General features: G+C 40.3%; 1 protein-coding gene across 1 annotated transcript; it reads right to left on the bottom strand.

Moving 5' to 3' along the window:
* Positions 1–5,286: 5,286 nt before the first annotated feature.
* suclg2 (succinate-CoA ligase GDP-forming subunit beta) lies at positions 5,287–87,090 on the bottom strand. Its single transcript, XM_026348569.1, has 11 exons — positions 86,968–87,090; positions 67,971–68,112; positions 51,949–52,048; positions 50,814–50,904; positions 49,134–49,286; positions 48,102–48,191; positions 46,656–46,752; positions 42,738–42,899; positions 40,420–40,562; positions 13,000–13,120; positions 5,287–6,218 (listed from the first exon to the last, which is right to left on the bottom strand). Exons 1-11 carry the CDS (start codon positions 87,049–87,051, stop codon positions 6,106–6,108), a joined length of 1,296 nt encoding a protein of 431 aa, XP_026204354.1. The 5' UTR covers positions 87,052–87,090; the 3' UTR covers positions 5,287–6,105.
* Between the last annotated feature and the right edge of the window lie 31,723 nt (positions 87,091–118,813).

The following is a 118,813-nucleotide window of genomic DNA, read 5'->3' as shown; positions in this document are numbered from 1 at the left end:
TTTTCCCCTTCTACATTTAGAAAAAGCCAAATCCTTGCTACCTTATGTGATTTGAAACTATGCCGGCCATCTTCCTGAATGAAAAACTAACCAGAGCAAACGCTCTCCAGTGTTTTTCAGTGTTTTCAAAGAGATTTGTTCAACGTAAAAATGATAGCAAAGAGTTCTGGAAAATCCCGTCTCAGAGTCTTATTAGTGCTGCTGTGCTGCGTTGTCGGTGTGTGATAAACCTTGAACTTAGAGGAATGAACTTAAAGACGCCTTCCTCGTGTTTTTAGATGTCCGAGAAGCGCAATGAGCCCAGCCCAAAATAAACGCAGCTAGTTTCAGCGTGCCTATCAGCAAGGCATTACACTGTGTATCTCCACCACAGCTACAGCAGGTGGAAGCTGCTGCTAATGAATACACAGCACAGCGCAAACACGCTGAACTTGTGTGCTCAGCAAAACAAAACAAAAAAAACAAAAAACTAAAGCAGGTAAACAAAGGTAAGACAAAGTTTACAATTAGTCACTGTGCAGTCGAACATTTCCAGTTCATGCAAATCGCTGCCACTGATTTAAATATTCCAGGCCGAGATGCATTGCGCTGGCACGAGTTTACCTTTTGGAGAAAAGCAATTCTCTTGCAACTATTAATACAAACAAACCTTCAAGCATATTTCACTGCACAAACAGCTCATTGGCTCTTCCCACGGAGAATAAACACGACACACACACACACACACACACACACACGCTCAGATGTGCACAGATTTGATGTTCATGTGGGTTTCAACACACACACACACACACTCCCAGTACACAAGTAAAAATAAACACAAACACACCTACTCTGATTACCCGCAGCTCCTACATTAAAGAAAGAAAAGCTCTCCGACGAGGCAGATCTCGGCGCACATGCTAAACTTCATCAACTTGTTTACTGCGTCTGTTGTATGTGGATGTGTGAAGGTGCATCAGCACGGCACCAGCAGCCTTCATCTTGCCATTACCCGCTCTGCTTTATATTGGTGCCCAAAATCACAGGTGACAGGCCACTTTTCCTGGGCGCTCAGCTCAAATCCTCCTCTCAGCGAAGGCTGCAGGCACAGTGGTTTGACGAGGATAGCACCCGACACGCACAGGTTTCATATATTCAAGTCTGAGTGTGAGATGGCAGAGGGAGCGAAGGAGCCGGTGAAACGCTACCGCTGCTGCTATTAACTGTCAAAGTCACCTTCAACCCGTGCTGAACATACACGAAGAAACAAAAACGTACAGCGGCGTTCATAAGCGGTGACATAACAGGATTCGTGAGGTTGATGGATCAAGTGAGTGGATGTTAGGTTGAAAAGGTTTAAACCAGCCAGCACACAGCTCACATGTCACCACACACACCTACAGCTGCCCAAAAAAAAACAAAAAAATAACAAAAAGATGAACAAAGTAAGATGCTGCTGTCATCACTGCCCCAAACCGGCGCCCCCCCCTCAGGACTGCTTCTCACCTTTATTTTTCCTCAGCATAAGGCCTGAAAGCGCAGCATTGCAGGACAAGAGGAGCACCTGAGTGTGTCGGCGAACACCTGCCGAGCACTCCGCCAGGAGAACTCGGGAGCCTAATTATCAAGCAATTTGAAAGTGCATTCTGTCGCCGCTGCCGCCGTTTTAATTAGGGGGTGTTGGCTTTCAGATGTCGCACCAAATGAGCTTTTAACCGCTGTCATTCTGACAGTACACTCCTCTCTTAGCGAAGGCCGCTCTCCGGATGCTACTCTGCAGACGACTGCAGGCACTATGCCAAAACAACAACGAAGAAAGTTTACTGTGCAAAGTGGAAGATGAGGAACATTTTAAATAATATGTGTAGGACGCATTCACGCTTTCTTTCTCTAATCTCTGTGAGTTCACTGGAAGGATAATGGGAAAGGACTAAAGTAGGAGGCAGGGAAGGGTACGCAAGGTGCATTTGAAAAGTGCTCAAGCTTTTCAACCTCACTTTGCGTTTGTGACTTTCTGAGTGATGGAAGGAAAGAGGAGAGAGAGCAGAGAATAACGTTAGAAAATCTAAAAAGAATAACGAATGTAATAAAATAAAGGATGGACCAGAAAGTAACAGACGAAAAAATAATGCCAGATATAAACAAAAGACACAGGAGAAAAGAAAAATGTCACGTTGAACAAACAGCTTGATCACAAGAGGATCACCAAAGGAGAGAGTGAAGGTTTGACTGCTCCGTGCCATGGGACGTACCAGAGCAGCTCTATTGGAAACATCCCAAAAATCCTTTTACACCAAACTCATGCGCTCAAACTTTGCACTTCAAACTAAAGGAGAACCCTCACATTTTATCGATTGCAGGGGGCAGCTCGGAGACGGCCAGAAAACAAGAGAGCGTTATGGAAAACAAGGAGATTCGGGAGATGTGCTGCTTATTGCAACTTTTTAAATCTGCCTCCACTTCGCTCAATTTCTGGAGACAGCCAAGGTAATTTAAATCGATTCTAAGTCCTTCAATTACAGACACATTGACAACAGTTTGCAGAGGGGGGGGGGGGATGGATTTTTCTGCTCATCTTCGAGCCAAGGCCAAATCTGAGGACCTGAGGACGGCAGCGCGGCTCCTCCTTCACTCTGGCTGTTTTTTGCTCTCCCCTGCACCGTGTTGCTTTTCCTCCATAAAATCCTGTCGACAACTTTTTTTTTTTTTTTATGATTCCAGGCTGGTGGAAACATAATAACGACAGCAGAGAGGTGAAGCCAGAACTACTCTACTCATTTCACAGAGAAGCAGCAAACAGACAGGCAGTGTTTCCGTGTTCGGATGATCCCGTCGGGGGAGAGAATACGTTTGCTGTCTTTATTTTAGAGCTTCTGCATATATATGTTTGCACTACACACACACAGGGAAGGAGACATTAGTGTGCTGACCCGCGTGCACACACACACACACACACACACACACACACACACACACACACACACACACACGAGACTGGTGGCCCTTATCTGTCCACTGCCTGGTCGACAGATGCACAGCCAGAAAATTGTAAATATTGAACAACCCCTTGTCTCTGACAGATGAGCTACAATAGCCAGAGGCAATTCATACCGCTATTGCTTTTTTATGAACTAATATGCTCATAGTTGTTGCTTCCAAATTACTCAATAAATATCCAATACTTCTGAGAGACGGCCTTGACCCCGTTGCCTGAAAGTAGGCTTTTCACGAGCGCCGGCTCTCCCAACATGCTCGAACACCGAAGGCAGCTTCCGTAAAGTGGCAATTACCGTTTTGACATCAATTCAGATCCAGATAAAACAAAAAAAAAAAAACACGCTGCGATTTGAAAAAGCAAAATGGACAATTACAGAGACAAATAAAGTGAGCCACAGTGGGTGGGAAATAAAACTCCCCCTGCATAATAATTCAGCTTAATTAAAGGAGCAGCCCGCTCAAAGGGTCGTTTAAAAACAACAGCTCCCTTTCTCTCACCTCCAGAGGTATTAGCGGAGTTAAAAGCAGCGGGCTACGTGATGGAAGTCTTCAGGCTGACCTCCAAAGCTTCTTTCCCCCCCTCATCTATATTTATATGAAGGAGCGGGACTAATTTTTCCCAGTAAATCAGTGTGCACATTTCATTGTGACCTCCAGCTTGACACTGAATTAAACAATATCAGGGCCCCGAGAAGTCTGCTTTAACAAGCCTTAAATTCCTCCGTCCAATCCATCAGCGGGGATATTTCTGACACACGGAGGGAAGAGCATGAAATAAGGCAATTATTGAAGCCTTCAGCCCATTTCTACGGCTTCACCGGCTGGCACAGTGCAGCGTGGAGCCACAGACCTCGGAGTTTGTCATTAGATGACTCTTGGTGATAGGGAAGCTGAAAATTAATAGGTTACAGATAAATTACAGGAGCTAGTCAACAATGTCACTGCTACTACTAATTCTCAATATTATATGTCACTTGGAACTCTTTGAAAAACATATATGTGTAGCAACTGCAGCAGTCACCAGAGGGGCCCCACTGGAGTGCTCCCGACTTTGTCCATTCGCAAAACACGGTAGTAGCATTTGAGAGACGAGCTCCAGTTTGAGACACAGTCAGTTTTCTCTCCGTGTTCCTCTCTGGTGCATAAAGAGAGAAAAATAAATAAATAAACTGGGGCTTTTTGTGTGCGTGTCTTTCATGGAGGTGGCAGTCGATCCTGTGTGTCTGGGTGTCCTCTCAAATTGCCTGACAGATAATCCATCACACAGTCAGTGTGTCTGACAGGAAGAGGACTCAGTCAACTTTGTACCATTCACACGGGGGCCTATGAAGGACAGTCACTCCTCTCAAGTCTCTTATGGGCTGACGTGCACTTGAGTTACATTGGAAGAATGAAGGTGGGTGATCTGACGAGTGTGTGTGCTGTGTGTGTACCAAGACTGAAAATAAATAGAATAAAATACAAATATGCTGCAAAGATTATGACATATTTTGGCAAATTGCGTGATCCTGCTCTCAATGGACACCTGTGCACAGACTTTGGCAAATGAGCTGAATTAAAACAAGATGTGTTAAAAACATGGCTCTGGGAGAGTTTGCATGGAGCTAAATGCTGGCACCATCAGTGCCTTATGATCTTTTTTCATCCATGGTGGTTTTACCGTTGTAAAACTTTCCCAGAACGTAGAAAGGTGATTTTTATCTCTGTACAGTCTGCGGGCTGAGTGGGAGAAAGCAGGCAGGGTCAGTCAGGGAAATGCATGTGATTGCTGCACAATGCCGACGCAAAATGGGAAGCTTGAAGAGCGATGAACTAACATCAAAGAACAGATGTTTTCATTCTCAGCATAATACAGAATGAGAGAGCGAGAGTCAGACTTTGAATTCAGATCTGATCGGCTGGAGGGAAGATGAGATGGCCCGCATGACCGATTGAACGAGGTGAATGAAGTGGGCTGCTTAGCTGACTGAAAGAGAATGAGGTGAGCTACCTCACTCAGCCATGGGCCATCTTCATCTGAAAGCACTAGCCCACGATTTAGCCTTTCTGGACAAGACTTTCCGGTATGAGGCAGTGACAACAGACACATGATCGCAAAGGCACGTAGCTGAGGGTCTGCTTCCACCCACTGACATTACATTTATTCTGCACATATAATCTGTCTCTCTCAGAAACAAACAAACAAACAAATAGCCGAACCAGCGCAATGGCTCAGTTTCTATTTCCACGTCTTGCCTGTTTCCTGCCTGTGTCCGCCTTCTTCCCAAACTTACTCCAAAGTGAAATGTGCAAAAGATCCACAAAATATTCCTGAAATCTTTGTTTTTAATCTCTTCGATTCTATAAACAGTTTTCACACTGTATTCAAGATATTCTTTCAATATACATTCATGATTATAAACAAGCAAAGTACAATTGTATCTGTGATTTTGCTTTTACAAACACCTCTGTATCAAACTATTGCTGGGACTGAAAGATTTAGCGAGATAGTTTACAAAAATCTTTCCTTCATGAAGTAGGCACAAATCAAGCAGTTAGACGTGGTTTATCACAGAGTGAAGTAGCACTTTACAAACATGACATGATTCATAGTGGGAACTTCTTACGCATCATTTGTGATGCAAATAAGGCTGTAAGCAACATGTTACTTGGACAAGGAAGTCATTTGTTTCAGCTAAGCGCCACCAAATGATTTCGCAAGTCATGAACAGACATGTCTTTATCTGTATCTTTAAAGTTACAACATGGAATGTAAAGAGTGCTGGGTTTCTATTTCATCTCGTCTTTGAAAGGAGCCACAAGAGCTTTATGATCTTCCAATTAATGTGGTTTTAACACAGGAAAAAAAAAAAGTTCAAAAGCATCTCATTTGCACTGCAGTCGAAAGGTGAGTGCTGAAGTTATTCTCTATAAGGCTCCGAGGTGCTATATCACCTCCAAACCTGAAATAAGGGTTAGTAGCAGGATAGTTGTGAGCGAATGTATAGAAGACAATGCTGTAACAAAAATATAAGGCTCGAAGTTTTGTTGATCTGCCTGTGTAAAAAAAAAAGGCTGATGGTGATGAATTGAGGCTGTAATGAATGTTGGGCGGACAGAGTGCAGTGAGGATACACTGGGTCTCTTCTATTTCTTGATGGCAGCCACTGCTTTCTTGGCAGCGTCATCCAGGTCGTCTGCTGCTGTGATGGGCAGGCCGCTCTCGGTGAGAATCCGCTTGGCTTCGTGGACGTTGGTCCCTAGAAGACAGGGGAGAACACCGTTACAAGAGGTAACAGCAAAAAAAAAAAAAAAAAAAAAAGGCTTAACAAGGTTGAACCCGATCTGCCATCTGTGCCGATGTTAAAAACCGCACTGTGTGAAAGACAAAGTTCCTTTGGTGGAATCAATCCACGCTGATGACAGATGGATGGAGTTATGGGTGAACGGTGGCAAATTCAACTGCTGATCCGGAAGGAGCTTTGACTGTGAACAAAGAGGCAAAAGGGCAATTTATGTGCGAGCGTGTGCTCCCCGCGCTGATAGCAGGTGCTGGGTGACATGAAGACGCCCATGCCTGGGCGGGCCCGCAACCAAGCAGAGAAAAAGAGGAGACACCCGGAGACATTCTGCAAAAGCCCCGGGGCTCTACGCAGCGAACTGGCTGTCTCCCGGCACGGCATGCTGTGCAGCCAAACCCCAAGCTGACAAGCCTGTCACAACACGGGGCAGGAGGGCGGCGCAGTGGACGGAAGGACGAAGAGAGGGGGGGGGCAATGGTAGAGAGAGGGAGAGAAGCAAAAGGAAGAGAGAGAGACAGGGCAATGGAGCAAAAGGTCAAGTGAAGCAGAACTGCTCCCTCGCTTCTAAAACAACACAAGCCAGCTGTTTATGTGGCATTTACTGTCTTCACATATTAATATTTAAAAAGGAACGGTATCAATAAATTTCCTTCTCTGTCGGGTATGGGGAGTTTTTTTTTTAGGGGGTCATCATACCCCAGAATCAATCTGCTGATTTCATTGCTTATTTACTGGTTTTCTTACTTTTCTATGATGCTGAATTGAATCTGACCTAAAAGCGTGGAATTAAATGTGCGGATGTGTGTGTGTGTGTGTGTGTGTGTGTGTGTACGCGCGTGCGCTTGTTTGCTTACGGGTTGACCTCAGCGCTCCTGGCTGGTGTGTAATTAAGACTGCATGATATGTGAATTCTCTGGAGGCCCGGTCACCCTGATCAATAGACCTTTCATGGGGAATTCTATTACCAGCGCCACTTAACGCCTAATATTTCATCTCTTTTGTCCAGCCAGATAATAAGTCATTCCAAACACATTTCTGCGGGCTCACACTCCGAGCAATCAATTCTGCAATGTAATTAATTAGAATAAGAGCAGGAAGAGCTCTTGCTCTGGCACATAAACAGGGGATAGTGTATCCTCCAGTCATTTTCAAACAGCACAGACTTTTCTCTGCGTGTGTGTGTGTGTCCACAGACAAATCTATAGTCTCAATTGACAATACTGTCGCTCGCAGTGAGGAGAGGCGGGCCAGTACTGTAAGTTTCACATTCAATAGGCTGACTGATGAACTTCATTGGCGTTGATAACTTTATATGATCATACTGAGAAGCTAGAAATAAATTGGTGCACGATAAAAATGCATAATGCACAAGATCCTCTGAAAAGACAAATATGGGGGTGGAAAGTGTATATGTGGTGAAAAATAGTAAACAACACATGTATTTGTGCTATTTTTTTTTTTTTTATCCCATAAATATTCATGAGCATCAAAAAGTGTATGTGACACTGTTTAAGCATTGCAGCATTCCTGGTAACTGTGTAATGTGTAAAGCGGGAATCGCACCATCTATAGATGTGAGAACGAAGAGGACACATTTACATGTGTCATTTTCTGCATTTGGGTGTGTGAGTGTGTGTGTGTGAGAGAGAGAGAGAGAGAGAGGGAGAGAGAGAGAGAGAGAGAGAGAGAGAGAGAGGGATAGAGAGAGAGAGAGAGGGGGAGAGAGCTGAGTGCAGTTCCACTGTGGGCAAAAGGGAGCACTGCTAGTTCACAGCAGAGCAGCCAAGGACAGAGCCCAGCTGGGTGCAGCGCCAGTGTGTATGTGTGTGTGTGTGTGGAGAGAGAGAGAATATGCTAAGTATTTGAATGTGTGTGTTCACCTGCAGCCACTAGGTGCTGCCAGAGACCTACTCACAGGCTGGATAAGAACAGTCTACACTACAACACATGCACAAACCAAGGAGGACTTTTATTTTTAAAGTAATGAGTAACTAATAAATGGCCTTATAAGGTTTTTTTTATTCCGCCATACCAGGAAACGATCACAATATCCACTATCCACTATTTGATGCGGTCTAAACAAACAACAACAACTGAAGACTAACCGGTGCTGCGCATTTTGCTGTGAGATATGTAGACATTTCATTTCTGTTAGTTCTCCGTTCTAATTAGCGAGCGTACTTGCGACTACTTTGCAAATGTCACTTTAATGTGCGAGTCAAGTGCGGGCCGCTGTATTTCGGCAGGATAATAAGGCTTGGGACCGTGCCAGAGACTTGTGCTGGAGGAGGTTCTGTCGAGGCTGCAGCTCCCAAATTTGTGACTAATTCGGCCCTTAACAAGCCGAGTTTAGTGCAGCTCAAATCTGATGAGAGGAGAAGACTCCAAAATGCTCTCAGACCTTCAGAGGAACTTGTTTGCCGCGTTGGCTTGATGACTTTGCGCTCAACTTAGTTTTTTTATTTCTCGCATCATTTAACGTGACGTGTAACTTTTAAAAGAAGCAATAAAACGGAGGCTTCCAGTAAGTCTGGACGCCATGACAGCGAGCCTGCATACACAATCATTTATCCATCTTTAATTGCATTACTTACTTGTATTTTCTCACTGTGATGTGTGTCTTCCGTAAAAAAAAAGGGCCCATTATTCTGTTGCATGCTCTCCACTTTCGCATTTGCTAAAAAAAAAAAGTCACACAGCTGTGATTTAAGGGTCTGCGTGAGAGTGTTTTTATTGGGATCTCAGTCTTGTGGACTTTCTAATAAGGTTATATTTGTCATGACAAATTGTTTTTGGCTTTGTGTTTTGAGATTTTCTTTGCTTCTAGTCTAGCTATTCATGAAGTTACTAAGTAAAGCTAGGTTAAAACAGATAAGAGGATCCCCGTGTTGGGTTTTTAGCAGGTCTTCAGACTCAATAATTGAAGATGAGTGTACAGGCACCTGGTATGTGAAAAGATTGTTTACAATTCTAATAATTACCCCACTACACTTTACACCTTTTCACCGAACCTGTCACACCTTGCAATCAGCACCTAACGGTGTTTATCCTTCACAGCTACTTCCTTCCTGTGTGTCAAACATCAAGAGCGGGGGTACTCCTCACTGGTGCAGATGCTATATCCTTTGATGTGCTAACCAGCCATTAATCAACGTTTTTACTTTTTTTTTTATCTTGTCTAGACTGTTCTTCTTTAAGAGAGAGGATATTGGATTTATAGAACATCTCTGACATCGGCAGTTTATAAAATAAATCGTATTCAAGGTTGTCATCCTGAATCTGATATAGAAACTCACTGTATTAATAACCATCACTGTTTTCACTGCCTGCATTGACTGTGTGAGTATACAGCTCATGGCCTATTCAATTCTGATCTTAGACGATATTTTCTTCTACACAGCACTTGTATAAGTAATGTTTAAAAAAAACAACATATTTTTTTATAAAAAGAATGAAAAACCATAATGTGAATGTAATAATCTAAAAAAACATCTTACCATCCCAATAGGCCGGGATGATATCCCTGACAATGTGTTCTTTATGTGTGGCCCTATTTAAAGTATAATGACACTGTCAAGCCCGAAGGACCCATCTCAACCTCGCTATAGGACCTTGTGCCTCCCTTTAATTAAATGGAGGGGGAAAATGGCCTGATCTCCTTTAAATGAAAATTCAGCCTCCATTGGTGGATAGACAGTTGTGGAATGGCTCAGTAAATCAATAGGCCAGGGAACAGACTTAACTGAATTCAGTCACCTTTTTCCCTGGACCCTGAGGGCTATTTAAGGGGATTTTTTCCCGTGGTGGCAGACAGCCTACTCTCAGGGCGATACAGGGTGTCTATGTTCACACTGTGACCAAAGGGGGCAGCACGTCCTCGTATATCCGTACTTATCATACATGTACTGTGCCTTCAACACTTGTGACTGTGCTGTGATTAGTCAGTTGCTCGAATTTGCAACAGATCCGAGCGCTGATACAGCAGGTGTTTTAGTTAGAAACTCCATCAGCACACGAAACACAGTTCATGCAATCCTATTAACTACTTCAACCCTATCAGCGTCTAGACCGCATTTTCCTCTACATATGGGAATACTTAAATCTCCACCAATGCAATCAACCCAGGCCTTTCTAAAGAGCCCACCCAATTAAAAGCGTGCCAGTTAATCCATTCTGATCCTGTTGAAGAGCATGTGGCCGTTCTCACTGCCCTGCGGTCAGCCTAGCAAGCTGAGCTGATTGATTCTGAACCAATCTTCTCCACAAGGCTGAAGCCAGGATGTAATGACCCACATCTAAAGCTTGGATTAGGCCGCGGCCAGGAAAATGTGGTTGGACCAACCACCAGCAGTGACCTTCTGGATCGCTCCGTTTGTGAGGTTGAATTACATGGCCTAGAATGAGAAATGTGTGGTGACTAATTAAAGGTCTGTTTTAATTGCCAATCTAGTTGCTTCTGCAGCGGCACATTTGACCCACGAGTCAAATATCCATGTACCGTGTATTTAACGGTGTGCTCAGTTAGCAACAAGATGACAGTGGACTTAACTTTGTTTGCAGTGGTAATTTGTGGCACTTGCTCATAAACAACACATCTGTATTTCTTATCGCAGCAGCAGTGCAAAATGATTTCAGACAAGAAAACACCGAGATTTCACACCTTCAAAGTGGGAAGCAGTTAAAACAATGCCACACATTCTCATGCACATCAACATGTTTTTGCAGGTGATGGTGACACAACTGCTATCTTGTTAGGATGATTATTATGACATACTTTATTGATCCCCAGGGGAAATTGTGGTGCCCTGCTGTTTGATTTTACACCCCTATAATATTTACACTCTTGAAGTTCCAGTTTACGTCTTTAAATAATGCATACTAGTTATGAACTCGTAATGTAATGTGGATTTAAGATTAATATACATGTTATGTAAGACCACACCACCACTTTTTTAATGTTTCTATTAGAAATTAAGCTAGTTGTAAATGGATGGAACATGTTATTACAGTTTTTAATGTAGCCTATAAAAGATTGTTCTTACTCTCACTGTTTCTTGTGGACGGCCATTTGATGTTGAAATGTTGTTGTTGAGCAGATAAGGGGGAATTTGAAAAATTTTAATTAATAACTGGTCTTTCCAAATAGTTCAATTTACTTTCATCAGTCCACAAAACATTTGGCCAATACTGCTGTGGACTGTCAATGTGGTCTTGGCAAACTTTAACAGAGATGTTCCAATGCCAGTTCCAATGATGCCTTCAAGGGTTCACATACTTTTCCCACCCATGAGGTTTTTATGGCTGTTCTCAATAAAGACATAAAAGATCTGAATTTTGTTTTGTGTTTTTATTTTCTGCACATTGAATTTGTTAATACTTATGACTTAAATGAAGATTAAATCACATTTTATGACAATTTAATGCAAAAAATCTTAAAATTCCAAAAGGTTCACATACTTTTTATGCCACTGTATAAAGTGATGAGGGTTAACACACAAACACAAATACTCCCCTGCTCTATGCTCTGGCCACCACTCAGCAGGATCTTCACAATTAAGCTTACCACCAACTGGCCCTGTGCCTCCGGTTGTCCTCCACCAACCGCACCCCCGCACCCCACACACACACACACGTGTTTCATTAGCATATTCAAGTGAAAGGTGAGCCAATCAGTGCTGTCTCTACTGGCATTGTGGATGGCAGGACTGGGCAGAATGTGACATGTATAAGAAATGCACTGCTGTTCTTACTGGGACACTGGGCCACAATGAAGATGGATCGACTCTAGTGCGTAGAGCAGCTATCATACAATGGCTCCAATACAGTGGTTTACAGAGGAAAAGGGAGCTTTAAATTGTGCTGCCTAACAATTTCACTGAAAGGTTAATGCAGTATAGGGCTGTCACAAATAACTTTTTTTGGGGGCTCTGGAGCTTCGTTACACATGTTGCAGCGCGACATGTTCATTCATAACCATTGCAGTCGCTATTCTAAATACACACACTGTCACAGCGACCTAGATGTGTGACATTCACTGCGGTGAGTGAGAGAGAGTAAGTCGCTTTGGATAAAAGCGTCTGCCAAACGTAAAATTTAAATGAACTTATTACTGATATCTTACATTACGTAGAAAAACTATCACAAAAACTAACTAACTAACTAAGAAAAAATTTTATCCAAATATAAAAACTGAACACATATTTGTTTGCATTCAAATTAGATATAACCGGCTACATTATCAGTCATTGTTGTTTTGTACTGTATCATGCATAATTTTATAGCTGGTGGCTACTGGCCGCAGTGCAGGAAGGTCACTGTGATAACAAGAGCTACAGGAAGAGGCTCATTTGAAAGGTGAATAAAAGCAGCACCAGCTTTTAAAAAATTCAATTAGAGATTGGCTGAACCACAAAATCTGACTGTATGATGCCTGTGGTGATGTTAGCGATGCTGGGCTCATGTCCAGTATGTCAAGGGAAATTAACCATCAGGATTAGTGACAAGTGGAAGTTGTATGAGCTTGGTTGCGTATTGTAACTTTAAGGTCAAAGTCATTAGCCAGGATCATGAAATGCTCATTGAGTAATTTAAGGCTAGACGGAGATCAATGTTCCATGATTCAGATGGAGATGATGCATGACACGTACTGTGTCAGAGACAGTGTCAGCTGGGACTGGCTTGCAAGAAGGATCAGGATTTGTCTCTGTAAGCAAGTGTGGCTGTAGTGCAGATTTCCTACCTTCAAGTCTGACAACGAGCGGCACCTTCAGCTCCAGCTCTCGGCAGGCCTTAGTGATGCCATTAGCGATGATGGCACAGTTGACGATGCCGCCAAAAATGTTGACCAGGATAGCCTCGACCTGTGAAAACAGAACCGCTTTAACCCAGTGATGGATACACGCCTGTTGCCAAAATGCAAACTCATATTCGTTACACGTTTTCATATTTGCCATGTTAATGTTACAGCGGGAAAAGCTGAGAAAACACTGAGAGTAATTTTTAGTTACAGTGTTATTGTTTATTTTAAACACACGCTGCCAAATCCAAGAAGCACTGTGCAAAAGAGGTACGTCTGTTGTGGAGATGTCACTGTGGTGGGTCAACAAATTGTGCTCAACACAAAGAAAAAGAAAATTCGCAGTGACATTTACAGTCCATACAGCATATCTGCAGCTATAAACACTCATTACCACATTTGTGTAAAACGGTTTCAAGAAAACATTGAATAGAGCAGCCACACCACTGACTTTGTGTACAGTGGGACATGAATGTAGAGGCTACGTACTCCAAGGTGACACAACACTGCTACCACAGGATGCAAAATAATGTGATATATTGATGAAGTTAAGAGGCCAGGAGCAGGTGAGAGATGCAAAAGCGGAGAGGTGAGCTATTCATAGTTTTCAGGCCTTCAAATGGAGCTCAGCCATGTACCATATTTAGTCTAATCTACATACCTTGCAAAAATGAGGCTAGTTAAATAAAATGGCATCAAGTCAGCACACACACGCAGCCGTAAGCAGATAAAATAGTCAGATCCCTGTTCATGACCCTTATTCAAATTCAGCCGCCATCATGCACAGATGCTAAGACGTCCTTTGCCTTCACATTTCTGTAACAGCTATCAAGAACAAACCTGTTTTGAACACGCTGCCAAACAATCTCCCTGCCTATACCACGCTCACTTCAGCGGTTGTGCAGTTTCTTTGCAAAAAGATACCAGTTACAAAATGCACACAAAACTGATATCACTAAGTAGTGAAGTGAGTGCTGTGTGTGTGTGTGTGTATGCGTGTGCGTGCGTGAGATTACATTAACAATCTAGCACTTAGTAATTACCCTGGCTAGCTCAGTGGAAAAGTAGACTGAGAGCACACACAGGATTAATCCTCCATGTTTGTTTATAATCACTGCTAATCTGTTAGTGCCGTTTTGGATGAGCAGCTTGCGAGTGTGTGTGAGCCACTGTGTGTGTGTGCGTGCGTGCGTGCGGGCCTGTCGTGAATGTGTATGTTTTCAGTGTGTAGTAATGATGTTTACAGGGAGAGAAGATCAAGGACTTGGATAGCTATCAGAGCGACAGCCATGGCATTGTCCTCTACAAGCTATCCAAATGAGCATCTCCTTATGAACAGCAGAAAATGACACAAGACGGGGAGAGAGCTCCAAAACAAACACAGATGTAGGCAGCAGCATAAAGACTCAAACGCCATGCGAAGAAATTGAGCAAGCTGTTAGGTCAACACAGAGAACTGTTTCATGCTGATTAAGTATATCACACAGGGATGCGGCCGTGAAAGCAAAAAGCAAGGGAAGCAGGCAAACAGTGGTTGCAAATGAGTCACGAGTCAGATGTTGCAATAAATCCTGACCTCCAGATTAATTAAGTAATAATGCATGATGAGGGGTTTTAACATGGTAAAATAATGGATGGGGTGTGGGAAAAAGAATGGCAGCCAATTTTTACACAGCAGAACACGCCGGAGTGAATTATCTCACTGATAGGAAAACTGTTTATCGAAAAAAAAAATTCTAATGATGCATTAGAAGTTAATGCATTGTTGTCACAATACATTCAGTGTCATATATGTATCTATATATGTGTGCTCATTCAGATTTATTCATCTCAACTTATGACTGAAGTATCTTCATTTAGGAATTTACTACCTGCAAATACCCGCAATTACTTTGCGGTCTCATTTCCAAAAAAAAAAAAAAAAACTCATATAATTTAGTACTGTCTAAGCATTGTCATAATAAATGCAAAATAAAAGCGTCAGAGGTTGCGATATCCTGACTTTTAGTCCCAACAATAGATCAATCTCCTAAAACACTCCAACTGTTCATTTCTCATAATACGAGTCGATGACGTCATTTTATTAGATGGCGACTTCTGAGGTATGTAACGTTTAATAAAAAGTTACATCCCATCAGGCATCAGGGTTACCTCTTATAAAGAAAGAAACACTGAACCCACCACTCTTTGATGGGTAAGGTGATGAATCACATGTAACCGTGTATCGCATGGTTTTACTTAGTATCTCTCTCTCTCTCAAACTCTCACACATGTTCTAAGACACACAGGTACACACACAAAACATTATCTAATCCCCACTGGGGGGCAGCAGAGATTTAGAAGCCTCCTTGCAGTCTCACGAGGGAAGGTTCTATTCTCACCCTATCTGCAGCCCATTTTTCAATTCTGTCTCTATTGGGAAGAACCATATTTCTTGCATTCATGCGTCCCCTATTGACACCTATGTATATTAATGATACATAAGACATGATTTATCTCGCTTGGCACAGAATAAATGCAGTTTATAGAAATATGGATGTAGCGAGAACTGAGCTGCACTTTTTTTTTTTTTTTATTTCTTTGGTTTGGGTTTACCAGCACAGATACATTATTTCCCTGTGCAAACAAAAATAAGCAGATATTAAATAGTATGTTTCTGTCTATTCAAAGTGAAGACGACAGATCCAGGGTTTCATTTCAAAATATAATCACCTCTCTATCACATTAGGTGACATAGTATGTTTAAATTGTGTGCGCCCAGGCAGAGGCGTCCTTAAACTTCTCCTCTTTAACCTCCAGCAGATGGAAAAGAGCAGAAAAGGAAGATTTTGTGGATGATCTTTCTAATCATGTTCTCTCTTTGGAACAGCTCAGTCAGATTTAAAATGCAGTACATGCTTTAGTCAAGCATATCAGTCCATTAGTGGTACATCGCGCACTGCACGTTAGTTATGAAATATATTGACTCGTTTTAGCAAGGCACTGGTCCGTATGGGGCTAAATGGTCAAAAAGAACAGGAGCTGAATTTTGGGTGAGTCTCCTAGGGTTAATGCCCTCTCCAATCAAACGTCTAACACTGCTCTGCTCAATTCTGGTTCTCGGCGTCTCTGAAATCCAGCCTTAAGCTACGAAACAGCATTGAACACCCCAACCCATCTAAAAATCTTAACACATCACACTGTGTAGCATTTTACCACCTGTCAGAGAGCCAAGTACAGCATCTTTCCTTAAAGGCATTCATTTCAGGTGAGCTACCCTAACAGCGGGGTGGATTTCTTTCATCAGAGCTCAGCATAAAGGCATCAGGTACAATGTGCCAACTCGCTCTTTTTAGTGGGTCTTTGTGTGCTCTTTCAGGTGGTGTTACGGCATGAGCCACAGCCTTTTACCTGGGTGCCAGTGAAATGATTCAAATTTTACAAAATAGGATCATTGCTGCTGGCATTCCGATACCCTGCCAAGGCTTTTTTCCATCAATGTCAAAAATGGCCTTCACAGGAGAAAGAGGTTTTTCTGCCTCCTATTATATGCACCACTAACTGCATTTAGGACAAAAAAGAGAAATGTAACCCAGACAATTTGACATGCTTATGTGGCCCTGCATTGTGCTCTTGTGTGTTTTCAAAAGATTTGTCTTGTTTGCACGCTTGACAAAATATGTGTATGATGTTATAAGGGACACGGGCATAATTACGTTTAAAACTATCAAATTATACAGCGAATGAAATGGACTGAGTACAACACTGGAAAGCAACATTGCATGCTCGGAAACTCTTCATAAATAGCAAATAAACATGATGCACTATTCTCCTCCAAGTTTCATCCCAGGGGGGAATAAATGCATTGTAGTCGGTCTCATTCTGGAAGGCTCCTTGTCACAAGTTGTGCGTGTGTTGCTGAATTATCACTCAAATACACATTTTCATGCCCATACCCCTGTTAAGCACCACTAATCTCTCTGCAGGAAATGGAAGAAAAGGAAAAGCATCTTGTTTCTTTTGTTAGCAGCAAGCTGATAGGAGTTGAAAAAGGCAGGGCTTGGAGATGGGTGTGTGTCTCTCTGTGGCCTATTAAGGGCTTTTGTTTTGTCTTATCTACAGGAGACAGCCTGTACTGTCACCGCCTGCTCTGGCAGGCCTGGTTCATTTTGTTTTCGATCAGCTGTGGTGGGCCCTGGGGCCACAGGTTAACATGCACGCCTTCCAAGGCAAGGCAGGCCTGCTGGCTCCAAAAAACACATCTTGGAATGATGGGACTGCTGTTGGCATGCTTCTGTCCATGTTTGAAGTGAGATAGGGGTAAACTGCCTTACACAATTAATGTGTTCTTGAAGATTTTTGAACTTCTGTTTTGTTTGAACTTGATATCTACCTGTCAAGTTAAATCCAAACCAAAAAGGGCTTAGCTCTCAAACATTTACATTTACTTTAGGTGACAGTACAGCCAAAGGGAACAGTACAGACACAACTCGACGCACATACCCAGACAGTAACAAACACTAGCAATAAATAAAATAATGGTCTTATAAAACCATATACATGTAGGGCCATCAACTTATTGGTTCAGACAATATGATAAAGATGTTAATATGGCAATCTTTTATGGAATGTTTACCGTTTTGGGCATCAACTCGAGTAGCTATTTTTCCCGTGCAAATCTATTCTTAGAGGAGATACAGAACACGAAAGAGGGAATGACACAAAGACAGACTGAGTGAAAAGAGGGCTTGAAGTCAGAGAGTGAGGCGAAGTGAAACAGATGGAAGAAGAGAGATGGAGAAGAAAAGAGACGGAGAGAGGTGATGGGAAGTGGTGCAGTCCCTGGCTTCTATTGAAGGCTAGGATTGGCCCTGGCAAGGAGGGATAAGAGGGAAATAATTATCCGGCCTGCTGAAGCATGACAGCCCCTTCTTGGGACTGCGATGAGACAGACTGAGCGTTGTGTCAAAGATTGGCCATGTCACTGGTGGAGACTCCTCTTGACAGACAATGGCATCTGAAGTTTCACTTGACGGTAAAAAACTCACAGCAACAGGCAGCTCGATACCTGCATGATCGATGCCTGGGGGAGAGACAAGGTTTCATCTAGAGGACATACAGATATAATGACTAAAATCTGTCTACCTACTACTTACATTTACATAAATACCTATTCACGTGTGTCATTGGAAATTTTAAGCCCTTGTACTGACTTCATGTGTTAAAAGTAATAACATAAATCTTTCACAAAGCTATTTTCAGTAATTATTTTCAAAAACCAAAATCAAAATGCACCCTGGATAGACCTCCACACAGAGTTCTCGTGTCCTGAAAGGGGAGAGTATTTACAACCTGAACCCTACTCTGCATCTGCAAAAAAAATAGAATCTGGTCAAGTGAGGAATGGCTTCACGTCAAGCCAAAAGAGGTTTTTGGGTTAAGTGTGTAAGGGCGGGTGTGGAAAAAAGGAAGGGAATGAGGATGGGGAAACGACCTTACTGTCTTGAGGTTTGCTATGTGTTGCGAGTGAGCTATGGGGTCATGGAACACGAGAGCTGCCTTGCATCTGTGTTGAACAACCCCCCCCCCCCCCTTTTTTTTTTTTTTTACAATCATAAGGGAATATTTTCATAGAGCTTTTCGATTAGTGGTTTAGGGTGATGAGTCACCCTAAACCTTACCCAGGCATTATGTATGAGGTTAGGTTGGGTAGCTATGTGTAGTAGTAAGTTTCTTATGACATAGGCCCAGTGCTATCTTTGCAGCCAGAGATTTAATCATTTCCAGTTTGGGCCAGTTGGTGTTGACAGTCGGGAGATAAAATCATGCAGCATGTGGTGTTTAATGATTGTAATCGTTTGCCTTCTGATCCAGTCCTAGCCAGGCATTCCTGTTAAGATTATTCTAAACATGTTTGACAGGTGTGAGCAGCTCAAGTAATCCAAAATAAACAAAAAAACATCTAGAATGGCAAGCGAACATAAAAATAGCGCGAATGTGTCGTGACTGAGAGTGATAGTTCTCCCCTTTTTTCAACTAAATTTGGCGTTTTTCCTTCTAAATTTTTAATTAGATATTTCTTTCTGTGAATTGCTGCATTAATCAGCAAGGTAAGCTGTTTGACAGAGCTCCATGTGCTGCAGTCGTGACAATCTTTTGTTCTAGTGGGACTGGAGAATCCCTAATGACATGTGTAACCACTGTCTACAAGTGCATAAATACAAGTCTGTGTACCACTGTAGGTATTATGTCATTCAGTATGTGATTTCTTTTTCTGACTCTCGAGACTTAAGATATGTAAATGTTGGGGAAAATAACTCAACTAACTGTGCGAGCTGACGAGTTTTTATAGGACTGAAATACACTTAGGACTGTTTCTAGGTTTATTTAAATCAGGAGCCCTTTGCAATACTCAAAAAACACATCACAAATGTATCTTTACATTTATATGGGACAGAAACACTGTTATTTTAGAGGTTTTAAACTAGTCCAGGACATTTTCTTTGTACATAGCACTAATTTGACAGATATTCTACTAATAATTTCTAATTTCTAATCTAATTTCAAAAGTAGAGAAGTAGATTTTTGTGTGCTTCAAAGCATAATATTAAATCCTAGAGACCTATTATAACATTTATTAGCCATGCCATGGCTATAGTTTCCACTCATTCCCAAATACTGTCCATGCTTCGCATTAGGGCCAAATCATGACATTTCTCTCCCTGAACAAAGCTATGTCTCGTCACTATTTGTGCATCTATCAGGCAGCAACCTCATAAAACTGTGGTTCTGTTACAGTGTTGCTCTGAAGTTTTTATTGTGGTGTGGTTACAGAAAGTGCAATAACTTTTACCATTATAGTAAAACAACAACATACAAAACAAAAACGATGATGAAAAAAGGAACACGAAGAGCTGCAGGCAACACACATTTTGCAGGTTGTGTGAACCAGCAAAGCGCCAACACATCATCAAGGTAAACAACAACTTTCACTATTTCTTGCTGTCATACAAAATCTCATGCTGTGAGCACATCACAAGCTTGACTGCGGCTGCTAACCACATGCATGGCTCACTATGGGTACTCCTAAGTGTTGGGATAAATGCCAATAATTAACAGACGTTGAGTGTTGAGAAAATATGTGCTTTATGGTGATCATGGCGGTGATTTACAAGTAGGCGTTCTTCACACCACAACAGCACAACTCAGTGCCCTTAGAGTTTATGCACTTTATGCTCTGAGCCAACATTAGATTTTTGATGTACGACATAGACTTGAGAGTCAAGCACATAATCAGACATAACTGCAAAAACGAATCTCCAACAATATAGTATTATGGAGACATCTAGTTACCATTTGCAATATTATGATTTCCATATAAAAAGGTTTCATCTTGACACAGTTTGATTTTAAGAAACTGTTTGTTGCCTCAGGCCAAAATGAATATATTTCTGAAGGTGTGCATACAGTAGTAATACCGTTCGTCTAGCCTGTAATACTGACTTAGATTCTCTATTGTGGCATTTTATTATATTTGGAAAGATTATAAGATGATATATGTGATTATGAAAACCTTTAGCTATTTAACAATAGAAAAGTCAAAACCTATAGTTTTGACTTTTCTTAGTAACACTGACAATGCTTATTTGTGGTTTTAAAATACACTTATGGAGATGGAACCAAGTCCCTCACATTGTATATTGGAACATCTGCACCACATATGGGCTGAATGCTTGTTGTGGAATATAACAAGGCAAAGATCCCATTGAACTGGTAATAAACACAGACGTTCTAAGTGCCAGCAACATCTAGAATAAGTAGCATAAGAACATGGAAACATACCAGGGCCTGAAAGAGGAACTAGAGAGGATGTGAAAAGTACAGGCCAAAGTGGACTTAGTGGTGGTAACTGCACTTACGGTTGTGAACCCTAAAGTAAAGGTGTCATCATCATAAGCCTCTGTCCAGAGACTGAATTACTAGGTAGAGCAAAGATACTGTGCAGAAACCTCAAACTCCTAGGCCTCTGGTAAAGCACCCGAGGTTAAGCCCAAAGGGGTTTAAATCCTAGGGTTACTCCCACGGTCCAAAGACACGCAGTCCTATTAAGTATGTATATATACATAAGGACACAGACACACATAGACATACAATGTTGATCTCATGTCTCATTCACCTTTTGATGTCAAACAAAATTTTTTTTAAGGCTACATATATATATATTTCTGAGAATAGATACAAAGAAACCTACTGCACATAAAGGAAGATAGGAACAGACCTCTGTGGTGAGTGGGAGGTTTGTCAGATGTCAGTGAGGGGATGTAGAACTTGTCTCCTGCTGCTCACCTCAGGGTATCAGATTGCCCCTGAACCCCACACACACACACTTAATATACACACATTACAAAACACACTGTAATTCTATCAGCAGGTGCACACATGTAATGCACACACACACACACACACACACACACACAGACACACACACACACAAAATCCACTTTGCTGTGAATTGAACTCAACAATTGGAGCCTGTGTAGGGCAAGCATATTATTCATCCCCAGAGGTTGTCATGTCACTGCTGACAGGCACACATAAATATTCCTCAACCTCTTCACCAAGGGTTAATGGCTGTCCATCAGGCAGCAATGAGACATACACACTGAGTGGTTCTGGGGAAGGCGCACACACAGTATGACCACTTTTACTAGAATAGCAAGGTCACTTATGACAATTGGAAAAAAACTGGGAGTACAAATGTTCTACCTCAGTATGATTAAATTAAAGTAAATAAAAAGTAATATTTGGTTGCAGATTCTTTGTTTGCATCAGCTGCAAGGTTTTCTTTATTCAGTCTCTTTTTAAGCAGGTGAAATGCATGTTCAAATGGTTTAAAATCTGATGATCAACTCTTCTTCATGGGAGTCTTAGTCCCACCTAGTCCCACCAAGGTTATACAAGGGGAAAAGATGTGAGCAGAAAACAGGACAAAAGAGGAAATGAAGAAGCTAGTTTCTCATTTTCTCTGACCTTGTATGTTTCTGATGTCAATGGCACAGCTAGATCAACTGTCAGTCTGTAGAGCTTTGTATGTTTTGGGAGTTTAATTTACATACATAATATACTGCCCAAATTATAATAAGCAGTTACCAAGTATGGCCAATTCAGCTGCCAACTGCTAGAATACAGCTGGGTTGTTGAAGTTAGCACACTGTACATACTGTAGTACTGTATCGCTCGTTTATGTATGTTTATGTATTTGGCTCTTTTCTCAGATTCAGATTGGCTGGATTTTCTCCTGTAGACAGTTCTCTGGTTTGTATTAATTTATCCTTTTTACCGTCAAATGTAGTCTAGTCTGTTCCCACAAGGCTATAACCAAGACTAGTCATTTAAAGTTAATTGTCTGAACAATCAGTCTCAAAGGACAGACCAAGCCAACAAGAAACACCTGTAGATCAAATGTTCCAATATTTTTTGCACACACATTTGGGCAATGTCATATAGAAAATGTAATGTTCAATATTACTTAATGAATCTATATGTAAATACCTGGAAATAAAAACTTAAACTTTGAACATTTTTATCTTTCATTTTCATCTTTTGATCTTAAACCCAAATGTCTTCAGTGTACAGCAAACGCAAATAAATTGGCCTTGCTATGCTTAGGTTTATATATACCACCCACAGGCCTGAAATCTGCATACAAATTGATATTCATATACACCCACACATATTTATGTGGATTCATTTTTGCTAAGTCAGTTTAAAGCTTTACCTAAAAAGTTCACTATGGTTCAGTGTCTAGCTGTGTTGCGCTTTATTCTGCTCAGAGGAAAAATTATTTTATGAATATGAAGAAATGCATAATAGTTGGGGAATGGCATACATAATCACCTTGGAGACTGGGTACAACAAACCAGCAGCAGAATATAAAAGAGCCAACATTTCCCGCTTTGTTCTTAATGCCGCACGGCCAATCAAAATTAATTTATTCTAATGTATGCACACAGAAGGTCAATTATCCAAATGATTCCAGTTCAGATTGCACCTGATCTTGGGAGCCAATGAGCCATCGAAAGGGCAGATGGGTGTGCTTTGCAAGGCAAATCATTGCCCCAACCCTCTTTTTTGTCACCTCCCCACAATTTGCATGTCTAAATGTGCAGGCCATCCGCTCACCTTTAGCGAAGTGCATTCCACTAATGGATAAACAACTTAGCATTTGACTTTTGTAGAAGGAGTCAAGCTACAGAACAAGATAAGGTATGAGAGCAGTAATGGTCAAAAGCTACAAAAACAGTAGCCACCCGAACCTTGACAATAGGTATTCAAAAGGTAATTCTTTGTGATTCTATTTACATAAAGTAATCTTGTTGTTTAAAAGTTGGAATAAACAAGCCAAATGGAGAGAAATGTTCATGAGAAATATACTGATTAAAAGTTAGATTTTTTTGCTTCCGGTTAATCTGGTCAAAAGTCTGATTTCACGGTAATAATTTTCCAATTAGACAATGCTTTACATATTCATATGCACAGCGTAGGCATTCGAAAATTGTTTAGTGTTTGTGAAAGTACACTAATTGCTCTTTGACAAGCTGACAGGGTTTGAGTGTTTACAGAACTTTGCTAGTCTTACTTTTTGACCTCACCTCCTCCCCCTCACAGTAAGCAAAATACCTTTTTCACCTGAAAGCCTATTAAAAGAGTCTTCCAACAACGGTTTTATCAGAAAATGTGAACATACAATACCTCAGGGGCTCTTCCAAGCTGTGACAGAACGCAACAGCAGCCAATTAAGCAAGAACAACAGATGATAATGGTGTACCGTGAGATATCATCACATAATATCAGGCTCACATAGAAGTGACATATTTTATATACATTATGAACAACATACTGTTGTAGGGAAAAATGTAGTTGCTGTGAAGTAAGTGGTTGACCACTAGTGCTATTGTAAACAGAGAAGGTGAGCAAGTATTGAAATACAAAGAAAGTAATGGAAAAGGAGAAGGAGAGGACTTAATAATTTCTGCAACTAAATGTTTAGCTGAAAAAGCAATTTAGTAAGGCTGGTATAATCTTAGAGAGCTGTAATTATGATGAATTGGGAAGTTATCTTCAGCCTTTGACAACTCTCTGAAAGCCTCTATATATAGAATCGCTCTGCACAAGCCCACTGATTTGTCAATGACCACATCAAGACAGTTATTGAAAAGCAATGACTGTTTTTGCAGACACTCGGCTCTGGCTAAATTTGTACATTTGAAATTGATAGAAAAGACATTTTTTTCCACTTCTGCTTTCTGTCCTTCCCTAGTGTTCACCCCCTATGGGTCCTGCAAGGTCTGGGTAAAGGGATGTTAAATTGTCTGAAACAAGTCAAACCTAGTCGAAACAGATATATATATATACAAGCAGGTTTTAATTTTTAAAGTTGGAGAGTGATTGGGTATGTTAGTGTGCCTAATATAATGTCAGTGTGCCTAACACTGAAAAGTGGTTCGCTCTTATATGCAAATATGAGGGATTTATAGCTGTCTTTCAAGGGGGTGACCAGTATCTCTACGGCTGACATTGCTCTGCAGAGCTTGGATGGAGCTCTTAAGAACAGAGCAGCATATCAAATAGTCATTAAGGGTTTGCTAAGGTATTAGAGGGATCTAAGAAACCAATAAAAGCCTCAGAAGTATGAGGAAGTAGGTTCCAGATCAATGGAGGTCTCATCTAGGAGCTCGCTCAATGACAGGAAAAGGTGTATACGGTGAAGTGAAAAAATCATGTGATCATGTGACCTTTGAACTGCAAGTACATGTGAACACTGTTCACTCAATGAAGGGCTAAAACATTGTGGATGTTTGAAAACTGTACTTAACCTGACTGGCAACAATAGATTTCACATATTCCCATTCATACCAGATTAGGAGTAAAAAAATAATCCATCCTTCAATTTTTGAGTTGCTTTTCTGAGTCATTTACTGAAAAATACTGGAAAATAAGATGTTACAGCAAAGATGGTGTTGATGATGAGAAAAAGGCACAAACCAACAAACCCAATTTTCTCAAAAGTAGAATTTATAGAGTGGTAAATGTGCTGGTGTTTGTGTTTTACAACATTTAACAATACCATAAATAGTATACACTATAGTAAATAAAAACATTACCTAAAGCAGTTTGATCAAAAGCTCCAGAGCAGCTTCAAAACAGAAGGTATGGTGAGACTATTTTGTTAATTTTCCACAAGGTGATTCTATCTCTGTTGAACAGTTTATGCGTAACAATATACACATAATAAAAGACTCACACATATCATCATTAGCAGCAAAAAAAAACAAAAAACATTCCAGTGGAATGAGCTATGAATTGCTTGGGTTTTTCACTGCTGCTCAGTAAACTGACTGCATGTATCCTTCCGTTCAATATCCTAAAGGATAAGGCGAGCCAATTTCTACATTTTACTATTTTTAACAAAAGCATATAGTGTGAATAAATTGCCTCTACTCACTAGCTGTCTTGAATCATATTTTGCTTATTTATCTAGGCCACAGTTCTCCGTTATTGTCTGAATATGGGTGCCATGTTTCTTGCTCACAAAAAATGCAACCAGTTTACTGTAAAAAAAAAAAAAAAGAAGGTCCAAATGCTAAGGACAACCGTCATGTTTACAGCCTCTGAAGAAAGAAAGAATCAACTGTGCATGTGCTTGACCTACACTTAGTTTACTCCACTAGCTTCTCATCTTGTATCTCGTGAGAATACTTCAGAGGCTGTAAAAAGCGATGGTCATTTTCAGCCACTGGAACTATGAAATTCTTGGGCTGCATCCATATCTATTTTTCCTACTGGCTATATTGCGTAATTATGTAATGCTGCCGTGTTGCCCAGGAACCTTGGAAAAGACGATGTAAACCTCAATGGGACCTTAATTTTTTCCTTTAATAATAAAAGTAAAAATGCCTATAAGCCTCTCAGCCTTCTGAAAGAGTTAGAGAAGGTTTGGAGAGGTCTTCACTTCAATATCACATTTGTTCAATCACCCACTGTAGTACAACTCCACTTAATTCATTTTTTCCAGTCCATAAACTCTACCTCTACACCTTTAAATTCACCAGCAAGTTCTCAACTCCTGCCTTCAGTGAACCAGTGAGTGAGGTGCCACACTCGCCTCCTGTCCCCACCTCTGCAAATAAACTCTTTCGGTTCTTTAAGAATAAACAGGAACACCCCCATCTTACTACTCCATCAACTCACTATCCCATGTACCAGTCAACCACGGATGGGTCAGACAAGTCTGTTTGTGTGTGTGTGTGTGTGTGCATGTGTGTGTGTGTGTGTTTGTGTGGCCATATGTGGCAGAAAAGGAATGGAAGTCTTCTCTGGCAAGATGAGGTCCAGTGATTACAGGCTGAGACAGTTTTCTAATTATTCTGTCAAACATCAATCCTGTGGGCTGATGCAGGCCATCCTGTGGCCTGATGGACAATGTAATCACTGCTAGAAGCCTCCACTCCTCCACCCATTTTACTGCTCTCTACACCCGTTCCCTCCCTCTCTACTCACCCTCCGCACTCTCATTTTCCTTCCTTTATCACTCTTTTCAACACAACTCTCTCACTTACTCACTCTCTGTCATTGCTCTTCTACTCATCTCCTTTTCCTACACACGATTTCAGTCATTCCCATTGCTTGCTTTCAGGTAATAAAAAAAAGGCATGTTGGATCTGAAGGAAAAAAGGAGATCACTGTCATGTGGCTGTAAAAAATGATAGAGCCAGTTGTAAGAAAAGGGAAAAAAAAAATCAAGCACTGACAAAGAAGGTGGAAAAAAGAAGAAACAGAAGGAAGCAAATTCTTGGAAAGCTGGTGCTGTAGTCAACAGACTGAATCTTACTGATGGTGCTTTCCTAGTATCGCATGGCTATCAGGGCAGTATTTATGGGAACTACTGAGAAAAGAAAAAAAAAAAAACTCTTTTGTAGTACCACATACATACGTAGCTCTGACATAATTTCAGAACCTTTTCAAGTGCTCATTGCAACAACCTACATTGTCATTTTTATGCTGCAACCTGACATTTTTACATTTTCCCTAACTGTAGCCCTCTTCTTCTATCACATCTAGTCCGATATGTCTCTGGCCAATTTTTATTTTTAAAACTAACTGAGGCGAAAGAACTGCACTTCTGTCTTCAGAAGGCAACTGTATAAGAGTACTGATCGCAAATGAGAAACGCATCATCTTCCACGTAGTTGTGGATGACTGATACAGATGTCCCAGTGCTTTCATGTTAGAGAAACTATAGTTAAGTAGTTTACTTTAATTATTCAAGTTTTTCGAAACAAAACTGACAGTCCCAAAGATTGCAGAATACCAAACTGCACAGAAAACATCCTTAGTCCATGCTGAAAAACCAAATTCAATACAAGTGAGCACCTTCATTTGGTCCAGCATATTTGTATGCAAACCAATATTGATGTCAGTCACTTGTTATTCTGTGTCATATTGAGCCCATCACTCCACTTGGCTACATATTTCATATATACAAGGTATGATTCTATCACAAAGAGATACACATGGATTTTCCTGTGCAAACCGGTCTCTTCTCTTAGAAAACCAAGGCTATGTAAGCAGTTTTTACACTGGAAGCAGCTGGTTACTGCTCCCTATTTATTAAATCGAACTGTATCAAAAGAAGCAGCCAGCAATAGATAAAAAAAAAAAATAAAAAAAACTATATTGGGCATCAAAATGGAAACTTGAACTTCTTTGACCAAAACATCTACCATTAAGGATCCATTAAGGTAAGAGAAAACATTTTTATAGTAGGGCACATTTTGATCTTTACAAATCTCAGGAAGCCATTTACTTTTACCAAGTATTTACTTGGTAAAGGTATAATTCAGACTACTGATATTGTACATTAGACTACTTAAAATAAAATTCGGAGTAAAAGACCTCAAAGGTTGTTGCCATGGCAACCAAATCTCTACAAAGCAAATGTTTTATCACCCATAAGCATACTAGAACGGCAATGAATAAGATGAAATGACAGGGACATCAGGGACTGCAACTCTGTAAAAATATAGCGCTAGTATCAAGAAGGCATGGATGCTGCCTCGTTTAGTAATAATATAATTATATATGTTAGAAAAAGAAAGAAAACACATGTACTGATGTCTGATGCTGGAACCTTCCTCGAAATTGCCATCATGTTTAACTGCAATTTTCTAGTATTAAATAAAATCTCCCAGTTATTATTGTCGTGTCTACAGACTCTGTTGTAAATGGGATCCAAAGAAAAATTAATAAAACACAGATTCCTTCTTTTGCAGTATGGCTCAGGTTTTCCATTGCAAATCTCTTGTCCATCTGTATCCTCCTCTGGCAGTAGCAGATATTGACTGAGATAATAGTGTAGGAGAGCTGTGTTCTACAATGCCTCAGCTGCTTGGTGAACAAGACAGACTGCTGCAGCAGCAGACAGCCATGTCAGCTTGGACAGCATACTAGGGACTGAACCGGATCAGACTATCTGATACCAGATTCCTCCCACCAGCTGTCACTTATCAGGAATGCGGGTACAATAAGATCTGGAAAAGGGAAATGTGAGGTAGTACATAATGGTTGAATATACACTTAGGTCTATAAATGATGGAATAGAGATATGTTATTATTATTTGTTTTCTGTACACCACCACACTGAATTTGAAATTAACCATTTAAATTGTGGGTGGAGTCAAGATTATGAGCTTCAATTTAGGGGGTTTGGCGAAAGTTGGTTATCTTGGTTTAACTTGTCCAAAGAATCTTATTGTACAACTGGTCAGAGTTAAAGTCTAATCTGGTCCCTCTCTTCTTAAGCATTACCATTGTTTTGCACAGTGTTGTGAAGCGTTTTTACATTCATAACGACATCTCTGTAGACTGCAGACTTTTATAATGACTTGCCTACTTCCTCAAGAGTGTTCTTGACTTCTTGATTCTTCTTCTGTGGTCATCCACTTCAATTGTCTTTTATGGTCCTTCAGACCTTTTGCTGTTGCTGAGCTGACAGTTAATATTAAAAATGATTGTATTGGTATCTCCCATTGCTATCTTTCTGGTAGGTTTATTTTTTCAGACTAATGATGGCCTTTTTCACTTGCATAGGCACCTTTTTAGACTTCATGTTATTGAGAGGTCCACTGAACAGCTATAAAATGCATATGTAACAGTCAGAATCACCTCCATTTATTTTTTTTATTTTAATTCCTGAATTCTCTTGAAATAAATTAGAATTAAAAGTCTTAATTTTGCTCACATTTCGTGTGTCATAATTTAAATTTAATTCGCTTAATATAAGGTCTATTGTATTTTCAAAATGTAAGACCCTTTTCCTTCCTATTACTGCAGCAGATGTATAATGCTAATACATGGATATTTTTATGTGCGAGTCTTTTGTCTTCAGAGATACACTGCTTTCTATCCTGACTCGGAGCATGTAAACGGAACGCAAGAGTCAATTTCTCAGGAGATATGATGAGGGGAACGTTTCATGTGAGCATCATTGTCTTTCCATTACGCTCAATGATAAAGAAGTGTGTGGATCAGACAAGAGGCTCATATCAAATCAGGCCTGGAAAAGCCAATTACACTGACAATAATCTCTTGGTGTTCTGCTGGTGGCATGTCTCACCATACAAAGCAACAAATACCTGAAACATGATGAGGAGGGTAAGACAGGCCACTTAAACAGACAGTGGATTTGTGAATACTTGCACATTAGGTTTTACAACTAGTAGAAAATAGGCCATATTTTAAGAGCCAGTGACTTTTGAATTTTGACCATTTTGGTATTTGTTGTTTCTAAATATTAAGCATAATTCTGCAAAGCTAAGTAAAAAAAAAATCTTAATTTCACCATTTTTTAGAGTGGAAAAAGATGCTTGAGTTGCATGGCCAAGAAGAGTTGGTGAAGCTGGTGGAGAGGACCTAGAGTTTCAATCTTTCCCCAAAACCCAAGGGGCTTCAACAAGACAGAGAGGCAGGAGTGCATTTGAGAGCCGACTAAAATCTTCAGGTTCGGTGTAATTGGTTTAGCCCTGTTGGGGCAAACACAGGCTTCGGGAGTTTGGACAGAGGTGTGCAATCAAAATACATGACTATGCAAAAAAGCAGATTTTTTTTATTTCAAGCTGCTGGCTGTAATCTCTATAGTCTATCCTCTCTGTCCTGTTGTTATCTAGACACATCTGAACTCCCTGCCAACCATGTGCCTTCTGTTGAACCACAATACTTAGTTTGTGAAAGCCTAGGACTCGTGAAATAGTGTTCTTTAAAGACTGCGATAAAACTAAACATTGTATGGACAATCATATTAGATTGTTACTTATTTGACACACCAAATAAGTTCTACAACATATTGTTGGAAATGCTATATAAATGGGGTATTAAGGAGTTCCAGGTTAACTTCTGTGGCTCCAGTGTGTCATTAAGCTTAATCTGTGCTGTAAATAGAATAAGCTCAGTTTTATTTGTCTTGCAGAGTGCTGACAAAACTGTGAGATCACATAAGATATCCGAGGCTCCCAAGAAGCTTTATACTTCATATTTTCATGATTATTTATTGTGAATTACATAATATGAAAGTAAAAGTTTATATAGTTGCAGCCAGGGGACCTTAAATGGCCACCTGTAATAACAGATTTTCAACAGCCATACAGAGAGTTGTAGTTTAATAGTAGATGGTCTGTTTCTTAACATTGCTGATGTGTAATGACATGTAATTTCCAGTCTTGTTAAATGTGAGCTGCTGTGAGCAAACATGTAATATGATACATTGCTAATTTAAGAGAGTATTCAACAAAGTATGTGCTAATACATGTTTGTATTACTAAATTAACACCATGCAAAATGCATCCCCTTTGAATCATGTCTTACAATGACTCATACTGCAGTTTATAACGTGATGCGCACTTTGACCACCTCTATTCAAAGCACAAAGGAAATAAAACATTTTCAAGGCTTTGGCATATTCTTTGTTGGCTAATTTTTCACTCTGCTAATTAATTTACAGCTACATCAACAGTTCTGACTGCAATTAACCTGTGATTCAATGACACAGAGTTAACCATGACAAGCTTCTTAAAAAATATCACTTACATTAATAGCCCTAGCGAACAAAAGGAGCACAGTGTTTGTGGTGTCACTGTATGGCTCAGAGAGCACAAATAAGCTCAACAACCAAGTGTTTCAGTGGCCACACAAAACCCACCAGTGTGCACATATAAGCATCAGGGGAGCATGAAATGAGAGAGGTCTAAAAGTCACCCTCCTGCTGCATTGTCTCTCAGAGCTGGACAGGGATGCCTGTGATGGCGATACTCCCTCTAGTCTCGGACAGACGGAGAGATGGAGAACTGGAAAAGTGGTAAAGGGTGGAGTGCTGACAGCAGACGCTTTGGAGGAATGAAATCTCCATTTATAACATTAAGAAGCATAGAAAAGCAGTTCATAAGAATAATGTTGGCAAGAAACTGGATGCCACATTTAGCATGAGGTACTACATGGTTTACTGATCCATAGCTGACTTGAAACCATTTTTGAAGTGCAAACAAAGGTTAATGAATCTGCTAAGGCAATAACTTTAAAATTAAATTATTCTTTGGTTGTCTCCTGGTTAGCGATGACATATTTAATACATGCAAGTTGATGGAATCACTCTTAGGCAGTGTTCTTACAAAAACTTTCACTGCAGCAACTAAAAAAAAGGGTTAGGAGTTATTATTCTGACTTAGAAATATGCGCAACACAACAACATTTGGATTTTTTGATTGAATGAAGAGCAAGAAACATCAAGCAGCTTCTATAAAGACACATGAGAAAATATGATGCCTTTCTATGCTATGCCCTTCCTCTGAGTGCTCGACTTCACAAGGTCGCTCAATCACACACAGCTCCCCCACACTGTGGCATCCAAAGGCCCTATCTGATGGCAGACTGGCTCCCCCCGGCCTCATGGTGTGAACCAGGTGCTGCGATGACAAAACGTTCCTGGCAGCAATAAGAGAACAGAGTGAGCAGAGCTCAATTAGCTTGAGCTCCAATCCCAGATCCTCTATTGATTTCACACGGATGAGGAATGGCAGACAGGAGAAAGCTCAATCAGACATGCCCATGGGACCTCTGTGTATGTGTGTGTGTGTGTCAACAGGGGACGAATTGGAGCCAAGACAAAGCACATGGATCAGTGTGAATACATTAGCAATCCATAGTCTTTATGCATACAAGATGGTTAAGTAATAGTGCTGTCTGATGGTGTAGTTGAAAATGACATGACTCTTTAAAAGCGTGCTGCGTTGCCCTATCCCAGGTCAAATGGAAAAGAGAGACAGGCAAGGCATTGGAGGACGAACCAGTCTGATGAGTTACCATCTCTGGACAATTCCTTCATTTCTACAAATTAACCTTCACAAGAAGAGTGAGATGGAGAATGCATGAAGTGGACAAGCCCATTTGTCCTATCCTTATGGCTTGAATGTTTCATCTTAGCTATGTACATTTTTGCCAAAATTGTGTGCATACATTTGTTAATTGGTCCACATGATTGTATGGATATGCTGGAAAAATGCATTTTTTAGGTTCAACAGTTTAGGCTAAGAATAATGTGTGTCTACATGCCAGTGGGAAAGAGAAATAGTGACTGCTGTTGTGATCTAACACTGTCACTCCTTAACATATAACTGCATTTATGGCCGCAAAGTGTTTTTTTAATTTTTTTTTTTATTAGATAATTCAGATGAGTATTGTAAAATGTAAATCACAACAATGAATAAAATACAAAGACATGTTCACACAATCAACAGGTTCAACTCTGGTCAGGAGCAGGATAGCCTTACTCCCTTTCAAATGAACTGTAACTTTGTGAAGGCAATAATTATCATAAACAAACCAAATGTATGATAGCAAGCTTCCCTAAATAGTATCACCACAGCCATTACATAATGTGTTCTGTTTATAGCAAGACATAATTTGACCTTGCTTTCTAGCTCTTATCTCTCTCTCTCTTCTCTTCTTTCAGCTGTTTCCAAAGCACTGTGAGCGATGGTAGGTTGGCTTCACAGAACTTGATTTAACTCTTTCTCTACTTTGTTCAACACACAAACGCACATATTGTGTTTTCAGCTCTTGAGACTGGGCTGATCATGTCAAGTCAGCCTTATCCGTCCTTCCCATTCAAAAGTTTTACATGTTTGAGTCATGTTTTGGTTGTCATCATGCTGACAAACAAATTTGGTAACATACACTACACTATAGAAGTATTGGGACAGCGAGGCCCATTTCTTTATTTGTGCTGTACACCGAAAACATTTGGGTTTGAAAAAGGTGAATAGGTGAATATGAGACAAAAGATCAACATTTGGTCAACTTGTATGTGTGTGTGTGTCTATATGTATATATACACACTTAATATAACTTCATATCTTTGGACTGTGGGAGAAAGCTGAAGTACCCAGAGGAAATCCATGCAGGCAAAGAGTAAACATTAAACATTAAAACTCCACACAGAAAGGCACCCTGCTGATCCTTGGATTGAACCACCTTTGGGTTTAACCTCAAGTGCTTTAGCAAAGGCCTAGGAGTGTGAGGTTTCTGCACAGTATCTTAGCTCTACCTAGCAATACGCTCTTCTGGACTGAGACTTGTGAGGATGACACTTCTAGCTTGGGCTTCACAGCCGTAAGTGCAGTTACCACCACTAAGTCCACTTTGACCTTTACTTTTCACATCTTCTCTAGTTCCTCTTTCAGGTCCTGGTACATTTCCATGTTTTCATGCTACTTATTCTAGATGTTGCTGGCACTTAAATGTCTATGTTGGTTACAACAGCTGTCCACTACCACAATGATGGCTTACCTAGCACCTTCCTGTCTATCTGGATCTGGAAGTCCAATGGGATCTTGGCCTTGTTATATTGCACAACAAGCATTCAGCCCATATGTGGCACAGATGTTCCAGTATACGATGTGAGCGACTTGGCTGTGCCCTTTAGTGTGGTTCAACACTTGGACAGCAATGGCTGAAATACTTCAACTAAGAAGGTGACCTCACTACTGTACCCATAAGCCAACACTTTGCACACCTTGCTTTCATCTTCAAAGGGAGACATGAGTATAAATAAAATTATGAATCACAAGAAAAGAAAACTACAGAAGTCTTGTATTCTATAAGTAAAATGAATTACTTAATATTGATTATTGTCATATATAGCGCAGTATTAATATAATCAAACTGAGAAGATGACTAATAGTGTGGAACACCAAAAAGGTCCACTGAGGAGAGCTATTAATTTTAAGTGAGCAATGAGGTGTATTTAATGTAGAACTTTTACAAATCCATATCATGTCAGGTGTCTCTTAAATAGCGTAATGGCTTGTTTAAATCTTTTTCAGGGGGTACACTTCCAATTAGTGCAATCAAAAGATTTTACACCGACATACACAAGCTGTCGTGTTTGAAAGATATTGTACAACAAGAGTGGCACCTTCATAACACATGGCAGAGAGCTGTTTATTGTGTGCCCATGCATGTGCTTCTGTGTTCAAGAAATTGGTTGTCATTCAAAGCACACTCGGCCACTTCATATCAGCCTGTAGATGTGTAGAAATATAGCTGCAAAATTTACTCTTGAACTATTGACCTATACAGCATGTTGGAGTCTTTTAAGGAACAGCCTCGGAATGCAAAGCACAAACACGCACGCACACACGCACGCACGCAAGCTACACTCTCAAAGGGGAAAAAAGCCTCACATTAACACAATGAGCTTTGGATAGTTTGGGTAACTGAACTCTAAGTCTATAACCCATAACATAAGCTTCCCACAGTGCTGAAATGTCTTGAAATGTGCTGGAGCATATGAGGTCCTATGATACACAAAAACCCAACCTTATATGTGTCACTAACGCACAGTTTAAATGCACTGTAAGCAAATCTGCAGAAAACCCATTATGTGAGGTGGAGCCTTTCTCACATTGTGCCAAACTAATACAATGACCTATGCGGCACACAAAGCCTGCACACTGTCTGCCTTTTACAAAGAATGTTCACTCTTCTTGTGCCCTGGCCTTAATATGGCAGCCCCAATATGTCGGCTGAACTAAGTACCTGTGCCTCCATGGTTGGTCCCCTATTTAGTACTTGTGTAATATTCTGCGCATTGGGAATGGACTCCATTACCGTGGTGGCTTGTTTTCTCCTTTCTCTCCTTTTCTCTATAGCTTTGCATTGCTTGTGTTTATAGCACAAGGGACCAGCATCTCCCAGAGGTCCTCAGCTTCAGGCGGAGAGGAGATTTCTTTCGCCTCTAAAAATAACACAGCATGGGGCTCTCACTTCACAGGTGACTCATGATTAAAAGTTGTCGGGATACCTGCAGAGCTGTATGTGTGTGCAGATGCCTGTGTCCTGTGAATGTGATAAAACAACCATGTATTTGCATTTCTTGCAAAGTGACTGAATGAGCTGGGTGATTATCATCAAGTACAGCGCCCTTCAAAATGCAATTCCTTTTCTTCTTTCTTCTAAATCTAACAGGACGAATGACACAATTCTCTAGCTAACCTGGTCTGGACCAGAGTCACTGGCTTTCTGTGACTCCCTACATGTTGAAGCACATTAGACATGGGCTCAGACATCTCCATACTGGGATGAGAAAGACAGTGCCCAGGCCCCTGCAGGATTTAGCTGGCAAGCATGAAACTGAGCGAAGCTCCTCACATTGAATTTAACAGGATTTATTGACTTTGACAGATTTAGCTAGATGAAAGGCTACAGGGAAGAAAACAGGGATAGAAAAAAAGCTGAGATATAGAGAAAAAGCTAAAAAAAAAAAAAGTGTGAAGAAGTGAAAGTAACCACAAGACAAAATAGTGAGGTGACACATCAGGTACAACTACAAATGTCCAAGTATGTAGCACCACATATGCAGTGGTGAAAAAAAAAAACCCAATGAAGATTAATTCACAAAAGATGTAAGACACTGCTGGAGAAGGCATGCTGGTGTAGAGGGTGTAGAGGGGGGGGATCTTACTCAAGCATGTCACTGCAATGAGGAGGAAAGTGGTTAAAGGGGGGCCACAGGTGAGTTGAAGCAGATTTACTGAGCTGGAAAGATGCAAAACTGTATGTACTCTGGCTGCAGGGCAAGTGGGGCTGGACCACTGGGAGACATGCACAATAATCCCACAATAAGAGTAAAATAAGAGATGAAAAAACGAGGAGGACTCACAACGAAAAACTGAAAATTACACACAGGTGAGCCTCAGCAGCATTCTGAATTGACATCACGCGAATATGTCAGTGCGGGCTGAGTAGATGTGTTACTATCAGCAGCGTGATTATGCAACAACAGCAAAACATGCATATGTACACACCTCCATATTTGCCTGGGAGGTGGGTCACCCAGCTGAACTAAAGCGAATGTACCGATCTGTGCTCCTTTCACCTCAAAGCATAGCCCTGTGCATGCATGCTTCACCTTAAACAACACAACAGCATGCAACAATAGCCAAGAGGTATCAGTGCTAAAAGCAAAAATATACTTACACCCTTCAAAATTAGAACAGACCTCAAGTATGAACTTCAATTAAGGGTTGGTTTTTAATTGTGTGTATATTTTGAAGCTCTCTGCAAGCTTGATTTATTAGTAGAGAGACCTACTGTACAATGTGTGTGAAGACATCTCACACATAACACTTTAAAATATTTATTCAAGTGTAACTGCACCAAGCAGCATATGTTTGTGACAGTGATAAATCTGCATTCTCAGTTTGTTACACCACAGATAACACAGATATCCTGTTATTAGCAACACAGCCAAAAGATTGATAAAAAATAATCAGACATTTTGGTTTGAAAGGTGATAAAAGTGCAAAAATATTAAAATAAGCAACTCTCTTTGCTCTAAAACACTCAGGTCACTGAGAGCAGTAGAGCTGGTATTGAAACTCACTACGTTCTGTTCTATCTGTTTTGCTCTTTGTCCACACCTGCCCGAGCTCTCGGCCCCTCATGGGCTGCGTCTGAAATCACTCCCTATTCACTCTTTCACCACTCCTTATAGTGGTGCAAAACAGCACTTACGTCTAACATGGGGAACATGGCATTGAATGAACTCAGATTTACTCAGTCTATTAAAGTTATCTAAAAAATGGTTACTTAAATTGAAACTGTCTTTTAATTATGTAGTGATTTTTTTTTGCCATATTCATTAATACTTGAATGTGTTGAATAAAACAAGGTTGTGTTCGAGAAATTTCAAGAATTTCAGAAAATTGCCCTATGCAAGAACAAAATGCCTGTCAAGTTGGAAAAATAAAACATCATCTGCCACTTTGCCACAAGGCACATGCACAAGACAATAACAAGGTTGTTTGGCTGGTGGTATTTGCAGCCTGCTCCTGCTTTGTGCCTTTTATGTGTTGTGAGGGGAAAACTCAATAAAGTCAGCTTCTCTGTCAACAAACTCTTCTTTACATGAATATGAAGAAAGTGTAGCTATTTATTTTAGCATGGAAAATAAATATGTTCCTGTATTAAAAGCCAGGGGCCTAAATTCAAACAAAGCTGAACGGTCTGGTACACCCAGCTGAGCTACATACTGTAACATCTCATATATATAACACACACTGGGCTACACACTGGTTAATGATTCATGTTTTTCCTCATTTCAGCTGTTCTTCCTTATACTGTTTCTACTTTGCTTATAAGATCGCCATTTCATCTGTTTTCCCTTCTCTTTTCTTTCAAAGACCAATAATTATGTTTAAGGTAATGAATACTGTATAAGTGGGTAGTGGAGTAGTGAGCAAACAAGAGAAGGGAGGCTTTGTCATTTTCAGGCTCCATCTCTGCTATTCTGCTGCCAGTACACTCACATCACTTCCACTCCTCTCAGCACAATGAGTCTGAGACATCAAAGCTGGGACTGAGAGGGAGAGAGTGAGAACGATGGAGGGAGAGAGACAAAAGAGTAAACACAACTGAGGAAGATAAACTGAAAGAAAACCTCAACACCAAAATACCCGTTTTTGTGGACTGGTGTGGCGTTTTTACAGCGGGACACTTCCTGTTCAACAATCTGCCCAGCTGCAGATTTTACTTTTTTGTCTTTTCAGAAAACAGAAAATTTCCCACTCAAAGTCACCGTGGTTTCTAAGAAAAGGAACATATTTGTGCATGCAGCAGAACATTACGGCCTTCCCTCCAGCAACTATTTAATTAATCTTATGCAGTATCAGTGAGATAAAGCATCCTCATAACATAGGCTGTCAAAACTATTAACTTAAAGATGAAGAAATAGATTCGAAATGGAAAAACAAAAATGAAATGCAAGTAAATCCGTCTATGTGGGAAACCGTTAACACAGGGTTACTTATTGGAAGGTCTACAAGCATTGATTGCTGTGATATTTAAGGCAAAGTAGGAGAACATAACTTACTGACACATGAAGTCAATAATTTCTTGCCACATTCACTTAGCTTAGGGCATGATTTTAATTTCAATTTCTGCTCATATTTTAGAGTTTGAGAATAATTTGTGGGGGAAAAAAAACTATATGCAAACGAGCCTCTCTATTTCTCTCCCTCACTCTTTTTGTGAAATGATTAACATTCCCTCCACAGATCAGAACAGGTTTCTCATTTCCCCTGGTTGAAATGCAAATGGTGCTTCCAACCCAGTTTAATGTCAATCCTATTCTACTTTTTCCCCTGTTAGGGAGGAGCTCCATGTCTCTATTTCCATACATGGCAGCAGGAGGGACAGGCAGCAGGCTTACTCCCCCATCTGGATCTGGGGAATCAGCCCAAGACAGAAAGAGCAGGAGAAACAGGAGGAGGGTTGACGAGAACCTTCTTGTCTATGTGGGAGTGTTTTTTCCCCCCTGTATGGAGGGTGCTTCTGCAGAATTCTACCTAGTTTTAAAAGGATTCAATCATAATAGATGAAGCCCCCATACCACGAGAGTGACAAATCTTTTGTCTCTCCCCCTATTGATCGCGTTTCCTTTTTATCCACCATATTCATTTTTATTTTTCCCTACAGACCACAGGGTTAAATTCACGTGAGGCCAAACAGAATCTACAAACATTTGAAATCTGAGTGAGGCAATGTATCACCAGCTGTGGTGCTGAGGCTGGTAGGTTTTTAACATTCATCTGTAAAAGTTGTGCACCGCTGGTCTATTGACTGCTGTGTGATAAATATGAAGCAGAACTCTTCACAAATGCAACCATTTCCAGGTCCTGAGCTCTTTGATTTGTATGAGAAATTATACTACTACTAGTAGTAGTTCTGGAAGAGTTTAATAGCTTTGGATAAATGTAATAGTTTTCCATGTTTTTGTTTTTTTTAGCCAACTAAAAATTTCAGCACGAGATAAGCTGACACACATATACACATGGAAGGAATGAGAACATTTGCAGAAATAGCTGTATGTTTGATTCAGTGGTCCTGCAATTATCTCATCTCTAACATCTTCAGTATATTATCAACCTGTTGAGAGTAAAAACTGTGGTTAAATCTGGTAACTCCCGGATGAATAAGTATGAAACACGTTCTTTACGAAAGAATTTCCTGTCAAATCAAATCAACATATGTAAAGAAAGCTTTATGAAAAGGGGGCAGAGTGTGGTGAATCACTATCAAATATTACTCTGTATTCTGTACGACCACGCTTTGCCAGAGATGCTAACACAGAGGAATGTAGGAGTGACAGCCGCGGGGGAATTAGTGGTGTGATGACTGTCAACATACAATCAGCACTGTGATATCGTTACAAGCTCGCATTGTTTAGTTTGGAGTTATTAGCTCTCTGAACATAGAGCTGAATCACTTGTAAAGCACACCAAGCTGCCATTCAGCCAGAGCTGCAAAATCTTCAGAAGCATGCTTTGATTTATGCAACACGTTTGTGTTGCATATGAGCATGCAATGTCAGTTAATAAGCATGTGCAGGTGCACATGTAATAATGAGTCTGTAAAAGTCAAGTTTTACTGCAGAGTACAGAGCAGTGATTTATAATGCCACTGCAACTGAAAATGGTGGCACATAATCACAGTGTTCCAGACTCTTCTTCCCTCAGCGAAACTTGGACATTTGCCAAGGTCCCAAGTCTAATGAGCGCTGTTATCTCAGTGACAAAGTGTGAACCAGACAGACAGGGCTTTATGAATGTGTTATGACAAGATACAAAACTGCTATATAAAAAGGCAAATCAGCTGCCTTTTAATCCAACTTTTAATTTGAGGATAAAATAGGGTACAGGCCTGACTTGTGTATTCAGATGTTACAATCAAGTTTCTTGAGAAAGAACGCACAATTTTTCAACAGTTTGGTCCTACCTTAGGGTCAGCAGTGAGCAGCTTAAAGGCCTCATACACCTGTCTCTCTTTAACTCCTCCACCCAGGTCCAAGAAGTTAGCTGGCTTTCCTCCATGAAGGTCAATAATGTCACATGTGGCCATGGCCAAACCAGCTCCATTCACTGTGGGGTAAAACAAAACAAAAAAACTCACATCTAGCCCAGAAACAATACAAACACTCATCAGTAAATTACACTATAGCTCTAGAAGGTGACATCCCACAATTCCAGAAATCATCAGTAAAATGAAAATGCTGCCATGTTGGCGGGAGTAGTGACACTCGACTGATTCAGGACACTCAAGGCAGGGTGGATGATGGTGGTTAGCATAAAGGCCAGGTTTTCCCAACCCTGATTCATGCTGATATTAATTATGATGAAGTGACAGTGGACTAGTACATATCTATAGCTTGAGCTTGCACTTGCCAGGCATTACTGACACCCGAGTAAAGAAACAATGTTCTAAAAAAAAACAGTCAATCAATATATGGTGACATTTAAAAAAATAAATCTAGTTTAACATCATTCACCCCAAATATTTCCAGTATTCTCTTAGGTCATTACTAACCATGTGGATAAACAAATAACAAGATCTGCTGGACAAAAACAATGTTTTTAACCAAACATTCGTCTGGTCGTAAGACGTCTATGGGGATTTGGCAAAGACCTACTGAGTTTGGGTGAGTGTTTTCAAATGTATTGATTTTCTGGTTTACTGTCTCTGTGACTCAAATGCAAGGCGATAGAGGAACAAGCTGGAGCTACTGGTCCATAATACTGTCAATTCCTCTTCAAATATTTGTGCAGAGGGCTCCAGAGCCATTGGAAGCATCAGAAATCTTTAATCTGCTGAATTCTGCAAATTTGCATCCAGCGTATCAGGAATTACAATGAGCAATAAATCTGGCCTCTTAAATTCCTATTAGCACCATTCATTTTCACTTCCTGCCAACATGGCGGCATAAACAAAGCCAGTCGCATGACATCCAGAACTCTATACCATTCCATAGCACCAAAGCCTAGATCCTAATTATCATACAGTTGAATCGACCTTTAAAATATCTGGACATGAAAACTGAACATTATCCCAATCAGTGAAGAAATTATTTATTGCAGAAGTGTTGTAGTAGACTGCACAGGTTTTAGCTTGAAACTGCAAATTGATTTATATAGTCAGATGGATGGTGCCATTTCAGAGTTAGACTTATGGGGTCAAGTATTTCGAAATAGCATTAATAGTGTTATAGCCTCATGTTTAATTTAGTCAAAGTATTTACTATGTCTAATGAAGTAAATCTGACCATTATGTCTAGGCTAAAGTCCAGAAATTGAAACAAAAGTCCCTGAGAGCAAAGCATGACGCCAACAGCAAAGAGGTAATTAAAATAATGTTGGCACTCAAGGAAAGACGACTTGTACTGTAAGAACACCCACAAAGAAATCTAGCAGGAAATTATCAACCAGAGCGAATAGCTGAAAGAAAAAATGCCACACTTAAAAAGTGAATCTGTTGGAAATCTTCTAATCAGGAACATTCAATGCTTCAAGTCAGGCAACAGAGAGAAAATCTGATTATGACTCAACGCTTTACTTCAGAGAAGAGAGTGCTAATTAAAAGAGGTTCAGCTACGCTTTTTGCGGACTGTGTCATCATTTAGCCAAATGTCAGTGTGGCTACCCCGCTGAGTTGTGCGGGAGCCAAATGCACAAAAATGTCTTACCTCATTTGGTTTAGCAAAGCTAAACTTGTGTCCTGGCAAGCTCCCTGACCGAGGTCTCAATAAAAGGGAAATTCACTTTAACAGCTGTCACTTTGGTGGCTTACCGAGCTCTCAAGGAAGCTGCAGGCCCTTAAAAGCTGTTGTTACTTTAAGAGAGGCTGGGAGCTGGGGATGCAGAATTGGGTGTGTGTGAGACGGGGTTGTACTAACAGATATCTAATGTGTTTATGAGACTACGGGATGTGAAGCTAGAGCACCTGTTAGTGCTGCTGTACACTGTATAAAAGCTTTGATTTATGACAAGAGAGTGGGCCTTTAATGAGAATGCTAACAATCTGGCTCACTAGAGACTTTCTGGGTGGATTATGGCTAATTAGAACGCACTGGTTACGGCAGCAGTCCTTCTGGAGTCCTAGAAAAGCTGCTTGTAATGTAGACTGGAGGAAAGCCCAGGCTACCTTTACTCTGACCAAGTTTTAACTGTGTCCAAGCTTTGTGCTTTCAATATCTCTTAAGAGACACATTAAAACCTTATGCCAGGTCGGGCATGCTCTGATACAAGATTCTGTTTCCATACCAAAGCAGGCAATGTTTCCGTCCAGTCCAATATATTTGAGATCCCACTTGGCTGCATGCATCTCCGTGGGGTCGCTCTCAGTCATGTCGTCCATGGCAAAGACAGCCTTTTGACGGAACTCAGCATTGTCGTCAAAGTTGATCTTCGCATCAAAGCAAACCACTGGGACCAAGATAAAGAGGGACAGGGAGATGGCAACAACAGAGTCAGGGAAAGATGACAACAGAGGAAGCGCACAAGAGAGAACGAGAAAGATGGCAGATAAGGGGAAAGGGGAAAGGAAGATTTCATTAAAAACCCACTAATTATCATTTCTAAAAGCTGAATTTAATGAACTGAAGTTTGGTCCCTCGGCCGACTGGTCTTAATTATTTCAGAGGTTGGCTCACTAGGGCATGTGTTTTTGACACTGCCTCTAAGGGATGGACCATTATAGTAAATGGGCATTTCTTTTACACTTTAAAGAAAGAGAATTTCAAAGAGACCAAACTTGTGAAACTACCTGGAAAATAGCAGGCATAAAATTTAACAAATTAGTCAAGGGCTTTTTGGGCACACTGCAGCACTTACTGACTATAACTTAAAGGAATAGTTTGACATTTTGAGGGAAAATGCTTATTTACCATCCACCAGCTACATAACAAACATATAATTTTTCATTTTTAACTTTAAAGTTTAAAAAATAAAACTTAAAGGGGGTTGTGTGGCAGACTGTTATTTTTTTTTTTTGGTGGGCACAATCTCCCTAGAATAAAGAAGCAATAGTGCAGCACAAAGCCACCCACTGAATCGCATTTGCTTATGCTATTATTAAGCACGACCATGTTGATAAAATACTGAGCACAAACTTTCCTAATAGTAAACAGACAGCCAGATATTGCACATGTAATAATGAGAAAAGGTATGAAAATACCGAACCATGGGAACTGGCTTTGGGAGGCGCTTTCAAAGGGGGAAAAAAAAATAAACTAAACACATTTCTAAACCCTCAGCAAATGCAGCGAGGAGACTCTCCTGGGACTAAGAAGTAGACATGCTGTGTCTTCCAGGTAAAGTAGCTCTCCCACTAGACAACTCCTTTTGTTTTTGTTTTGACACATCTATTATTGTAGTCCATCTACGAACTCAATTCAGCTATTACCAAATGAGCCACAAAAATACACATTTTTTTCACCTTTGAGAATTTTGTCTTGCAGATACACGTCTGTTGAACACCTGTTGGAAAAAAGCTGCGCTCCCTTGTGACGTGAACAAATTGATACCAAGAAATGAGTTGATTTTAACATGACGCTTGCCTACAAAGCCTGCCACTAAAAAAAAAAACAAAACTCATAGCTCTTGGTATGTATCCACCATTTGAAAGGAGTCGTTTTAATCATTAATATTCATAAAAAAAATCATGAAACAACAAACTTCTCGTCAATCTTTGATAAAGCATACTTTGAACAAAAATCTGTTTTTGGGGATTCTAAATAACATCAAAGTGATGCATCTTCAACATGTTGTAATACATCTTGATGGGACACTTCACAGTCAATCTGTGTTCAGCGCCAAAGACAAGACGATCACCCTTATTTCTTCGGGAGAAAAAGAAAGATCAGCTTCAGCATTAGAACAATAACAACAGCTGCAAAATGTTTTTGACTGTGCATTTTCAGGGAGCAAAGAGAAACCCTGCCGAACTATAGACACAGGAGTGAGTCAGGCTTTGACCACGTGGTTTGAACTTTGACCCATATACCGTGGCAAGAAAAGCAGCAATGTTGTTTTTAATAAGCAGCAGCTTCCTTTGTGGTGTCCTGTTCCAATGATGCCTTCAAGTTTTTGGCTGTCACTCTGGGTTATTTCTTTACCTCATTAATGAGTGTTTGTTGTGCTCTTGGGGTCATTTTGACTGGCCGTCCACTTCTTAGCAGATTAGCCACAGTCCCAAAGTGTCTCCATTTGTAGATTGTTTGCCAAACTGTATACTGGTGAATTTCCGAAACCTTTCACATCACTTTGTGAACCTTTCCAGTTTTATGTAAATCATCAGTTGTTGATTGTAGATCCTCTGATAGTTCCTTTTGGTGAGGCATGGCTCACAAAAGCACATTCTTCTTGTGCTTAGCAAACTGAAAAGGTTTGAGTTTTGTTTGTTTGTTTTTGTCTGTGAAAGTAGCTCTAGTCCACACCCTCAGAATTATTTTCTTCCAGTTATGCTAATACACGATTCCAATTAGCTCTTTGGAGGTAATTTTTCCACTAGCATTATGAGGTTTTTATGGTTCTGTTATTATTTTAGGCACATTATATTTAATAATACTCCTGACTTAGATGAAGATCAGATCAGATTTTATGACAAATGAATGCAGAAAACCATGAAATTCCAAATGGTTCACATACGTTTTCTTGTTTCTTTAGTTGTGGCAAATAAAGATCCAATTCTACATGTAGACAATTATTAGACAGTACCCCTGCAGAGAGACTACCAGTATCTTAGTGTCAGCAACACAACTAGAAGAGCAATTTAGAAATTTAGAGAAGCAGGTTGTGGCAATTGTACTGCTTCCCTTGAAGGGGGGTCTGCAAATTTCACTTTTTTACCTTTAAAAACATTTTAAACTCAGAATATGATGAAAAAAAAAATCTAATAGCATATTTTAGATAAATCATGTGGAGAGATTTTAGTTGGCAAGTGACAAGTGAAGGGGAAATTGATTGGATTGTTTTTCATGTGGTACAACAGGGAGACTGTCACTTATTGAGTAAGGCCAACTGCCAATTTAGAAATCCATTAATCTCACATTAGTGCCACTATTTAACAGAGCCTTTACAGAATAACAATGACAAGGTGAAGGTCTGCATTCAGACTTCAGTCTCACTATGAACATTTATATTTGAAGTACAAATGAGTTGACTGACAATAGAAAGATTATTTATTGCTCTACTGCACAATGAATGTATCCTCAATCTAATCACGTAAAATTAATTTCAATAGGCCGAACGCATATACACTGCTATAAAGAATTGAGAATGTTAATTTCCTTGTTTTTCAATTTGTTGTGATTTCCCTGTCATCCATTCAAAGATAATAAACCACTTCCTATTCAGCATAATATTAAGGTTTAGGAATGAGGTAGATGTACAACTAGATATAGGACACAGCAGGGCAAGTGAATAGTGTGATAATCTAATTATTTCTGAGTGGGACTTTGGGCAGGTAGTAAATGTGACCATATTTTTCTTCTTCTCAGATAAAAAGGTGCGAAATTTAACCTACATTCGATAAATTTTTTGCTCTAAAAGGAAAACCTCAGTGCAAACATTTGAATGACCTTTACCTTTAGATTTCTAAACAGCATGCAAAACTGAACTAACGTAATCTAAGAACCTGCTGACACCCTGCATAAAGCTTATCAGATGTTTTCTTACATATTCATAGAATACACCTGAGAGGCTATTCTTTGACGACATGAGGGATGAATCTGTAACTGCTGCTGTAATTTGTTGTTCCTCATTATTAGTTAATGATAGACCGTACGCCTTTAGTTAATGAACAACAAGGAAACATGCTATGAATATGTAAAGCTCTGTTCCCTGAAGCTGCTTGGATTTGGATCAAGATAAAGTCACACTGACAAGAAGCTGACGTCAATGTATTGCAATTAAACTGCACAGTCTTACATGCAATCATACCCGAGGAAAGGGTGTCTGTATGTTACAGTCAGTGAATAATAGGTGCCTGCACAGTGGAAGGTCATATTGTCTATTTTAAAAAAGAGCCCGTTATTTGAGGGACAGTTAAAAAACAAAGTGAAAAAACAAACAAACAAACAAACAAAAAACAAATGCATGCACAGACACATAATGCACACAACACAGAGGCTAAGTCAACACATACGTACATATCCAGGCACTTTCTATTATACAAGGTACCTTGTCCTTCGGGAGTCTCTCCGAAAGGATTGACTTCGACTTGAGTGGCGTCGACTTTCAGGAACAGATCATAGAGCCTCTTAATCTGATCTGCTGCCTGTGAGGTCCACAGAGAACAGTAATTACCTGATGGTTCAGCTCTGAGCAGCCGGCCCCGCCAAAGCCACTCAGCCTCCCACATAGGCTACACAAAACATGGCAAATCACTTTTAACATCATGCTGTCTGAATTTGTCTTTCGCATTAATGTGTATGTGGAGTGGAAAGACAAAACTTCGAACTTCTTGAATCACAGATTAGCACACTATGATCTAATCAGGATATTATAAATATATGATTCTAACACACATGCCAGTACATTGCATATGGTTGCAACATTCATTTCTGCAAACTTTATGGGCACAACAAATAAATACTGCAAATGAATACAGCAATATAGAAATGGTGCAATGTTAGTACCACTGTTCTTCTGTAATGACGGTAGGTTGGCGAAGCACTGAGAGACATCTTGTTGCACAGTCTTAAGCACAACACCAGTCTCAGTAGCTTCTTTATAGGCATGCTATACATTTGCATCTACACAAACATATAAAGTCAAGGTACTTTAGAAGAGCTGCAATTATCTCTGGATTAAACAGTCTGGCAGCTGAGCGCCCTATGAAAAAACATACAATGCCAACATGAGAATGGCAACACTAACCAATCACTTTATGTTTCTTTTCTTGCCCGTTTAAAATCAGTGGCCATTCAGTATTCTGCAAAAACAGAATCACATACAATGCGATGCCACTGAAGCTCAAATATCTTCAAATCTCACATATTTATTTGGCTTACTTATACCTATTCCATGTGTTAACATTCTGAACTAATTCGATTACTCGTGCCACGATGCCTGTGGAAAAGAAAACAAATCAGTGATGTGATGCCAGGAGACAAATGGCTTTGAAATGAACTCTACATGTAAGCACATATACCCAGTCTGAATGTGAACTAGGGTCTTGTGCTGTTTTTCCCAGGCCTTGTTTTCTGTGCTAATGTTGCCTGAAGACAATTTGTAAAATTTGAGTTTGAGGAAAAAGAAAAAGGGTTGTCTCAGTGTCCTCAAAATCATAGGTTGCCCATTGAGATGAGTTTTGTGTCTTACTGCATGATTCACTCACAAAAATCAATGTGCTTCATGTTCTAACAAATAATGGTATCATTAGTGATGTCAGCTCCCTCAGCCTTGCAATGTGTGTCTCTGCTAGACAATAGACCACCTGGCAACTGAGTCTGGTGTAATGACACTTCACAACTTGCTTCTGGAAAAATAATAACAGCAAGAGTTTGGTTTGTCTGTGAGCAAGTATACATCTGTCTCTGTGTATGCCAATATGTATGCGCACATATTGTAGATCTTTCAGGCTCTTCTTTGCATTGTGACTTTAAAGCCTTCAGCGCCCATTACCTGTCTCTGCAGAGGTCCTTTGAAACCCAAATTAGCTGCCATGCGAACCGCCTGGTCGTCCTGAACGCCTTCAAATATGTCTATGACTTCCTGTAAGATTTGCAGAGAAAGTGAAAGTGAGAAAAAGAACAGGAGGCTCAAACTCTGGGATATAATTTGACACAAAGCACGTGTTCGTATTAAACTGCCAACATCATAATTAAGTAGTAGCGAGCTGTAAGACATTGAGAAAAGGGAGATTTGGGTCTCTGGATTTATGATCATCAGACATTTGTCTATGATTCACTATCAGTGAGCAAGAAGCTCTTACAACATTATCAAAGGTAAAATATGAAGACAGGACATACGGTAGTGAAGAAAATGGAGTGTAAGATTGTCATTGGGCAACTAGGTATGGGCGCCATAGATTTTAATAACGTGTGAAAGGTGTACTGTGTTGTCATGTGTGTTAGACAGCAACACCACAGCTGTCCATTGAAATGAATGAATGATGACTGATAAATCTCAGCTGGATCTTTACAATCTGGTGTAACATCTGCAGACTACAGAAAAAGAAAGATACATTGCATTAGGAAATGCAGGCAAAGTCCATCTGCAATGCTTAAAATGTACATCTGTTCACACTGACAAGGATCTTTTGCCAAGTAGTAAAGTGACTACAGTGGATTGAGTTCTGCAAATGCAACCTAATCAATAGCAACATAAAACACAGAAGGCTTCTTCATGTGTGTATTTGTTCATGTGCAGCTCCAGAGTGTTGTTACTGTTTGCGCGCATCGTGTTCAGCTGCTGTTGCGTGCACGTAGGCAGGACGACAAATGCGACTTAATTAGCAGAATATGAACTTAGCACACAATCCATCTGTAAAACCCACTGGGCAATCCAGTCCTGGTGCGATTTTAAGTTCAATTTAACATTTGTGAATTATGGAGTGAAATCTTTCAGAGACAGCAAGAAGTTTTTTTTAAGAGTTCCATTGTGCCAGACAAGACTGTTCAATGTATTAATGACTATAAACCTCAAACTGTATACCTTAAAGATGAGTTCTGGGTTTTTGGCAGCTACGTCCTCGATATCCATTCCTCCCTGGGGGCTTCCTACCATGACAGGTCCATTACAGGAACGGTCCATTAAGATTGCAAAGTAGGTCTCCCTGCTAATGTCCAGGGCCTCGGCAACCATCACCTGGACAAGGCACAGCAGCAGAAAGAGGAGTTGATGAAGAATCTAACTATGATTACAAGCTGACTTCAAGATGGTACTTCCACTAATAAAAGTCTAATTTGCTTTTCTTTCACTTCCTACTCGTATTAAGTAAACATTTGCAAACTTTGTTTTTTTAAATTGCAATGCACCATAGTTAAATAATAATTAATACCAGGCAAACAAGCAGGGTCAGGACTGAAAGACTTTATAAAGCATTTTGCTATGGAAATCTCAAATGGTGTGAATGAGAGTGAAGGAGAGAAATAGAGAAGAGCTCAATGCTGAGCGTCAGCTGAAGCAAAAGGCCCACTTGGAAAAGGAAGGGGGGAAAAAAAACACTTGACAGGAATCTATCAGTTGTGTTGTGGTTAATGGGCTGCAGTGTTTCTGGATGGAGTGGCTGTTTGAACATGCACAATCCTTATGTTTTGATTCCACCCTACTGCCCGGCGAATGAGGATGGATAGCCTTCCTCCATGCTGCATGTTGACAGGCAGCACTCCTATCTTCTTGTCCAAATGTTGTCTTCCCCAGTCACTCAAACACTCTTCCAAGTTCCCAGTCATTCGATTTGTGGCCCAATACTTCACTGAAACTAAATATATTCTATTCCCACAGAGTCATTTCTTTCCCCCTTAAATCAGTTTCGTCTCAGACACTCTTCTTCCACAACCATCTTTTACACACCCAGCTGATGACGTCAATTTCTGTGGTGTTCCCTGCTTTGTGGCTCAGTATGTGCTGTCATATCAACCAGCTAATCTCTGGTTGTCATATGACAGCCTGGTTCTCACACAACACTATTGGTGTAAATTATTTTCGGGCTCAACAACGGTTCTTACCAAGTCTGATTTCAGTGTTACAATTCAGTGTAGGTTTTGGTACAACAATTAGACAGATTTCAGGTCATGTAATGATCACATCAAGTTTTATCAACTTTCGTGTGAGCTTTTCACTTCTGCTTCTGCATGACACAAGTGTGACAGACATTTGATTCTATCTAAACTCAAAAGTAGGAGCAGGAGCTGGGTGTAAGGAGGGAGTAGCTTGGGAAAAACCAAGATGAGGAGACACCAGGAAAAAGTGAGAAGTGAGACAGGGTGAGAAGGTTTCATCACCTGGAAATTTCTGTTTTGAGGTAGTACTGCATGGAGCATGCAAGAAGAGAAAGTGATATTCCTGCTTGTTAGTGGCACACAGAAACTGTTGTTTACCAAACACTTTAAATTCACAGTGGGCTCAACTCAATTTATGCAATGAGCCATAACACCAACCAGCACAAACCCACAGTAAACACCACTGGACAGCTGCTATTTAAACATAGCATAAAAAAAAAACCATGAACCACAGAACCAGACTGCCTTCACAGTCATTAATTTTACACCACTGCATTACTTGAGTCAAAATGCCTTGAAATGAGGTCAGAAACAAAAAAACAAAACAAATAAAAATGCGAAAAAAGAGCAAAGTATGTTATTCTTTCCTTCAGTCTGCTTAGTGGCTCACCGTTTTGACTTTCACTCCATCTTTAGGTGTCTGTTTGGTAGTCAGGTTGAAACCTAGCATCTTACGGGCCAGCTCGCCAACCACTGCAGGGCTGAAGGAGAGATGTCACCGGTCAAACAATATTCCTTTTAACCATCTGTCTTTATTATAATAAATAAATAAATAAATAAATAAATAAACACTGAAAAGCATACACTTAAAAAAATGAAAGATTACAAATAGTGAACTGGCAGATGAATAAGTATTTCGTTATCTCTCCAGAGATTTGTTCAGTTGCAGAAAGATACGTCTCAGACCTTTCTAGGCATTAATGTAACATATTCTGACAGAGCACAGATTTCGGAGACACTTTGGTACATCTACACATCGCTGTGAATGAACCTCTGCTCGTTCTTTCTGTTTCCACTAAAAGCAGTCTGCATGCCAGGGCTGCTTCTGTAAGCCTGCTCTGGTTTTGTACAAGAATACAAATGAAGCCAGGGGTTGTATTCATTCTTTGATAGATGAGAGGAAGGTGAACTGTGCACTCATGTCACTGTCTGGGGACGATGAACTTCAGCATATCTCACTTTGAAAAAGTTTCAGAACCCTAAAGTAGGGTGACGAAGATACATTTCCAGGACAACTGTCATAAATCACCTTTTGCCTTTAAGGCGGCAGTAAGTGGTAGGCACCTTTAATAAAAAGGTAGCATTGCTGTACCATATGTAAAGTTAAAATCCAGTGCCTGAATACAATATCTTTCAAAATGTTGAACTTCCTAAAAATGCAGAACTGAGCTAAGCTCATTGAAGAAATATATCTATCACAGATGTAATAGTTTGCAATTTTAGGCTAGAAGAAAAGAAACCTCAGTAGTGGCACAAAACCCTATGCACAAAGCTTCTGCCAACTTTAAAATGCTTTTTTCCCACATTTAATTTAAACTAATTGCTCTAAAACAAAACGTGTGGAGAAAGAAAACATTTTTATTTGCAGCACATGTAATTCTGATTGTGTAGTTGTACCTAGGGAGCATCTTCAGAGAGCTCTTTGAGCCTACACACTCTAAACGCCGCTGTCATCGGAGACAGAAAACATGAATCTATCTCCTACAGTAACTTACTGTAAGAAATGCACAATGGGGCATACTTACTCCTTAGTTAAGTGCACTCCACCTTTAAGGCCACTGTTGAACACCCCCTTGCCTCTGCCCCCAGCCAAAATCTGTGCTTTCAGCACAATCTCCTTGGCATCTGAAATAAAGACAGAAACAGATGAGACAGAGATACAATAGGAGGGGGAAAAAAAGGATATAAAAAAAAAAAGAAGTGAGATGGGGCACTTCAGATTTTGGCTCAGCACCTTGAATGTCTGACAATTATCTGTCTGACTCAATGAAGAGGAGGAATAGCAAGAGAGGTGAGTGCAATGTGTGAAAATATCAGGGACCATATCAGGATGGTCAGATTGCACATTTGCCATCCGCAAAGAACATTGTGCAGGATTATTAATTTGAATGTAGTACAGGAATAACTGCAAGAATATTGAAATTCTCATAAAGATCTTTCAAACAAAACTACTCAACTGCATTTGCTCCACTGGATTCAAATGAATTGACAGTACCTGGCCTCTCATTAATCTGTAGTTCAGGGATGCGTTGTGTTGAGCATGTTATTTACATCCTTTGTACTGATAATTACATATCTTCTAACAAATACACTGGCTCCCAACAGACCAACAATGATGATTTGTTTCCACTAATTCCGTACAGTACTGGGAATCTGAGGCTGTAACAATCAGCTTTTCCCGTGTTTTGTGTAAAGTTCCTTCACGTGAGGTAATAAACAACTCTGTGCTTTGGTTTCCACTGAAATCATTTATTCATCATTGATTGCCATTGGTTCCCCCCCCCCCCCAGCTGTTGCACACACTGCATAAGATGTATTTTCATCAAGATAAGCTTTTCCCAGCTCTACTTTGTAGTCTAGCTAGGCACTTTTTGGATTTGTTGAGCTCCATGGACAGTGTGTTCATTCATAATGAGCAGCAGCTGCTGCTGGCCTAGGCTTATGAATGTGTAGCCCCTTTTACACTGGTAATTCAAAGAGTGATCACAACACCAATATACTGCTTAGCTATTGAGAATAAAAAGGTTCTATGTGGGGGTCATCATTTACTCTCCTTTAAACTGCCTCAAGAGGTATTTTCAGATGCAGAGGTGTATGGTTTCACCATGTCTACCATTCAATAATTATCAAGACAATTAAAGACATGGTATTGTAACCCTGTCTGACCCATTTTAATAAATATTGAGTGTATTTCATACATATCCTCAATATCATATTAATCAAAAGTTGTTTCGATTTCTTTAAATCAATCTGTCGACACAACCCAACTTCGTACAGCAAGGTATTTTGGAAGCTATTTACAGTACATAAAATATGTTATTGACTGATCAAGTTCTAACCACAAAATGTTATTGTGGAGGCCTGCACAGAGGTTCTTGGACTTTATGTCTTACGTTTTTTATCATGAAATGTAGTGTGAATTACTTTACAGTGGGACATGAAAGTGAAAACCACCTGTTGGTGGTAGTAGATGAAAAGTGAAGGCAGCATCAAAGATCAGTTGGACTTATGATCTGGACACTGTGGCTATAAAGTTCCATGGCAATCCATCCATAGGATGTTCAACCATGTTACAAAAAATTGGGAAGATTGACAAGGCCACAAAATTCAATAGGTTTCATCCTATCAAGACCATGAAACATATAAAAAAAGCACACTGCTTCATTGATGCGTTTCTTCATTAACAGCATCCAAAAACAATCTCCAATTACATAACCATTCTGCACCCTCTTTGCGGGCCCTGCAATCTTACAAGAACCCACAGATCCTGACTAGGCCCCTTTGCCATCTTTTCCAGCATCCTGCCCGCAATCTCCGTCCATTTAAATGGAGCGAGGACACTTGATGAAAGATGGTGTCTGGCTGGGCTATTATTATCTAGGTGGGGGAGTTCATTCATTGACAGGTGGTTGCCATCAGGGTGGGGAGGTGGGTGGTGGGGAGTGTGGAAGGGGATGATCCACTGTGCTGTAGCTAGAAAGACACCGTGACCTTGGGAGCTGGAGCCAAGCTCCTCCCTTGACTGCATATAAAAAAAAAAAAAAAACAGACCTCTGCAAGCATGGTGGAGAATGTCTAGACAGGAGGTGGTGAGCTAGGAAAGCCTAAAAACCCTGGCTGTGCTCACTATTGCTGTTGTAAGAAAAGGACCCACAGAAAATAGCCTCTGACAGGGTGGCAGGGATTAAACTAACACTGCATTAGTGAGGCCCGAGAGCTGCGAGGAGAAAAAACGAAAGACAGAATGAGAGAAAAAAACAAAAGTGTGCTCATATGCAAAGGGCTTTCAGAGGAGTCATAAATGAATAAATATGTTAATAAAAAACTGCTACTGCGCAAAATTAAAAAGAGTTCAAAGCCAGATGAAATAGACTGTCCTGCGGGCATGTGCAGCGGAGAGGGACAGCGCAGAGGAAATGGCTTTTGCTTTAAAGAAGAAAAAAAGGAAACAAGTGGAGCAACAAAGTTGTAGTCACACGGAATGTTGCATTGTTGGAGGTGAGGAGAAAGGTAAGAGCGCTGCTCTGATACATGCTGATGAGGACCTTAAAAAAGCAAGATATGGTTTTAAGATGTATTAATTATTAATATATTAAAAGGCATGAAATGTGCCAGAGAAGGTAATGGGGTGAGAACAAGGCAGGTGTTCATTCCTGCTGCACAAGTATTTGATAGAAAACCTGCTTATTATGCGGGACACAAGATATTGTAGCAGTATCAGCAGTTATGAATGGGCACTGAAGGAGCAATGGGCTGGTGATAACAGGAAACTTTGCAAAAGAAGAATCTAAGAGAATCAATTGGTTAACACCACTTTGTGGATATAAATAGATGGATGATAATGATGCTCGGAAAGATCACAATGAAAATGGCCATGTGAGACATGAGCTCATTCATATAGTACAAACTGTGGCAAAATTCAATATTAAATCTCTACACTGAGAGGTCACAGTAATTGAGGGTGACACAGAACCCATTTGTAGTATATACTACGCTAATCCTGCCTAGGATGCTTCCTTGAATGTATGCAAATATGCATATACTGTACTATACTACAGACACACATCAAATAATTTTGTAGTATAGCTAATAATTCGAACTCCCTTCTGAAGAAGGGGGTTGGCTACTATCTAAATAAAAACAGTTTTCTTGGGGACAGCAAGCAGCAATTGCATAATCACTTCCATTTGTATGACACATTGCCCACTGTGAGGATTGGGTGAAAGAGTTTCATCTCCATTTATTTTCTATATCTTGGGGCCAGAGAGGAGGAGATTAACATTGCACAACATCTCAAGTTACATCACATTGGATATATGCGCTCATCATCCTCAGGCCTTACTCATTTACCAGTAATGACTGCAAATCAACTCCCAGTCTACTTGCCAGTGACAGCAGCTGGCAAAGAGGATGTTACTTCTACAATCAGTGTCTTTTACCCTCTTTCTTTATGTGCCTCCCTCCCTTTCTTTCCACAAAGCCCTTGTGTGGCCACCACCAGAGTTAGCTTTGGCCTAATATTTAATTAAGCCTTCGAGCCTGTGCCATGAGGGGGATGTTGGCTGGTAAGGGACAAATATAGGCTGTGTGCCAATCCAGAGAGAGTAAGATGTGGCTACCATCTGCATAGAGAGAGAAAAAGATCAGGGCAGCGTTCCCTATCATGCATGTGTCCTGTAATGAAAGTAATGTGGCGGCTAAATGAAGAAGACTAATCAAACTCTTGGGAGAGGGAAGAAAACAAACACGAATACACACAGCCACAATCACACAGAGCCTGAGCCTTCCTACGGAAAAATGCTAATAAAACAAGATAGAAAATAAAAATGAAAGACCTCTCAACCTTCAGCATCTGGTTTCATCATCACAACACACCTCCTGTTTATGATGATATGCAGGAGAATGTTGATTGCTGCCAAACAGGCAGAAATTAGTGATTAGAAAAAAAAATAAAGGTCTGACATGTCAGTCTGCAAGACCACTGAAACAATGTAGGCATAATCATTCTTCTCCAAGTATTGTTTGGAAGCAGTTCCCAGCATCTAAAATAGATTTTATAATTTGGGGGGTTTTCAGTGCTATAACTAGAAAGAACAACAATCTGTGCATCCATTTGTTTCTATCTAGTGGCACATGGTGTTTCTTTAAATAGCCTTAATTATGTAGTCAACTGCATATTGATAGCTACAAAAAGCTTTTGTCATATCCATGACTCAGTGATATTAGGAACACTAACCTACTGTTGCAAAAGTATTTTTATCAGAACTATCTGATAAGCTTTTCTAACTGCATAGGAAGAAAATTGATTAGGTGACTGAAAGGTATTTTTGTTACCCTCTCTCATGTCCTGCAATATAGAATTAAGAAAAGAGAGGAAATTAAGCAGAGGCATTATATATTCAACAAAGCAGAGTTGAAAAAAGCAACATACATAGACAACGTTGGCCACGGAAAGCAACAAAAGCTGATGACCAAAGCATTAAGAGCTGTAAAGAAACCCCCCCAAAACAACAGTTAGTGACATCACCAACATCCTCCACACAGCAGGTGTGAAGGTGTCGCAATCCATCGTTTGAACAAGACTTTATAAACTGGAACTGGAAATAAGTTTTATAGACTAATGAGACCACGCTTAACCTTCCAGGCAATAGAAAGTGTAAAGAAATCTGCTCATGATCAAAACCATACAGGCTCATCTGTGAAGCTGAACCATCTTCTCATATTAATCTCTTCATCTTATACAGTAGTAAAGCTGTTATTATTTTTGACAAGTTTAGCTTTCCAAAAACTTTTAACATTTCCAATTCTACTAGGCTATGAAAAGGTCAGACAGAAAACGACGCTCCATTCATGCACTGAACCAAAAGGAAAGATAGGAAAATAAACTCTTTGGCGCTGCATTTACCTTGACATATAATGACCTTGGTTAAAGCTAGATATGTTTGCTGGTTTAGTCAAGGTTGAAAAATAAACAAACACTGATAAAGCCTAACCACGCTCTACAAAAACCTTTTCACTGATAGCACGTCGCTAAGACCAAATGCTGAGAATTGATTTAGACACAAAAAAAGTTAGAAAAAAAAAATATGGCCTCTTTGTTCACTGCAACTATGTATATCATTACCATCTCACTGTCTTGTCTGGTTAAGCCCACCATCCCTCTGTCCATCTCTGACTCTAATGATGCCATCTCAGTGCTACTCAGTGGTGGAAAATATGAGCGTCCCGGACCGACAGTGGCACCTCTGTGTGACACCTCCTTCAGTCAACTGCTTGCATGACGGCTGACTCCTCATTAGAGGACAAGTCCACCTAGCTCTCAGACATAGACGGCACTTCTAATGACATCCTGAGATGGCCCTGGTCTTCTCACAGTGATAGAGAGGTGTAGTTCAAATCCCAGACAGAGTTTTTCATTCCCATACAACCAGAGGGGTGAAGGTAATGATAATGGTGCTGTGGAACAATGGATGCTAAATGACCACGGGCATATATGTAGGGAGACTCATTTGTCTTGCAAAGGAGTCTCTGTGAAGACATTTACCTGTATGAAGTCATATCATGAGATAGTTAACTAGAAAATACTAACTCCCATTACAGACCAGACAGAAATCCAGAAAATGCCCCTAAAATGTTTTAAATAAGCGTCTAAGAATCTACACAAATGTAAGATTCTCACTTCTTTTTAATGACTGAACACTTTTCGTCGGTTCAGCACCAACCAGATAAAACCACTCTGAAAACTAGCTGTTCTTGATGCTGATGACGTACAGGTGGGCAAAAAGGCTCCTTGCAATACCATTTTCACTGATGAGTAATGAAGCATGGCTAATGATTAAAGCTCCCTACAACAAAGCACAATGTTGTTTGTATATTTCACTCCACTTCTATAATTTCTACCTCTGAACCAGACTTAACTCCAATTCAAACCAACACAACTAGGTAACCCGTATGTACCATACCCTGACTACAAATAATAGGCTACATGTTCAATTCTACTGGCACATTAGTATCATCCTAATACGACAGAAGGGATATGTGAGCAATAATTCCATGTCTCACCCAGAACATGAATAGGTTAGGATGCGTAATGAGGAGGTGGAAACACTAAGCTGCTTACAGAAATCATCTCTTTGAGAGACAGGCCGCTTTACCCTGCAAAGCCTATTTAGAGCTGTTAAGACAATTTCAGATGCATGGCTTTTTCTAACCAAACGAGAGACCTACGAGCCAACTAATATATGAGATGACAACAGGTCCTTGGAGAGGCCACAGAAAAGTGTTTCTGGCGTTTGTGTCTGTGTCTGAGCTCTTGTAGTATCCATGTGCTTCAGTGCATTTTGCTAGATTCTCAGAATGTCTTTATATGCTAGTGTCAGCAGTTATCACACTGTTTGGAACATGTTTATGAACAACACTGGTGCTGTGTCTGTCAGTGGGCCATAGCACTCGTGTTATTATTATTTTTTCAAACCAGTGGCTCCCAATATTCACTCCCCAACAAATGCATTATTTTGGAAGGAAGCTGAGACTGGAAAACTTTAGACGAACATCTGGCTTCAAGTGTGGTAGGTCAGGCTGTACTGTTTATCTGGAGACTTGCGGGAAGTGGGGTGAGGCAACTGAGGCAGAGACACCTGAAACTCGCAACAGCTAACAGAGGTACTGAACTTTATTTTTCATGAGGCCTGAGAAAAAATCTGTGTTTGAAAGTACAGGCCCAGAAAGAAGGAGTGAAACAATGAATACCCAGGACATAGCAGCAACAGAATGAAGTAAAAAGAGAAACAGAGAAAACCTGAACAGAGATAAGAGATAAAAGGGCCAAAAAAAGAAGTGTCTAAACCAAAGGAAAAACAAATGTCAAAATGTGCAGGTAAAATGCAAAAGAAAGAGCGATGTTGTTTTGACTTGACATTAACAGTTAATAGCTATGTAAATTAACCTCAATGCATTTTTGTAGACAAACTCTGGCCACGTCAAAACAGCAGCATCACAGTTAATAGCTGTTCATTTGTCAAGTGAATTTCTTTTATTAGCATGCACAGAGCAGATCAGTCCTGCAGGTGTATATGGGCTTAAATAGCAATCATCATTATTCCACACAAACAGCAGCAATCTGAATTCTAACTATTTATTATTATATAATTATGTTACTTTGTTCTCGTGCAAACTGCACATTTGCAGTGTACATGTGTCACAAGAGCGCTCCTCATGTACTGATTACAAAGTATCTTGATTTGTTTTGTCAAGTGAGAGCTTTTGTGATCTTTGAGTTGCCAAAATATGGAAATGAACATAGCTGTTCTCTATATCTCTCTATCTTGGGAGACTCCTAAACCAAATTCACATATCAATGCATTAAGCTACATGTGATGTATGTGTCTGCTAGTAGCATCACATGATGTACCATATGACAAGTGTGTATACGAGACTTAAGATATACAGTTTATTTGTCGTCAACCTCAACCAAGCAAGGAAAGCTGTTGCCGTGCTATGTATCTTCACAGACCACAGTGAGAAGAATAGCTGTTACATAAGGCAGATAGTGAGGGGTGCAAGCAAAAAACAGCAAACAAAGCAAGTTTTCTCAACATACAAATGTGTTTAAACTGTTTAAAATACAGTTCTATCTAACTCTCTGACACTGAGATTCAACTTGAACAGAGCTAGTTAAGGTACCACACATTGCATAGTTGTTCAACTCAAAACATATATAAGATCCTAAGGTATCATGTATCTGGTTAATTTCTCCTACCATAATAACTCAAAAGCACACCCATTTGAAATGAACATAATGAAATAGACCTTTCTTCTTTTTGCATCCCTGCTGCTAGCACAGCAAGGCTACCATAATATTTGCACTTGACACAGTGGAGGTGGAAATGATAACCGCTTACTGATGGAAATAGATGGCATGTGAGAGCATGAAGCTGGTAACAATCAAAGTACAATAGACTGTAAGACTGAGGCTACATATTCTTTTGAACTTCACTGTAAAATCAGTTGCCTTGATAGATGAGCAGCAGCCTCAGTGACTTCTGTCCAGTAGACCAATGAGAAGGGGACATGACATGGGCTTCAGCTGGTGTACATAAACACACAAACACACAAAGCTAAGAGGGCCGTCTTATCCCTCACCACTTCAGACAAAGACAGAAGTGAAAGGGCCTCCGTTGAGCCAACTCTTCTCAGCACTAACTGCTACTGTCAGCACTTTTCACCAGAGACTGCTTCATTTTCTGAAGTGGGAAGATGAAAGTGGTCTTTAAAGGTGCCTGAAGTGTTCAAGTGCACAAGGCGGCTCCACAGGGGGAAGTATGAATGAGGAGGGAGGTGATGTGCAATAAGGAGACATTTGGCTATTTTCCATGTTCTAACCATGTTTGACAGTAAAATATTTGTCAGTCACTAGTGGGAAAAAAAAGTAGGTTTCAATGGTCCAACATGGTTTAGAGTTTTCCTGTCACTTTTTTTTTCTCTCCCCCTTTCTGCATGCTATTAAAATGCTGGTTTGTCTAAACATTTTCTCATTGTAACACAGAAAGAGCTCAAATAATCTGATGACAAAGTGCCTAGGCATGTACAATCCATGTAGGCAGGTATTGGATGTGAATAGGAGTGAAATCAGAAAAAAAGGAACACAGAGAGAAAGCCACCGAGAAAAAAGACTCATTGCATCGCTTCTTACGATGTTACTGCTTAATGAAGCATGAATGGCCTAATAAAAAGTGCAATTCAGGGCCAGCATTGACCAGATTTGTTCTATCACTAATGTAGAATCATATATAGGCTTCAAGTCACACACAGAACCAGGACATCCTGGTCCACTTCCATAATTACCAAATTAACCAGGACCTTTGATCAGCGATCCAATATGCACCTTGTTCCAAGACAACTCTATTTGGGCCACAAAAAACAAAGGAAAGACTAAATATTTACATATGAACAGTGCAGCACATAGAAACGTGTGAACAATCTGATCTAAACCAGAAGTTATAAGCAAAGTACATTTTAGGGATATCTTTGAGACTGTTCATGGATTTACCTTTTGGCCAACTTATTGAACCAAAGAGATTTTTCCTTTAAAAACTGATCAGACCTGAAAAGAACTTTAGGTTGGCAGTTGACCATAGCTCTATGACCTCCAGAAGGGAACTCTCTCATTCTGCACCGTCAGCCAGACAGATCACACAGCTACAGGCCTCTCTCTCTCTCTCTCTCTCTCTCATTGTCCATCATCTATATAATACCAAGCTGACACCATCCATGGAAAGGCAAGTACACATTCTTTCAAACATGCTCTAGCCAGCACCTCAGGTATAAGTTGTTGTTAGCGGTTATTACATTAAATACAACATAACTCGAGATAACTTGGGATTTTATGATCGGTCATTGCAGATCAAATATTGAACATTTCCACTGTTCAAACAGCAGTTCCAGTTGTTAATTAAGATTAATTACAAATAAGTATTAATACCCTGATACAGTGGTAGAAATCAGTGTCTACTTCATCAACAAACAGGTTGTATTCCAGTTGCCATACTGTCTGTGTCCACCCTCTAAGTTCCCTAATATGCAAACAAAGAGCCCATTAAAAGTAAGGCAGCAAGAAAGCAAAACAGACCATCCCAAATTGCCTGTTGGGGAAATGAGTATGAGGGTGAGATACAAACGTCATACATGAATAAGGAAGTCCTCTGAAAGGCTTATGGTGTTGCCCATAACAGGGAGCGGTGTTTCTATGACAGATGGCACAGGCTAGGCAGCAGGTTGGGTTGGTGGAGAAACATATGGTAGTCTGTAGATGATTTCATATACAAGTGCCAGGCCCAGTCGGAGGTGTAAATGCTTCTCTGCACCTTGCCAAAGAAATCGGAACCATTGATATCACTAACAAAGAAAAAGTAGTATGACTATGAGCATGTGTACTTCAGTATTTTACTTCACGCCTTTACTAATAGACTATTCTTATGCATCACCGCCTCTGAGAAATGAATCATTCACACATTCACGAGAACATGCCATTCATGCATCTATTTCTCTTTTAGATATCTACACTTTAATTAACTGAAATTATCTGACGAGCAAGGCACTGAGTTATAAGTTTACTCAGTCCTCACACTAAGTATTCATGCATTACTATCAACATCACTAAGTATGAAAAATAAACTTTTGGTATGCTTTAGGTTGTTATTGCAGTAGTACGGGTCAATACATTGTGCTTTATATGTTAAAATGTTAGACAATATTTAAACAATGGACAACATTTTGCTGCTATGTTTATAGCTGGTGGGTTATACAATGCTTTTTTATCTGCCTTTAAAGAAACACTATTTCACTAACATTGCAGAGATATAGTAGAACTTTAATGAAAACAATTATATTATTATACAAAGACAATACAATGAGCTGATACATGCCATTAACCCAATGCCGATATAGCTTTAGCCACATTTATGAAAAATGTTGCCAATTTGGCAGATAAACATGCTCCTTTGAGAAGACGAGCTGTTAAAAGGGTTATATAACGGCTAAATAATGAACTGAAAGCTTTAATGTCAGAAAGCAAAACTGTAAAAAATAATTGCAAATAAATCTTACTGCCCACTAGAATGGGCTGGGTACCAAAAGTTGAGAAATTTAGGTCACTAAATTCAATAGATGTATAAAGGAATTATGCAACATAAGCTCAAGGAGGCAAATAAGGACAGCAAGGAGATTTAGAAAGGTTTAAACAATATAATGGGGTGGAATCCCTCCTCATTGGTTTCTCATATTGAACTTGATAGACGCTTTAATAGAAAATCTGAGGATATTGCCTGTTGATTTAACAAAACCTTTTGTGAACAACCTAATATGACTTAAGGTGATCCCTGTCATATCATCCTGCACAAGATGTTATAACGAACAAGCAGTGTTCATTTGAATTTGACACAGTTAATGTTGAGGAGGTTAAGTTATTTAGATTATTAACTTCCTGATTACACTTCTCCTGGTCTACACAGTATAGTTGGCATATAAATGCATTGCTGTTTAAATGCATTGTATTTACCTGTATTATACTACATACATCTAAAATAAGCAGATTGAAACAATCACTTCAACACACAACTGCGCCCTGGGCCTTGAGCTTCTTTTATTTATTTTTACACATAATTTGAGACACAGCGTGAGTCTCATTCACTCCACTTTAAGGGCTTCGAAAAATTCACAATAACCAAAAAAAAAAAAAAAAAGCCTTTCTCCTTTCTAGAAACGGCCTACCTCTACATCAATAAATAAGTAATGCAGAGACATGTTTGTGAGATGAGCAGATCCTACACGTCTTAATTTTTCCTTTCTCTCACATACCAACCAAGTCTTTTCCTGGAACACCTATATGCATATACACCTGCATGATCAAAGAGGTAGCTGATGTCAAGGAAGCTCACTATTATTCAGTAAGTCAACATATCAAACTAACTATTACACTAATAGGCACACATGAGATTTGAAAGCCATGAATAAAAACTGCTCTGTTTACACTGAATATTCATAGCTGAGTGGAATAAATTAAAACGATTTCTACCTCTGTTAATTGTGATTCTGGCAGTGAGACTGCGCTGAGCACATAGAAATGAAAAAGAGCAGCAGAGACTGAAGTGAATGAGGTCTGAGAGAAATTATGGTGACTTTAAAAACTGAGAACAAGACATATACAGAAACAGAATAATACAGATCACAAGACAATTTGTCAAAGGCACGACAATGATATCAGTAAAGAGGGACAACATATTCTGAACTCATCTGATATGAGGTATACATATACAGGAGTATATGTCGCACCCATTCATCACACAGGCTCAAAATGCAGTGAAGATACGGTAAAAATCCGAAGCAATGTTTTTTTTTCTCATGGCCACTTTGTCAATGAATGATTGCTAGGGGGTGTAAGAGGCATGGCAGACATGAGGAGCTTTTGCAGCAAGGAAGGGAAAATGTGGTTTTGATTTAGAATTCAGACTGAAAATCCATCAAGATTTGCTCAACAGATGCATCTGTCAAGTGGGTGGCACACACAAAGTGGACTGCATAATCACGTTCTCTTTGGCTGTTGCAGGGGCACAGGTATGCGAATATGTGTGTGGATATTTGTATGAATGTGCATGCCAGTGCATATCTGCTTCAAAGGTAAAACACAGAATCTATATTAATTACTGGGGGTTCTCAGATATCTCCAAACTGCTAGATAGCAACCAATCCTTTGTGAATACCGGCATACATATATACCTCACACCTCACATTATAAAGTATACTCACATTACTGCCTAAGCAAAGGTTATCCCGTCTCACATTGACTGGAATTGTAAATCATTATCAATGACATACAGACATGAATACATACATAACTTTGTTCAGCAAGTGAGAGATGCTGAATGAAAACAAAAAAAAAAACTATTTGCGTGAGCCACAGGTTTATTTGAATTATTACCTTTAGGCAGGTATGCACGTGCATCATTGCTCCACGGAAGACCAAACTCTGCTTTCTAATTAAAACTGACAATGTGATTATATATTTTTGCAAAAAACCTGATGGCATTATCATTTCTTTTCACTAATGGGCACAGTTCCTAATTAGAGAATGAATTAGGGTGCTCTCTTATATTTTCTTGCTCAGGTCCCTTGCTGTTACATGAGCACCAAGAAGCACTAAGAGAAACTTTAATGTGTTATGACCTCTTCCTCTTTCAGGTAAACACTTGATGAAGTACAGAAATAGAAGTGCTTCTAAATCTTAACTGCACCATTTAATAGTACTCATATTTCTGGGGCCCGTCCCGAAAACCATTTGCTAGGCTCCGGAGCTTAGGTTCTAATAGCAAATATCCGGAGCTTTGTTGTCCAAACTAAAAGTGCAATGTTTACTGTGGTGAATGAGAAGGATGTCTGGCAGACAAGCTGAAATATAGTCTGGCCAGCAATTAAAATGTACATGGCCTCACAAACACACACCCACACAGACACAACAACAACAACAAAAACAACAACAAAATTAAAAACTTGGGATATGGGTCATTGGTTTTGGACAGACAGCAGGAGGTGGGTGCCACTCTTTCTTTATCCCAGCGGAATATGCAAGACAAAAACTTCAGACTTTCTAACTCCCTGCACAGCTTACCCAGTATGGGGCCGCAGAAATCAAAGCCAACTTTCCATGAGCCATTAGCTGGTTGTGAGTCACCCATCTGCCACAATGTAAACTCTCCCCTAAGAGTTGTCATTCAAGTTAAAGGGAATCAATGGTCCATGTCGGATATTTTTTTTAATGTTTTGATAGAGGAGAAAGATTTTAAGCTATTTGTCCTCAGCAGTAATAGAACAAATCAATCTGTGTCCACTTTAGAAGAGTTGGACCACTTTATAGTAAATGACAGGAGAGAGGACTTTTTATATAGCATAGCTGCAATTGAACTGTCAACTTAACCACTTCATGGTTAAGTGAGTGTAGCTGAGAAGAGAACACTGCTCGGTGTGCATGTGTGTGCGCATATGTCTATGCGCCTATATAGGCATGCTTACCCTACACATGCCAATCATTCATGTCTGTGATTCCATTGCTTGCTTTGAGAATAGATTCAGGGACTCACAGCTGAATATGAGCAGAACATGGAAACCCATCTAAGTCAATCCTAGTCAGCTTAGATACCTTAACCATCTCCATCCCCTGTACAGAGCAATCCCCCATGTCCTTTACTGTGGAAAGCCATGAAATAGAGCTATATCCAGGGTTGGCTTCACATCCTACTACCTACTCCCTGACCCCAAAAGAGTCAGGGCTTAGTAGCCCCAGTCTGTATTTCAGCTCAACAGATCTTAACTGAAGAGGTTACTGATCTCCCTCTTTCTTTCACTCTCTATCACATTTATGTGTGACCTAGCATGGCCCAATGAGTCGAACACATTGTGTAACTGAAGAAATTAACCACTGGGAGATGCTTTCTTGCATGCTTTAATAGCGAGCTAGCAATAGTCACAGGATAGAACGTGAGAGAAAATGGAAATGTACTCTGAACTGAATGCACTGCTAATAATTATGACCTTGTGATTGACTGTTTAACATGTCTTAGCCATTTCTGGAAGTAATGGGGTCCAAATGAAAGTATAAGTTTGCTGCTGCTGGTCTTGAAATATTGGTTGAAGAAACCAATAAAAAATATTTCAACTGCAGTCATGCAATTACTCCTACTGCAGTGGACAATCTGCAATGATAAATCATTTTCAACCACTATTTGTATGAAGGTCCTTTCCCTCTGCACATATTTGGCAGTTCAACATATGAATGCACTACAATACAATAACCCAAAAGTACAATTTTGTGCAGTGATGCGTTCAATGCAGGACCAAACTCATAATTTTGGACAAATACCATCTCTCTTGCTAGTACCTAAAAAAGCACTTTAAGTAAATCAACATTTGAATCATCCTGGGTTTTATTAAGCTGTCTGTTCCTTTCCAACTCTTCAGTCCCATGTTTTCTGTCTCGCAATTTCTTTCTCTACTAAGTAATATAGGTACTGTCAAAATTGATATCCTCTTCCACCTATTTAGTGTATATAGTTTAGCTTTTTTCCATCTTAACCAGAGCCATTGAATGCAGTGCCCCAGGCGCTGGAGCCCAAAGACAGCAACAAGACCAGTACCTCATTGGCTGAAAAGCCAACCTGGATGCACTATCAGAAAGCTGTTACTGTAGTTGGAGAGGACAATGAATAAAATATAAAGCTAAGGGTCGAAATATACACTGTATGTGTTGGGCAGTTTGGTGTGTGGGAAGAAAGTCGAACAGGGAACGTAGGGGATGGAAGAGAAAGCTATGTGTGGGTGCATACAAATGTGTGTTAAATCATCTTTGTTCATGCAAGAACAATTTGAAGATTTGTGCCACAAGAACAAAATTAGAGTTTTAGTCACTTCGATCCAATGGTTTTGCTTGAGTGTTGGGGGGGGGGGGCAAAAACCCAAATTGTAACCAAGAATTGAAAATAAATAAATTAAAATCAAAAAAGCATGCAAAGCAACAGAAACTGAATAGGAGAGGTTGTGAAACAAATTAGCACGGATGAGTGCCATGATGAAAAACCGAACAGGCACTGAACTCAAAAAGCTCAAAAATAACATGGGCTTCCACACATAAGCAAACAACATAAAGACACGATTAAACTTGATAAAACTTCAGCCCTGATTAACTACAGCCTTTGCACATCCAGCAGGGCCAACGAGCAATGCAGAACAAATAGGACTGTCAACTGTTAACAGTGCACAGCAGTCTCACAAAATGATATCCACATTACAGTTTACAAACCCCTAAAACCAATTCATTACCAAGCATTATGTAATAAAGATTTAGCTTATGTGTAAATCTATACAACATGAGAACAATGCGCAGTGAGGCAGTGCTGTGGCCATGTGTTTAACATATAAACAGACCATTTTAGATGTATTTTAACAAGTCTGGTGTTGCTGGTGCAAAGAGTTTGCAGCACATTAAAATGGCAAAGCAGTGCACAACAAAATAATGAGACAAAAATTCCACTGAACTCAAAACAGACCCATAATACCACTCTTCACAATGTCATATTGCTAATCTGAAAAGCACGACCGTTTATGTAAAGAAAAAAGGAACTGTGTCCTCAGCATTTAGACTACATAAAGTGTAAGTTAGCATCAAAAACATTGTCAAATTTTATTTATTTAGGTGTTTGATCAGACTTTTCCTAATTGAAGTTATAACCTTTCCAGTTCAGTCATCTTTGTATTTCTTAGTAAAATTCATGTAGGCCATGGCTTCTAGTCATAACACAACATTAAACACTGTTTCATAGGACTAAAAGAATAAAAAATATTTCTTAAAGTAAGGTCCACATGAAAATGAAGCTTTAAAACTTAATGAATTATTGATAAAATGTATCGTTGTGGCATTAGTTTCAAACAATACTAATAAATTATTAAGGAAGGCTACTTCTTTATCATCATGTGTGTGAGTGCGTGTTTCCCTTCTACTCACCAAGTCGTTTTGCAGCCTCCAAGGCCTCAGAAGCCGAGTCGGCCACATAGAAGCGCTGGACGGCCACGCCACTCTCTTGCATCAGCTTCTTGCTCTGGTACTCTTGCAGATTCAGCCATCTCCTGGGACTCAACCAGGTGCACTGCAAGGGAAAAAGGGAAAGAGGGAGGCAGAATGAGCAACTGTGACTTGTAAGTTAACACAGTGCTATAAAGTACCAATCTCGAGGGTTCCATCGCGCCTAATGATGAAAATTTTTCCTCTTCAGTTCAACATCTCACCAAGGCAATACACTCTCTGCTGAGTGTTTTACATTACACAACACCAAAACATGTCTAACACCTGCCTCGAAGTGCTCGGGCTACATGCTTTTTACCGTTCCTTGTCTACTACTCCTTGTCTTCCCGCTTACACTCTCTCTCTCTCTTCCTCTCTCTCCTTTTTGTTGTAATGAGGCAGAATGCTGGGCCTGAGCTGTGAGCCGTTTGCTCCATCAGCAGACACAGGCCCTGTCAGCTCCAGCTGTTGTTGCTATTAAAAAGAAATTGGCTTTTTAATGTGACAGAGGGACACAGGCTGTGTTAGAGTTAGAATCCCTCTGCAACAGCACACTGAATTATGTGCATCGATGTGTGCGTGAGTGGATGTGTGTGTGTGCATGCAAATGTTTTCACAGGAAAGATCTTCAGGGAGTCGTTAAGAAGAGAAAGGCCATTAAAGTAAAGGGAAAACAAGTATTGTAAGGTAAATTATGGTTCAGCATGGAAATGCTCTTTCAGTGTGTGGACTGTGCGAGGATTAAACTAAAATGATGATAACATCACAATTGCACTGAATTATGGTGCTCACTAAGTCAAGTTAAACTGACCTCAGCTGTTATTCAGTGTTACATCTGTTACAGCTGCGCAAGACGTTAGCCGTTTGAGCGCACCTGCAAGAACATAAGAAGATAATGTCCTCTTGAGATAAGATGTTACTGCATAGCATGTTGCTGGCATTTACCATCATTTTTATGGCAGGATATTATTAATGATACACTTTTAGTGCTAAATCAATACAGAAAAAAGCAAATGTTGCATAATGCCAGGTGTGATTAAGTTTGCTTGGTAGTTATTCTGCTCTTAACAACCATTACCAGTTTTGAAGGAGTAGCTGGCTGCTCTGTATTCATCAGTGAGAAAAATACAATTATTATGAGGACAAATACATAACCTAAAATATGACAACAGGATAAAGCAGCGCACTACACCTTTACAAAACAAAACAAAAAAACTAAACCTTTTGCTGTAACCATACTAAAACAGTAATATTATTAGGGCTTATTAGGGGTTCATACTTCTGTTTTGGTTTGGAGTGAAACGTGCATTTTTACATGCATGCAAGTTTACACCTGGGAGCATGACTAAGTTTTATTATATGTATATCTGATAATTACCATTAAGTGTAAGGAACTGACAGCATTTAGCATTGATGATGATGAAAATATCAGGCAAGAGTCAGCACGTTTAATGCTTGATATTTTGTAAGCTGATATTAAGTTGCAGATATTCTGACTTAAACTTGGCAATCCCTGGCATTTTGTTGTTTATTTTAAGCACCTATTATGAACAGAAGAATAAGAACAAATCCTCCAAATTAGTTTTTGTTTTGTCATTTCATTTTAAATGCTGAAATACCACAACATTTCGCTAAAAGCACAGCTGTCTTCAAAAACTTCTGTCACAGCCAAGATGTTGTTGTGGACATGTGTGCATATACTATACATAGGTTTTTAGTCAGTGATCTGATTCGGTGGTGACAAGGCCAGACTGTGCGCCTTTTAAAGTCGTGAATCAATCCATTATTCATGAGGGGGAGAGGACAGGAACATGAGGGTGATAAGGGTCACAAGGGAGTATATTTGTTCAGCATCTCACAACCATTAAGAGCTGGAGGGAGTGAAATGAAACCACCATTGACCCTTTAGTGGCTGTTAGTGATTACAGGCTAATGAGCTTGACATGGTCGCCCTAGCAGGGTACAACCAAGTCAAACCATTTTTAATCTAGAACTAAGTGCAATCATCAGTGGGTCTCAACTGAAAGCATAACTGCATGACTGGTTAACCACAACTCATGCCAAAACTAGGCCTGTCAGGTTTTCAATGAGGAAGCCTGCCAGTAGACTTCATTATAGCTGATTTTTATGAGAGCAGTACATGTGGATTCCATATTAGCCTCTTCTCTGGCATTACTGAATACAGTAACATGGTGACCCACAGGAGCATCAATGGGTCACCCCCTGCAGTCTGCAATACTATACAATTCATACTGGATTTCTGTTATTGCAGTTACAGTGTTTTCAACTCTATCCCCCATAGACCTGTTCAACAGGCCAAAACTAATGTTACTCTCTCATCAGAGTGTGGAGGGGTTCAAAAGGAGGGCAAGACTGCACAAAGATCTAAAAAGGCAATATAACTATCATAAAAAAAAAATCTACAAAAACAAACATGGAAAAAATATAAAACAGAATAAAGGAACATTTTAAATGTGACTATAAGGAGTCATTCCTTCTCTGACTGTTGCTCATTCCTACATGTCAACTTTAGCAGAAGATGCCCTCACAGCCTCAACAAGTCACGCTGCAAAACATGCTAACGCTGTTTTGTAGACTCATTTGACTGCTGTCAGGTACCTCCGGGGCCTCCTCTCTTAAAACATCCACTTCCCTTGCTATTTCCAACTATTTGCCTTGGGAGAATCCCCTCTGCTGCCTGAGTGCATATCTCCACCTGTCAGTGCATCTTGGTCTACATTTGACTAAAGAAAATAACAGCCGAGCGCCTGTCAAATAACCAGGTTACATCTTTTTAACAGGAACTATCATCAGATCACACCATGACATATTAACTGACATGTCTAAACATTCAGATTGAATTTTGGTCATCATCATGAATATGCTGCCAAACTTGTACTCTGATCATATGTTGGCAAAGTGTGAACAGGATTCTAGACTGTCTACTTGTCCAAGCTTTGTATGTACAGTAAAACTTATAAAGCTACTTAGTGTAAGACAACAATACATCAGTGTTTAGAATCAACACATATTCTGCATTTGTGACTTCATTTTTGAAATAATAATCTCCCATACTGACTGAACATGGGCTCCAGCATCAAAAATTGTATCCAAAAGTTATTTGTAACATTGATTGAAAATATAATTGGGATTTCAGTACAGTTTGAGAGTTTGGTAATTTTGGAATAGTATTTCATCACAAGATCCTTTACAAGTAGAAGTGAAACTATTAGCCAATACAGTGATTTCCAAACAATTTTGAGAATACTGAAAACATTCACTGTCACAAACTAAGATTTCTTTGGACCTCCTTTAGCTTTGATTACGACATACATTCAACGTGGCATCGTTTTGATAAGCTTCTGTAATTTCACAACATTTATTCGTGTCCAGAGTTGCATTAATTTTTCACCAAGATCTTGTTTTGATGATGGCCGATTCGGACCACTGCGGTGGCCAATCCATGTGTAAAAATAATGTGTCATGTTCGCTTAAGCACTCTTTCACAATTTGAGCCCAATGAATCCTGGTATTGTCATCTTGGAACACGTTTGTGCCATCAGGGAAGAAAAACTCCGTAGATGGCATAACCTGGTCATTCAGTATATTCAGGTAGTCAACTGACCTCATTCTTTGGACACATAATGTTGCTGAACCTAGACCTGACCAACTGCAGCAACTCCAGATCATAGCGCTGCCTCCACAGGCTGCTACAGTAAAGAATAGGCATAATGAGTGTATCACTTTACCCGCCTCTCTTCTTGTCCTGATGCACCCATCACTCTGGAACAAGGTAAATCTGGACTCATCAGACCACATGACCTTCTTCCACCGGACAATGTTAAACCCAGTTTTAGTAGTTTCAGCATATAAAATAAATAATAATTAATAATAATAAAATAATAATCCATGCAGTCATTATCCAATGAAAGGCTCTTACCTACTTCCTTAGTTAAATCAAGGTGGTGACTTTAACAACATTAATGTGACCCAAAAATCAAAAAACTGTTGTCTAAATGGACAGGAAATTCCTTTAATCTAAAATACAAAATTATCCTAATGCAAAAATAAGGAGTAACCATGTGTATGTGCAACACAGTAATAATGTATTTACTATTACCCTACCAAAACTAACTAAATACTAAATGAATACCAGTCAATGAAATAAAATGATGAGAGTGGAGGACAAGTAGGAAAGCAATGTAAACTTCCTATAAGAACAGCTGCTGCTTTCTGGAGAAGTCAGCAGGCACTGACAGTTTCCTTGGGCAAAACATCAGAGAAGAGAAAAGAGCCTAGGACACTTCTTAGTATGGAACACACCCACAAACATCCTGTACTAAAGACGAGCACTCTGACAATAATATATTCCTGTATGTCTATGTAACCCTAGTGATATATTGGTATTATATATGTTTGACAATTGTCTGCTGATATTAATATCTTGTCTATATATTTTTTTTTATTTAAAAGCTTATCTAAACACAGAGCCTTTCAGTGGGGGAAAAAAGATTTTTTTTTTCTGCAAAGAGAAGATTGGGAACATTTCTATATCCTCAGTAACTGGATCATTATGTAAGTCCGCAGTTCTGTTTACGACCATTGAGGTCAGTATAGTCTAGGTATTTACTGGCAGTAGTTACACCATCAAACTGTCAGTTGATCTTCATCTTATCACTTCAAACAAGTTTAACTCTGGCACACAACTACAGAGTCGAGAAATCCTGAATACAAAGAACTATTTGGTTCAGTTAAGCAGCAACTGATCTTTCTCAGCCTTTACATGGATACCTAGGCATTTTACCTATAGAGAGGCTGTGACAAACCAGCAGATGTAAGAATTGTAAAATTAATTTGTAATTATACTGGCATTAAAAAAACAAATGTTATCTGTATTGTTTACCGAATTCTTTAGTTATAATTATTGTTTTAGTATTGCAATAGTTTAAAGTTGTTATATGTGTTACATTTACAAATTTAAAGTTTTTAATTTATATTGATGTGGGTACTGAAGTTGAAGCACTGAAACTGTTATGTGAAAGTGCTATGGATACAGGGAATAATTTAATAAGAAACAAATTGCAAATTCTTACTTGATGATTTTTAATACACCATAATACCTTCAGAATCATTATTTATAGTCAGCATATCTGAGGCATGTAATTGTTTTCTATGTTTAAATTGCATTAAACACTTTGATTGAAACGATTGGAGCAACATTTGTTTCCTTTGTCTTTGAGCATGCAGGTCATATTACGACAAACAAATATAGATAATAACATTAGTACATGTACAGTAATTAGTACAGTAATATTAGTACATGAAAAGTATAATTAATCATTTATCATCATTCAAGATTAATTATTAACTTAGTATCCATGTCCAGTGTTTACTTTGCTGTAAATACTATTTACATTATTGATTATCTGAATTATGGCACAGTTCACTATTATTTAACCTTCAGACAAGTTACCCTCCACTCTCCATGCTGATAAAGATTATTATAGGTGAAGTTACATGGAAAATGAGTCAGCTTCTTCAGACTGAAGATGCTACTTGGATCCAAGTAGCTTTCATAGAGCAAGTAGCAGTTGCCATGACTCAATGTCCAGATTCACCCCCCATGCACATCAATGAACCTTCAACACCCATAATCTTCAATTCATTTGTTGGATGTACTTCTTTGGATAGCTTTTAGTAGGTACTGACCACTGCATACTGGGACCAACCTAGAAGTCCTGCTTTTTTGGAGATACTTTGACCAAATCATCTAGCCTTGCAATTTAGCCCTTAAAAACTATAAAAGCCAACAGCTCACTCAGTGCTGAATATCCCCCATCTCTCGACATGTAACAAGAGAACAAATGTTATTCACCAGTCGAATCACTAATTCTATGGTGTTTATACACACATAGAAAATGTTACATACGTATATATATATATATATATACACGCACACACACACACACACACACACACACATTCTTCACTATGGTACTATGCTGTGATATGAGGGCCTGATGCCAAATTCTCAGTTATTAATGAGCAGTGAATTGCAACAGCACTTCTATTTTTAAATTATTTACCACTCTTTTGTTGTGTTACAAAGACTTTTCAGATGTGCATGTCCTCTTGCCTGTTTGAATTCCTAATTAAAAAGATGAAGTGAGGCTTGATATTAACAAAGTTGTTTTTGAAATCTGTCATGGCAAAGTAAATATATTCTGTAATACAACCGGAATGCAGGCAAGTTTGGCTCAACACCATTCAGAGGTAACACTGAATAACAGGAAAGGAGTCAACCAATTGCTTTACCTGAAAACCTATCCTAAAAGACCCGTTCTCATTATTTACAAAAATAATTCTTAGCCTGGCAAATAATGCAACATACTGCTTCGCTACCTAAAAGAAAAATACTGAAATATAGTAGATTTACTGTAAATAAGCATGAGGAAATATTTCAGGTTTCTGAAGTAAAAATTCTCCTCATTCTTCTAATAAACTACATATGTTAATAGATCTCTTCATCAGTTATAAAAATAAACCACATTCTATGATCACACTATTCCTCATTCAGTGCTGGACCATTGTTGCATGACTTTCTTCTATCTATCTCCCCATCAAAATACTTTAAGATACATTTTGTGATGCTTTGATAAAAAGTTCATAGTACAAGCCTGCACACATAAAACATGTAAGGACTTAAGTCAACTCTGATTCCCATCGAGCATCATGGTAAGAAACGTCCATTCGCAGAGCTATAAATTATGTTTCATGCACAGATAATGGTGATCTGGAGCTAAAGATTTGACTTTGACAAAATCATACGATACTGTACATTTAAGTTTGAATTAATTCATTTTGAGACTTCATGTCAGTGTCAGTGAAATTTCCTAGTTATAGTGGAGTGGAGCAATCTATTCTGAATTTTCTATAGCTCTAAAATGCTCATCTGACTGCTTTCATCTGCACAGCTCATACATACCATACTATACTAGCAGACAAACCTATACTTCAGACATTAAAACAACATAAAAAAAAAAAAAAAAAAAACTGTAAAGTGATCAAATGTAACCTTATACTGCAATGTTGAAAAACAATGCAATGAATTTCTCCTGAGTTCTGTCTCAGAAGAACACAACTCCAAAACCCTCTTCAGGCTAATCACGACCAGAGTTATGTTTCAGTCTTATTCCTGCTTAATTTTATCAGAGAGTCAAATCAATGATACTGCAGCGGACTTGACAGCTGAATAATAACCTGAGTGCTACATTTCTGCCCTGGAAGAAAGCATTAAGTTGCGGATGGCAGTATGGCAGCAAGGCAGGCAAGCAGGCAGCTGGCCCGCACTCCCCAGAGACACTCTCTCTACAGTAATTATCATCAGCAGCACTCTAGAGACAATCCTACCCAGTCCTTCCGCCTAACTACTGCTCTACTTCTTCTTACTACACTCACACAAAGAAGATGAGAATAGACACACATGGGATGTGTGCTGCACACTGGTGGCACATAGTTGTATGCTCTGACATGGACCCTAGAAGGGATAAAGTATTCACAGCAAAGTCTACACACAAAAGCACTCAACATCTTTCTTATGAATGTATTCCAGTGAAGAGAAGTGGGACACAGTGGCAAGACAGAATGGGAGTGGTGACAACGATAAGCAGCAGTATTCTCTAATACAAAAACAAGTTAAAACAAATTAAGGTAGAGGTCTCAATCATCCTGTAAAATCTCAACTCAAAAAGAAAACTGCTGAGTAGAAAATTTAAAATGTGTGTTTTTACATTAATAAACAGGTCTTATAAAACAAAGTCCAGTCTCCTCCAGATTTCTATTATTTATCAAAATCAGCTATTCTGAAAAAAAGCACTTGGTTCATTGTAAAACCACCCCAGGGAAGTTTCCCAAAACCTGTACCTGGTTTTCCCTTTAGATAAAAAAATGCCATCACTAAACCCATGAGGGCACTCAGCAATAATGTTACACCACTCTAATAACAGCATATCATTGACTCCATTGTTTTACACGCTTGCAACTTTTGATGCAGATGCTGCAAAGGCAAAGGCATCAAGCAAGTAAAAAACTTACTACAAAATTCAAACTCGGCAGAGGAGAAAGAAGCTGAAATCATACTGAGCAAGAACTCATTCTGTGAAAGAATTTTGCTTTCAGCAGGCTTGCAGCAAGAGTCTTGACATTCAGCGAGTAATCACAAAATGTCACAGCTACACACAGAGGTAGATACTAAATTTTCTTTTTCTTTCTTGGAAAATGGCTTCTTGTTTAAAGCCAAAAACAAAAAAGCCCTACTGCAAGTTACCTACAGTATTAGTGTTTTGATTAATGTTTGATCAGAACATTCACACAGCAAAGTTCAGGCCGATGTGACTTTTTAGCACAAGCCCATTAAAATTAAACATGCCGACTTCTGAAGTTGTCTGAAGTTATTTTCTCTGAACCAGATTGAATATGTGTTAAATAAAGAACGTGTGTACTAAAGAAGAGTTGTGCAACATGTTTAACGTGTTTTAATAGACTTGATTTTTGGTTAATGGTTCAAATGATAAGAAAAAAACAAAATCACGAGACAAAAACTGGTACATGGAATACAACCCTGTTTACAAAAAAAACATTGAAATACTGTGTAAAATGTAAACAAAAACAGTATGATTTCCAAATCATTTAGGGCCTATGTTTGATTAAAATAGTGCCAATTGAGAAAATGTGAAATTTCATTGTTCTTTAAAAAATACAGTGCATGCTCTTTTTAAAATAGATTTTTGGAACAAGCTTCCTACTCTTACTTTCAGCAAGGAGTAAAACTAAATGAAAATGTGACATCAGTGTTTTACAACTTTTAGAATCTAAAAGTACATAAAATTGTGCCAGTTTTAGATTTGAGTGCCCATCCAATCCCACTTTTGCACAATTATTAAATCTGCTGATCAAAATCACCACCTCCTCTTCTGTCTCCACATGTCAGTGGACCTAGGGCAAGACAATGAACCCCAACTTGTTCCAAGTCAAGCCAGCAACTTGCAACGCAAGTTAGTAAAACAATGAGAAGTTGTAACAACCATGGTTTCTAAGTTAACAGAATCTGTTTTTCTGATGGAAATCTTTTTTGTTAAAGTTTTGTTTGTATCCTTCAATTAGTTCTGAACTACTATCTAAAAGTGGTGGAGTTGAAGTCTCTCTCATCAAAGCAGTGATGTCAGTGAGGTATGCAGAGATATGCAGTAAGACAGTGGAGTCATCCAGTGGAAAGGACAGGAAGAGCTGTGTGTTGCAGCATAGCAATGATAGGAAAAGCCACTTGACTGCATAGTGGAACATAGGGATGCAATATAGATGAAAAACAGCAGAGGACCAATAACTGAGCCTTGTGGCACACCATTGAAGAGGCAGTTAGAAACCTGCCCCTGCCAAGTTACCTTGAAGGTACTTTTAGACAAGTAGGACTTAAGCCAGGCCAGAGTTGTATCAGTGATGCTAAAATGAGTTGCTTGAAGGTGAGTGGACGGGATAGGATCAAGAGAACAGGTGGTAGGATGGTTTAAGAGGAGGAGGATGGATGCATCATCCTTGGTCAGAGTGGCAAATGAGGTGAGCAATGTGCTGTTTGATGAAGTTGATAGTAAGTCTCTGTTTAAAGAAGGGACCTGAAGCTAAAGGCTCCCACCTTATTGGTAAAGAAGGTATAATAATAATGAATACTTTATTCATTCCGTTGGGGAAATTATGGTTGACCAACTGCTAGACGGTATGTTGGCTAATAAGGAGTTTCTGTGTCTTGTCCAAAGACACCTCAGCAAGCAGCCAGGAGGAACCAGGAATTGAACCACTCACGCTGGGGTTTATAGACGACTGCTCTACCACCTGAGCTACTGCCGCTGAGTCAGTGAGAGAGGTGGAGGGGGGAGAAGAGAAGTGACTCGAAAATGGAACTTTGTGGTGAAAAATGTTAATATACACACATCTATATATATATATATATATATATATATATATATATATATACACATATATAAAACAGAGAAAGATAAAGACACTTTCTGCAACTAAATTGTGTTGATGTGCATAAGTTAAATAAGGGGCATAACAAAGGAATACTTGAAAACTGCTGAATAAACTATGTTACCATACGGTGACTCTCGGAGCACTCAGAGTGGCAGGGCCCTTAGACAAAGACACAAAGAGTACAGAGAGTGCTATAGCAGCATCTGCATCAGATTGCCAAGTCCTTGTCGCAGCTGTACTGATCGACGAGTGGCACTGAAGGACAAAATGTTAGTATACGGAATGCTGCTCCTATAACACTTCTTTGGCTGGCCCATATGGTATTCAGCACAGCATCATGCAACATCAGGACTTCTGCTAACAGGCACACAACTGTCCAGTCTCTGGTTGGTTGAGAAAAGCATACACAATGTCAAACCACAGTCTGTTGTGAGGAGTGTCATCACAGTGAGGGGATGTCTAATGTTAGCACTTTGCAAAGTCATTTCAAGACATGCCACTACTTTGTCGTTTGCCCTTCTTTTAAACTTAAAGGAGTCAATATCCTGGGGCTAATTTAAAACAGTTGTCTTTATCACTATGAGAGAGTGGAACAATGTCAAAAAGTCACCATCTGACAGAACAGTTCTGGATCCCTAGGAAATTTATTGGAGCCATAAGCCTTAATTTACAGGGGAAGGTTACAAAGCAGGCAATCACCTTTGATCGGTACCATAAACAGCAGCCAGTCAATGCTGCTGCTCATCAATCTGTCACTCAAAAATTCAAAGGGTTGACATCTCAGGTCAAAAAACACATTTGTTTCTTGAATGGAAGTGAAGCCAGACAGGATCCAGCCAATAGTGAGTCAAGATGTGATTCTACCCTGGCAGCTTGGAGCAAGAGGGGAACATTATCTCTGAACACAGGCTATTTATCTAAGTAAGGATGACTGCACTTGGTTTTAACAATACCATCAAGGTTATTATTTAGTCATTCCGTAAAATTCAAACATGCTAATGCATGTGAATGCTAATAGTGGTGAACAATTGATCGGGCTGCCAAGCAGTGCCGGTCATTTGTGTTCCTGAAGTTATATTTATTTTTCAAAGCTTGAAATAAGGCAAACATTTTCATAATTCATTTAAATACTCATTTAAGTTCAGCATATTTGTGTCTAATTTGAAATTGCTAAATTGTTTTATTTTATCTGATACAAAAAAAAAAAAAATCAATCCCCCCCCACCCCCACAAAATAAAAAGAACATATTGGTCAGTGTTTCTGGTTTTGCTTCTAACCTTGTTTTTATCCTGTTCATTAAAGGTGATTATACATTAGGGGTAATGTTAAACATAAAAAATCTAAAAAAGTGGCTCATCAAAGCAGTGTTTTCTTGTTTTACCTGACATCAGGATGAGAATCGACAGTACCTAGTGCACTGGTAGACGTGGTGAGTGCTATGATTGATGATGAGAAAAAACACATGCAAAGTGGTAGCTCCTGCATGACCAATCAATGACTTATAGGATAGTTGAACAAGAGTCACCACTTACCACTCCTGAGAAGTCAATAAAAAAGGCAAATAACAAATGAATAAATTATGAATATGGATAAAGCTTTTACATGCACCATAAAGATCTGCATTAAGGCAGTAAAGAACAGTAGGGATTTTTAATATTCAGTAGTTTGAGCACAAGACACCATCACATTCACCAGGCTACCTTCTGTGAAAGGCTAGATTTAGTTCATCCCCATTAAGGGAAATGTTCAATATGTCAATCCAGGATTGACTCCTAAGAGAGTCTTTGCAAAAATAAAGAAAGTCTATCAACACTACTGCAGCTAATGCACGACTTTAAACAGGTAGACTGCAAATCTGTATTGATGTAGCCAGTATGACATTTCTTTCAGAACAGGACTAAACAGACATTAAGCAGATGTTTCAGCTATAAATGAAACTGTAAGTAGTTTCGTGGTGAAAGACAAACATGCTGTACATTTTAAGAATACCAACAAAAAAATGACAACGATAATGAAGTTACGTCAGTATAAGATAAGATTTTTCATACCATTTCATCTATACTTTTAGGAAATACTTTTTGTATGTACACCAGGTACTCTTCATGGTAAAAGTCCATCAAGAGAACTTCCAAAAGTAATTAGCTTCAGCTGTCTTTAGAGATAGATAACCATTAGTCATTAGACAGTGAACATGGTACATAATAAGACGTTTTCAGACATGCACTGGAACCCTGAATTTTACTTGACATCTCAATAGGAGATGTGAAAATGCAAATGCCTGAGTCAATTGGCCCGGACATTAAACAGACATTACCGACCAGCTCCCTTCTACAAAGTCCGGGTGTCAGACTGAGCTCATGTGCAAATACTGCATGTTAATAGGAATTCCCTTTCAGGCAATCGCTTAGCACAACACCATAAAGCAAGGGAAATATTTTCCATGCTTTCTGGTGTTGGGTTATATAAGTCACATCATTTATCTATAATCGTGCAACAATCTTGTTAAATTAACGTCCGTACCTGATTCTCCAGACATGGTCCAGAGTTCATACGCACATCAGTATTTTAATTATGAGCATGTTAGCATACAGAAATGGTCATGTCTCTTAATGCACAGTAAAGTAAGTAAAAACATAAATAATAAAAGGAAAAAAATCATAAAATAAAGCAGCAAATGGTCCTATTTCAAAGCTAGAGGCATCAACAATTTAACATATTTGCTTTAAATTTTTCTTAAATTACTGAAGAATATCTACAACCCTTCAAGTGCTGCAACTCTAACTCACAGTCGGACTGTGCACCGGTTCACTGATAAAGTGTAGGTTTCATTCAAAGTTTTTTGTGTTATTTTCTGTTCCTGATTCCAGCATTTCCTGGAACATTAGTTGGAACAAACAGGTCTAGGAACAACCTCCTTGTTGTCAACGAGTCCAGCTTCAAGAGTGGTCACTCCACAGAAACGGCACTCCTTGACTACTGCAATGTCTTACTGACAGGGTTACCAGCATGCACCATCAAACCCCTCCAGATGATCAAAAATACAGCAGCACGACTCATTTTTGATCAGCCAAAAAGGACGTTACTCATCTTTTCAGATGTCTGCACTGGCTGCCTGTAGCTGCCCACATCAGGTTCAAAGCCCTGACCCATGCCTACAAAGTGGTCAACTCAACAGCACCGGTTTTCCTGAACTCCCTCATCCAGATCTACAATCCCTCTAGCTCACTAAGCTTAGCAAGTGAACAATGTCTTGTGGTCCCCTCACCTCACTTGAAAAGATCCCAGGCAAAACTGTTTAGCTCTGTGGTACCCACCTCTGCACGCTCAGCTGCCTCGCTCTCAACTTTCAAAACCTTGCTGATAGCTGAACACTTCCGAATCTTTTTCTGCACTTAAAAATAAAAATCTTGCACTACTATCACATGAAACTGAAACAGCTCTTTCTAGAGCACGTTACTTTAAAGTTCGTCTCCTTGGAATACATATTTGCTTGCTTTGTACTCACTGACTTGTAAGTCGCTCAGGATAAAAGCGTCTGCTAAATAACTAAATGTAAATGTAAGAATAATCCATCCAGAATGATCCATGAATTATTGTCTAAAATAAGTATAATCTGCAACTCTGTACATTCTTCTGCCCAAATAATTCTTGCCTCTGTTCGAAACTGCTAACTAAAGTGAGAAAACAATTGGAGTTTCTATAGGCACTGAATATTTCATACTACAAAGTGGTATCCCCACATGTCTAGTGAGGTTAAAATCCTCATTACTTGCCATAGCCATACCCTAGCCCCTTTGAAATGACACTGCCTAATTAGTGACGACAAATGACTGCAGAGTTAATTAACCCAAATGCTCCTTACGGGGCATTATCAAATGTTTAAGAAATTAACGGATTGCCAGTTCACCAATTCTATGTAATTGATTTGTTCCCATTCAGGTTATGAACTCACTCTCTCTCTGTATTTTCCCCATCCATTTAACTAACCACCCGGGAACGCTTTAAAGGGGAACTTTATAGTGTCCACTTCCATGAGCACAGACTGAATCACAGAGAGCCATACACAGAGAGACTATCAAAATCATTGCAATACTGAATGCAGCTGAATGTTTTTCTGCTAATGAGGTGGCAGTTTGCTGTTTAGTTGCAACTCATAAATACTGGCTGTCTCACAATTAGACAAGCTCTATGTAGTAAGGCGTGATAGAGGTGACACACAGTAAAAGAAATGGAAGAGGCGAAGAAGCAGAGCTGATGTGGATTTTCTGCATAAACAAGCCAGTGTGAATCACAGGCGTTTTTCCACTTAAAGCTAGCCATGTAGCAGGAGCATGCCTCATGAAGCATTAGTGGGCTAATTCCGAAAGCCATTCAGCCTGGTCTCCTCTAATTAATCTTGTTCTTGAGTGTTGATGGCAGCCGTTCCTCTCTGTGTCCTCAGCTTTGGCACTGCCTTCACAGATTTGGATGAGAAGTAATGGCAAAGACGGTAGGGATGTATTACTGCTAAAAACTAAGGCAACTTTAACATTTGGTTTAACAAAAGTATAATGAGTTGTCCTCACAAACATAACTCTGCAAGTTAATCAACTGAGTCAGACTAACTAACTTATATTTCCTAGTAACTCTGCTACATGCTGTTTCAAATTACTTTACTCCTCTGAATATCACGATGCCCGGGCTACTTTTTTCTTCTCATTACTGCTACCATGCACTTGTAGCTTTCCGTGTCCTTGCTTCTTAAAGGCTAAGGTCATGTCCAGACCATTAGAGTATCAAGAAAGAAGTGACATCTGTCTGTTAGAGGGCTAGAAACAGAGGAGTTGACACAGAAGCGGGAGCAGTAGAGCATGGCTCCAGGATTTAGATCAGGGAGATTTGCATCATTGGCAGGTCTTTAGGGCAGGGCAGGTCTAATCTCCAGCAGACAGGCTTAAGAAAGGAAAACCTGACTGTTGTGTCTCTACAGATAGGGATGTCAGTAATTAGCACAGTTAATAAGAGATAGTTTGTGAAAGTCATATTCAACAGTGTCTAAGGAGAAGATGAAGAAGGAAGCACAACTATTCCAAGGTTCACACACATATGCATCCATGTCCAAAAGACTTACAACTCATTTAAAGTAATTTGTGCCTCAAAAGGTGATTTACTGATGTTATCATGCGCCTTAACTATGACGGCTTCGCTTGCTTACACTTAACCAAACAAAGCCAGCATAATGCCACTGTAGCATTGTTTTATACAGTTGCCAGCGTCCAAGTTGTAGAGGCATGATGACATCCATATTACACAGATGTTGAGCCAACAGTCTGCTACCTTCAGCCGAACAGCACATTTGTTTTAAGTCCTTTTCAGATCTAGTGGTTAGGTACATTGATATGTAGTTGCTCTGTCTCCTGTTAAGATGCTCACAAGAGTCTAACCTCCTCTACAGCCCTGAATCTGATGTGCCTGGCTCAGTTCAGTAGGTCTAAAAGCTTGAGTGTCTTGACTGCATGCTAAATGCATCAATGATGCATCCAAGTTGCATTCAGCCTGATTTATCTATGACATGCGTTAAAATAGGAAAATAACGGATGATGGAAGGATCTCTTGCATCACTGCTTATGTGTCTCGTTCAAACAGAAAGAAGCAAATTGAGACATTCTTCTGTTTTTTACGACAGAATCCATATAATCCAGAACCCCGATAACCCAGTCCAAATCCTCTTATGGTGAGGCCTGATCAAGTCTCTGTGACATGGAAAAAAACAGTTAACAGGGGGAAGCCCCAGGCAAATTCAATTATAAAATCCAAATCACACTTACAATATGTTTGAAGGTCTAATTTCAATGATGATGGATAAGCTAGTTTGGCAGCTGAACACAATCCTCAACATACTGCACTTTTAATGAATTACAGCTGTCAGCAATCACTGACATTGTTTTCTCAACAAATTTTCAGCATCACTCCCACTTCTCCCTCATTATCCACGCTGGAACAACAGCAGAAGTTAAGCTGATAGGAGTGCATTCACTCATTGCATTCCCCATTTCAGAGGCTGCCAACATTTCCTAATGACTACAGCCCTTCTAAATTATTGAAAAAGCCTAAGCACCTCACCAGCTACAGAAATGGCTATTAACCTTGGCGAAGCGATATTCAAATCCAGTTAGAGCTAACTTCGTCCTCCAGTATCCCTCGCGGGGAGGAAATGTAAATGTGTTCTTGCTGAGACAGATGGGGAAGCTGCCCGTCGTTTGAAGTTCCAGCAACAGAAGTCGTTGCAAGCAGAGGGCTCTCCAACCCTCTGTGTAAAATATTCAGAACTGAGTCTCATTGAGTCACCTCTCTTCCCAGTGTTTCCCTTCAAACCATGTTGGGATTCAACACTGTTGGGTTATTACTAAGCAGAAACACCTTACAAAAAATAAAAAACTTAGCAAACGTTTACAAATTCACCACTGTGCAGCGACAGTGAAAAACAGCCCGAGGATTATCTCGCTGTGCAGACAAGAATTCAGGAGATTTGATTTATGAGAGAGAGAGAGAGAGAGAGAGAGAGAGAGAGAGAGAGAGAGAGAGAGAGAGGAGAGGGAAGAAAGGGAAAGAAAGGAAAGGAAAAGCCACAACATCGCATTCCCCCTTAAAGAGCATTCTGAAGCCTAACCATCTGAATATTGTGATGCCCTCTGCATTGTTGTTCACAAAGCTTCACAAATCGAATTCCGCATCTTCACTGACATGCTGTCAGAGGTGATTTGAGTCTTCTGAGGAGATACCTGGCTGTCCATCAGTTCAAGCTGATACTGAGATACAGACCATAGAGAATCCCTGGTCATTACTTTTAACACCTCATCTGAGAGTGAGGGTGAGGGACAAAGAAAAGGGAAGTGACACATTCACATAAGAGCTAAAGGGAAGCAGGTACAACAGCGATTACTTTTGTAAGAGTTTACTTTTTAAGGTTTTTAAGGTTTTTATTGTGTGAAGTCCTTTCTGTATGTATGTAAGGGATTCCCATGGTACAATAAAATTAAAGTAAACAAAACTAAGCTGGGAAACAGAGTCCACCTTAGATATCCCAGAGGAACAATCCAACGGTAGTAACAGGAATGTCACAGAAATGATCACAGAAATGTTATATGTGTATGTTGATTATAACTTGTTATTTGGCTCCAAAGTGAGGCTGTTCAGATAAGGATGTGAATTTGTCCTGTTCTCTCATGCTGCTGACCTTTGAGATCATGAGACTAAATGAGGTTCCTAAGCAATCAGTTAATTATACGTGTTGTTCCCATGTCACTTCCACTTATTTTGGGTGTTAGCTCATTTATGAGCTCTTTATTTTCTATGTTTTAAAGTTGGTGTAAATGCTGAACTGTTGTTTTCTGTGCATTTCACCTCAAAGGACATATGATGTATGTAGATAATAACGACAATATACTAACTATACAAGTTAGTATGTTAGTAATAACTATACAATAACTACACCTTATTAACAGTATGGACTTTGTTAATGACTAGTAACTACTATGTTGTTCTTAATGCACTGAGGTTAGGGTACACTCATCTATCTGCACTGAATTTTAAAGCCATCTGTTTCTCTCCCTTGATGCATGGCTGTTTGTATTTACCATACACGCTGGTGTCAGTGAAGTGTGATTTCCCATATATTTCCCCTGGCCTTAATTTATAATTAACCAGTTGCCTCTACCTACTGTTGAACCTTGGGATGTAACATTATTCCTGACTTTGTCTGCTTTCACTCAAGCAAATAAGGAGCAGCAACTGCAAGGACCAACAACACCTCTGCCAATATGGTCAGGCTGCGCCAATTAGAAAATCTTGTCAATTAAGGTTATTACTGATAAAGATATGCAACTTGTGGACAGCTAGTTTATAGTTTCAAGAAGTTCTTGTTCTGACCTTTCAGTCAGGACATCTGCACTAATGATACAAACATTTATATACACATGCTCCCAATAGTGAGAAGATCTTTGATACTGACTGAGAAGCAAACAATCAAAGTGATGCAGCTTATAGCAGTACACACTGATTTATTTATCTATTGCAGCTTCAAGCTGTCCTGAAGCTCAGAAATTAAGATTACTCAAACACAATTCTGCTTTCTTCTCTGAGAGTCCATTTGTTTGTTAGTCAATACAAGGCAGGGAGATTTATTTCTTATTCCATTTTGTGGCTTTGGCAGCATTTGGTTCATTCTGTATGAAACCACGGGGTCCAATGCTGTGTTTGCAAAATGGATGACGATGTAGCTTTAATCATTTCCGTTGTGTACACAGACGAACCTAATCGGATTTGCTGACAGCTCACAAACAGATACTGGAGGATCAAAGTGCAAGAGTTAACCTTTTCACTGTGGTCTTATCTGAAATAGTGCTGGCAGTGTATAGATATACTATGTCTACTATGGCTCTATAACTACACTGTGAACATATACTGAAGGCTGCATGCTGCTGATGATTAACCCACAGTTGACTGTAAAAGTAATAAAACAAAACAATATAACATTTTATGAATAAATGCATATAAAAAAATGAAAATAACATATACATGATAACACGTACAAAGCACGTTAACGTCCACATTGACTGATTGTTGTACTGTGTCACATTCAGCACAGCATGAGTGATCATTTTAACTTCATGTTAAACGTTTAAGGCTCTTGTCAACTAGCTGTCGAGAAGCACTTATTGCATTAGTACGATGTTTACAGAGTTACAGTAGAGAAGGGTCTCTCACACTGTTCAACTTTGATCTGTCAGACCTGTCTACGCTCACACAAGCTAACAGATTAGCAATGTAGCTGCACTAACTGCTCCCTGAGACGACAAGGACCGACACACGGCAGCCAAACCGAGCCGAGACAGGACGGCAAGGCATTCTTGGAAGTGCAAAGTGTAACTGTACCTTGAGTTTGTCAAGAAGTACGTGCTTTGAGGTGGCTGTCCTCAGTCCTCTTGCTGCAGCCTGCGACGCCATGGATGCCGCCATGTTGACACGGAACTAAATGGAGATGACGTAGGAAGGGAGCGTGCGTACGTCAGCACGGAGCGTCTGTCTGTTTTTCGAGTCTGTAGAAAAATCAATCAAGTATTAATTATTAAATAAAATGCGCACACACCTCCCTCTTGTCTTTTTACTTCACATGAGGTGAATTCAGCTACATTAGGACAGTTTTTTTTCTGTCTTTTGATTGCTTACAACATCTGCAAGGAGACAGATTATTCAGCATAGTCGGAAAATTGGTAGAAGGCTTATTTCATCAAGTCTTTGTAAAGCATTAACACTATTTCATTACAAGTTGGCTGTAGACTGTGTCTCTGGTTATATGAATTGACTGGTGCTTCAGTTCATTTCAATAGCCTTTGAACATTTCTTCAATTTATCCAAATCGTGTACAAAACATGGTTTGGTAACAAGAAAAAATGTCCTCATTTTAAAATTGTACACATTATTGTAAAACAGTGCATGTTTACTTTGGTACACTGTTACACCATACAGGTTAGTATATGATTTGTAAAGACTGATTTGATGCTGACCTCATTCTCCCACATCATGTAAACATAAAAGCAACTCATAAATGTGACTTTACATTTGAAGTCAGTTCACGCTTTGTATGTGAAATTTCCCATTACGAGCAACTGCGGGAAGAAAAAAAAAATATCTTTCTTCATCTTCTAAAGAAAGTGGTATGTCTTTTTCTTGTAAATGCATTCTTGGTTCAGTCTTTCTCCTGATAGCCTTCAATGCCTGTCCAGAATATTTTTTCATATTTTCTTAGAATAAATTGAATGCTTACATCACCAGGAAAGCTCTGAAACAGCACAAAGGAATTAGCAGAAAATATTTCTCCGGTAAAAATGCTCTGGCTATTAACATGTTGACAAAATGTACTTCACATTTTCACTGGAGGATGACAATACAAGGAAAATGGTTCTGAAGGTTGTAAATAGGTGATAGATTCATTTACAGTTTTAAGTGTATCCAACTCTGGATAACTTGAACATAAAGTTAGAATACAACGTGCTACCTTACTTTAACAAAAGCATATAGGTCTTGTTTTGTTTAAGTTTGTTTTTAGTTCATGCTGTGCTGTGTGCATGTGTTTACATAAAACCTGTTGTTAGAAATCTTTAGGGATTCGACATCAGTTGGTTTCTGCTTATTTAAACATTCATGAGGTCAGTGTTGTTGTTTGTCAAATAGAATGTAAATATAAAAAACTTTCTTGCTGATTGTGTAAGAACAATCCCATAAAGTATAGATCAAGTTTAGTGTGCATCATGCATACATTTTTATTTATTTATTTGTATTATGGCAGTATATGCTTAAACTTGCAATAGCGGTTCTGGCTGCCTTACAAGGGAATGGCTAATGTGCAGCTGAGCTTTCAAATCTTTGTGGATGTACATATAGGACTGATATTTGTGAATAACCCATGAGGCCATGTAAATAAGCAGATATAAACATACAATTCTCTTTTAATTTGAGAGTGAGTCGGGCTTTTTAGTAACCTGAAGGTTTTTCTTGTAGTTACCATTGAAGTGAAATTAAAAACTCAAATTGCTCATTTTAATCATCTGATTTACATGGACTGAATAGACACCTAATGCTCCTCCGTGGATTTTGAATGAGTGGCTCCAGCTCCAGCTCCATCCAGAGTGTGACCTTGTGAGTAGGACAAACAATCACGGTGCTCAGCTGAGAGGTGTTGGTAGGGAGTCGAGTTAGAGAGCGTGGGATGAGTGAGCTGATCTTGTCTGCATAGCTAAATAGCCCACTCACACAGTCCTCCAGAGCCCTCATTACATGCCGCATCTTGAAAGGGCAGAAAGGGCAAACCGATCATAAAGAGCAGTGATTATGACAGAGGGAGAGAGAGAGAGAGGGATGAGATACTCACTTAGAAACCATCAGTGTCAGCAGGCTACAGAGGACAAGACAAAAGGGAGGAGATGATGATGAACAGCTATGACCAAGAGGTCTTTTTTTTTAAGCCTTGTTACGGCCAAATGACCACGTCTCCACTCGAAAACTTTGAAGAACTGTGCGAATGTGCAAATGTGAACCGCTCTAATGTCAACCGGGAGGGAATTTGCCTCATGTTTTTTTGATATTTTCAGTCTTAACCCCCTTTCTTTTGGTTGAGAGCTTTTGATAATCAGTGATCCATATTCCAGACAGTGAAATATTCTTCGGCTGCTGGCCTTTTTCCCTTTTTTTTAATGTAACCGAGGTAAGTGCACAACCAAGTGAAAAGTGCTGCACGGGCATAATATTTCAGTATGTCAACAAATCCTGCTGAATGCATAAACACCTGCCCTGTCTGTCTGTGTCAGTGAAGACTCGCATGCTCAACTCTAGTCTGAAAATTCACTAGGCGCCAAAGCCAAGCAGAATGACTAAAAGATGATTCACTTCAACATTTTTAGGCATTTGTTTAGTTTTTTCCTTGTCTCACCAGGGACGTTTTCTCCCCTCAAGGGAATTGATATTCAGAAAGGGCTGTCAGAATATCAATGGCCCTTACTAATGCAATTCAACTTTTCTCATTTGGGATGTTGTCCTGTCTCACAGAACAAAAACATTGTTTTTTGTCTGCACTGATAGCAATCATGTCATTATTCTCTCTAGAATACAAATCAAATGGCGCTGCTCACGAACCCATCTTAAATCTGCAATAAACTTTGGGCTTTGAGTTCAATGGGCACTTGACAAAGAAGACACATTAGTGCAGTAACTCATAAATCCTCATTGTATCTTATTCAAAAATTGCTTCTTCTGATGTGTGCTGATTTTCTGAGCCATTAAAGTAAGAGTTATTTAAAAAGAAAACACATCATCAAGATGATAACACTCACTGGAAAAGCAGGGTATTTAGTTCTTGTACTTGCTTTAAGGGTTTAATTAAAGCAGTAATCAAATAAAAGAATAAACGACAGCACTCCAGACAACAGACTTAAATCTTAAGCATTTTTGTTAATAAGGTAATAACTATTAACTATTATATACATGTAATAGTTGAATGGCAACTAAGACTAAAACTGAGAGATAACAAGACAAATTGTGGGTTTTATAATTAGTACTCTCTATTTTAAAAATCTGTGATTTCAGTCACCCAAACACACAGAATATGATAAGTTCAAAATGTCATCCTACTTTTTGATTGTTTCCCACATTTTAACAGTTCTCGGAGGCCCTGTGGGTAATCATAATGCATGCTCCAGTCTTTCTTGTACCATCTTTTTCCTCCCCTCTGCTCCTCTCCCTCGAGGAATGTGAGCAAATGGTGAACTAATTTGTGGCTTCCCTCAATAATCTTTCGTCAGTTTCCCCCTTCTCTCGAGGTGCAAGCCATCAGCGTACCAGAGGCAGAGGCAGAGCCACGGCTCCCAACAACAAGCTGTGTGGTCAGGTCTAGACCCCTTTCCCTCACGCTTAAATGCCAGCGGGCTGCTCAGCCAACAACCCGCAGAGCTCACAGCTAGGAGCTGACACCCTTGGCCTGCCCACACTCTGGGCCACACGTTCAATCTGTTTTTTCCTTTCCGTCCTCCTCTCTGTTTCACTTCGGTTTCAGGTGCTCCCTTTCATTTTTTTCAACCATGTTCATTTCACTTTGTGCTTGCCCTCTGTTGTTCCCCGTGTGTCTCTTTGTTTTTACTCCCTCTGCCTCTTCCTCTGTGTGCATCTCTGACCTGCTTGCCAACCACATTTACCATATGTAGGTTCAAAAGAGAATTCTCACTGTGTTCCTGACTGCAGGGCCTTCTTCAAAAATCAATGAGACAGTGACAGCAAGGCTCTCCTTGTCTCATTAATGTGACTGACTGGACAGCATAGCAGATAACCAGAGAGAGAAAGAAGAATCCGCAGCCATTTGGAAGGTTTCTTCTTCAGTCTATCAGTCTCACACACACCCTCTCTCGCACTCACACAGAGCCCGGACACTTAAATGACCTTTTTCTTTGACTGAATGCAGATAGGTCAATTTCAATTTTTCAACCTGCACTCACACTGTGAAAAGCAGACATGGCCAAGCACCTACTTACTCGGTTTGACCTCTGTGAATAAATGTATATGATGCACTGAGGCTGAAGGTACAGGTGGTGCATGCAAGAATAAGGGGCACACTAGTTCATGTAAGTTCTGAAAGTAGCTATTCAGTTGGATAACAGTGCTGTGATGCTACTTAAACATAGAGTTTAAGACTTTGTTTCATTGTGTGTTTACACACAGATTTATGTGGCATTAGTTAGGCGGAGAACAATTTTGTTTTCTATCTGACGGAATACCAAATGAGTGAGAGAAATGGGGAATTAATGCACTTAACTGCTGAGTCAACAAGCAAGGAATCTAGCAGCTTAGTCACACAGGCAGCGAGTAGACTGTCTGACAGGGAAATTAAAATTGGCAAGAAAGACACTACCAGGACCTGAGAGTGACAGCGAGTGGACAAAAGTGAGAGAAATGGGCAGAGGAGGAGACGGCCATTGCGACACTATGCTCAGCACATCTTTTGATATGACAGACGGCAAACATAATTAGTCATCATTTTCTGCTCTAAACCTCGGTGTTCACAGTGTCACGGCTATGCATATGTATGAGCCTGATCCATTCCTTTTCATCCCTCCATTTGCTCCCAGATTATGACACAGTAAACATTTTTCACTCCAGAAGAAGAGCAGGGCAGACTTTTTCCCCAAGTGTTGACTGCTACGCCACAGCATCACCCACAATAACTTTCACTTTTCCAACATAAAATCCATAACAGCCCAAGAACATAAGATTGCCAAAGCTTGGCTTGTGTCTGCTCTGAATGTCAGCGCTGGAGAGTGAATCAATACAGCGACAGGAGCTGTCACATGTTAGCTATCTCTCTCTCCCAGATGTCTGTCAACCACACTCAGCTGGAGGCCCTCCATTAATGTGCTGTGGAATAACATAGTCGGTGGGTCTCCATGCTTGCAGACAGATGCATCAAACGGAGCCTGTGAAGTGTTGGATCCATGAGTGTACGGTGTTCCTGCAGGTTTTTGCAGCAGTTCCCTGGATGGAAATAACCAGCTTAGATCAAAGAAAGGAAGACATAATAATATGATATTACATATGATATTACACGGAGTGAGGTAATTGATCTGTTAATCGTGGGTGCACGTGAGTGGAAAAGCCCTTACTTGCCTCTCAAAACGTCTATACAGCAAGATCACGTGCTTTTCTGCACTGCAGGGAGGGGGATTACTACAATGGAAAACTAATGCTGACAAAGTCTCAACTTCAGCAGCGTGAAGAGGTGACATCTGAAATGTTGGCTTCGATAGATGGCCGTGTTTTATTTCAGGCTTTCAGAATCACACACAGCATGGCTTGCTGCACTGGGGAGCGAGGAATTCATAACACAAACAAAACCAAACAGTGCACCTGGTAAACACACACACACACACACACACACACACACACACACACACACACACACACACACACACACACACGCACACACACGGTCACAGACGCAGTGGCAAGGCCGGTAGAGGCTTGGAAAGTGCTTAGATGTGCATATGAGTGAGAGTGAAAGGAGCCAGATTCCTTCACAAGCCTCCCACCACACGCTGTGCCACCTCTGTCACCAAAGGGGGATTGGGTCATGCTTTAAAACTTTTAGCTGCTCCTCTCCTTCCTTTCATTCTTCTTACAAACCTTCAACATATCAGCACCCTCCTTGCCTGTGACCTCGAAGAAGCAGCAGGATGCCTCTCATCTCATTCTCTCTGAAGGCGCTCTCTTCACAGGGACAAGAAGATGTGCAGGGACAGGCAGAGCTGTATTGACCAGCCTCTAAACTCATGGAAACCCAAGTAAACATGATTGTTGCACATAAACCTCCAGGCATGCCATGCCAGATAAGGCATCTTATTTTCGCCACTATCATTGGTGGATGTGGATGCGTGCTCGCCATCTCGGGACGAGCATGAAAAATGCATGCAGGTGGGATGGTAGGAAATGTCAATAGAGAAATCAAAGCAATCACGGTGGTGCTGAAGGGGATATTGGTGTGATAAATCATGTTGTTTCTGACGGAGGTTACAGAGGTAGGAGAAAGAAGAGGGTGGGGCAGGCGCCGTGGGAAGAGGGGTGCGCGCGCCAAGGTGCAGTGTGCTCCAGCATAGGCCTGAGGGAATTGCTTGAAGACGCACTTCATTCAAGGGTATGATTCAGAGTGTGACTCCTGATGCAAAGTCATTTGTGACACAGTGACCTTCGGAGGGCCCCGTTCTGTGTGTGTGTGTGTGGGTGTGTGTGTGCTATTTCTTTGATTTAAACCTCGTGTTGCTGGCTGTCTCACTCTCACTCTCTCTCTCTCTCTCTCTCTCTTTCTCTCGGGAAATGATGACAGATACACCCATGGGCTTGAGATTAGTCCAATAGGACATTATTGCCTACATCAGAAAAGCTGCTGCACTGCATCGCTGATGGATGATAGTTCCTCAAATGGTTTTCCAGGGAAAATGATATCCAAATGCATTTTTTAGTAGCGAAAATGTTTTCTGTTGTTGCCGTTTCTGCACACTGACACATGATGATTAAACATCTTGGTTTTCATCACATAATACAGCTGGAAATAGCATTTGGTTGTTTACCATTCTGCCATTCCCGACTGCCTGCTGAAGTATTACTTAAATAATGCAATGACCGCAAGCAGATGTGAATGTCATCCCAATAGCTAATACCTACAGTTCAAACTCCCAAAGCACCCAGCCCTTCCACCTTAAAGCCTGATGAATAACTAAGGCACTGTAACAGTCTCCATGTGGACGCATGTGGATGCGGCACAGAGAAGAAGGGGAGTTATCTGAAGCTCCATTAACCTTGTTTGTGTAGAGGTACCACCACTATCCTAAGCCTACATTATGTGGGGAACCTCAGGGGACCCTCCACTAATTAACCTTGTAGAGACACCCTTAGTAGAGGGAGGCTGGGGCCAGAATAATAAGGAGGCCTTTGCCAGGCCATTAGTAGGAAGATTAACACATCCAACTTTCAAGTAGCTTTTTGACACAAAACCAATATTTGTCTACAGTGGCTTGGTCCGGGGTGTGACACAGCTGAATTCTAAGTGACATGTGTGTTTCAGCCTCTCACAAAACCCACACAGCCTTTTCCTTAGCAGCACTGGTATAGTAAGGTATGTATGGTGCTTTTGTGAACATCTACAAACAGAATGTGTACTATAAAGGATGATGATTTACATAATGTGTAAAGATATATTTATATTCTGTGTTGAGACAGCACAGCGTCTTTATGCACTTTGCTTCCAGACGTGTGACATGTGTCATATTGTGTATCTCATCACAGGGACATACAGGTTATGACATGAAAAGCAGATGAGGGGGGAGAAAAAAAATGATTGATTACAGTTCAACACAAGACTAAAATAAACCTAGAAATAAACATACTGACTCTCTACTTTCACACCTACGGGCAATTTAGATTAATTAATTCTCCTGACCTGCAGGTCTGGACTGTGGGAGGAAACCAGTGTGAACACAAGAGCATGTTTTCACAAACTGGGAAACAAACAGGGGAATTTCCTTCTGTGAGAAGACAGAGATGAGAGCTTAGGAGCTTATGGCATAGGGCGACACTGAACCTTTATCCCACAAAATAAATGAATACATCTTTCAACAGTCTAATTTGCACACATTCCTACGTGGTGTTATGTAAATTGCATTTTGTAAGTGGAGTCTGTTGGAAACAGTCCATGCCCAGTGTCCTTTTATAATGAATGCCACAAAGTTACTAGTTGCAAATTATCAGGGTAAAAATTATATATGACTCACGACTGCATGCATTTCAGGTGAACTTGCCCACACCGGAAAAGCAGCTTGAATAAATGTTGAAATCTAGAGTCGAGCAAACAAATAAAGAAAACAAAATGTGTCCCTCGAAGATTTGGAAACTGTCAGTATAAACATGCATGTCTAGAAGCAGGTGAAAATTTAAGATCTTTGGCTGTTATGTCTCAGATTGTTTGACATGCTGGGATTTGTGCCGGTGCCTGTGTTGTAAAATGAAAAATACATACACAAAGGTGAATGCGAGTGTATCAGCGGCTCTTTATCGCAACAAGCCATCACATAGCTTGTTCTTTGTATGATCTGATTCAGCCTTTATCTTTTTATTTCTCGTCCCTGCAGAGTGTTTTACTCCGTTATCTGCAGCTGCACGATGTTTGGGAGGTTGCCATATCCGCGTCTTGCATGCCTCCGCTGAACTTCACAGCAGAATAGGGAAGTTGTGCGTCTTTACCCAAAAGAAAAATCCACAAAAATCTGAAAAAAAAAAATCGAAGACAGCACTTAAAAACTTCAAAAGAAAGGGATGCAGGGAATTTGAATATCTTTTATAACTTCGCCCATTGCCACGCCATTTTTTATTCAACCTTAAACCATAGAGAAAGACACAAGGTGACTGGCTGTTAGTCACACCTCAACAGCAGCAATGAGGAGGTGGTCAAGACTGAAAGATGTGAGAATGATCACCTGTTAACCCTTCATTGATTTGGACGTGTTTTATTGTGTTATGCAGCCTTGTGAATTCGGAGAGAATTGCTGCTGAAGTGACTTTGTATATGGTGGAGCCAGGCGACAGCATGGTGCGCGCTCACAGACCTTCTGGGCTTCATGCATAATGCTCTTTGTGTTCCCCGGGTAGGATGGGCGAGTGACAGAGAGGACTGAGCCCCTTCCAGAATCCCAAATGGATTCCTTTTACTTTACTCTCTCTCTCTCTCTCTCTTCTTGCCTAGCGCTCCCCCTCTTTTATGCTATTCGCTGGAAACAGCCAACATCGTTGATCTGGCCTTTTCCGGTGTGTGGCACGAGAACAAAGAGATTGCACTTCTTTAGCATGCTATTGCTGTCTCCTTCTCCCACTCTTTCTCTGTTTATTCTCCACTCTCTCTCCCCAATCTGTCCTCCTACCTTTCTTTTTATCTCTCAGTTTTAATGATTTATTTTTGCAGGAATGCCTGACCTGTGCACCAACGGAGTCTTAAGTGTCACTTCAAACGAGAGATTCATGTCAATTATTTCCGTCTTAGGCAGTGACAATGACAACGTAAGACTGGATACTTCACAATTAGGCTTGACTCTTTTTCTTCTAATGACACTTATTTCTTTTCAGCTCCCACTTGAAAATACATTCTTGATAAGCACCTCACCTTATCAGAACGGGGGTTGCCGTGCATTATGGTGAAATAAAAAATGAAACGAGCCTGACATGTATAGCCACAACTTCTAAATTAATTAGGAAACCCCACTTCCCATCACACGGGTCAAACAACATTCCTAAATTTCATTATGCTGTGTTTCATTACATAACAGCTCATTGCCCATTAGCCCATTGCACCCACATTTACAAATTCATGAATTATGAATCAGTTCCTTTTCATCACAGCTGGAACACTCTCCCTGATGTGCAAATTACACTCTGGAAAACAACTGCAGCCCAAGCAGAGTTAGTCCATGTCAACACATAATGCCAACCTTCAAACCGGTCTGCACAGATCCCAGGCAGACCTCAGGAAATGGAAAAATCTGCAATGTCCACAAAGTTCATTTGCTAAAGAAACACCTCATTTGCTTTTTCTTGACCTCCAACCCCTGTATGTATTTACGGTAGAGAGAAAATTTAGAATAATGCAGTCTACTTGTAACGTTTTGTAGTTTGCTCTTTCACTGACAATAAGTAAGAGCTAATAGATAAGTGTATCCCCTAACATGCCCCAAGAGGTAGCCCTCAGGGCAGAGGACGTATTAACAATGGATGTATACTCACAGCACTGCCCCATCCTCACAATTTCTCAAAGCCTAAGACTCCCTGTAGTGCTTTATAATGCTCTCAGATATCCAGGTCAGCCACTAGCTGCATTCACTCTCTGTACAAGCCCACGAGCAGAGATTAGTGAAACATAAATCAAAGAAGTGAGAAACGGATGGGCCCCTGGCGTAATGCAGGGGCGATTATGAACTCAAATGTGCACTCTTTTCAATAAAAAACATGAAACATGATCTGGCTTCAGGAGAGTTGAAAGACACTTACAAGAACATTAACAAGAGCCGTTCTCCTAGGTTAGGACATGGTTACAAGCCCAGCTCTTCTTCTGACGACTGCAGTGCTGAGTTCAGACTTATAAGAGCCCACTGTGTTGTGCCCTGACAAATGCTGCATCGTTTTATCTCTATGACCCTGTGCAGATGCTGGGAAAGATGAGGAAAGCATTCATAAAGTACTAACATACCGAGCTGCATTTAAGCTGTAAACAGCCTACTCAACTGCTTTCTTGTATTCCAGTCGCACTATCGCTGCTTTCCAACAAATACGGCTAAGATGAATTGCTCCCTACGTGTGAAAAGTACTGACGGATTTCACTGTGGGTAAACACAGCATTAAGAATGAATGAATGAATTTACGTGTCCGATGTTGCCACACAAATGAACAAACACACTGACATAGTGAAAATAAGTGTAGTACAGGAGGAGCACAGTCTTGTTCTTATATAAATCCCCGCCACCGAGACCTAAGCTCGGTCTCAGTCCTCAGTGTTCCAGCCAGGTGCTCAGTGAGAGATCATGACCTCAATGCTGATGTCCTCTCGCTTCACCCTGTCCAGGACAAAAAAAGCTGTGCTGAAAGGTGAGATTGTGTCCGGTCATTATTTTTTTGATGTATTTTTTGCATGGTATGCTTAGTGAATGTGATCACATATTGTTGGTGTTGGATTAGTTACGGTTAGAGTTAGAGGCAAACATGAACAGCTTATGAGCACTAAAAGCTTATGCCCCTGACATCCACACCCACACTTTTCCGCTGACCATGACGTATAAAGGTAAATATACTTTTTGTGCCAACGCTGAACATTTGCGCTGGACTTAAATCTTATGCGGAAAAGCGTGAATGTAATTTGGGCCGAAGGACTGCAGCGACAAAACACAACATATTCCATTTACAGGAACATTTTGAACCCTTGGTGTTCATAAAAGTGAAAATAGATGGGTTACGACTGACTCACACGCAGGCTACCTTAGGTACCCTTTGTACTCCAAAACGTATAATCCTTCTCTACTTCTCCACACAGTGTATAATCCGATCCTCGATTCACATCAACAGATCCTTTGTATTAAATTAACTATGTCACGTTTGCCACCATTCAAAGATTTTCACAGCCAAGCATACAATCTCTATCTTATCCATGATGCAGGATGAGATGGGCGCTGATGTGTGCTCACAGAATCTCATCAGACATGCTGTTCCACCTCGGCTCTGCTTGTCGCTCTCTTTTTAGCATTGCTCTGATTAGGCCTCTAAATTGGATTCCAGTGTGGTTCTGTCATTTTTGTGTTTGTGCACCCTCCCCTGCCCCTCAAACTCACGCTCCACCTCTCACTCTATGCGCCTCAAATTTTCAGCTTTATCTATTCATGCAAACTCAGCTTTCGTTAGACTGAGGGGCTGACATTTCAGCAGACTGTGCTATTGTTAAACTATGCCATGTATTCCGGATAATGTGACAGCAGTACAAATTTTCTGCCATTGTGTGGTATAATGCAGAGAACGTTCTTTTCTTCTTTGTTAGATTTGCAGCTTAGCAGTCAAATCCTGCGGAGCCAGTGAGTCCAATGCAGGTGAATGTACAATATCAAACAATATCACATCACTTCATCTACACTCCTCCTGTGAATATGACATTAGCGAGATAGCTTTAGAGCACACAACAGAGTGTCTGGAAGAATATCAAATTAAAAGCAATGCATGAGTAGTAGCTCCTTTTAAAAATAAAAAAAAGGGGTTTTCTTTTTTTTGACTGTCCAATCTGCCTAAAGTACAATCTATTTGCTGTACAATGGAGAGTGAAGCCTTAGGAAAAACAAAATAAACCGTACTCTGTGAGTGATGTGCTCACTTCCACTGAAGGTAAGAGTAACAATGAGTAACAACCTACAACTAAAATGGTTTATTTTGCTAGTGCTATCATGAAGAATTTTAGAGGCTGTCATGATAGCATCTCACCAGTAAAGAAGATTATCACAACACAAAAATCAGCAGATAACCTCTCCCGTTCGTCAGTACTGCAAGGAAAGCAGCCATTCTGTGTTCTGATTCAAGTGTGTGGGCACAGCAGAAGTGAGGCAGCTGTGCAGAGGTGGTAATCTCAGAAGACTACCAGACCACTACAACATGAAGCCTGCTGGATTAGTTTGAATTATTAATAATTAAATGTCATGTCTCCTACAAATCTAAACAAGGCCCTGCCTAATCTCCATCAGCAACTTGTACAGGATTATCAGTTTACATTATTGATGTATTGGTGTGTGCAACACGTCTTGTTTTATACTTTAAATTCTTGGTTATTCCTTAAATGAGGTACTGGTGGAGTGGTTTGCACTGCTCCCTTACCCTCTAAATCACCAATGAGTGCTGAATAATGGTGAGCCTCCATATGTCACGCTTTTAACCTTTGCAGGGTTCACCATGCTTTCGCTGCACAGTGACAGCTGGGATCTCCTCCAGCATCCACGGCAGCCCTAACGGCATAAACGGATTAGATAACAGATAGGAGAATTCAACATGAACTACAAAACACTATTTCTTACCAGTCACCGGTACACTCTTGGTCATTGTTGTTATTATCTCCCTGTTGTCCTTTCAAAAAAGAAATGAATTAAGGAATGGCAAAATGGCATAATCCCCACGAAGGTAAGTATGACTGAAACGATTCCCTGCCATGTACACGCCCCCACACCGAAACAAAGCCTCCACAAATTGGAATGTCTCAAAACCTTTCATGGTGCTAAATCTAGCACTTAATGCCTTTATTTTTCCTATATGAGCCAGGTCTCCCACATACAGATACTTTATTAAACTTGCATTTTTTTTTCTTTGGGCAGCTGCCAATCCACAGCCCACTGCTCTGCTTGGAGAGGCAGAGTAAAAGAATCTATTGTTTGTCAAGGAGTGAACGCCTGGAGGTAGGTGATGAGTGGGGTCACCGGCTGAACAAGCCAAGCATACTGTCATGTTGCCCTCACCATTTCAGTGCACGTTTCTCCTGCGCCAGCATGGAACATTGGCGCAAAAGTGTTATTATAATAATTATATAGTATATAAATGTATATGCAGCACATAAAGGCTATATAACAGTGTCTATAGGCACGTGCACAAGGCCTTGCACATGCATGCACTGTCTATGATATTGATGATGCGTTGGTTTTTTAGTAGGCAGATTTTCCACGAGGAGGAGTGAAATCAATATGTTTTCTTGGACTGATTTTAAGGATAACTCATTCTTACTTTGGTTTGAGGTTTTCAAACCAAATGTGAGGACAACAGAACATGCACAAAGATGATGCGAAGCAAGGCACATCGTCCTGGGATTTAAGATGCCGGCCTTAATGAATCCTTTTGACTGACTGGACAAGGTTCGTCCATTGATTTAGTGGTGGGGAAAAAAAAGATCTTCAGTGTGAGGATTTTATGCATGATAGCGAGGCTGAGCTTCCTCGTTCTGACGAGCACGTGTGAAGAAAAACAACAACGCCTGGGTGCGCCCCGCTCTCCTCATCCAGCGGTGTGAAGAACAGATGTGTTTATAGTTTATATATATAACGTGTGAAACATGTAAATAAATCTACACCGTCGTGCAGCAGCTTCAGTTGGCAACAGCATGATCAGACGCCACTTGTGTGCCTGTTAACAGGTAAGTCCTCTAATGCTGCAAGAAAAAAAGCTTACTGTTCATTTCAGTTAAACATTTTACCCCACAGCATTGGGTTGTGTTGTGGCTTAAAACACCTACAGTACTTCCAAAGACATCCCAACACGCAACAGATCAAGATAAAGAAACCTGCTTGCATCCATCTGATTCACAGGCCTGTTCGGATTTGTTTTGGCTGATAATACTTTGCCTGAGTTTGTTTCTGGTGCAACATGCTCTTATCGCTGGTGCACTGTGGAAAGCTCCAACCTTTCTCAGCTGAAATGTGAGCTGTTGTTGGCAGCAAGTGGGTGAATCTATCATAGAACTGTCCAGAAGCATTGGAGGAAAAAAAAAAATGCATGACTCATCTATACTCACTATGCTGCACAGGTGATCCCCACAACACTGAAGCCACCAACTCGCTTTTATACACGGGGGTGTGTTAGAAGAGATCTCAGCTTGTTTGAAATGAGTCTGCAATAATTTCACTCAAAAGATGTAAAATGTGTGTAAAGTAATGAGAAATAGGTGATTTTCTTTTTTTCTTGCCTTCGACCGTGAGCAGAAAGTGAAATATGAAGATGAGCAATTGATGCCAAGTTGATGATGCTGATACCGTTTCCAGGTCAGACATCATTTGAAGCATTTCAACACCATTAAACGTTGAATTCTGGAAAGAAGTAGTGCAGCTAGAAATTAAGATTCATGGGAACCCCCACTTCTATTTAATGTTTTTTAAATCATGTTTACTGATTGCCAGTGCAGAGTTCTCCAGGTGTGTAATTGTAATTCTGTGACTCTGCCAGGTCCCGAGGGAGCGAGTGTTCAGCTCGCAACAGAATCTATTTCAAGATTTGATAAAAACCCTCTCAGCTATACCTTTCTAATTAAGAGGCCTCGCCTTTAGCAACTTATATTCAGGCTCCTATTCATTTCCTCACAGTTCTCTGTGTCAGCCCGCTGGTCAGTGGATGTGGAAACTGTGCCTTCGTCCTCTCGGAGCACATTTCCTGCCCGTGACAGCTTTTCTCCAGGGAGTGGCTGGTGGAGTGAGAGCAGAGTCCTGAATACACTCCTCACACAGTGGTAAAGCAGACTATACACCAGGGCTAAAGAGACCAGTGCCTCACCTTTACTTGACCTTGTACGGACTAAGTTGCTCTCAGCAGGCAGCAGCAAAAAGAAATACTCACTGAGAGCTACAACGCGGCGGTCATGGCAGCCCCCTCAGCAGCAAACAGTCAAACGCTGGACAGCTCTCACACAGACAATGACACACTCGCACCCCTGGGGTGGCTGAATGATATTACAGTACATATCAGGTTCACATCCAAGTGACAGTTTGTTAAAAATAACTAAATGACGATGATACAGTGGTTGTGTGAGCACTGAGCTGCGAACTGAACGTCATCAAAGTACAGCAATTAAACACCACCGCACAGTCCCATCGTGAACGTGTAGCTAGAAAAATGATTTGTTAATTTACTAAAATATATTTTATTCAACAATAGAAATACACTTCTGTTGAAGAGCTCCTGTGTGCTGTGCGAATGCCCTTTTTTTGACTTTCAAAAGAATGGGCTTCAGGCAGAGGTAATTCATGCCAGAGAGAGAAAGTATTTGGTGACTCACAGTCTGCTTTGCGCCCATGTCACACCCACCCAGTTAGTTTTTTTTTTTGTTTAGGTTTTTTTACTAGAGCACAAATCACTCATGAAATATTCTATATTCCATCATTGCATCATGACTGGCACATTACTGTATGCATGAGCTGCAAATTACAACTGACTGAGCAAAAATGATCAGCGCTGGGTTTTCATTCATTCCGACTTGGTCCGCTTTCCGCCCATTCAGAAACATCATAACCCCCTTTATCAACACGCTCTAGGCAAAAGACTAGATTGAAAGGTAGCTGCTGTAGTTTGTTGTGCACATATTCACATTCAAATCCCCACCTGCTGATGGAAAACTGCACGGAGAACATGCAGACTTCACAAGGCTCCATGCTGTAAGGTTACTGTGCTGCCCCACACTGCCTCAGTACAAGTTTCAGCTTTCATCAAACCAAGCACACACTGTGCATTAATGTCAAATAAATTGTTGGTTACATCAATGGTCAGGCTTAGATACAGTAACACAGTCATTAACTCATTAGCTTTTTCGTGATGAATAAATGGACGTACACGTGGATAGAAGCATGAATTCCTTCCCTTTGAATGAGATTCTGTCATGCTCTGCCCTTTTTGTAAAAAACCTCCTCTACTTGTGCCTGAGGTGTAGAACACAGAATTTCAGTGTTCAGCGGAAAAAAAAAAAAAAAAGAGCTGGAACATTACACAAGGTTGTGCAGAAGAGTCAGGATGCTCCAGGTGCTTGATAATGTTCTGATCCCAGTGTAAATCCATCAGTGCCATTTTGCTAATGAACTCATCTATGATTTAGGCTGTCAGTGGAGCTGGTTTCCCACCGACACTTCTTGCTAAGTGCTGACATCGCCTCTCTGCAGTCGTCAGACCTTTTGTGTTATTGTGAGTAAACTAATTTGTGTTATTCTTCTTAAATCCTAAGTCCAAGATAGCTGAAGCTGGCCATACACTAAATGTAGGTTATATAGTGCTTTTTCACAGTTTCATATTGTTATTACAATTGACAGCGTCACCATTCGCGCAGAAAACAACATTCTGTACATAAGTAATAATTGTGAGCTCATATTATCACAAGGTGTAATAGGAAAAGATACCTCAACGATTAATGAGGCGTAATGATGCAGACGCATGTTTCCTGCTGAGCGATGTCCATCAAGCACTATTGTGTTAGGTGGAATAAACCACACTGACTGACTAGAGAACTGGTTAATATGAGGACAAGAGTATGGTTTGGGGTTAGGGGGTTAGTGCTGTAAGCCAAACATGAACGTATATGTATTTCTGAATCATAAGTACAAGCTCAGAGCCATTATTAATAGTTCCAGTTTGCAAATCTTCCAAGGCAGAGAGAGAGAGAGAGAGAGAGTGGTGGATTTCCACGCGTTGTCCGAGCTCTGATTTTATGAGGCATTTCCCATCGATTGTTTAGTTTTCACCTACAGCAACACTGTGATGAAAGTTAATGATGTGTGCCTGGCCTTCCCACAACACTATTAATTATTTTTAGACTGTGGGTGGCGAGGTCATGGTGGGAAATGACGCTGCCCCAGTTTGTTTGAGTGATTTGCCTAATGGACACAGGCAATCTTTAGTTGTGGATGTGAATAGTGTTAATAAAAATATATATAGATATATATGTGTGCATGTATAGAGATTGAATAATGAGTGTGTGATGAGAGGAAACCTATACCTATACATTTGAAGATAATGGCTGCTGCTGTCTCTGGAGAGATCGGCCTAGGAGGGCTGGAAAGGGGCCCGAGTGAGTGTTTGATGGCATGTATTTTACATGTTGCTGATTCAGATAGCTGTTCCCACCTTTGCTGCAGCTTGCTGCTCCGTCACACCCAACCCTCGTTGCACCTCCACCTGCTTCGCACGCTCACTGCCAGACACAGTCAGACACCAGCTCCGTGTTGCTCGTCAGAGAGCCTCGGGGATAAACGGTCTTGAGTGTTGACAATGCCTGTAATTTTATGACGAAGGTGAGGAGCTGTGTCTCTTTATTCAGCTAACCCGATTACAGGCCTTCTCTTTGCCTGTGTGAGCACACACTGTAATCTAAAAGCAACACCTGGGCCACTAAGCGATACAAAATGGACGGCATGCCAAACTACTGGCACACCCCCAAAATGAATTAAGGTGGGCTATTCAGGTCTGTCCTGACCTTGGGGAGATGTGCATACTGGTTTCTCCTCTTGGAGAGACAAGCTGAATACGGTCTTTTATTACAGAGTCACTGTGAAATCTGTAATGTATGTTAATCCATCTGGGATTGGGAAGAGGAGAACCGGGTTTTTGAAGGGACAAAATGATGGTGTTAAGAGAGAAGGGGAGAGGAAAGACGAAAGGGAGAGACGGCACAGAGGGAAAGGAAATTGGTTCAAACGGGACAGTGAAGGAGACCATTCAGAGGAGAAAGAGACATTGAGAAAATGATAGAAAGGTGACGGGAACATGCAGAAACAGGCAGCCAGACACAGCCAACAGGGGGAACAGATAGAGAGAGCCAGGAGAGACAGATGGAAAGACAAGGGCACATTCACACAGCAGCTGAGAAGCCTCCTCTGGTTTTTGTCACACGTCATGTGTGACACAGTGTGATGCAAAGAGCATCTTGACATTTTTCTGGTCTAAACCCACGAGCAATAGCAAAATCACGTCCTGATCCATGTAATGGACATGTAGCTTGACAGTGCTGCCATGACGAGAAGTAAAATATGCAATTCACCTGAGGCAGCTGACATTATGTTGTTATCCATGCCCAGTTAGCTGCTCGCCTCTTTAAAGCACAAATATGTACATTTTGAAAGAATAAATAGCTCGTAGTGAAAGCTTGAGTGCCCCCGCGCTCAGTTGAATACATGAAGAATTGCATTGCCACAGGCCCAGTCAATCAGTGTATCCGAACAGAGGAGAAAAAAGAACTTTGACACGTACATTTGACACTGCTGCCGACCAATAGCAGGCTGTCTAGCTCGTGCTGACCTCTGTGGGGCCAGAGAGTCCAAAATGGAGGAAGCATATTGACTGTGTGGCACCATCCACTTTCATTTAACTTCATTTAACCTCTTCTGCTGGAATATAAAATGATCCACAAGAAGGGAAATGCTTTGCAGACCGTTGTGAAGCCAGTCTTGCTGTATGCTCTGTGGCTTACAGAGCACAGTCTTCGTGAACTGTCGCAGCTTCGAACGGTTTAAACGTGAACAGAGGAAGTAAAAGTCACATAGTTGGACTGTTAGGTATTCCGAGGACACGTACAGCAGCTCATCAGCAACATACTGTATGTGTTTTGACACTGTGGTTGCGCTGGCTGCTCACATGCGGTTGTTTCTAATCCGGAAACAACCGCATGTGAGCAGCCTGTGGTGTGATCACAGACACAAAGAGCTGATGGGAACACAGCTTAGGCTCCAGTCGTATCACTCAGCTCACACCAGCCCTTCCTGTCTCCACCTATTGAGTGGATGAGTGAGAGGCGTCTGGGCTACACCAGCAGCTGCAGGATCAGGTGGCTTTTCTTCCCGGGGCCCAGGCCAAATGATCCTGTCCTGCCGTCCCTCCTCCTTTTTCTCTTCCACAACTGATCAGCATGCACGCTGTCCGCCTGCCAGGAAAGGTTCGGGACAGGATACACTGTAATCTACGACTGCTCTGATGACTTTGAGGAGGCCAGTTGTTACCTATCATCCCTTCTCTCACCTCAGCCTCTTCCCACAGTTGTAATCCTGGAGCTGTCAGTGGTTGGAAAGTTATGCTCTGACCAGGGAGAGGGCATTTTGTCATATGATGAAAAGTAGGGAAAAGAATGTGGGCAGCGGAGGCCTATAAACTTGTTTTATTACAGTGCAGAGAGCCGCTTCTGTGGAGCACATGCTTTTAATTAATCATACCCCCACCTGACCCTGTACTACTTTGTGCTGCACGCCCAACAGCCAGCGAGCCTCAAGCAGCGAAGTATCTTGGCACTGCACGGCCTCAGAGCATCCATCCCTGAACTGAACAAATGAAGCACAATTTATGACAGAAATAATTTCCTATTATTCTCAGTACAATCATCCCTTTAATAATAAGTTATCAGGATGTTAGAAGCAGTACCACGCTGGGAAGCTGGCTCTGAAATCTGAAAGATAAATCCTGTGAAATTGGAATTTTTGACCTAGATGTTGTATCGGATTCATCTAATAGAAGTCAACACAGTTTTCTTATTGTAATACTTGTTAAAGTCGCTGGATGTTATCATTTTTAATACGAACAGCGAGCTATTAGGATAAACTAATACTTCCACAATGCATCTCACACTGACGTGCCGCTTGTCAGAGAGGATGTGAAAAATACATGGGGTGCAGGTAGGAAAAGTGCAGGCTAACGTGAAAGATTGATGAAGCACTTAAAACGAAGATTAAAAAAGTAAAGAGGAAGAGCAAACAAAAAAAAAGAATCCCTTTATAACTCATCATAAAGGACAGAGGGGCTTCACTTTCACACGTCCTGAAATATAGATTAGTGGATTTGTGACCTGGAATGAGCGGCATGCTGTACCAAGTGTGTCGCTCGCAGCTGTGATGGTCCTGCTAGCGGGTTATGTATTATGAATGCTACAGCACAAAGAAGTGGGAACAGTTCCCTGCCCTCCATTGTTGTATTAATGTGTTAACACTTGAGCTCAGACGTTTGGGGCCTCGACATGTTTTTGCGTGAGACGGCTTCGGAGAGGATGGAAACAACAGCAAGGAAGAAATGTGACAAATGAAGTCCGACAGACAGCTCGAGATATTTCAAAAAGCGTCAGGAAACAATAGTGACACACACAGTTTTCAAGCAATTAGAAAAGTCTGCCATTGATCGAGCACCTATGCTGACATAAAGCTTTGACGGTGTTCAGACAGTTTGGTGCCTGGTGTGTGAAATCTGTGACATCAATCCTGATACTGGAGTCTCTATCTCTCTCTATCACACACACACGCACACACACATGCACATACACCCTGACAAATGTGGCTAGGCATGAAGCTTAGCAAAAGTTCAGTCAGGAAGACTAACTTCATGTTACTCGGTTTATTTACAGGCTCTCTCCATGTGGCCTGCATTCAAACTTGTTCCTGATCACCATGACTTTGTTGTTGTATTTATCTGCACCATCCTATACGTTGTTACGGTTACTGTCCTTCTTTTCGAAGCATTTAACATCAATCGCACTCGTACGATTATTATGCTGACCTCGTCAGTTCCAGAGAAATAATACTCTCTGTTACCTGTGACAGCTGCTATGGTTCCTTTCAGTACCACAGAAAACACAACGTTCGCAACGTGTTTTCAAAATTCAGGTATTGACTTGGTGCCTAAGTACTGGTTCATGTGACGTCACTGCTTTCACCCAGAGGTCTGACAGTATGTGAACCTTTTGAAATGTCATGGCTTTTGTTTAATTTGCAACAAAATGTGACCTGATCTTCATCTGAGACAACTACAAATCTAATGTGCCTAAAATAATAACGCAAGAAATTCTGATCTTTCAAGTCTTTTTTAAGAACAATCATAGAAACCCCTTAGTGCTAGTGGAATAAATATGTGAACCCTTGGAATTAATAACTGACTTTAATAAAGACATGAAACATCAGATGTTTTTGTGTTCTTATTTTAGAAGGAGAATTTAGAATGAGTCTAACATCCAGTACAAAAATAAAGAGAAGATCAATAGTGTAATATATATAAAAAATATACAATTAAAGAGGTGAGACACAGCAAATAACAAAGTTTGTGGAAAGCAACAACAGCACTGAATTGACAGGTGTCTTTATTATTATTATTTAATTATTATTATTAAGAATCAGAACATCTGTGTAATGTTACAGCACCAAGTTACAACGAAATAAAAAGCCATCCGGTCAGCGCATCGTCAGCAGATCAGTCTGAGTTTATTCAAGTTACCGAAAGTTCTCTGACAAAAGCAAGAGATCAGAAAGATCCCAACAAACAACTACTAACAAAACCAACAACACACAGAGAGGAACTGCTGTAAGTGGCTGTCAACCAACAGTTGCCATTATAGTATATACTAAGTACATAGTATATTATAAACTTTATATATATAGTACTATAATGAGGATATGCAGTATCTTGTTCTGTGTTGTGTATATATATATAAACAGTTGTTTCATCTCGAGCATCCAACACACACCTAATTTAAGCCCAAGGTGCATCACACTGTGTGTATGTAAATTCCCTTGAGAGTGGAATCGTGTTTTTAATTCCACCACAAGGTCGAGGCAAGAAGAAAAATAATTCTCCAGCAACCAAAGCTGAAAAGCACATCGTGCATTTTTAATGATCTCATGGTAAGATCAGACATCAGGGACGTCTAAATGTCTTGGGGATATTTAGTTCATCTGAAAGCCACAAATGAAATGAACAAATGTTTTGGATTATGGAGTAAACAGCAGTGGTGGCAACATCACTGTATAGCTGCGACTCTGGAGGGAGATTTGGCTGGCTGTGACCTTTAGATGGTTTTTATATCACCCAACAGGGGTTGGGCTCATGTGGGGCTATTTCCAAAGGCTGGGTTTTACAAGACAAAGAATTTCAAAGCATACAAGTACACACCACATACATACATCCTTTTAATCTTGTTCTTTAGGTGCTACACACACACCCATCATACACTCCAAGTCTTGAGGGAATTGCCAGGACATTCATTCTGTTTTCAGCAGAAATATTATTCGTGCTAGTGAGTGGTATCCAGAGAATCTAAAACATTAGGAAATGGGTTCTACCCACTGTCCTGTAGTCCCAGAGCTTGATGGCCGTGCGCACAGGAAGATGGCCATGAATAATAAGCAATTCTGAATTGAACTGTACAACCATTTCCTCTCACTCATGTTGTTTTAAATGTCAGCTGTGTGCACGAGAGTGTGTGTATTAGTAAGTGTGTGTGTGTGTGTATGTGAATGTGTATATAAGACGTAGGAACAGTGTCCTCAGGATTAAAAGTAAAACATAGCTACATTTAATATTAAAAATACTGAAAACTAGGACTGGGCGCCCGATGGGGCAATAAAGACGTAGATAATATCTTGTTTTTTCTCCTTCAAACAGTCTCTTGGATTTGAAGTCTGGATAATTTCTGCAGTCATTCTCACACTTTTGAATATTTCAAGGCTGAAGTTATACTGTTCTGCAATGTAATTACAGCTTGTTTAAGTATAAAACGCGCACTCCCTCTACATATGAAAGGCGGATCTGAAAACCCGTGTCTCTGTTTGGATAGGGAACGCGATTATGCTGAAGTTTCTTCAGTGTATCTACACGTGTGTATGTGAAACACATCGCTCTGTGCTCAAATATCTCAACACACTCATATAATTGTCATGATTAAATAAAGCTAATGTATAAAAATAAAACGATTTTATTCCAAAGCAAAACATCAGACACTGAGCTTGCACACGTATGTGTCATTTATATGTGCCTACATAATAACTGTATATATACGTGTTCCCTGTATATGTTATTATGATTAGACATAAACTTCTGAGATTTTCTTTTCAAATCACTGGTTTTCTGCATACTTTCTAATAAAATAAAAAATTATTGTACATTATCAGATAAAGTTGTTCCATAGCAGACAGGAACATCTCGAGCCTGTAATTTTACTGCTTTCTTTGTCAGGTACATAGTCAGGTACAAATGTGATCACTTTGTCCTAGATGAAACAGTTTCCAGTCATTCTTTGTACCGAGTTCTCTATCCGCATGAGCACAAACGCATAACCTTTTAAACAAAGGATCTCTCGCTTTGCCTCGAGCTACACTTGCCAGTTTGCTTTTTTGTCAAGGCAGCGAGGAGACGCACATGGGCGAGAATTGCACACAGATGAAGAAGAAGAACACTGGTGACAAGTCAAATCTGTGACAGACAGATGCTCAGAAGCTGATAGCATTTTATTTACATGTCTGAAATTCACATTTACACATCAAACACTCGCTCAGTTTATTCAAAAGCCGTGCGCTTTCATAAGATGTCTTCTGTTGCCAGCAGTAAGGGAAATAAAGAAGAGAAATTGTGTCCTGTAAGCACAATTGCACACACAATGTGTACATGAAAGCCCACTAACACAATAGAGAATCCACACAGGAGCAGAATGTGCCCAGTGAGATGCACTGAAACATACGTACACAAAAACAATGACAAATATTTAGATTTGATACCAGATCTTCACACCAACGTTGAGTCTCATGCCTTCATATCTGCAGCTTCTGGCTAGAAGACTGATGCAAATAGACTGAAGCTTGAGTTGCATACATGGAACAGCTGGTACAGTGTTGGAACTCAAACACATTGTAGTACACACTAATAGTTCTTTATGTAGACGTTGTAAAAAGCTTATGGTAACTTAAATAAAACCTTAGTTTGCTCAGCTCAAGCATTTTTACTCTGATTCCAACTACAGGGCTTATATGCCGATAAATATAAACCTATATCTGGATTTGAGTACAGGGCATTAGGAAAACAAGAGCCAAGAGCAGACAGAGAGGCACTCAGGTGCTGTGAAGTGATCTAATTGAAATGGGACAGGACGACAAGAACGAAGGCCGCAACACGCAGCACATGAATGACACGCAACAACCTGGGAGAGAGCAGGTGTGGCGGGTCGGTGTAAATAGCGAGGAAATTGATGAGGAAACAGGGAACAGGTGTGTGGGCGGGGGAAGGTCAGGTGACTGGAATTAGAGCGAAAGTCCGGGAGCATCTGGTAACACGATGGAGAATGATAGGTTGCTGTGATTTTCCATGTACACGTTTGTTAACCGTTAGGGAGCGAGTCAAACACAGCCGAAAATACTGTTTCGGGTTTTAACTTTGCTGCACTGATGCAGACACGTGCGCTGAAAGGCACTTGATAATTTCAGCCAGAGAGTGTCATGACGGCGGGGTCTTCATACTCTTTAAACACACGAGCACTTTCCACATGGATTTGTTAAACACTTAGTTTGCATGAAGACCATTTATCCATGCCAAATCTTTTCATTAATTAATGCATTATGTCGTGTTAATTAATACAACCATACAAGTGTTACTAATGAAACCAAATGAATTTTAGTAAATTAAAATAAACTGCTCAGTGGGACAGCTTGCAACATACAGTATGAAGTGAATTTGTGGGATAGCTTGGTTTTGCCGCCGTTCGTATAATGAATCATTAGTATTTGTCTTCAGTAAAGAATACACCTATTATTTTACACGATTTGTCAAATTGCTCTTTTCAATATGCCATGCTACTATATTCATTTGTCACAGCTGGGATTTGCAGAAATCCCCAAAACATCTCTTTGTTATCATACAGTTCAGCTCAAAAGCAGTAGCTTTGTGTATCTTTTAGCCATATGTCGCTGCTCTCCCTGGAGATATCGATTTCACTCCTGAGGAAAAAGTGTTTTTGGCACAGCATTCTTCAGCCATAGAACAGAATGAAGAAGTGCGAAAGCTTGTTTTGTAGCCTTATGTTTAGCTTGTTAATACATATATATTTGTATTTTTTATTTTATTTTGTTCTGCCTCAAGTTCATTTAGGTTAGTGTAATGAAGTCAGAATCACCGGTGTTTAAAAAGAGGTAAACAAACATCACAGCCGACCTGACAAGATTATACAGCTACAGTAGATCGTGTAGGACGTGAAGTTAGTAAAAGTTTTAAGATGCAAAACACTCAACCAGGGGGAACAACTGCTGGTTCTCGCTGTCTGCATGTATGAGCTTTTCTTTTTCAGTCTGTTATAGAAAAATCAATAAGATTTTCATAGAGCTGAGCTGCAGATATTGTTGCACGGGCACAAATATAAACCAACATTATGTGTGCATCAATGTAAAGAATCGCGTCTTTAGCAGATGCCCTTAATCTCCAGCTTTAACCGTAAGGAGCACGACATGCACAGTGAGGTAATATTCTCCTTATGGCTGGTCTCAAATCATGAGTAGAAAAAAAAAATCTTTGTTAATAACTACAAATGCATCTTCTAATGGTATTCATGTATGTTATTTACAGGAAAACATGGCAGCTATTGATTCCAAACCAGTGGGTCCGGAGACAGAGATGTCTTTATTGTATTTCACCTAGACAGCCCTTTCATCTTACTTATAGTATTGACAGCACGTACACAGACAGAATGAGACATAGAAGACGAGACCTAGAAAATCACTTATTCCACCCTATTTTTTTCTCCTTATCACTTTTTTCCCGCGTTCGTCTTAAGCACATCTGTATTTAAGAGGATAATATGTGTGACGGTCCCTGCATAAACAATGGGGATATTAAGAAGTTGTCACACTACAATTCATTTGCACAAAGAGATAAAAAAAACAAAACATTTTAGCTGTGACAGTCTTATATAAAACACAGAGGGAAGGAGAGGGAGAGAGTGCAAATAGAGTTTTTATTGCAACATATCCAAATATATCCAGGCAATGTGTTACCAAATATGCAGGACCTATTTATGTCAGTGAGCATCAGTGCATCCCACTTAAAGACAGAAAGTGCTGCTTCGACTCCTCAGCACAGCCAGGCATAAAACACATGTCACATACATAGAAGAGACAGGCTTATTGTTTAGGGAGCTGCAGCCACCCTTTAACCCAGATTATATGGCCAGATTACACCCTTAAATAGGATCTACATTTCCGAGGCCAGAAGACACTAATGTGGAATGACCAACTCAAATGACCCATGACGGAGCTGTGAGGGAACAAGCCTCGCGGGCAGACAAGAATCTACTGTGCGGTCCTTATAGTTTGAGGCATTCAATTATTTCCCACTAAGTATAGTGATGACTATGGGGAAGTGGAATCAAAGTTTAGTAAGACTCCCAACTTGTATGTGTTGTACTGTTCGGAAAGTTTGGTGTTATCACGGTCTGATTGAAGATAGGGAGGTGTTTGCGAAGGCAGAGGGGGCGGGAGGAGAGATGGCGAGATTGGGAGATGGAGGACTTGGGGAAGAAGGGTTTGTATGTGCCGCATACTAACTCTGTGTGGTTCCTCACAGGTGCGAAAGAGAACAGCAGCAGACGGAGCACGATGCAGAGGCGCCGGGCGGCTCAGCTCGATGCTAACCACTGTTGGCAATGAGGGGGCTTGACTCCTCCCACCCGGGAGCCAGGGCCAGGGGCCTCCCAGGGGGGGCTGCTGCTGATTGAAATGGAAATTCAGGAAGTAATGCTTCAGTGGGAGGAAGTGTCTCACTCTCCCCGCCAGTCGGTCTGTCTGCTCATCCTGCGGCGCTTTATTACTGTCACTTTGTGTTCGCATTAACCCCATAATCATTCATGGCACATAATCACTTTCAGTATGTTCAGCTCCAAAAACCCCGCGTGCAAGCTCCAAATTTATGGGGTTGCAAAGAATTTTCTGCAGCGTTTGAAAATTTCCTGCGTAGAGGAGCTAAACCTCTTGTTCGCTCTGTCGAACTCTCAAAGACTGCGAGTGCTGACATCGACGACAAGAGCAGGTGAATCAACTGCCCACGTTAATTAACCGATTTAGTTTGAATAGCATTTAATAGGAATGCCACGCTAATCATCGTCTATCCAGCCTCAGAGAAAGCGCATTAATGTTTACAACATGCTATTAAGTCATCTATTAAAGGCTATAAACTTATATATCCAGAATATTAAAAGTTCAAGTTGCTTTTAATAAATAATCACATATCATAAGCAGCACAGCAGCTACTCTCCAATCCATACTTCTGACTTTTCTGCATTGTTGTTAAAAGGCGAGATATAAAAATCTTTAAAACTTAGATTTATGCAGCCCTAACACTTAAGAGAATAAAGCAGCCCTAGGCTAGCAAGAGGTTTGACAGAGCGGCCTCAATACAATGTATTCAGTCTGTGTGTTTGAAAAGGTCATTAATGATGGGCATGGACCCCTCTGGTCAAAACGCCAATATCTCTTCATAGTGCAAACGGGCCTGAGTCAGTCCCCGCTGCGTTCCTCTGTCAAACCCGTGTGTGTGTGTGTGTGTGTCACTTTCCAAACAATACCAAACAAAAATCATGCACGTCATCATTCATCTATTTTGTTACAAAAGACCAGAACCCCGGGAGCACCGGAGAGGAGAAGAAAAGCGTAAATTATATGCAAAACGAGTGGAGTAGGGGGCGGCAGATTCATTAAGCTGCTACCTTGTTTCTATAGTGAACAATGGGACTCTAAGTTTGAATAGAGGTAGTGGACAAAGAGAGTAGGTGAAGTGAGGAGAAGAGGCGGGAGTGGGTTGGTACTAACCACTAAGAGTATTTTTGGTAATTCATAGGTGAAACAGGAGTCTATTGCCACGCTGGCGCCTCTGTGAGGTGTGTGCACAGTGGTTATTTGAGTGAAATGTAAATGTCAGGATACTAACACAGTGGGAGTGGCAATGCTAATGTCACATTATGGATTATTATAGACATCTGTATGTTGCATGCATATAGATGACTTGTTATTGCATGTTGCTGAAGGATTTAAAGCAACACTTGCATCTTGTCAGTTTACCCATCGCATTGTTTTCTGCGACAAGATTCATTACTGGAAAGGCAACTGACCTATATACTGTATGAACAGGGTGTCGGTTAAGAATGGGAGCAGGGTTTGCTTTGGTCAGGTGCAGCCGGCAGGAGTTCTTATCTCTCCCTATCACAGGACTGCTAAAATAGAGACGTGACCCTGCAGCTGAAGGGGATCCGGGCTGACCAGCCGCGGGCAGCATGGGCCAATGGGCAGAGAGTCTAATAATGAGCCTTGGAAACCATAAGGGACATATGAAGTATGCTAGCGTGTTGAATGAGTGTTATTTCCCTCACATTAGTGCCTGTTGTTTCCCAGATACCCATCTTGCTGGACGTGTTTGGTATGCGAGGAAGGAGGTTTAACCATGGCTTGGACAGTATTGGCGAGCTGCTGCATCCTCAGCACTCAACAATGAGACTTCACGAGGGAGAGAGAAGGCAGGACCGAACCACAGAACACGTGTGATCAGAGCACCCAAATGGTTACCAGCATCCCTCTAGGAGCAACAACACGAAAATGTTGTCAAAGTCCATCCAGTAGATGTTTATACTGCATATTGCACAGGATACTGTAGGTGAAAAGGTTAACCCGCTGGTGTCACAAAGGTCACGGCAGTACAGAAGTTAAAATGCTGTTATTCTTATGACAATATGTAACCTAACTTAGAAAAACTGTCACCCACACTCCCTCACCTGCAAATCCCCCAGATCTGTACGTGCCGAGCAAAGAGTGAAAGTGGAAGCCATCGAGGAGAAATTACCGAAAGAATGAGAAAAACAGAAGAATACCGAAAGTGTAAAAGAGCAAGAGGTGAGAGAACAAAAATGTGCAGCGCGGCGATGAATTTTTAGCAATGTCAGGGAAAGTCTTCCAACGTGACAAGGCAAGAGCGTGTTTGTCTTCAGCGACCACAAACACAGCTCCACACGGTTGATAAGCACTTTCTTATGCTCATGTTTCATGTGGGGTTTAAAGTCCAGCGATGACAACCTATTTACTGGATCACTGTTTGACTCAATTCTCTAGAGTTCTTCTTGAATGAAAAGTGACATTTCATTATGAAGATGCCAGCTGTTAACATCAGTTATCATGTTGTTTCTGTTGCACTTAATGCTGCTGCGGCTGCAGCAACTCTTTTTTTTTTTTTTTTTACTCTTGTTTTTTATTGTAGAGATAATGATTATTAGTGAAAGAGTTGCCAGCTAGGCAGCTGATGTGTGACGATCAGAGTGACTTCTGATGGTATGTGATATAGTAACATAGACTGATTCATTGAACAATTTGTAAGATTTACCGCCTAATTGCTAATTAATATTATAAATGGTTATTTAAAAAATATATAATAATAAAAACAAACAAAAAAAACTTGAATTTCCAATTAAATCAGCATCAGTGATGCAGGGGTGTTTTGCTGTAGGAGTTTGACCATGACCAAGTGTGGTATGCAGTGCAGTGTGTATGTGATATTGATTAGCATACACTAATAAACACTTTTGGAAGCTGCCAAGTTCACTAAATGGAATGTGACAACCCCAAAAATAAACGCTCAAACGCTGGAACAGTTTTTTACAGGAGCTTGCAAAACGGATGAGGTGTTAGTGTATAACAAATTTAATTAGCAAAAAGGCAAAGACAGAGGTGACGGTGAGATCAGTACAGAAAGTACAGAAGTGTGGAGGGGGGCGGGTCAGAGTGCAGATATAGCATCGGGAGAAGAATGAGCCAGCACACCGATGAGAGGAGAGGTGAGGGATTGGAAAATCAGCATTTCAATTACATGAAAGCAATTGTTTTTTATCTCGAGTGCAAGTTAATGAAACTAATTAGTCTTTGCAGCATGAACCCTCTGGCTCGTCAGATAATAGCTAGAGGCTTAGATAGTGCCAGTCAATTTTTAGCTTAGTTGAGTAGAGGGGGAAAAACAAACAAGGCCTTATCGCTCCAGCAGGCATTACACCTGGGGTTTACATCAACTTCACGACCTCTTTTCACCTTAACAGGTTACTTACTGGCCATTTACATGACGTATATTTCTCTCAGCTACAAGCACTCTGGTCCGTAGAACAACCTAATTAGCATTTGATTGAGAATTCCACCAGGAAATTTGAATATCTATCTGAAATACTCTTTGGTAAGCCGAAGCTTCTATCTGCTTTTAAGCGTATGCATGTGGCGGGTTGCTGCAGCACAGAGCACCTGCATATTGCTATCACAGAAACAGTATATTAAGAATTTTACTGAAGGTCTGAACTCCCCAGGAGAGAGGACACTTGTAGCGGGCTTGTTTATGTGATTCATGGTGTGTGTGAAGTCAGGATCAGACGAGGTTGCAGAGCTGTGAATGAGATAATTCACACAGCACATTACGCTATGCATTATGCTGAGCTTATATCTTGGAATGCTCTCAAATATTTCACTAAGCGGTTGTCAATTTAACAACTCAAAACGGTTCAAGTCCAACCCATTAAGCAGGCTTTGTGCTCACAGAGGGAAGGTCATAATCAAAGAGATGCAAGAACAGCACACAAGACTAGTGCTAGCTTAACTGGGAGGCGAGCAGAAAAATGGAAACATTAGCCACATGGACTCTGATGACTGGGTTCGGTCACATGTGCAACACAGAGAAGAGAGTGCACACGCCGCTTCTTACATCTGAAAGAATGAACAGTGGGAGTCGTCCGCAAAGCTGAACTCAAGCTGCAACATGAATAGCAGTTGGCGGAGAGCTATCCATGGTGCTGAACTATCATGCACAGAAGCCCTTTCAGAGGCAACTAACCCCTTTTTTGTGACATCTATCGTGAACTTTAGTTTAGAGCATACTCATAAAAAAACAGCCTTCAAACAGCTTCTGGAAGAGTCATGAATATTTCATCTCCATTGTTGTAACCTAAGTTCATCAGAATTGTTATCCATGCATTTCAATGGGAATGTTTGAGGATGTTAAATACCCTTGTAGCAAATATTTTATGCATTCAGTTTAATCTTACAATTGATGCTTACAGAACTTGCTTGAAGCTAAAAACAGGAAAAAAAAAAAAAAAAAAAGGAGGCACGGAGTGATCTGAGGAGATTTGGAATTTAACTGAAAAGGTCAGAGCGTGGTGGAGTTGGAGCGATGGATTGCTCTCACATTGATCTGACAAAGCATCACCTTGTGTTTCTTGTTTTAATACCAACCATCGATTGACTGACCTTCATGTATATAAATGGACACTACCCTCAATGTGGGCAGCATGGATTATTTCCACTTATATCTGTTTGTCAAAGCTCTTAGAACCCCTGGCTTGTCAATCAATAGTGAGAACTGCACGGGGATGGTTTCGATCCACATCAGAAAGTAATGAAAAACTGTACTAAGTGTGTATCATACAGTCATATTGTGGCTAGAGTGACGAAAACAACTCTGTTTTGCAAATCCCTATGTTGAAAAACTGTTTAAATTGCAGTTGTTGGGTTAGAGAGGTTTGGGCAATACGAGGAAAGTCTGCGTTAAATGATCTATTTCACTTTACTCAGCAGCTGTTGATAAGCTAACGGTAGCTCCCACTATCTCAGAACATGAAGCTGATTCATGTTTTGCAGTGTATTTGTTCAAAACGTCCAATTTGATTACAGGTAGTAAAACTTAATACTTTTTGTGGAGCATTATGAGTTAGTTAAGATATTTGGCTCAGCTACCCTGTACACGGGAACCCAGAATCTAGAGGGAGAGAGAAGTTTGATAGTGAAGTACAGAAGCTCCAACTAGGTCAGAACTATTCCTGGTCTCCCACCATATGCTAAAAAGTTGCTCCAGTATACTA

Source organism: Anabas testudineus, chromosome 5, assembly GCF_900324465.2.
Source record: "Anabas testudineus chromosome 5, fAnaTes1.2, whole genome shotgun sequence".
Taxonomy (NCBI): domain Eukaryota; kingdom Metazoa; phylum Chordata; class Actinopteri; order Anabantiformes; family Anabantidae; genus Anabas; species Anabas testudineus.
Note: the sequence above shows the minus strand (reverse complement) of the source record. Positions and strands in the feature narration are given on the sequence as shown.

Bases quoted from the DNA above. Each gene is read 5' to 3' on its own strand.
- suclg2 (XM_026348569.1), bottom strand. From the start codon at position 87,051: ATGGCGGCATCCATGGCGTCGCAGGCTGCAGCAAGAGGACTGAGGACA. The intron at 50,905-51,948 runs GTAAGTATGCCC...TCTCTCCTTCAG, and splicing joins GGAGTGCACTTAACTAAGGA to CCCTGCAGTGGTTGGCGAGC. The intron at 42,900-46,655 runs GTACCTTGTATA...TCTTGGTCCCAG, and splicing joins AGAGACTCCCGAAGGACAAG to TGGTTTGCTTTGATGCGAAG.